The 121,896-nt window shown below is 47.2% G+C and overlaps 3 protein-coding genes and 1 long non-coding RNA gene across 8 annotated transcripts; 1 reads left to right on the top strand and 3 right to left on the bottom strand.

The window, feature by feature from the left end:
* Positions 1-1,114: 1,114 nt before the first annotated feature.
* Positions 1,115-11,353, bottom strand: Panx2 (pannexin 2). 2 transcript variants are annotated; one of them, XM_020180985.2, is made up of 3 exons: positions 11,107-11,353; positions 2,946-4,409; positions 1,115-2,487 (listed from the first exon to the last, which is right to left on the bottom strand). In XM_020180985.2, the coding sequence occupies exons 1-3, from the start codon at positions 11,330-11,332 to the stop codon at positions 2,144-2,146; spliced, it is 2,034 nt and encodes a 677-aa protein (XP_020036574.2). In that variant the 5' UTR covers positions 11,333-11,353; the 3' UTR covers positions 1,115-2,143. The 2 variants fall into 2 exon arrangements, with proteins under 2 accessions (XP_020036574.2, XP_073940848.1); XM_074084747.1 differs by having other exon boundaries at positions 1,115-2,361.
* A 9,549-nt stretch (positions 11,354-20,902) lies between these two features.
* Mov10l1 (Mov10 like RNA helicase 1) lies at positions 20,903-92,947 on the bottom strand. The gene is made up of 26 exons (XM_074081791.1): positions 92,826-92,947; positions 91,167-91,351; positions 86,845-87,007; positions 82,682-82,794; positions 81,953-82,137; positions 78,601-78,741; positions 77,803-78,044; positions 77,330-77,456; positions 75,552-75,746; positions 72,270-72,384; positions 64,475-64,652; positions 64,110-64,180; positions 61,097-61,188; positions 55,839-55,897; positions 55,292-55,389; positions 45,754-45,853; positions 44,947-45,125; positions 44,125-44,271; positions 42,537-42,658; positions 40,062-40,161; positions 38,800-38,964; positions 36,950-37,123; positions 30,267-30,416; positions 22,420-22,527; positions 21,158-21,295; positions 20,903-20,998 (listed from the first exon to the last, which is right to left on the bottom strand). Exons 1-26 carry the CDS (start codon positions 92,920-92,922, stop codon positions 20,903-20,905), a joined length of 3,540 nt encoding a protein of 1,179 aa, XP_073937892.1. The 5' UTR covers positions 92,923-92,947.
* A 3,270-nt stretch (positions 92,948-96,217) lies between these two features.
* Mlc1 (modulator of VRAC current 1) lies at positions 96,218-116,071 on the top strand. 4 transcript variants are annotated; one of them, XM_074084744.1, is made up of 12 exons: positions 96,218-96,632; positions 97,184-97,387; positions 98,654-98,743; positions 99,677-99,730; positions 100,089-100,190; positions 105,490-105,591; positions 106,043-106,114; positions 107,832-107,948; positions 108,869-108,925; positions 109,447-109,569; positions 112,830-112,991; positions 113,982-116,071. In XM_074084744.1, exons 2-12 carry the CDS (start codon positions 97,193-97,195, stop codon positions 114,054-114,056), a joined length of 1,149 nt encoding a protein of 382 aa, XP_073940845.1. In that variant the 5' UTR covers positions 96,218-96,632; positions 97,184-97,192; the 3' UTR covers positions 114,057-116,071. The 4 variants fall into 4 exon arrangements, with proteins under 4 accessions (XP_073940845.1, XP_073940844.1, XP_073940846.1 ...); XM_074084743.1 differs by having other exon boundaries at positions 96,219-96,606; XM_074084745.1 differs by lacking the exon at positions 97,184-97,387 and having other exon boundaries at positions 96,224-96,606.
* Positions 100,585-104,092, bottom strand: LOC141425872 (uncharacterized). The gene is made up of 2 exons (XR_012451062.1): positions 103,933-104,092; positions 100,585-100,884 (listed from the first exon to the last, which is right to left on the bottom strand). It is a non-coding gene; the product is annotated as an uncharacterized lncRNA (long non-coding RNA).
* Positions 116,072-121,896: the final 5,825 nt, after the last annotated feature.

The following is a 121,896-nucleotide window of genomic DNA, read 5'->3' as shown; positions in this document are numbered from 1 at the left end:
ACTTGCCTAGCCATGTGTGAGACCTTGGGTTCCGTCCCCAGCACCACAAAAAAAAAAAAAAAAAAATCAGTGGCCAGTGTCTCCTGATCTGTCCTCAGTATACCCAGCGAGTAATAAAACATTTTCATTGAATATATATTTATATATTTTGGTAGGACTGGGGTTTGAACTCAGGGCTTCCCACTTGTAAAACAGGCACTCTACTGGCCAAGCTAGACCTCCAGTCTATTTTGCTCTGGTATTTGGGAGATGGGGCCTCGTGAACTATTTCCCGGGATGGCTTTGAACCTTGATCCCCCTATTTCAGCCTCCCAAGTAGCTAGGATTACAGGTGTGAGCCATCAGTGGGTGTCCAGGTATCTGCATTCTAAAAGGAATGTGCCTTGCATGCCTGCCAGCTGCAGTGAAGGACAGACCATCTTGACTCCCGGGGACATCAGGAGAGACTAACCCTATCTATCCCAGGACTGTTCCAGGAAGGGGGCTGGTTAGGGAGCTTCAAGGAGGCCCAGGCAAGGCAGAGGGTAGGCTACTCTGATCTCAGCTGAGCCCCACCTCTTTTTTGGCCCACATTCCCCCAGACCCTACAGGTTTCTGGCTATACAGTCACCTGCCTTTGTTTAGACCCATGGGGTCACTTGCACGGCCTGCAGGGCATGTGGCTCCACAGGGCCAGCTTTGTTCCAGAGTCCTGCGCCTGAGGCTGAGGTCTCTGCTCTGGTGAGCGTCCCCAGACCAGTCAGGCCCTCCTCCAGGAAGCCCTACTGACCCTGCCAGCTCTCTGTTCCCCTGGCAATATACCTGACCCCTGAGCCTAGGGTTACTGGAGGAGGGGGGCATGACCACTCCTGCATCAATCTTCTGCCCAGTGCCTGGGTTCATGCCAGTATCTCCTGGAGCACTGACTACACATTCCTGCCTCTCAAAGTCTCAAGCCTCATTTCCCCTCTTCACACTTGAGGGTGGAGGCCTAGGGCCCTTGTACCCTGGGCTGGCAGCCCCAACCCACTGTCCTCCAGTGCCCTCACTGTGATGCCCGTGACCTAACAGGTGTTGGAGACTGGACAGGAGGAGCCCGACGCAGGGAGGCAGGGCCTCGGAGGAGCACAAGCAGTTATCAGAATAGTATTTATTGATACGCTCAGTGCTACCTTGTTAATACTTTGTCACGTGGCGCCGTGGCTGAGGTAATAGGGGTGGGGCCAGCCAGGGCCCAGGCTCCCATGGGAAGCAGGCCTCAAGGGGCAGTTGGGGGCCCAGGAGGGGAATGTGGTTATTGCGTTGGACTCCTTCCTTCACTCGCACGCTGGCGCCCATGCCTGCTGCCACCTGTTTGCGCACACGTACGTGCTGCTCACGCACACTCAGGTTTTCTCCTGCACATTCACTTGCACACGCATCTGTTCATGAGCTCACTTGCACGGACACCTGCCCTCTTGCACACTCGTGCCCACACTCGTGCCCACACTCGTGCCCACACTCGTGCCCACACGGGACCCACACTGACTCACTTACATGCTAATACCCACCTTTGCTCGTGCCCACCCACCCACACCATCCTTTGTTTTAAACTCATTCTAGGTTTCTTGATGACAGATATGCATGTCAGTTACAGTAATAGTAAAATAAAGTGTATGTCAGGCTACAAGGAGAAAGTGCAGTTGATTGTGACCAAGGGCAGCCCTTGGCCCCCCCCCCACCCAAGAGCATCAGGATCCACAGGGGCTGAGTCCCTGTGCGAGTGACCCCTGGGGTGTGACCCTGAGGCTGGTACCTCCTTCCCCAGTGTTGTCCTCACTCACCCTGGGCTGGGTGAAGGTGTGGGAGCTGAGCTGTCCTGCCCTAGCCTCAGCCTACAAAACCCCCTAAAAAAATAAATTTCATCTGAGAGCCCAGCACCCCAGGGGAGTGCCTGATGCTGCAGTGGGAAGGTCCCTCACCTCATGCTCCAGCCCCAGCCTGCACCTCTGGATGCCATGTCAAGCTGGGTACAAGGGGTGCTGGGCCCTGTGGCATGCAGACAGGAGGCTGGGGACGTGGGCAGTGCCGGGCGAGCAAAGGCCCCATCCGCTTGGGGCAGGGCTCCGCTGGGCCACCCCTGGCTCATGCGGAGGGTTTTTGGCGGCCTGAGCGGCCCCGCCCCTCAAAACTCCACAGTACTCACGACTGTTCTTGGCTCCTCGAAGGTGGCAATGAGGATCTGCTGAGGTGGGGGGATGGCCAGGAGGTCACCCATATCTGGGGGTGCACGGGAGCCCCCTTCTTCCTCCTCCCGGGCCTCGTACAGCGTGCTGATGTGGAGCAAGGGGTGCGTGGCGTTGCGGCTCAGGATGGTGAGGGGATCAGGCTTGCCCAGGCCACCTGGTGACAAAGGGGCCACAGCAGGGGCTGCAGGGGGTGAGCAGACGTGAAATGGGCCCCCAGGAGGGAGCCCTGTTCGGGCTGGCTCTGCGGGGTACGGTATTTCCTTCTCTGGGAGTGGGGCATCTGCAGACAGCCAGAAACACAGATGTCTCACAGTCCTGTTCCACCTGACGTGCCCTTCCTTGTGCCACCCACCGCCTAGCTGCGGCTCACTGCTCTTCCCTTCTTTCCTCAGCCTCACCACTCCTGCATACAGCAGCCTGTCTGGATGCATCTCACCCCAGGAACAGGAGCAGTTATTTGCTGAATTTCTTCCCAGGGGCTTCCATCTTCTTGAGGTCTTCACTAACCAGGGGAGCTGTGGTCTACTAGGAAACAGGGCCTTTCCAGTCTGCAGCCCCACCCTCCTCTTTTTCCTCCTCACGACCAGGCTCCTGCCAGCCCTGTGCCTGCTGGCCCTGCTTTGGCCAAGCTGGCTCAATCCTTCACCTCATCCACACTGTCCCCCCGCCTTGTCCCCTGCACAGGCTGGGTCCCTGGGAGTCTGCCCCACTCTGCTGCCCGCCTCCCTGCCTCCCTACCTTTGGTGGGTGCTGCGGCCAGACCGAGCCCGCACTCCTCTGCCTGGGACAGGAAGCCGCCTTCCTGGCTCCGGGAGGCGGGCAGGGTGGCAGGCAGTGCCTCAGGCTTGGCCTTCTTGGAGCCCAGGAGGTAGGGGTGCACGTCCAGGGAGAAGTGACGGGCATGCTTCTTATCGGGGGCGGAGGGCGGGGCAGGAGAGGGGCCTGAGTCGCCCCCACTGGCCTTGTAGTGGTGGGCCGCCCGGGCACCAGCATCCAGAAGCGGGGCGATGAGTGTGTCTGTGGCTGTCTTCCTGCGCACCGGCTTGGGCTTCTCGGCCTTGCTGTTTTCCACACGCATGACGGCCAGCTGTTCTTTGAAGGGCTGCGGTAGCGGGTTGCTGGTGGGGATCCATTTCATCTTCTTGCGAGGCCGCTTGACCACGGGCGGCTCAGAGGAGCCATTGGCTTCAGCGGGGTTGGCACTGGGGTCCACAGTCTGGATGCCAGAGTCGCGCACGGTGGGTGTGGCATCGTGGTTGGACTGGGCCAGGGCAGCCAGTAGCTGCCGCACCACGTTGTCGTACATGAGGTCACTCTCGTTGGTGATGAAGTCCAGTCGGTTGAGCGACTTGATGTGGTCACGGTTCTCGTTGCAGAACATGGCCAGGATGTTGATGTCGCAGAACTGCGAGCGGCGCCACTGCCGGCGGGTCTTGATGCCCACCTTGTGCAGCTTGTCGAAGATGAAGTTGCTCTTGCGGAAGATGAAGAGGTGGATGAGGTTGACAAGGATGATGAGGTTCATGAAGCACAGCAGCACAATGTCCACACCTGCGATGATCCGTTGCAGCTGCACAGACGGCAGCTTGCAGCTGACACGAACCGCCGGCCCCCCGCTGCCCGCCGGCCCATCGGGTGAGGCGCCCAGTGCACAGGTGAACTCGTTCTGCTTCTGGGTGGCATAGTAGGTGCACAGGTAGGAGATGGGCACCACACTGAGCAGCAGGATGAGCACATGCCGTGCCAGGTACAGCTTGGCCAGGAAGTTGCTACGGCCCCGGCGTTCCAGGTACTTCTCAAACAGGTTCTGCTCGGGGCTCTTCTCCTTTTCCGCATTCTCGATGATCTCACGCTTCTCCCGCTCGGTGATGCCAGGACCCTTGGACTGGATCTGCTTCTCGATCTTGGGGGCACGGCCTTCTGCTGCCCGGTGGTAGCAGTTGTCAATCTCCTGCAGCAGGAAGTTGAGCTCGGAGGTGAGACGTGTGGAGGCCAGGAACTCCCAGCCCAGTGCGGGCACATACATGATGGCAGCAAAGGCCAGCAGGGCATAGGGTAGGAACTTGTGCTCAAACAGCGACGGCCACAGGCTGGCATCCACGCCGGGCAGGGCGTCCCGCAGCTCCGTCCAGCAGTAGCCACGGGCGTACAGTGCCTGGTCGCGGGTGAAGTTGTGCGGGGTGTAACAGTAAATGGGTTCCTCTGGGGGCAGAGAGGAGACATGGGCTGGGCAAGAGGTGGGACTGGCCTGGGGGAAACTAGGGCTTGGGGTGAAAGGCATGGGTCAGACCTGGTCACTTCCCTGTTTGGACCCCTCCCTTGTACTGGCTCTGCTGGCTTCTCCTCTGCAGCCCCTCCCATGTAGCTGCCCATCTTGGGCAGGAACTACTGTTCCCCAAATGTATCTCCCACTCCTCCCGGGCCAGCTTCCTCTCCTATGTCCTGACCATGGTGGTGTAGGAGTCTTATCCTGAGTACCCCCACAAGGTGGTCATCGGGAGACTGCTTGTGTCAGCCCCAGGAACTGTCCTGAACTGGGTGTCCTGGTCTCCAAATGCCACTGGGAAAATCAAATTCCAGAGAGGACCAAGACGGGCCACGCTGGCAGCCAGTCCCTCCCCCAGCATCTCAGGTGGACCACAACCCAGGTTCCTGCTACTGGCCTGCATTGCCAGGGGCTTGTCTTCAAGTGGGGCAGATGGCATGGGTCCAGAGGCCCAACTTTCAAGAAAAACCTGCCTGTGATAGGCGAGGGGGATCTCCTATCACCCTCACTGTAGGAAGGGCAAACCTGGGAACCCTAGATGCTGGTGGGCAGAGTCAGGGAAGGCTCACCAGCTGGACATTGGTATCTGCCACCAAGACTGAACAGAGGGGCCTCCAGAGCTGCTGAACAATGGTCGTTTACAGATGTTTGCAATTCCCTGAGGGGCCTGTGGGTGCCTGCCAGTGTGGATGGCACATCCTACAGCAAAGGAAATCACAGATGTTTGCAGCAGGCCACGTTCAGCCCAGTGTTGGGGTTATAGTCTTAACCTTCTTAGGAGATCTTGGAGGCTCAGAGCCAGACAGATCAGTTCAGCACCCCGAGGCACCTGACTGTGGCTACTGCAGCACACACACAAGCCCACCTGCCCTCGGCCTCTCTCTCACCCTCAGGTTGGCCCCAGGAAGTCTGCTCCGAGCCTTCCCTGCTCCAGAATAAGTCCTCCACCCACAGGGTTGAGAGTGAAGAGCAGAAGCGACAAGCCAATAGGTCTGTCTGTCTACATCAAGCCCTATGAGTTACACACAGACAGAGAGAAGACACAGAGACGTGGCCTCATCAGGAAGACCAACATTCACTGTTGATGCTGCACGGGGTCCAGGGGCAGGGAACAGTGGCTGGCTGCACATCTGGGCGTGGAGACTCCTCCAGCCCCGGCCCCTCACTGAACAAGTGCAGGCGGCTAGCCACTATGACCACCACCTGGGATGGGTACATCCACCAGTCTAGACAGTCCCACACAACAAGATCTCAAAGGGACTCAAGTGGACCTCAGTGACTCAGCCAAGAGGACCACCAGAAATGGGCCTATGTGGCCACTGGACTCCTCAGATGGTACTGGGGAGCCAGGGAGGACTCCGGAGATGTGCTTTGCTTAGCTGGGACAGGGGCTGGGGTGTGTTGGGGAGAGCTGGTGCTTATGGCCCAAGGTCTTTGAGGACGGGTATCCTAGTGATGAGCTCGGCTCCAAGAAGAGCAAGCAGGGGAAGGCAAAGGAATCAGCTCTCTTGGTTGAGAAATGGCAATTTATTCACTTATTTTTGTCCTTACAGCCAGTCACAAAAGCCACAGAAGAAGGGTGGATGCTCTTCTCTCTGGAGGTTTGTCTTTCACCCTGAGCTGAGCCCATCCCTGCAGTCAGCCAAGCTTGGGGTGCTGGGCAAGCACGGCAAAGGCTCTGGGAACCCCAGCCCTGGCTTTCCACAGGAAAATGGGAAGACTGGGTCCTTGGCTCTGGGGGTGGCCCTAGGTTGGATGGGAGCAGGGGTCCCCAACACCCCATGTGCCTAGTGCTGTCCACAGGGTGTAGCGTAGAGAGCCTGCCACCATCTCCCTGCCTACCAGGCAGCACCTGGGAGGGGGAGAGGAGTCCCACAGGCCACCCTGACCTTTGGTTTCCTGTGTGCTTAATGGAGATTACTCTGCAGGGCCACTGCAGATGAGAGCTCTGGCCCCAGGGGGTGCCATGGGTACATCCAGCAGGGTGGCCCTCCTTCCTTGATCTGCCTGAGCCTGCAGAACCACACCGTGTTCCTGACAACACAGAAGGTACCAAAGGTCCTGGGGAGGTGCAGGCGGCAGGCAGGTTGGCCACCACAGGTGGGTGCTGCAGCAGATCTGTGATGCTGGGCCCAGCACTGGTTGGGACTGCAGGAACCTTGGCTCGCCCAGACACAGAGGCTTGCACAGGGCCCTCTGGGATTTCCCAGGGGACATGTGGCCCCGCCTGTGCCAGCACAGGGCCTGGTCCATCCCAACACAGAGCCAGCTACTCTGAGGGGCCCTTTATCTGGAGGACAGCATGGTGTGGACCCTGGTGGCTAGAGGACAGTGACTGGACTTCTCAGCCAAGGAATCTGCCTGGCAGCCAAGCACCTGCTCAGCCTGTCCATATGGGGCCTGAGAGGCCTAGGAGCTGTGGACACCCTGTCATAGTGACAGGACAATACAGAGAGCCAGATGCCTGACATATCCTTGGGGAAGAGCAAGTTTGAAAAGTGTCCACATATCAATGGCCATTATTTGGAATGCTGTCCCTGGCCCAGGTTGAAGCCCAGCCCTGGACAGTGTCCCTCCCAGCCCTCCTTGGGATTAGGGTCACACCAGCATTGAGCACATACCCACTCTCACATACCCATTTGGCCTCTATCCTACCCCTGGGGTCCAGCCTGCACATGGCCCCATGGTGGCCTCTGACAGCAAAGCTGGTGCCTCCCAGCCACTCCCGCCCATGCCACTTGAGAAGGGGACACCCTTCCAGGGCTCTCTGGCTCTGCCAAGGCTTCTTCCTCTGACCAGTTTGTGGCCACCACTGTCCTCAGCCCTCTCATCCCAAAGGGAGGCCCAGACTCTCCCCAGGCACCCACGTGAGGTGTGGCACTTGGGTCTTTGGTCTCCAAAGATGTTACTTCCCTAAAACCAGTGACCACATTGCTCACGTGGTAAAAGGGACTCTGCAGCTGGGATGAGATTAAGGATCCTGGATTATCCAAGAGGGACAATGAGATCACAAGGGTTCCCAGTAGGGGGAGACCCCAAGTCAAGGGACACAGCCTCTAGAAGCTGGAAAAGGCAGAACAGACTTGCTCCTGAAGGCTCCCAAAGGACCAGCTCTGTCTGTACCTTGACATCAACCCTGTAAGACTCACTTCAGACTTCTGACCTGCAGAATTGTAGGATAATTTTTGTGGGGGAAGGAAGGTGTCGGTAATCAGACCAAAGGCTTTGAGCATTCTAGGCAAGTGCTTTGTCCCTGAGCACACCCCAGTCACTTGTGCTGTTTTAAGCCACCAAGTTTGTGCTGATTTACTCTAGCAGCGTGGGCAGCTGACAGGTGGTGCTAGCCTCTTGCTGGCTATCTGCCTCCTGAGAGGGGCTGAGCTACCCCACAGCACTTTGCACAGTGGTATGGGTGAAGGCCCTGGGCACTGGGGGCCTGCAGAATGGGATGCCCACCAGAAAGAAAGAGGATCAAGTCTCAGAGGTCTCAAGAGGCTGGGTGAGCTGGTGGGGGGGGTCTCTACTTCTCAACAAACCACCCTGGAGAACTGCCCTCTCAGGATTCTGAGGTCTCCTAGCCAACAGGTACACCCCCAAAGCCCATGGGGCACACCTGCACTCACCGGAGTAACACATGAGTGGTTCTCATTTTTGAGGAAGAGAGAACACTTACCCCTGTGGGATAGGGGTGCACTCAGGAGGCATCCAGAAACTCCCTGAACACGAGGACCTGATTATTTGGCTGTTTTAGGAAAAAGCAGTTGGTGACTTCCCCATCAGGGCCTGAGTAACAGTGAGGAATTGGTGGTGCTTTGGCTTTTCCTGTCTCTGGGCTGTGTGTCTACCTGACTCCTCACCCCCGTGACACCATCCACTGTTGATCTCCAGGTAGGAGGCATGGGAAGCATCTCAAGTCTACCCCCTCCACCTCAAGCTCTGCTGGGTGGGGACCAGCAGGGCCCCAGGGGCAGGCTTGTCTAAGAGGAGCCGCTGCCCAAAGGGCCAGGCTCTGGCACTCAGGTGCTCCCAATGTGGAGGATGCTGACTGTGTGCCAGTGCCACCAGGTCCTCTTTACCACAACTCCAGAAGGTGAGGGCATATGCTCAGTTAGTGCCCTAGGCACCCCGGACCTGCTTGCCGAACAGGCAGTCTGCCTCTGTGAGAAGGGTCCACACCCAGTCTCTGGTAGCTGAAGGAGTCCGGCACGGGGCTGGGTAATCACCCCAGCATCCTTACAGCTGCCTCCTGTGTCAGGCCTGGGAGACAGGTACCAGGAAATGGGCACCCACAGAACCCTGGCACAGGTCTCAGCTGGGCTCCTGGGTGTGTGTGTATACATGTGTGTATATGTATGTGTGTAGCATATGTTTGTGTGTATGTGTGTGACTGTGTGACTGTGTCCTGGGAGACCAGAGCTCCTGGTCATGCTCCTCCTGCACCCCCATGCCACCCCATGGTCCCCCAAGTTGACAGGGTCCCTGGAGGTCCGTCCCATGTCCTGTGTGGCTCCCACCTTCACGACCCCCTTTCTCCACTCTCCACGCTTTGGTTTTCCTTGTGTCTGGGCGACTGCATATACTGCCAGGTTCTGTGAGGCATGAAGAGTTTTAAGAGCTCCAGAAAGCCACTATCCTGAGCCTGATCAAGCTCAGCAGGAGAAGCAGCCAACACTTCCAGAAATGTCACCCGGGGAAGAACAGCCAAGGACACCTCCCAGCCCCAGTGTTTTACAAACGGCCCTGAAGCCCAGAGTCCTGCCTTGCACCTGCTGGTGAGGTACTGGGACCCTCCCCACACCCACAGTGGGCGGAAGGGCCTAGGCATGTGGGTCCCAGGCGGTACACAGTGTCCATGTGCAAATGCAGGGGGCATGGAGGGACAAGCCTATGATGCATAAAGGTGGCCTCAGCAGCTCCAGGTCCAGCTGGACACAGTATTCAAAGGCCTGGCAGGAGACAAGCTGGGCTCAGCAGCATGTCAGAGTGTGGGGGGTCACCAAGGGTGACTGAATCCATGTGTGTACCCATCCCTGAGCCTGCCCTACTGTGCCTGTTTGTTGTAGTGGAGTTTTTCCCCGCAAAAGAGGTGAAATCCTAGCCCTGAACCTGTGAACTGACTACTTAGAAATAGCTGTTGTAGATGAGTTCAGATGAGGTCATGGTGGAGTAGGGTGGGCCTTGACCCATCACGTGTGGCCTGATGACAGGAGGGGAGCGTAGGCCCAGACAGACACAGGGAGGTGCCCACGTGAGCACATACGGAGCTTGGGTGGCACAGCTGTGGACCAAGGAGGAGTGGGAATTGCTGGTGGCCACCAGATGCTAAGAGGCAGGAAGGGTCCTCCCCCAAAGCCTTCACCTTCAAAACCCACACCTGGGTTTTGAACTACTGGCCTGCAGAGGTAAGAGATAAACTTCTGTTGTTACTGTTACCCCAGCGTGACCCGAAGCTCCGCTGTGCACGCGTGCACACTGCCTGGGTCTAGGTCCGAGAGTGCTGGGCCTCCCGTCTAGCCTGTGGGGGTGTCTAATGCTTAGTGTCGGAGGACAGCGACCAGTAGAGCCACCTTAACCCTGAGGTGGCAGGCTGGAGAATGCCCACCCTTGAGTCCGATGTCTCTAGGTCGGTCATGGAATTTCCTGAAAGGTAAGGCATCTGTGGAGGCAAACTCAGTCCTTGTTGCCCAGCAGCTGCAGAGGGCAGAACTGCCTGTGTTCTCTTGAGGGGTGCAAGGAACCTCAATAGCCCCCTTCCTGCTGGCAATTGGCACCTCTGGACCACAAGCATAACCCCTGGATACCTGGCCCCTGGCCTTCCTTGCCTCAACAGTCCCCAAGTGAGGGATGCTATTTCCTGTCTTCAGCTGCCCTCCTCCACCTGTCCCATGCCACACCTGGGAAGGGACGTAGCCCCAGGAGCTTTCATTCCATTCCCGTCACTTCTCCTTAGGAGGCTCCACCACTTGTGTCTCTGCATATCTGAGTATGACCAGAGGCCAGCAGGTGCGCCCACGCTCTTGCACAGAGCCAGCCAGAGTTCTGTTGACCTGGCACCTCGGCCTCTCCTCACGTTCACTCTGCTCCAGTCAGTGCCCTCCTCTACCCTCACGGCCTTCTCCAACAAGGGATTTCTGAGGCCGTCATTGCTTCATGCTTCCTCCAGGGCCAGGCCTGCCTGGTCTCTGGATGCCTCCACCCCTGGGGACCACCAGCCCGCTCCTCAGGGATCCTCTCCGCTGGCCCTGCCCACACCCGGGGCCAGCCCGGTGGATCCCGCCCTGCAGCCTGGAGTCTCCACCATTGCTTGGGAGGGGCTCTCAGCATTGAAACCTGTAACCCCCCCGGACCTTGCAAGGACATCCTACAGCCCAGACCCCACATCCCATTTACACCTGAAACCAGCAGTGTAGGACAGGCCTACTCTCCTCAGGGTTTGAGGCTGAAGCACTGGAAGGCGAAGCAACAATGAGACAGCCCTGGTGACACCTGCCATAGCAGGGTGGGGCGCGGCCACACTGCCGGGCCGGGTGGGCGCGGCCGGCAGGAGCGGGCGGCGGCCACGGAGAGGGAACGCGGGAGCGCCCAGCGCCAGACACCTGCGGCCGCGCCGAACGGCCGCCCGCCCCGCCTCACCTGCGAAGTTCTTGGTGAAGACCAGGGTGACCAGCAGGATGGGCACGAGCACGGTGCCGATGGTGACCACGCGGTCGAACGGCAGTTCCAGCTTGAGCTGCAGCAGCAGCGCGGCCAGCGCGCCCGCCTTGTCGTCCTGCGCGCCGGGCAGGATCAGCTCCCGCAGCTTCTCGCCCGCCAGCAGCGCGGTCGCCATGTCCGCCGACTGCTCCAGGAGGTGGTGCATGGGGGGCGGGGGCGCGGGCGGGGGCCGCGGCGGGCGGGGGTGCGGGGCGCCGGGAGCGGGAGGTCAGCGGGGACGCGGCGCCGCGCGGGGCCGGGGGGCTCGGCCGCCCCGCGGGAGGGGTCGGGCCGCCAGGGCGCAGGGCCGCCGCCGCCGCCGCCGCCGCCGCCGCCCCCTCGCCGCCTGCCGCCGGCCCGCGCCCTGCGTCCCGCGTCCCTCCCGGGGGCGGCGGCGGCTGTGCTCCCGGGGCCGCGCGGCCCGCTCCCGCCGGGGAGGGGGCTGTTTACCTGCGGCAACTCCGCGCCGTGGCTCCGCCCCCCACCCCCGCCACGCAGCTGCGGCGCGGCGATGACTTTGCAAAAAAAAAAAAAAATTTTTTTTTAATTAAATGAAGCGAGTGAACACTGACCGGCTTCTGGGCAGGGGTCCTGGTCCCGCCGCCCGCGCTCCCCAGTTGCCTCCCCGGGGTGGTGCGAGCACGGGCGGCGAGGCCGGACCCTCCCTGCCCAGGCTGGCACCCGCACGCCGACACTGCGGACCGCCCTCCCGCGCGCCCCTCCACTGCAGCCATGGCCCCCGACTCCCGGCTGCCCAGTCCACCGCCGTGGTGCTGAGCAGCGCGACGTCACCCCGCGCGGTCCACTTGCTCCCCAGATCCGCTCTCGTCAAGTTCTCGGGGTTGCACCAGCCCTCGGGTGCTCCCTGCCACCCTCCCTGGCACTCATCTGACCCCCCTGGGTCACCCACACCCGTTGTCCTCTCGGGAGCCGCTGCCCACACACTTCTGGGTCCGGCCTCTGGCGCCAGCGCACTGCCTCTGCCTCCGCTGCCTCGCAGGACCCTCTGGTTCAGCGTCCCCTTTTGTCATTTCAAGACTCTTACTGTGCCTGGAGTTTTGACTTCTGCAGTAATTCATCCGACAGATGCACCCGGGCCCCTGCATTCCTGAGCCGGTAGATGGCCAGCCGGCCAGTCTCTGCCCACATCCCACTCCCCTCAAGGGACCTCGTCTCTGCGGATCCTTTTCCACTCATTCTCGGCTGCCAGTCAGTTTCATCCAGTTCCCACTCCTGGCTCCCTAGGGCAGTCACCTTGAGGCCTTCTGAGGACCCCCTGGGTGGGTTACCGGTGTTCTCCTTGGGCTTCCTGGAAGGCTGTGCCTGTCACCAGCAGTCTCTGCTGTCAGCACTACCCTCTTCTACTGTCCCATTGCGCTTCATTCGCCCTTTTCTGGCTGCTAGGGCTTTGTGTACATCAGCTGCTCAAACTCTGGCCACTTCTCTGTGGGTTTCCATCTCTTGTGGGGACCCGATTATGAGGAGCCTATGGGAACTTGATGTAGGCACAGCTGTGTCATGGGGGGGCGGGGGGAGGCAAAATGCAGCACAGCTTCATTTCCTAAGTTGTTTAGGTTCAGAGAAGAAGGATCGCAGGTTTCTCTTGTTACAGTGTCACACCCCTCCCAAGAACTATCGCTCCACCTCCCTGTTTACCACTGTATGTAAAAGACTGGAAGAGGAGGCGGGGATTGATGGTTTAGACTGGTGGGCTGCTTGTGAGAATGCCGCTGCGGCTGCCGGCTGTTGTGTGTCTGCAAGTCTGAGGACCAAGACTTTAAGAAAGATTAAAAACATGGGACAGTGCAAATCTAAGGAAAGAGACCCTAAAGAATAGAAAAGCAGCAAGGTTTAGTGAAGAAGGAAGGCTTTCAAGAATAGAGAAGAAAAGAAGCAAAGTAAAAGAAGAGGATAATAGAGAAAAGTAGTGAGGCTGTTGTGAGTCTCCATCCCAGCGCCCATCACAGCTGACCCCAACTTTGTGCAGCTTTGTTAGAAGTAACTTTTGTCACACCCAGTTAGGACGGTAGAATAGGAGCTGGTGAGGAAGCTCTCTGGAGGCTCTGTGGTTTGCAGTTCCTCCTCCAGACATTGGTGTGCTAACTTGCTGTGCGTGCTCCTCCCGAGTCCTTGTTTGTTGGTTTTATCTATAGGGTCTAAATGGACATCCTTAATTTTGATGTAAGTCCAAACCCTTTTCTTTTTTAGTTTGTAGTCTTGGGTTTTCTTTATGATGTTGCAGAGGCATTTAGGTGCGACAGAGTACCTTGTCAATTCCTCAGTGGCCTCAGGCCTCAGAAAGTGATTTTCTATTTTGAGGTGAGTTGGTTCAGTTGAAGTAACTTTAATTTGGAGATCTCAGATCGTATCAGATTACAATTCAAACAAATCCCATGGAGTAAGTTGTCCATTTGGCACATAAATTATTTTTTTTGGTGCTACTGGGGTTTGAACTCAGGGCCTCGCACTTGCTAGGCTGGCACCACTCTACCACTTGAGCCACACCCCCCAGCCTTTTTTGCTTTCTAATAGGGTCTTCCCCTTTATGTCCACGCTGGCCTGAACCAGGATCCTCCTCCTTACTCTTCCAGTGTAGCTGGGATGACAGACGCACAACACACCCAGCTTTTATTGGTTGAGATGGGGTGTGTGTGGGGGGGTCTCTTGAACTTTTTTGGCTTGGGCTAGCTTTGAACCACCATTTTCCTAATCTCTGCCTTCCAAGTAGATAGAGCTACAGGTGTGAGCCACTGTGCTCAGTTGGCACATAAATTTGTACCTCAAAGAATGCTTGCAGGTAGCAATGCAGCTTAGTTTTCCTTCATAACATGAGCTGGTTTTCTTAACACCAAGAAAGCAACCTCTCTGGATTCCTTCCTCACATCCTTCCTGGGTTTCTGTGATCTTGGTCCATGTGCCCCTAACAACTTAGCATGTGGCTGGGCAAGTACTCTTCATTGTTCTATTCTAATACTGATGTATTTGTGGCCTTTGTTTTCTCATACATATTTTAGAATGACTCAGTCAAGTTTCTCTTACACTTTTAATAGTCTTTTTCTTATGCGTAATTAGGTGTACTTTCTCATTTTGGGTATATTTGTTGTGCTCTTTTTTTTTTTCTTTTGGCAGTATTGGGGTTTGAAATGGGGACCTCTCACTTGCTAGGCAGGCACTCTTTAATATTTCCCCCAACTTGGTCAGATTTTAAAAAACAATCTAGTTATTATACTTAACGGAGAAAAACTGAAACCATTCCCTCTAAAATCAGGAACCAGACAAGGATGCCCACTATCTCCACTCCTATTCAACATAGTACTGGAATTCCTAGCCAGAGCAATTAGGCAAGAGGAAGGAATAAAAGGAATACAAATAGGTAAAGAAACTGTCAAAATATCCCTATTTGCAGACGACATGATCCTATACCTTAAAGACCCAAAAAACTCTACTCAAAAGCTCCTAGACACCATCAATAGCTGTAGCAAAGTAGCAGGATATAAAATCAACATAGAAAAATCATTAGCATTTCTATACACAAACAATGAGCAAACGGAAAAAGAATATATGAAAACAATTCCATTTACAATAGCCTCAAAAAAATCAAATACCTAGGTGTAAACCTAACAAAAGATGTGAAAGACCTCTACAAGGAAAACTATACACTTCTGAAGAAAGAGATTGAGGAAGACTATAGAAAGTGGAGAGATCTCCCATGCTCATGGATTGGTAGAATCAACATAGTAAAAATGTCGATACTCCCCAAAGTAATCTACATGTTTAATGCAATTCCCATCAAAATTCCAATGACATTCATTAATGAGATTGAAAAATCTACCATTAAATTTATATGGAAACACAAGAGGCCACAAATAGCCTAGGCAATACTCAGTCAAAAGAACAATGCAGGAGGTATCACAATACCTGACTTCAAACTATATTACAAAGCAATAACAATAAAAACAGCATGGTACTGGCACAAAAACAGACATGAAGACCAGTGGAACAGAATAGAGGACCCAGATATGAAGCCACACAACTATAACCAACTTGTCTTTGACAAAGAAGCTAAAAATATACGATGGAGAAATAGCAGCCTCTTCAACAAAAACTGCTGGGAAAACTGGTTAGCAGTCTGCAAAAAACTGAAACTAGATCCATGTATATCACCCTATACCAAGATTAACTCAAAATGGATCAAGGATCTTAATATCAGACCCCAAACTCTAAAGTTGATACAGGAAAGAGTAGGAAATACCTTGGAATGAATAGGTATAGGTAAGAACTTTCTCAACGAAACCCCAGCAGCATAGCAACTAAGAGATAGTATAGATAAATGGGACCTCATAAAACTAAAAAGCTTCTGCTCAACAAAAGAAATGGTCTCTAAACTGAAGAGAACACCCACAGAGTGGGAGAAAATATTTGCCAGCTGCACATCAGACAAAGGACTGATAACCAGAATATACAGGGAACTCAAAAAACTAAATTCTCCCAAAATTAATGAACCAATAAAGAAATGGGCAAGTAAACTAAACAGAACCTTCTCAAAAGAAGAAATTCAAATGGCCAAAAAAACACATGAAAAAATGCTCACCATCTCTAGCAATAAAGGAAATGCAAATTAAAACCACACTAAGATTCCACCTTACCCCTGTTAGAATAGCCATCATTAGCAACACCACCAACAACAGGTGTTGGCGAGGATGCGGGGAAAAAGGAACCTCTTACACTGTTGGTGGGAATGTAGACTAGTACAACCACTCTGGAAAAAAATTTGGAGGCTACTTAAAAAGCTGGACATCGATCTACCATTTGATCCAGCAATACCACTCTTGGGGATATACCCAAGAGACTGTTACTCCAGAGGCACCTGCACACCCATGTTTATTGCGGCACTATTCACAATAGCCAAGTTATGGAAACAGCCAAGATGCCCCACCACTGACTAATGGATCAAGAAAATTGGTATCTATACACAATGGAATTTTATGCAGCCATGAAGAAGAACCAAATGTTATCATTCACTGGTAAATGGATGGAATTGGAGAACATCATTCTGAATGAGGTTAGCCTGGCCCAAAAGACCAAAAATCGTATGTTCTCCCTCATATGTGGACATTAGATCAAGGGCAAACACAAAGGGATTGGACTTTGAGCACATGATAAAAGCGAGAGCACACAAGGGAGGGATGAGGACAGGTAAGACACCTAAAAAACTAGATAGCATTTGTTGCCCTCAATACAGAGAAAATAAAGCAGATACCTTAAAAGTAACTGAGGCCAATAGGAAAAGGGGACCAGGAACTAGAGAAAAGGTTAGATCAAAAATTAACCTAGAAGGTAACACACACGCACAGGAAATTAATGTGAGTCAATGCCCTGTATAGCTATCCTTATCTCAACCAGCAAAAACCCTTCTTCCTTCCTATTATTGCTTATACTCTCTCTTCAACAAAATTAGAGATAAGGGCAAAATAGTTTCTGCCGGGCAGCGAGAGGCAAGGGGGGGGTAAGGGAGGGGGTGGGGGAAGAGGGGAGAAATGACCCAAACATTGTATGCACATATGAATAAAATAAAAATTAAACAAAACAAAAAAACCAATCTAGTTGGAACACTGAGATTGCCTTGAATGTACAGACTTCAGTTTTGAGGAAAACTGAAATCTGCACTGTCATACATGCAGATGAACATGAATGGACAGGTACATGAACATGGTACGTCTCCATTTATTTAGATCTTTGTACTTTTAAAAGCATTAAGATAATCATTCTGTAAAGCTCTTACACTATTTCCTAGATGCAGCATAGTTTCTCTTTGCAAATGGCACCCTCTTTTCTGTTATGCATCTCAAGTGAGCTGTTCTGGCACTGAGGGACCTTACTGGTTTGTACATATGCTGAGTTGGTGTACCATGTTGCAGAGTTGCTGCATTTGTTTTGCATGGTGCCCCCATGCCTAGAGCAACAGCTGGAACACAGCGGGTGCTCAGTAAATGCTGATGAACAAGTAGTTGAGATCCTGCAATTCTGTGAGAGCTGCTGGGCAGTTTTGTCTTGCTATCTTGACAAGGGGCAGCAGGGACTTGAGAGGAGGCTGAGCTGAGACCTGGCCCCAAGTCCACACCTTGGCACCCCACTGCAGAACTACCTCAATACCATTCTCATCCCTGAAGAGGTGTCTGGGGGTGTGTGTGCCGGGGGTGGGGGGGAACTAGAGCAGAGATGAGCAGAGGTCTTCTATGTATTCCTGCACAGGGACTCAAATCCCGCAGAGACCCTGGCAGAATCCTGGCCTCCCAGCTATCCCTGGTTGCTTAGTTTTCACACTGGGAGCCTAGAGGGTGCTCTTCCCACATTCTGCTTTGGGAAGGAACTCCATTTGGGAGCAGCTCTGCCTTCATATGGGGATATGTTAACAAGTGACATTGACCAGAAGGATCCTGATTGGTTGAGAAAGGCTACAGGGAAACTTCTGCCCAGTTTATTAGATGACAGGTCTTCTCAACTCTTATTTCCATGGTGAAAACAGAAAGGCAATGTAACGACAAGCCTGTCTCATCCCAGCCCTAAGCAGTGTCCTTCCATGAAGACATAAGCATTACACAGTGCATTTCCAACTCAATTTCACCTCCACGCTCAGTTATTTATGAACACTGGCAATCTATGGGCGTCTCTTTTTGACTGGATATTTACAGCCGTAACAATGTCAGTCAATACACAGTGCTTGCGGCCATGTTCAGCCTCATAGTTTTATGGGTTAAAACAAATGATGCTCTCAGTGTATGTGAATATTTTGTCTCTGGTCATGGAGGCTGGGCCATGCTGCACAACAGAACAGGGTTAGCCCAGCTTGCTGGTCAGTCTCCAGGTGGCTGGGGGCAGTGTCCCTGTCGCCCTCCCATAGAAGGCCAGGTGCCCAGCAGGATACTGTTTGTGCTTCATTGGCCAGAGGCGGCTTTTCACCCGTCCTTACACTGTGGCCGGGGGCAGTGGGAGCAACCCACTATGTGCCCAAGAGAACGGAATATTTCCTGTGCTTTGCGTTTATGTCAACTTTCCAATGTAACATTTTAAACTAGGGTTCAAGTCCATGGGGAGTGGAGCAGAAATACAAGTTCAAGGAAAAGTAACATTTCTAGCTGCAAAGAACAGGTAGTATTTTTTTAATGGATGATGGTGGCACTGACAGGCTGCTCTCAGTTTTGCAATATTTACAATATGCTGGGAATGACATCATGAATAGCATTAAAAATGAAGAAAAATCTTAGATAACTGAAAAACAAGCAAGGAGACCCAGGGTTTTTAAGTTTCCTTTATGAGCTGTCTGAGCAAAAGTCCATGCCTCCATGTATGCAGGAACTGCTGACCCTTGCTTCCAAGAGGCCCTGCTGGTCTGGGAGCCTTTGCCCCCCATGAGGGCAGGCTCTTTACACTTCTGCACTTCAGTGGCCTCTCCACTGCTGCTCCTAGTTACCCAGGGTTCTTACCTGCTCTGTCCTGCCCTTGGTACACAGGTGTACCAGGTCCTCTACAGTGAACCCATCCGGCCTTGTGCCGCCCTGGGATCCACCTCCTGGCTGCCATATTCTCTGGATGCTGACCCAGCTCAAAGGACTTCATGGCCCTCATCTTGGGTCTCTCTGAGGTGAGCCCCACCTCTGTTTCACCTGTGGCCCATGACAAGATATCCAGGTCACTGAGCTAGGGCAGGTGTGGGTCAGCCCTGGGTTGTGTGTGGACATTTCTGGAGTGGCAAGGTGAGGTGATAATGGTGCCAGGAGGTGTGAAGAGGGTACTAAGCCCACAGGCTCAGGACAGACCTTATCTCAGCACTTGCTGGGTGGACACAGGCAGGTCCTGTCACCAATGAAGACAATGTGATCCAACTTCCCAACCCCATCCACTGGCTCCCACCCCCAGAATTTCCTGGGACCTGGTGGTCACCTTCAGGGGTCAGGCTTGTCCTTCTTGTTCTCACTCACATGCCAGCCATGGTTTAAGGCCTCCCTGGGGAGCTACCCTGCAATTCAATGTTGACACAGGGCAGAGGAGAAGGAGACAGGGCACAACCAAGACCAGACAGCAATGAAACAGAAGGCACGTGTGAAGGGAAGGCAACTCAGGCCGTAGTCAGAGAACAACATGTGCGAAAACCCTGAGATGGGTGTGTTCCTGACTAGGGTCTCAGAGGCCAAGGGCAGATGAGGCCTGTGGCTTCTGGAGGGGAGGGTTGCAGTGAAGACAGTGACTCCTGCAATGAGGACATCAATGGCCGCCAAGTGGACAATGAATGAAGGTGGGCAGAGGCTTGCTGGCCTGAGCTTCTCTCAATTTCTTCTGAACAAAACATACCCCCTCTCCAAAGGTTCTTCATTTTCTACCTGGAAAAGGCACCTTGCCCATTCTGGACCCCAGGGAGGCGGAGGTCCCTGCCATTTCCTCTGTGGGGCTTGTCCCTCTGGCCAGGTTTGCAAGGCAGGGGGGGTCTTCTCATGGTACCATACCAGACCCTGTGGGAACCTCCTCTGTGTACTCAGAACCTGGATATGGGGCTCTGTCAGCCTTGGGGGACCTCCTATCCTGTGGAGGAAGGGGTGGAGCACAGTCAGCAGGGGTGCCATTGACTTCCCACCTGCTCAAAAAGGGCTGCGTCCCCCACTGCTTCTTATTGGGTTCTGAAAAGACCAAAATCCAAGTACTGTAGTTTTAACAGCAATGACCACCAGAGAGGAGGTGACTACAGCACAGCAGGTATGGGGAAAGAGGGGAAAGGGGCCTGGGCTGGCCTCTGTCCTGTTGGCTAGGGCTTGATGACATTTTACTTCTGTACTCATCATCTCTGGGGTACTGGCCAGTAAGTCCAGTGTGGCTCACCAAGAAGCCTACCTCACTTAACCCATGGAGGTGGTCAGAGTTCTATTGTCTACATGATGCAGAATCAGGCTGGCTCTGGACCAGAGGTGCCAGACAGAAGCTCCAACAGGCCCTGGATACTGCATCCAACACTCACCTTGGCCTTCAGGTGGAGCCTCTAGACTCCATGGACTTTGCACAGCCAGCTGGGGCCTGCAGTTCTCAGCCTTGCCTGCTGCCTGGCCCACGTCTGGCTCAGGATGAAGCAAATAATTGTGTGGCCAACTTCAAAGACTGTAGCCAGCAGGGGAAAAGGCCATCTGAATTCCTGATCACTAAAATGGGCACGTTTTGAGATACAGAGGGAGACTGGGGTCACTAGAGTATTTATTTGGGGAATAAGTACTGGTACCTGTAACTGCCTAGTGGCAGGAACAAGCTGCTGTTGAACCAACGTCAGTGGTGGGAGCAGAATCAGACCAGAGTCAGGCCTAGGGGTCCACAGGATGAGGCGCATGGTCTTCCCATCATTGGCCACTGTGCATCAAGTGGGCCCAACTCTTCTGTCCAGTGATTTTGGCACCAAAGTCTATAACCACAGCTCCAGGGGGAGAGGAAAGCATGTGGAGTCTGGCTCCCATAGTGGACTGGGAACCGTGCTTTCCCCATGGGACTTCTACAAGGGGCACTTTACCTCTTTAGGTACACATCAACCCCAATGTCCAGGAGTGACCGCTGTGGCCCAGGGGCCAAGGGCCAAGGAAGCAGTGTGGCTGGGTTCTAAGGCTGCAGTGGATATGGATATGCAGGTCCTGAATGAGGGCCAGCAGAGGGGACGTGGGGGCAGTCCTAAAGCCACCATCTTTTAGGAAGACGACAGGAGTGCTCACTTTTGCAGAGCCTGCAGTTCGGGAGGTAGATCACACCCTGTGTAGACACCATTTGTAACACTATATTCCAGCAAAGCGCCAAAGCAGGGGTCCTGTTGGAAACGGAAGTCAGCATCAAACCAGTGAAGGCCTTGTGTCTCCTGGAGCAGTGTGCATGTCTCTTGGCTCAGTGGTCACTTTCGGGTAACTTGGGCCCTTCCCCGTTCCCCTCTCCCTCAAGGGGATCCCAGCCCAGTATTCCAGAAACTCACTCTGACAAGAACATGAGGGTTTCCAAGCACAATCAATAAAGCTTTGGGTCTTGTGATTGCAACATTAAATCTTTTTGAGTTGGACAAGAAACCCAAAAAATATCGATCATCTTCAAATCTATCTTCATTTGACCGTACCTAAAAAACACAAAAATGGTATTTAAGGATTTTTTTTTGGCAGTACTAAGGTTTGAACTCAGGGCCTTGTACTCACAAGGCAAACAATACCATATAACCCTTTTTTCTTTAGCTACTTTTCGAATAGGGTCTCACATTTACACCCCCACCAGCCTGGACTGTGATCCTCCTATTTATACTTCCCGTGTAGCTGGGATGACAGGTGTGCACCACCACACCCAGCTTTTTATTGGTTGAGATGGGGTCTCAACCAAGTTGGCCTCCAATCATGATCCTCCTGATCTCCACCTCCCAAGTAACTAGGACTACAGCTGTCCCCACAGAATTTTTTTTTTTTTTTGGCATGAAAAGAACGCAATACATGAAAATATTTAGAAAGGTTTAGTAGCAGCATGCCCCTGTTTTTGGTTTAAAAGGCAGGAGAGGGCAGATATCATCATTATCTGTCCACAGACAAGGAAATCCCCAAATGCTAACAGGTTATCTCTGAGTTGTAGGGTTTTAGATGGCTATTTTTATTTCTGCATCTGATTTTTTTCTTTTCTTGTTTTGGTTTGTTTCTTGTTTTTGGTGGTACTGGGGTTTGAACTTAGGGCTTCATGCTTGCTAGGCAGGCACTCTACTGCTTGAGCCACGCTGCAAGCCCTTCTTTTCTTTGGTGCTAGAGATTGAACCCAGGGCCTTGTGCATGCTAGGTAATCACTCCACTGAGCTACATTCTAGCCCACGCATATGAAGTTTTGAACTCATGTGCAACATGTACTGTTCAATAAAGTTAATTTAAAATTAAAAACAGGGTTTTGAGAGTTAAACTCCAGTCTCACTGGGTGGTGGTGTAGAGGCCCACTGTGGTTAGGGGCTCTGACTGCCTACTCTCTGCTCCTCAGCTGCTTATCTCACCCCTCCACACATTTAGCATTCCTTCCTGGGTCCCTTCTCTTCACTTTTGTCTCCTGGTCACTGAGGTTTGTGTTCAGGAACTTCCCAAGGTTCCTGCGTTTGGTGGTCGCTGGGTCTAGGAGGAGGTCCACCCTGCGATATCGTCTGCTGCCTATGGATCAGGCCTGCACTTCCATTTCATGACGGCCAGTACCCATGGTTACCCTGCACAAACAGGTACCTACAGTGGAAATGACGATGACCAAGTATTCTTGCCCTTGAAACTCCTCTACTGATCCAACCTTTATGTCCATCAAATCAACGTTTCGCAGAAGGATTTTTATTTTCTCCACCTTTAGAACAGTTAAAGACAACATTGTACAAATCAGATCAGTTCTTTACCCATTACAGTATAAGCCAAATACTACTCAATGTACAATATTGTTTTTCAATTCTGCATCATCTCTTCAGATCTAAGCCAATTAGAACACAAATCCTGATTTTAATTTTTTTTTTTTTTTGTGGTACTGGGGTTTGAACTCAGGGCCTCACAAATCCTGATTTTAGATAAATTGGAGGAAGGACCCAATACTTACTAGAAGGGCTGAGTTTCATGTGGAAAATCTCCCCTTTCCCCACAAGCACATTTATGGCAAAGGAACACTGTTAACAGCAATGAGATGAGTGCTTGCTGCTTAAAACTGGGCTGTGCGTCTTGATGAGACAACGCCTGAACCCACGGCACTCCGGGACCAGTAAGAGGTTGCTGTGGATAGAGCTGTGGGTCCTAAGGTGCTGTGGCTCTCAGAAGCCTTGGCTGGGCTCAATAGCATCCCAGGACTGAGGGGACAGAGAATAGCCAGCTTACACCCCAAAGGGAACTTACTCTTGAAGGAGTGAACATAGATGGGTTGGCTAAGAAAGGGCTGAAGACCAGATGTGTTTAAATCTGTGTTGACCAAGGGAGTGGGATAGTAAGAACAGGTTATGCTAGTTTTTTAAAAAGGACCACTTTGGAATCTTGGAAAGAAGTAACTCAATGGATGGGAGAGAAGCTGAATTTGCACAACCAGGAGGCCTGGTGAACAGAAAGACCTGAGGGAAATCACTCAGGGATTTGCAGACAGACAGACACTGGAGGGGCCCAGAGGCTGCAGGGTGGGCTGAGAGGCTGGCTGTGTCTTCTAACAGCTACAGAGCAGACAGGAGGGACATGGCAGGGAAGAGCCCCACAAAAGGGGAGACTGAGCACCATATGGATCCAAGGGCCAGCTTGAAAGAGTTCAGCAAGACAAAGAATCATACCTAGACATTTTGGGGTGAAACTATATAACTTCAAGAATAAAAGAAAACAAGTATGAAAACTATGAAAAAGACATTAAACATCAATGAAATTAGTCAAAGTAGAGTTTGTTTTGCAACACTGGGGTTTGAACTCTAGGCTTCACACTTGCTAGGCAAGCATGTTACCACTTGAACCATGCCTCCAGCCCATAAAAAACTGCTCAAACTCAGTTAAGATATATTGACAAATGCTGTTAAAAAGGAAAATATCTACTTTTGAGGAAAAAAGGGTGGAATTTCTAAAAGTCAACTGAGGAGGAGCTCAAAACCAAAAGTTACCCAGACAGGTTTGGAAGTCAACTTGTTACAAAGCCCGAGCAACTAACCCTGTGGGTCCTATTGGAAGGAACCAGAGAGGCCAAATGAACAGAGGGAGAGTCCAGAAGCCCTTTCGGGGCTCAGTGTGTGGCCACAGAGGACAGGATGGGCTGTGCACCAAATGCTGACTGGGCAACTGATTATACACAACTGATTATTATACACAACGGAAGAAATAAAACTGATCCATACCTCATCCCATACTCAAAAATAAATGCCAAGTAGGTTAAAGATCCTAAGTGCAAGCCAGGCATGGTGGCACATGCCTATAGCCCCAGAACTCAGGAGGATCACTTCAGCCCAGGAGTTCAGGGCCAACAGGGGCAGCATAACAAGACCCCATCTCAAGAAAAAAAAAAAGACCTTAAATGTGTCCTCAAAACTACAGGCCCAAATATATATCTAACACTTGTAGAAGGAAAGTTGGAAACGCTTTGTGATCTGAAGTTGGGGAAGTCTTTTAGATAAAACACAGACCACGAGGCAAAGGCCACTGTTTACAGATGTTCTGGCTTCTCAAGGTTCAGCTTCTTGACTTTACCCTGGTGTGAGTGTGACATGGTTCACTGGATTATCTCTCCAACTAATGATGTGTGGTGTGGTGCGATGCTTGTGATAAAAGTGATGGCAGTGAGCCTCAGCTCCCGGTCGGCCTCTACCCGTGGCTCTACATCCATGGTACAACCCAGCATGGAGCAAAGCCTGTTGTGGTTGTGTCTGAGCAGAGTACATATGGACACTTTTTTCTTGTTGTGATTCCCTGAACACTATGTAGTGTTGACATTGTACTGAGTACTGTAAGTAATCTAGAGATGATTTAAAATGTAGGAGAGGACTTGCTTAGACTGTATGCAAAACACCACACTGTTTTATAAGGGACTTGAGCATCTGCAGACTTTGGTATCCATGTGGAATCCTGGAGCCAATCCCCTGTGGATACTGAGGGCCAACTGAACTTGTGTGCCTAGACTATGGTGTTTGACAGATTGAGGGTCCTGAGGGCATGGCTCAAGTAGCACAACAACTGCCTAGCAAGTGCAAGGCTCTGAGTTCAAACCACAGTACCACCAAAGGAATCCCAGCCACTCGGGAAGCAGAGGCAGGAGTACAGCAAGTTTGAGGCCAGCCCAGGGAAAGTTAGCAAGACCCTATCTCAAAAACAAAACATAAACTAAAAAAAGGCTGGGGCCATAGTTCAAGTGGTAGAGCACTTGCCTAGTGCTAGGCCCTGGTTCAACCCCTATAGTACACACACACACGAAAGTACTGAATACATTATCAACTTATCCGTAAGTCAAGCAGTATCCATACACATTTGACTACATGAAAATTACAAACATATTTCTCACAAATGACAAAGACAAGTGTGGTTGAGATGATATCCCAACATACAACCACAAGCCACCAAGATTCAGACTACATGTTCAAAGTGTAACAACTGCTGAGGGAAAAACACACTGAAGAAGAACGTAAGAGGGCACTAGATTTGAGTTAAAGAAAGGCAATTTAACCAGGTGTCTGTGGCTCACACCTCTAATTTTAGCTACTTCAGAGATATGGATCAAGAGGATCACAGTGTGAAGCCAGCCTGGGCTTCAACAGAGCAAAAAGGGCTGGCAAGTGTGAAGCCTGAGTTCAAACCCCAATACTGCCAAAAAAAAAAAAAGGGCAATTCAAAGAAATATGAAGAAATGGCCACAAACATGTGAAAAGACTCTCCCATTCCTGAGATCTCAGGGAAATTCCCCCACACCCTCATGGGACCCTGCAGGGCACAGAGGACAGGGTGTGTAGGGGTGTGGTCTGTGTATGCTCTACATTGTCACCCAGCCATCTTAACTCAAAAGCGTAGCCTCCTGCTTCCTTCCCCTGCATGCCCTCCACTCCATCAGAGGAAGGCATGCAGTGATGAGAAATGCAGGGCAGAGGAGACCAAAACAAGCATGCTGGCGAGCGTGCAGAGCCTGGTGGGAGCCAAGGTTCTTGTGCTTATGCTGCAATGCCATGGCACAGCACCCACTGGTCCCACTGCAGCAGGGAGGAGACCAGAGGAGAAACAGACAGCCTGTGCTCTGATGACGAGGCAGGGGGAGGGATGGCAAAGCAGAGAGAGAAAACTTAAAGAATTGAAACATGAAGGTCACATAGCACTGGGGAAATGAAATAGCCAATAAAGTCACGTGCAGCCATATGTGGGTTGAGCTTTGCTTTCTGCTTCTGTAACCTGCTTGCAAGGGTATGTAAGGTGAGACCTCTTTGTTCTCGGGGCTCAGCCTTTGGACAGGAGTCTGCTGGATCCATGTGGGCACAATGAAATGTTGCTTCCTGCTAATCTGCCTCAGTGTCCCGGTAACTCATTTTGAGATTCCCGCGACACCACGGGGCCTGGGCTGCAAAAAGTCAGTGGTCACAACATGATAGCAGGCAGTGGGGAGAGAGGACCAACAGCACCGCAACCTCTGCATCTGGCCACACTGTCCAGCTCCTTCCTGACCATCACATGCCAGAGAGCTATAGGGTACCTCTGTAACCACTGCACCCCACAGAGGGTGAGGGGCAGGAACAAAGCAGTGGGGACCAGAAGAGGAAGGTGCTGGAGAAGCTGCTCCTGTGGCAGTTCTTAGCAATCCTGGCTGCCTGGCTGCCCACAGATCCAACCATCACTGCTGAGGCTGCTCTGCTGCTCTTGCCAGGTTGAGTGACTCACTCATATAAAGAGATCTGAGGCCAATATGTGCTAGTTTCTGGACTTAATATGGGGGTTAAAAGATAGTACTGTGGGGTCCTGACCAGTCCCAAGGAAAATCAGTTGAGTGGAGAGACCCTGAACTACCCTGTGCAGTGACCAGGCCAGTGCAAAAGCCCTGGGAGGCTCTGCCTAGCTGGGGCCTGAACAAGGGCTGAGTCTTAGGCCACTGATCCATTGCAGCACTTTGTGAGTCTATAAGCATCTGACCAGTCTGACATTCCATAAGCTGGTTTCTCCTGGACATGTGCCATGGTCCTTGAAGGGCTCCGGGTCAAAACAATGTCCAGGCATGACAGTGACAGCTGAGTCAGGGACAGGTAACCACACAGCAACCCCAGAACAACCACATAGCTGGAAAAACTTGACAAAAACCTTTCGGTGCTTGGGCGAATTCAATTATGATATATCTTAAGAACTTTCGTAAGTGTCACAATGTACCCCCACTACAATATTAATATAATAAAGATATTTCAGTGCTTTAGAAATAAAACAAAGACACACATCCTAAGAAGTATTTTGTTTTTGTTTTTTGGCAGTACTAGGGTTTGAACTTAGGGCTTTGGACTTGCTAGGCAGGTACTCTACCACTTGAACCATGCCTCCAGCCTATGTTGACATCTGAAAAGCTGCTCAACTTTGGGTAAGAACAGCCTGTGGTGCTCTGGCCTGGGGCTTCTCCTCCTGGATGGCAGTGAAGCCAGGCTGAGCAGGCCTTCAGTGGAGACAGGCAAGTGTGGAGGCTGAGAGCTCCACGACCTGAGGTGGGGGTGGAGACAAGCACTCCTGGCTGAGGAGACACAAAAAGGGCTGGTGGGAAACAGTAGCACAGGAAGGCACAAAGCAGTCTGAGCTGTGAGCAGATGGAACCCATGGATCATGGCCAGCAGACAGCAACCTTACTAGCTCAAGGTGGTGAGCAAATCACTGTTCACTGCTGGTCAACCATTAAGCTGGACAGACACACCTGCCTCTGAAGACCAAGTTTAAAAATAATAAAAATAAAACTCTACAGGAACATCAGCTGCCATGCAACAGAGACAGATGTCACTAACTGAGCTTAGGCAGCAACAAATCAAACCAAGCAAGCAACAATACACGGTAAACTTCAGGGCATCAGAATCCAAAGCTGCTCTTTTCTGAAGTTCCTAGATTTCAATAAAAATTTATAAGACGTGCAAAGGAACTGAAAGTGTGGCCCACATTCAAGAAGAAAGGAATGAAAGGGCTGGGAGTGTTTCCAAGTGTTGAATTTAGCAAAGACTTCAGGGATGCTATTACTGATATTTCCAAATAACCAGAGGACATGATACAGAAAAGCTTTAAAGCAAGTATCACAACAGTGATTGCAGTAAGCACAGAAATGATAATGGACCTGATGAAAAATAACCTGGGAAAAAATCTGAGCTAACAGTGTTGGAAGGGGTCACAGCAGATGCAGATGGAGAAGAAAAAGAGTGAATTTTAAACAGACTAACAGAAATGTCTAAGCTAAAGAACAGAAAGAATGAAAGACTGGAAAAAAGTGAACAGAGCCACAGAGACCTGTGGACATCAAACAAAACAATGTGGAAGGAAGGGAATCTCAGAGGAGAGCAGAGAGGGACAGAGAAGAATTCCTCAATTAAGAAAAACCAGGAACCCCATTTACCTACAGATTTAAGAGGCTCTACAAACCCAAGAGAACCACAGCCACAGCCAGACTCATCACAGAAAAGAGGTGGAATCCAAAGACAAATGCTGAAAGCAGCAGAGAGGAAGGACACATCTGGATGGAGGACAGTAACCCAGTCAGCAGTTTTCACCTTGGCACAGAACAGGGGCCAATGGAGAGTCTTGCCATCAGCAGAGCCACTCTTCAGAAATGGAAGATGGAAGGCAGACACTCCAAGCCAACCTGGAAGAAATGGTGGCTGGTAGACGTGCCTCACAAGAACACTGAAGGAAGTCCTTTGGTCTAAAAGGACACATAGGCCAAGGAGTAACTGCCTCCTCATTTCCAACTGATAGGATTTCTTATAATATTTACCACCTCAAAAAAAGAAAGTGCCAGGCATGGTGATGCATGCCTGTAATCCCAGTACTTGGGAGGCTGAGACAAGAGGATTGCGAGTTTGAGGACAGCCTGGGCTACATAGCACGACTGTTTCAAAACAAAACAGGGTGGGGGGTGCGGCTCAAGCGGCAGAGTGCTTGCCTACCAAGTGTGGGCCCTGAGTTCAACCCCTAGTGCTGCCAAAAACCGAAACAAAACCAAAGCAACCAAAGAGAAAAAAAAGAAAAGAAGAGAGAGAGAGAGAGAATATATCAAGTGAGGAAGACAGGTTGGTTACTTAACTGGAAAGTAAGATATGAAAACTTAATTTAAGTAGTAATCAGAAGCATAAAATTGTTTGATCTCTGAGGCAGTGTAGCCAGACACATGGGAATCCTGCGTTGGCAGCTCTCAGAGAATGCTGGAGGTGCACTGTGTTCTGTCCACAAGGCAGTGTGGCTAATGGCCCCAAACCTAGCACCAGAAGAGAGAACTCAAACACCAACTAATTGTAGACTCTTTGGAAGGTTATTACTGTCTTTGAGCCCTTGTAATCTCTTTGCCAGTAAAATGGTATTCACCTTCACCTCAGGGGCCAGCTTCAGGAAAAAGACCTAGTACCTTTGAAGGGTTCTGTGCAGCATGGCAGTGCCCTCAGCAAAGTCATCTGTTCTCGCCATCACCTATGCCAGCATCCGTGTCCTGCTGTTCTGGGCTCCTTCCCTGTGTGCTGGTGGTCTGTACACCACAGTGATGAGTGCTGGGAAACTTACGTAACTGAAGCTTGCTTGGCATGAGCCTCTACCCCCAGCACAGCTCCAGGAAAGGTGAACATGTGTGGGCTGTTTCTCATTGTCACAGTCTTGTAGAGAGACTTTTACAAGGCCAAAAATGCTACCCTCCTATGACGATATAGAAAGGACTTGAGTGTGTTCCCTGCAAGATCACAACAAAGTCCCTTTGAGGGTTTTTGTGGAGGCACTGGGGTTTGAACTCAGGTCCTCATGGATGCTGGGCAGGCACTCTAACCATTTGAGCCACTCCACCAGCCTTTTTTTTTTTTTAAATAAAGAAATAAATAGTATTTTTTTCTGTGTGTGTGGTGAGACTAAGGTTTGAACTCAGGGCTTTGCTCTTGCAAAGCAGGTGCTCTACCACTTGAGCCCACCTCCAGTCCATACCAGGCCCCTCTGAGAAATACTGGTTGCGAGCTGGGTTGGCAAACATTTTCCTTTTCTTCTTCTTCTTTTTTTTTTTTTTTTTGTGGTACTGTGGTTTGAACTCAGAACTTCATGCTTGCTAGGCAGGCCCTCTACTGCTCGAGCCACATACCTCCAGCCCCTCAAGCTTTTTCTTAAAGGGCCAAAAATGAACCATTCCCACAGGTCCTCATGTGAACATGTGCAATGTAGCCATGGAGAAATGTAACAGCCATTCTGGCTGTACAACAGCAGCTGACTGGCTGGAACTGGCCATGGGTTCCAGTTTGCCCACCTCTTGCCTAGAGCATCACTTAAGCAGGGTCCTGCTTCTTTGGAAACATGATGCTCTTCAAAATGAGCTGTTCCTGTTTCACAGAACTCCATACAACCAAGAAATCAGGACCACAATGACAGTGTAGAGAGAAGTGGGAGTCCTAGTGGGCACACCTGCTTCCGGTAGGGTGTGATGACACCGATGTCCCTGGCAGACACCTGGCTGGAGACGCTTCGGACCAGGAGGCAGCAGTAGCGCATGACCTGGACAGCCTCGGCTGGGCTGAACCATGATGGGCTTCTCCCTTCCCGTGCCTCGTTGCCCTGAATTAACAAGAAGAGAAAATTTAATTTGCCCAACTAAAAAAATCTAGTGGTACAGTTATTAAATAATCAGGAAATGAGAACCGTATTAAATACTAGAAAGGCGAAGGGCTGGTCTGACAAATCGATCATTTGGGCATTGACAGCAAAGGTAGAAAGTCAGGAATCACCTGGGAAAGAGCAGCCTGTGCTGAAGGGGCTTGCAGGGTCCTGACAAGGGCTGGCTCACAGCTCTCCAGACAAAGAGAAAGGCCAATGTGGCCAAAGACCAAGGAGGTACATGAGCACAGATGGCATGGCCTGGTGAGGAGCTGACTATCTGTGATCAGCAGCCAGAGGCCTGGCCACAAGCAGTAGTCCCACCACTAGCTCAAGTGTTTACACCTCCGCACTCTAGTAGCATGGCTCTCTCTACCAACCCCTGTCTTAGTCTGAAGCAGATTTCTCTCTCCTAGACTGGTTCTTATTAGAGAGCAGATATTTTCATCTTCCTTAATGCATGATGAAATATATTGACATAACGACAGACATACAGACCAATGGAACAGACCAGAAAGCTCAGAAGTATGCACATACATAGTAAAATTATTTTTGACTAGGGTACCAAAGTCATCTAATGGGGAAAGGGTGGTCTTTTCAACAAGTGACTCAGAACTGGACCTTTGCCTAAACATGTACAAAATTTAACTAAAAATGGATCAAAGGTCTGATCCTCAGACCTCGATCTCTAAAACACAAGAGACCTTAACAGAAAAGCTCCACAGCACTGGATCTGGTAATGATTTCTTGAAATGACACCAAAAGAATGAGAAACAACAAAAAAACAGATAAACTAAAGCTTCTTACGCATCAAAGAACACAATCGACAGTGAAAAGATAACCTGTGAAGCAGAGAAAACACTTGCAAGTCACATATAGAGCTAATACTCAAGATGTACATGAAACTGTGCAACTCAATGGCAAAATGCAAACCAACTAAACATGGACCATGGCCTGAACAGAATTTCTGCAAAGAAGATGTACAATGGCCAGCATGTATGAAGAGCTGCTCAACACACCCCATGCCCACTGGAACTGCTGCCATCAAAAACATGGTGAGCATGTGGAAAAATGGGAAACTGCGTATTATTGGAAACTGCAAAATGATGCAGCTGCTATGGAAAAAACAGAATGGCATTTCCTCAAACAACTAAACACAGAGTTAGCATAGGGATCAGAAATTCCACTTTTAGGTATATACCCCCATATTGAAAACAAGAGACTCTCAAGAGATATTTGTATACCTATCTTATTCATAATGACCAGATGTTCTCAGCTCAAGTGTCTACTGACAGACAAACAAGACATGCACATCCACACAATGGAATATTATTCAGCCTTTAAAAGGAAGGAGCCAGGTGCCTATGGCTCATACCTGTAATCTTAGCAATCTGGGAGATAAGGAGGATCATGGTTTGAAGTCAGCCCAGGAAAATAGTTTTGTTGAGACCATATCTTGAAAATACTCAATGCAAAAAAGAGCTGAAAGAGTGGCTCAAGTGGCAACGCTTGCCAAGCAAGTGTGAGGGCCTGAGTTTAAACCCCAGTACTGAAAAAAAAGGGGGGGGGTAGGAAATTCTGACATGCTACAATGTGAATGGACTTTGAGACCATTAGGCTGAGTGAAGTAGCCAGTCACAGAACACCACACACTGCATGATTCCACTCATTATCGGGTCCCTAAAATGGTCAAACTCAAAGACGGAAAGGAGAATGATGCTATCACAGGCTGGCGCTGGGGGTGGCAGAAGTTACTGTTTTATGGGGACAGAATTTCGGTTCTGCAAGATGGAAAGGTTCTAGAGAGTGACTAGACAAACATGGAGATACTCAACATACTGAACCTTGTATTTAAAAGTGATTAACATGGTACATTTATGTATATTCTACCCCAACTTGAAGAAATCTTAAAAAGTGAACTGAGCTGGGAGTGGTGGTGCACAACTGCAATCCCAGTACTTGAGAGGTTGAGGTGGGATCATTATATGAGGACAGTCAGGGCTACATGGTGAGACCCTGTCTCAAAAACCAAACCAAAACAAACAAAGAGTGAACACCAGATAAAGCAATAATAACTTGAGATTTTTTTGTTATGCCTATGTAATTTATCCCTTTAAATTTACAATAAATGATTGAAGTAACTTATAAAACAGATGAATGGAATGGATACTTACAGCAGAACTTCTAAACTGATGAGAAAAAATCAGGTCCAGAAATAAGAAAAAGGTTGAAACAACATCTTTATAAAGATAAAGATGAAGGAAAGTTAAATAACCATACTGTAATTCATCTGATTAAAAGCAGAGACTCGCAGAGCGCCAGTAGCTCGCAGCCCAAGCAAGAAGATTTGCAAGACCCCATCTCGATGGAAAAAAAACCTGGGCATGGTAACTCATACCTGTCATCCCAGTTACAGTGGGAAGCATACAACAGAAGGATGGTGGGAAAAAGTGGGACCCTATCTCCAAAAGAATCAGAGGAAAAAAGGACTGGAGGTATGGCTAAAGAAGTAGAGTGCCTGCCTAGGGAATGCAAGGCCCTGAGTTCAAACCCCAATACTACCAAAAGAAGCAAAGACTGAACTGGATTAAATATGACAATATGACACCTAACTGCTGCTAAAAAACATACCTAAGAAAATATAAAGAATGAAAACAGAGGGTAAAGAAATATCAGGTGAAAATTAAAAAAGAAGTGTCAAATTAATATCTTGAGGAGAATTTAAGGCTAAAATGTGAACTGGCATGGAAGGACATTACAAATAAAGATAAAACAATGATAAACTTGTGTGTATGGAGCACAGCAAATAAATGTGTAAGGCAAGAACTAGAAATTCAAAGAGAACAACTTTAACAAAAGACTTCACTACTTTCTTCTACCTAGCTGTCACAATGCAGGATACAGCAGAGCTAAGAGACCCACATCCTCACACAAAGAATGTCAACCTTTGCTATGTTCTTGGGACACTTACCAAAACTGACACTTAACTGGCCACATTTTAAACACAACATTTATAGGCCAAAGTCCCTGATCAGAACCTAATAAAATTAGAAATAAAAGAAAGAGGTTCCAGGCTTGGTGTGGTACCAGCTACAGGGGAGGCAAAGGGAGGAGGATAGGGGTCAAGGCCAGCCTGAGCAAAAATGCAAAACCCTATCTGAAAAACATTAAAATCAAAAGGGCTGAGTGTGGCTCAAGTGTGAGGTCCTTAGGTCGCTCATCAGCAATGACAAAAAGAAAAAAAGTGGTACCAAAACATTCTTAGCTACTAAGAAAAGAGCTTTTCACCAGGTATGGTGGTACATATCTTTAATCCTAGCTGTAATCTTAGCATGTGAGAGGCTAAGGTAAGGTCAGCCTGGGCTACATAGTGAAATCCTGTCTCAAACACACACAAAAGAGAAGAGGGGACGGGAAGGGCGGGGAGGAGAAAAGAAAAGAAAAAAGAAAACTTCTCTTTCACCCTTCAATGGAGAAAGGAAATCCCAAGAGAGTCTCACCATCTGGAAGCCTTACCATTAGCAGGTGGGTCTCATGAGACCCCAGGGGGAGGCAGAGCTGTGCCTAGACATGACAGCCATACCTGCTTCCTCACTACAACAGAAGGGAGCAGGGACTTAAAAACCAGTAAGATTAAGTATACACAGTAAGGGAAGGTAGTAAGAGGGAAGAATTAAAGATGAAAGCCAAAAATAATGACGCAGAAAAGAGGTGAACTTTGTATCAGTCCATTCCGGTTTTTCAGTAACATCAGAAGATGACCCAACAGTGCTGTAACCAGGTGGTGAACGCTGAAGGCTCCGACAGGACCCTTTAGTCCCTTTCAACTATGCTGTTAAAGCGAAAAGCAGCACATACCCAGTGGTCTGTGTGCTTGGTGGCGTCCCCATGCAGTTTCTTCAGGAAGCAAGATGACAGCTGCCTTGGGCCCATCCTGTGGTGTCCAGGACACTCAGCCTTGCCTATGGTATTTATTCTGACACACCTTCTACTGAGTATAAGCCTGAGATACCCAGGGCATGGGCGGGCTCCACAGAGTGGACAGCTACTCCCAGATGACTGATGGCCAGTGAGACTGGGAACAGTCTTGACATTTTGTCTCACTGGAGGGAAGCCAAGCATGCAGGGGAGCAAGAGCCAGGCCTGCCAGCAACCTTTCAATCAGTTCACATAGGGATTCAGCTCTTTCTGTTCAAACAGTAGGAGTGGATCACACTCTCTGCTGGACAGATGGCCTTGTCCTCCATTTCATCCTTAAGGCAAAGAACAGAGCCTAGCAGATAATAACTAAGTTTTAGAAAACACTTAACAAATCAATTAGTTACAGTGAATTCTTATGACTCTGCATTGCCTCAGTGTCCACTTAAATACAAGGTGGACCTTCTCACACCAGAAGCAGGGCTCACTCCCCCAGACAGTTTCTAGGTCTGTCTCCCCCCAGTTTCCTGTGTGGTCCATCCAGATCTTTGCTTTATTCAGTTGGTCTCTTGTGACCACCTCCTTGTTGGACAGCTAAATGTGGCCTGCTTGGCTGCCTGGCTGCCCCTCAGTCCTACGTGGACTACACAGGCAGGCTGCAGTGACCAGCACTTATCACGGGGTGACCTCCTGGAACTCTGCCTGACTGATCCAGACCCACTGTTCTACTGCCTATGGGCAACCTGTTTGGATACATCCTGGACTCAATGGAGGCGCTGGCCATGGTTTCCCCTCCCCAGTTCCTTGGCCTCCAGGTGTGTCAGTCTGTGAGTGACAAAATCTTTATTAACATCTTGTGTTTCCTAACCACTGAAAGGTGCTCTCAATCTTAAAGTCCTACATTAAAACATCAATGTTTCTGGGGGTGGTGGTGCATGCCAGTAATCCCAGCTGCTCAGTAGGTAAAAGTATGAAACCCTACCTGAAAAAGATAGCGTGCTAGGCTCTTGAGTTCAATCCCCAGTACTCTCCACCTTCACCCCACCAAATGTAATGCTTGGGGCTGTGTTCCTACATATATATATATGTATATATATTTTTTATAACTCTGGACTTTTACTATAACATTGTATATGTTCTGTAATGTACTAAGTAATTCGCTTTTTTCTTTTTTTTTTTGGTGGCACTGGAGTTTGAACTCAGGGCCTATGCTTGCTAGGCAGGCGCTCCACCACTTGAGCCATGCCTCCGGCCCTCACCTTTCTTTTATAAAACACTTAAATCTTCTCTCTATAATCAGTTTCTCATGAAAAAGCCTGTGGCGATTTTTATTTAGACTACATTAAATACAGGGTTGATTTGGGGATAAATGACTCTAAGATCCTGAGCTCTCATCAGGAACACGCCTGTCCTATTCCATGAGCTCAGGTAGAGCCTCATGTCTTTTGTCCACAGTAACCCTGCTTATGCCTCAGGAGGCTCACTTCCCTCCACTACCATTTCTGATACACAGGAGGCTCCTGAGGAGGGCAAAGCTATCCAGACAGTGGGAGGCACTCCTGTGGAAGGACAAGCAAACCAGGGCTGGGTGAGTACAGACCACCAGTGAGGGACCCAGAATGTTCATCCAGAGGGTGGGCACTCCATAGCCACTGGCACACACAATTCCACTCCACTCACTTCCCACAGATTCCAAACACCATTTCTCTTCAAGGGATTTAGAGAAACTTGGGCAGAGACCATGCTGAGTGGCGTCATCACTGAGACTTGTGCACCCGGCAAGGCATGAGAAGTGGGCTTGTTGACACCAGCTTTCCCTGTTTAGGCAAGCTGTAATTCTGGGTAATTTGAACCCCATTCTTTTGGGGAGTGAATGCAAAACTTGATTTTTGGTTCTGACAACCAAATTCCTAATTCGAACTATTTGATTTTAGTGAATGCTTGCATTTTTTTTTTTTAAAGATCCCAAGTATCTAATCCCCTCCTTCTGTGAGGCCTGGAAGCTGTCACTGTCATCCCCCTGCCTCTGGAGCTGGGCTCAGGTGCATGGCTGATCGATTCCTACAGGCATGTTCTCCTGTGACTCTGGTCCTGCAGAATGGAGCAGGCACTGCTGGGGCAGTTAGCTCCCTGATGTCCAGCTTTCCTTGGCCTGCCTGCTTTACCTCCCAGTCTTCTAATTCATGCTCTGAATTCGTCAATGACCAACGAACTCAGCCAGCCTGTGTCTCTTCTTGGAACTCAGCACTCGCCTGATGCAAGCATCAAAGGATGCTGCACTGCAGTGTCCCTCCTGAGCCTTTTCTGTGTGGAGCTCATCTGATGGGAGAGGTCAGCAGCAGCCCCTCCTTGCTGCCTTTCATGCTTGGAGACCAGCATCTGCCTGCCCCTGCAGGTTCACGACAAATGCCTGGTTACTGACGTAGGTAAGCAGCACATACAGGGAACGCAGAGCAACACAGGAATCACACAGCATGGTCATTCTGGGATCAAAATCAGTCAGCTGGAATGGCACTACTTCCTCCCTGTCCTCACCTGATGCAGCAGGCATCTAGCAGCTCAAGGCGTAGACTTACCCTCACCCCGTGGAAGATGAGAGGAAAGCCTTTCTTGGGCAGCTTCTCCCAGCCCAGCAGTGAGGTCACTACTTTGGGGTCTGCACAGACTTCAAGCTCCTTGTGATAGAACAGGCGGGAGGGCAATGCCAGCAGGGCTGAGTGGGATCTGTAGTTCTTCACCAGCTTTGTAACCTGAAGAGACAGGACAGGCACACATCACAGAGTCAGCATCACACAGTTCACGTCAAGGGGAAGGAAGTTCTGTGTGGCACACCTGAGGCCACCTGAAGATCCACCTCACAGGAGTTGTCAGACCAAGCCCCTCAGAGGACTATGGACCCAAGGGTTCATTTTAATAGAAAAGGTGAACAATGGGAGGGGCCTCCTTTTGCTCCTGAGTCCTGACCAGCTGAAGAGTCTCTTGGTGCAGGCACCTCTGGATGGCCCCTTGTGTGTTACAAGCTTTGCGCTGGATCCACTGTCTTTAAGCAAAGCCCTGTGAAGATACTCAGCCGGGCAGCAGGAATTGTTGCTATGGCCTCCCTGGCAGAGCTGTGACCATGGGGACTACAGCAGTGTGAGGAACACTTCAGTTTCTGCCTCCAACTGGTCTGGGAAGTTTGGGCAGTTCAGGCATCTGCCCTTGTTCCTGACAGAATGTCACTGCCCCCAAGGACCATAAACTCCAATCCAGGGAATGGAATGTGTTCCACCTCCAAGATGCCAATCAAAACTCCTGACCTAGTCTAGCGTCAATCACAATACCAGCCTACAGCAGTGAAGGAAAATGGGTAAAGGAAGAAGAGGCACATGGCTGCCCTGGCTCCCGGCCTCAGCTACTCTGGGAAAAACGGCTGAAGCTTCAAGACAAAACCTTATGTTCTGTAAGTCAGTCTGAGGGTCCCCTGTGCTGTGTGACACGGGCAGCATAGCTCTCAAGTGCTTTCTCTAGGCTCAGAAGACATCACGTCTCATCCCAGGGACAGCTGCATGGGCTCCTCTGACAGTGGGACAGCCGTGCCTGTCTGGCCTCCCAGAGGTCCTCCTCAGCCTAAAGACCCTTCCCCCCCAAAAAATACCCTCCACAGTCTGTCTGCTCTTTCACCCCCTTGTTTTTGCAGTGGGGAAAATGTCATTTCTCTATAATCCTCTTTGGTCATTGCACCTTAGGAACACAAGTTCAGTGGAAATCTTGTTTTTTTGTAATATGGAAGTTTAAAAAAACCCATAGTTTAGAGAGTAATAGCTTTTGTATTTAGTGATTTGTCATTGTTCAGTGACGGGACATTGACCCCAGGTTCTTCAGCTCAGTGTGTAGGGGCTCTCACTCTGACAATGTGACTAAGGCGGGTGAGCACGGAAGCTGCACATGGGTGGACATCGGGGGATCCCATGGGAGACATTCCCTTCAGCCTCTTGGTGTCAAGCCTTCTCTTTTTCAGCCAGTTACAAAAACCACTTTCTGTTTCTTCTACATTGATGGAGGAATGCAGATTTAACTTATTTTAGCCTCGGATGTCACAGACTCTGTATCATCAGCTCTGCACTTTGAATCCCCTGACCCAGGTGGGGGCCCTCAGGAGACAGAGCAAAGGTGGAAAGTGCTTTAAATCCAATCTGGAAGGTAGGGCAGGTAAGTGGAGCTGCTCAACCCCTACCCAGGAGTCTGGGGCTGGCTCTCTGCTGAGCAGACTTCTCAGGGTCCAGCACCCTCACAGTGGGGTGTGTGTGAGGGGTGGAAGATGTTTCTGTGGAGGTGGAAATGGCTCCCGTCCTCCTGGCTCCTCCTGCAGGCACTGCCTGCTCCAGGGGAGCTCTGCTCCCACTTGGTTTGAATGACTTAATAAAGCAGAAAGCAAGGGACTCACCAAAAGGGGGTTGTATGCGCCACAAGCACCAAAGGCATTCTCATCTCTCAGGTATGCTGGTCGGGACATCAGCCTCTCCAACATGGACACGTTCAGCCCATAGGCCATAGCCAGCCTGGACTTGATGACTGGACCAAGCTGCATGGGGTCGCCGGCAAGCACTATCTGTGACACACAAGACTCAACTGGTAGGGACTTGACAGACACATGGTCCAACAGTAGAGGACCCCAAGGGACTATAAGAGGAGGGTCTCCAATGAGTTAGGGTTGGGGCCACGTAGGCAGGGGCCCCTTGTTCAGTCTGGCTACAGGGGATGAGGGAAGAGGCTGAGGGCCAGGGAGTATGCAGCTGGAACTGACAAAAGCTTGGACGAGGCAGTGAAAGCAGAACACTAAATGGGCCTGAGTGTTGAGCTCCTTCACAGGGTAGTCACTACGTGCTTCCCTTTGCCCCAATTCCAGCAGTTGGGCTTGCTCTTCTATTAACGTCTCACAGTGTAAGAGCCCAGAGGATGCAATCTGTGTCCTGGAAGTTTCTGCTGTGCCTGGCCCTGGGAGACCACCCCTGGCCCTTCTTTCTGATCCCCTCTCCTAATGTAGGTCCTACATAGCCACATCATACTCATGATTCTTCATCTCTCACCCAAGGCCACATGTTCTCACTAGACTAGTCCTGGTTCCCTCCCTGGTCCCTGCTTGTGTTTGCCTCGTAGAGACTGGTAACCTGATAGGAGGTGGTGGGGCTGTGTCTTCAGGAAAGCCTGTGTATTCACATGGCAGATGACAGATGATCTCCCAACTGAGGGTGAGGGGAGAAGCAAATATAGAGTTTAAGATGACACCCACGTCACTGTCAGAGGTCAGAGGCCCCAGAAGAAAGATCATGTGGGAAGGTCTTCCAGGGGCACACGGAGATGAGGGGCTGGGAGTATGAGTAGGAGTGGACAGGGTAGATCCTGGCAGGGTACAAGGCTCGGTCCTCTCTACTTGATCATGTGGGGCTCATTCAGAGCAGGGACTACAGCTTCTGACTTTGCCAGTACTTAGAATGGTTCTTAGCTTCTGTCTGCAAGTGAATAAATCACAACAAAGCAGGCCTTTTCCTCCCAGCCCCAAAGGATTGAAGTTGTGATGAGCAGTACTGCTACAGCCTACCAGCTCCTAGGGGCTCTGGTACTTTCACCTGGCCCCTGTAAGATCCTATCTGCAGGAAAACAGTAAAAAAGAAGCAGCACATACAGTACACAGTGCACAGGCCTTACCTGGCCATTGATGTCTGAAACCAGTCCCAGAGGAATAAGGCATTCCGGCTCACTCGCCTGCCCGGCCTCATCCACAAATACATGTGTGAAATGTCCAACTCTAGAGCCAAAGATGTTTGAATAGTAATTTCTGTCAGCCTGTTTAGCAACCAATGCCTGACACATGCTGGCAAAGCCTTGCTCTGAGCCAAGGGGTCACAGTGGACTGCACAGGGAGGGCAAGAGTGTGAGGCTGGGTGTCACCTAGAAGATGTTCATGAATTCCTATTAGCACTTGGTGCTCTGTAAGCAGCATGTGTGTTTGTCTGGAAGGATGTGGATGGGACAGGGTGATTCACTTCTCCGTGCCTGTTTCCTATGTATCAGAGGGACCTGACTGATGTGAGTGGTGAGGGCTATCAAGGAGGAGCAGTGGGAACTAGCTAACTGAGCAGCAACTCCATCTGTGCACTTCCTCCTTGACTCACCATAGCCAGTGCTCTCAGGCCAGGTGTGGCCTGACCCACCACACCAACAGGCTGAGGCTGTTGGGAGCCCAGGAACAGTACCAGGCCAGTACTCTCACCAGACCTACACCATAATGGCCTTGAGGCAGCTAAACCACAGTGAGAAAACAGGGTGGGTGCCAAAGGAATATGGGAGCCATGGCAACAACAGAAGCAGGTCAAACCTTGGGCCTGACCTCAGAGGCTAGTCTCCTGCCTTCCTGACCCAAGGCAAATTCTGTCACCTCTGAGCCTCAGTGACCTGCTATAAAACAAGGCCTAGGTTAGACAAGGCCAGGGAAACTCTCTACTTGAGGTGGTGTTAGTTTACATCTTTGACCTCAGGCCTCCATTGTGAGCCTCAAGCCACTGACCTCACAGATGACACCCTCCCTGAGAGAGGAGGAATCAAGCATGCTTCCACTGCCTATCTCATGCCTCAACTTCCACTGACAATTCATAATACGTACCCTCCAGAATTAGTTTCAATTCTGTACTCACTGCAGTCACTTAACACGACTTCTCCCAGACGATCGTGCTGTGTAGCCCTTCTGAGCCTCCACAGCTCCAAGTCCCCTGCAGGCTCTCTCCCCCTGGGATGCTACCTCCTAGGAAAGCTTCTTTCTCAGTGGCCTGCCCTGGTCAGCTACCTCCTCCCTCCACCTGGACATCGCTTGTCCATGCATGAAAATGCCAGCTCTGTCCTTCCCTGTGTGGGGCGGTCTGCACCCCAAGACTCAACCTGGTCTTGCAGCAAGGTCCTCTACTGTGCACCCTTGTTTAGACCTGTGCTGTCCCCTAGCCACACCTGACTCTTGAGCACCTCATGGTGGCTAGTCTGACATACAAGTCTAAATGTAAAATACACAGAGGATTTTTTTTTTTTTTGTGGGACTGGGGTTTGAAACTCAGGGTTTTACACTTGTAGAGCAGGCGCTCTACTGTTTGAACCACACCTCCAGTCCTACACAGAAGATTTTGAAGGCTTGAATAAAAGAAATATAGACTTTATCAACAATCATTTTATACTGGTTATGTAGTGAAATAGCATTATGCAAATATGACAGGAACTAAAATAGATTCACAAAATAATTTGTAAGTAGTGAGATGACAGTATGGCTGGCCGCACACTGCTACATGGCGCTCACAGAGGCTTTGTGGGCCCAGGTGGTTACCCTCAGGACACTGCCCTAGGGTGGTCCTGCCAGAAACTGCAAGGTGTCCATCACTAGGCTGTTAGGGAGGCTGTTCCCTCAGGAACTTTGTTGCTTCTTCTCTCTGTGGCCTGTCCCACAATGGCCAACTCTCCTCACCCAGGTTTGCTTGCTGCCTCCCTGTATCACCTCCAGCACACTGACACGAGGGCACCTTGCTTATCTTCCCTTTCTCCCAGCTTTGAGGTCATGTCCTCAGAAAGCTGCCTCCAGTGCACAAGTCCCTTCTCCCCCAAGCTCTGTCTTCCCTGCAGAGTTCCCACACCAGTGACACACAAGGCCCCACAGGAGCTGACCTCACAGAACTCGCTGTTTCCTAAGCAGTCTACCTTTCATTGCTCCTCTAAGATACTCCCTTGCTTGGAAGCCTTTCAAAGACTTTCCACCCAACTAGAGGTCACGTCCAAATGCCTCTCCTGGGCCCTCAAGTCTTGGTGGCCAGGTTTCTTCTTCCAGCTCCCCACTCCATCATTCTTGCTCACTAGGCTCCAGCTCTGAGGTCTCCTTTGGGTAAATATGCTAAGGGTTATAATATATCAATGAAGCCATTTGTAGCCCACCTGCCTGACTGTCCCACTGTTACACTCTTTGATTCTGGCAACTGAGCACTAATACTGCTTTCTCAGAAAAGCCTTTAGCCCACTGTTCTCACTCTACACTGCTGCTTCCCTCCACCACTAAGTCTCTGTGTGGTCAGCCTCCCCTAAGATGCAAGTGTGAGGAGAACACAGATTCTGTCTGGGGAACCTGTACCCCATACAATACCTGATGCCTACCTCACTCCTATCTGGTAGAAAAGCCCTGCACTGCTGCACGTGGTGATTATTATCCTGAAGCGTGAGGCTCTCCAGATATCTTCCCCATCTTGACAATATGGTTTGATGGCATCAATGATGGTCTGGGGCAAGGAGGGTGGAGTCAGTCTGGTTTTCAAATTATTAAGCATTTTTTTGTTGTTGTTGTTGTTTTGGTAGGACAGGGGTTTGAACTGAGGACTTCAGGCTTGCAAAGTAGGCCCTGTACTGCTTGAGCCATGCCTCTAGTCCATTTTGCTCTGGTTATTTTGGAGATGAGGGTCTCATGAACTATTTACCCAGGCTGGCTTGAACCTCGATCCTCCTGATCTCAGCCTCCCAAATAGCTAGGATTATAGGTGTGAGCCACTTGCACCTGGCTATTAAGCATTTCTTTAAGCTGGACAGAATGACAAAGTTGAAAGTAATTCAGCTTTGCCCCATTACTACTTCTTGCCCAATTACCACTTCTTAGTGCTAACTAAGTAATGATTTAGAGGTTTTAAATAAAAATGTCTTGTATTTTCACATCAACTAAGTCCATGTTTTATGGACTCTGCATCTGTGATTATAACATAATCATGCGACCTTTGGACATTTTCTAGTCTCAATTTCTCTTTTTTTTTCTTTCTTCTCTCCCTCCCCTCCCCTCCTCTCTCTCTCTCTCTCTCTCTCTGCAGTAGTGGGGTTTGAACACAGATTCTTGCACTTGCTAGGCAAGCACCACTTGAGCCATGCCCCCAGCCCCTTTTCTTGCTTTAGTTAGTTTTCAGATAGGGTGTCAGTCTTTTTGCCTGGGCTAGCCTTAGACCTATGCCTCCTACATAGCTGGGATTATGGGCATGAAACACCATGCCTGGCTTGTTTGTTAAGATCTTGCTGACTTTTTTGTCCAGTTTGGCCTAGAATTGCAATCCTATCTCCTGCTTCCAAGGAGCTTGGGTTATAGGTATAAGCCACTTCACCAGGCCCTCAATTTCTTTTTTTTCTTTCTTTTTTTTGTAGTACTGGGGCTTGAACTCAGGGCCTTCACTTTGAGCCACTCCACCAGCCCTATTTTTATGAAGGGTTTTTCAAGATAGGGTCTCTCAGACTATTTGCCCAGGCTGGCTTCACACTGTGACCCTCCTAATCCCTGCCTCCTGAGTAGCTAGGATTATAGGGGTGAGCCACCGGTGCCCAGCTCAATTTCTTTTTTAAAGCAATACTTCATTCATAAGCAAACCAGGAACCTGCAATTTCCCTGAAGAAATACTCACAACCAATCCAGTAAAACAGAACTGAAAAGAAATAAAAATGAATTTGGGAATGAGATAAAAGAGGAATGTAAGAATTTAGCAAAGCTAAGATTGCCCATGATAGGACTGATAATTCAGAGGGTGTGGGAACACAATGAAACATGAAGGAATATACCCCACCATGCACCTGAGCTATGGCACAGGGCAGAGTAATTTCTCCATCACAACTGTCTGTGATGGTAGTGTCTTACCTTCTGCCCACACCTGCTCCCTAGGCATTTCCTATACTCCAAGGGGGTAGCCAAGGTATCCACCCCATGCCTGGGGCTCACCTCCTCAAACCTGCAGGTGGCATTCACCCGGACCATGGCAGCTGGCTTCAGCACCTTGCTCTCATGCAGCCGCAAACACACGAGGTCAGCAGCACTGTTGGAGGGGGCACAGACCAAAATCCGACTGTCTGGCAAAGCATAATGTACCTTCATCCAAGACAAGAGAGACCAAGAATCAACTGTAAAGCAGAAACCCTGAGTCTGACGTCCAACACACACAGGTTCACTTATAGGAACAAGAATGCAGCTTGGATACTCATCCCTGGACACCTCTGAGACACGCCCACAACATCAAACTGACTGTTCTGCCTCATCGGCTGCCACTGAGACATGTGGTTAGGTGGTAAGATTCCTGCTCTGTCCACAATCCTAAATCACCTTCCAAGGCAGAGTAGTCGTGTTAATTCTCATGCACCCAACTTGCAGTACAGTACTAGGGCAGGCAAACAAGCTGTTTGCTAATCAAAATTCTAAATGACAGTAATACAACACAGTATTTTCATATATTCAAGCTGAAATATGAAAGGAGATACCAGAACTTCTGCAGAGTGGTGGCTTTAGCCACTGTCATAGCAACTTCTTCAGTAAAACTCTGTGATGGGATCAAATGGTTTACTGTTATAAAAAGGAAGAGTTTCCTTCTGTACCTATGAAATACATTTAAGACCCCGATACTCACACAGACAAACTTAATGTTAGGAGACAATGGAATTTCTCAAGATCTTTATGATATCTAACTCTAAAGTTTAAACTGATGGCCTCTGCAGACACACCCACATGAACACAGTGCACAGTATTAGGAACCAGCACCACTGTCCTCACCTGCAAAACAGCCTCGATTATTGTCACAGTCTTTCCAGTTCCAGGAGGTCCAAAAAGAATATATGGGAGTGGGCGACAGTCGCCACTCAAAATCCTTCTGACTGCTAGTTTCTGATTTTCATTTAGCACTGGATTGAAGAACTCCTCGTCCCTTGCTTTAGGGATCTGAATTCCATCTACTGCATTAAGGGAGAGACAGTTTAGAGGCCAGATGACTTTGTACAACTGCAGTATGCATCGCTGGTCAGCTGTCAGAGCACAGATGCCCTAAAGGCAGACAGATGATGGCTAGTCAGTGTGACCACTAAGCAGACCTTTGCACAGCACAATCCTGTGACCATCTGGCTTGTGCTTTATGAGGCAGTTGGGAAAACTAACATAGTTTTCTAAGAGAGAGAAAGGGCCATTTATAGATGTAGTATCACCTAAAGTATTAGAGACAGGATCTAAAAACGTCTGTAAGCTGTGTGTGGTGCCATGCATCTGTAGTCCCAGCCACTTGAGGCTGAGGTGGGAGGAATGCTTGAGCCCACAAGTTTGAGATCAGCCTGGGCAACATAGTGAGGCTCTGTCTGAAACAAACAAACAAACACAAGCTTAAAAGCTCACATGACAAAAAGAACTCACCTAACCTAAAGCATCAAGATTTCCCTTGGGTCCAGGCAGGATGAGGCCATAGCCTATTTGGATAACGCATGTGTCAGAGACTATATCCCCAACCAGAGTGTGCTTGTCAAGGCCCTTATTTTCAAACATGAATTTTCTTCGTTACTCTTCTTTGAACCTCTTTTCACATACCCAACTTACTTGTCTCTGCAGTGTACGCCACCATTCCCAGCAGGTCCGTGCCACCCATATGCCTTTCCTTTGCTGCGTTTTTTGTTTGGTCCTTCGTGGTTTTTCTGTTCTAGAAATGATCATGCAGAAAGTGGCTGAGAGCCCCAGCTTTGTGTACACTGGCTATTTTGAAAAGCAAAAGTGAAAATCTACCAACAACATTCTGCTGTTACATTTAACAGCTCTCTGGATGGTCACAGGTCCTATCCTTTCAAATATAATGAAAATACAGAACATTTAATAAAAAGCCACTGGCATCAAAAGTCTGGTGCCGGTGTCTCACACCTATAATTCTAGCTACTTGGGAGGCTGAGATTGGGAGATCTCAAGATTTGAAGCCAGCCTGGACAAATAGTTCCAAAGTAAGCAGAGAAGAATGGCACAAGGTGTGGCTCCAGTGGTTGAGCACCTGCTTTGCAAGTCCAAAATTCTGAGTCAAACTCCAATCCCACAAAAAAAAAAAAAAAAAAAAAAAAAGTTTATGCTGCTTTTTTTGAACTCTCCAAAATAAATATAAATTAAATTTTGTGATGAAACCAAAATAAATGATTAAATTTTATTTGACTAACATACATCCTTCCTCATCCAAGGCTTGCCTACATAGGGAAAGCTGACAGCTGCTGGATGGCCCAGGGCAGACCTCTCTTGAGAACTCCACTGTGCAGCATCTTGGTGCCTTTCCGAGGTTACAATGAACCAGCACTGCCTCTCAACTGTGTTCAAGACTTAACAGGAACTGGTCTTGTAGATGTGCTTAAACAAAGATTTAATTTGCCCAACTGGACCAATGGAACTGCTTTTTCAACTTTTCAAAGAACAGAATTCTGTAATTCACACATGTATCTTTGTGCAATCAATTAATGTCACAGGATAAATCTTGAAAAATTGCTACATCAAAAGTTTCTCCATGAAAAATGTTGCATATATTGCCAAATTTTATTCCAGAAGGCATCCAAGACAACCTCCCACCTCGTCAAATGGGTGTTTCAGTAAGGCACAAGTATGTAAAGTGTAAAATTTGACAAGTTTGAACATGTGAAACCATCAGCAAACATAAGGTGCCAAGCAGATCCACCCGTCCCCATGCTCCCTCAGGCAGCTCCCTCCTGCTGTCCTGTACCTGGTTTATTGTCCTAGCACTTCATACAAATGTGGCCATGAGGTATGCACTCTTTTTTGGACTGACTTCTTCTATAAAGTTTGTTTTGAGATCCATTTACTGTCACTGTATTATTCTTTTCTATGGTGAGTATTATGCCTTGGTTAAAGCACACCACATTTCTTCATCCATTCGCCTGTTGATGGACATTGAGTTGTTCCTAGTTTGGGACGGTTATCGTCGAAAACTCCTGGAAAGTTCATGGATGCTTTGAACAAGCACAGGTTTTCATTTCTCCAGGGCACCCACCTGGCAGACAAAGGGCTGGACCATATGGTCAGAGCAGGTTCAGTTTAAGAATCTGTTTTTCACAGTGGTTGTTCATTTGCTGTTCCCACCTCAGAGAGCGAGGTCAAGTTCCTCTACATGCTCACTTAACCTGGCATGGGCAGTGATAGTGGTAGCTCACCATAGCTTTAATCATCTCCCAAAGATGGTAACAGTGTTGAACATCTTCCCACAGTTTACACCACCTGTATCTACTCAGTGAAGTGTTCACATCCTTTGTGCGTTTCTTAAATGGAGTTGTCTTCTTACTGAGCTTGCAGAATTCTTTAATGAATACTCTGGACACATGTCCTTTATCAGACAGGTTATTCCCAAGTATTTGGACTGAACCCAGGGCCTTGCCTTGCTGGGCAAGCCCTCTACCACTTGAGCTGTGCATCTAGTCCTTCTGTTCTTGTTTTGTTTTTTGAGATAGGGTCTCAATAACTTTGCCCAGGCTGGCCTCAAACTCACAATCCACCTTTGCCTCCTTTGTCACTGGGATTATGGGCATACACCATCATGTCCAGCTCCACAGTACCTTTTGAACAGCAAAATACTTAATTTCACTGAAGTCCAATTTACATTTTTTGTGTCACTTTTAAAATGATCTGCCCAACCACAGGACGCACAAATATTCTCCTATGCTGTTTCAACAAGTTTTCTAACTTTAGGCTTTACATTTAGGGCTGGGGACTTTTTTGAATTAGTGTTTATACATGCTGTCAGGTATGGATCCAGGTTCATACTTCTGTACATGCTCTGAATTTGTAGGCTGAAAACACTGAGACTGCCCAGTGACACAGTCTCTCTCGACTTACATCAGTCTTCTGGCACTCTGTCTTATCAGGGCTTCTTAGTTGCCAGTGGAGTCTTACATCTCTTGTCAGATTTATCCCTACTTTTTAAAACACTGAAATGCTATTTAAATGGCATTTTAAAATTTCAATTTAACAACAGTATACAAAATGTACTTTTGTATGTTGATGTTTTTGTTTTCTTGTTAAATCATTTCCTTTCACAAGCTTCACTGTAGATTCCAGATTTCCTACATGAGTTGGAAAACAGGGTCTTACTCTATTGCCTTGGCTGGTCTTGACTCAGGCTGGTTTTAATTTCCTAGACTTTGGTGATTTTCCTGCCTCAGTCTTCCAAGTTATCTGGGACTATGGATGTGAATCACCACACCCAGCTTAACTCTTTTTCTAGTTAAGAAAAAGTTCTGATCAGGAATGGATGTTGGATTTTGTTAGGTTCCTTTCTGTGTCTACTGAGATGACTTGTATGACTTTTCCTTTTTGGTGTGTCAGTGTGGTGAATTACACTGATTTTATTTTGGGGATGTTAAATCAGCTTCTCATGCCTACGATGAACTCTTTGTCTCATATACTGTCTGTTGAGATTTAGTTTCATGATTTATGCATCGACATTCACGAGTGACGTTGGAATGTAGTTTTCTTATTCTACTTTTGTGGTTTTTGCTTTGGTATCAGTGTAAGGCTGGCTTTATAAAATGAGTTTGGAATTAAACTTCTTCAAGTAGAAGAGTCTGTGTAGAATTGGTGTTATTTCTTCTTGAAATGTTTGACAGAATTGACCAGCAAAGCTACCCAGGCACAGAGCTCCTATGGGGGAAGGTGGAGAATATTTCCAAGTTCAATTTCTTAAACAGATCTAGAACTATTCAGTCATGAGTATCTTGCTGAGTGGGTTTTAGCAATATGTCTTTCAACGAATGTGTTTTATGTAAGTTTTTGAGTTTATCAGGACAAAGTTGTTTATTACCATATTAGTTAGCACTCTCCAGGAAACAGAACCAATAGTGTGTGTCTAGAAAGAACGAGAGAGGGAGCGATAACTATCCCTGAAACTGTGGGTAGTACCGAACCCTGGTATGTGCTGTGCTTTTTCTCCTGAACACACATACACAAACGTAATGCCTTTTTCCATTTTAAGCACCTATCACACACTATGGTTATAACTTCTGCAGTGTGAGGTGTGATGGAAAAACCAGCAATTTTTTTCTATTTTGAGAACTGTGGTTTTTCACTTAATGACTTCTCGCTGGCACACCCCAATAGCCAACACCATTACTCTTGTGCTTTGGGGTAACTGTTAAGTAAAATATGGGTTACTTGAACACAAGCACTGTGCTACTATGATGGTAGATCTGATAAGATCTGAGATGGCTACAAAGTGATTAATGAGCAGTAACAGGCGGGAGGTGTAGACAGCAAGAGTATGCTGGACAAAGGAATGAGTCATGTCCTGGGAGGGACGAAGAGGGCCTGTGTCAGATTTCATTACACTATTCAGAATAGCACACAACTTAAAACTTGTATGTTCTTTATTTTTGGCATTTTTCATTTAGTATTTTTGGACCATGGATGACTGCAAGTAACTGAAGATGTGGAAAGCGAAAAAATGGACAAGGGGGGACCACTATATAAGGAACTGTTTCATGCAATTACAAAGGCTGAGAAATCCGAAGATTGCAGTCAACAAGCTGGAGACCAGTCTGAGGCTGAAGATGAGGACCAGATGCATCGCCAAAGGTGTGAGTGAGTTCCCACCTGGAGAACCCAGATGAGCCATGTTCCAGTTCAAGTCCAAAGGCAGGTAAACACTGGCATCCCAGCTGAAGACAGTCAGCAGGAGGAGTCCTCTCTACTGTAGGCATAGTCAGTCCATTTCTCCTATGCAGGCCTCACCTGACTGGACGCCCTACCACATTAGGGAGGCAATCTGCTTTTAACAGACTACCACTTCAAATGTAATCCCATCCAAAGAGCAGTCACAGATACAACCAGAATAAAGCTCAAACAAGTATCTGAGCACCCAGTCAAGGTGACACATAAAGTCAATCATCACAACAAAGTACCTGTGGACTCCAGTGATGTCACATTTCTCATTCTTGGTATTAGCAATTTGTATCTTTACTCTTCTCCCCCTCATCAGTCTGGCTTGAGGTTCAGCAATTTGATACACCTTCTCAAAAGACTAGCTTTTTAAAAGAAAATTTTTTGAGCTAGGTCTTGTTATGTAGCCAAGGAAGTTGGCCTTGGCTTTAGCCACTACACCTGGCTAAGTCCAGCTTTTAGACTCACTGATTTCTTTTTTTGTTTCCATCTCAGTTACTTCAAGCCTGATATATTTCTTCATCTGTGTTTTGTGTGTTCTTATCTTTCTATAGCCCTCTAGTTTCTTTTTGAAGGAGGAAACAGAAGTCACTCATTGAAGTCTTTGTATTTTTTAAATTTGGACAGTGAGTGCTATACATTTCCATAAAGAGAGCTTTGACATTGTCTCAGTGTCTCCTGCTACACTGCATTTCAACTCTGGTCACAATACTTTCTAATCATGCTTTTGATATATCTTCTTTGATGCAGTGTTTACTTATCAGTGTGCTTTTGGTTTCCAGGTATCTGGGGATTTGGCAGGTCTCTATGCTGCTCACTGCTGAAGGTCACACTGTCCTGTTGTTCGTTCATATCTTCCACCTCTGTGATGGTTCTGCTTCCTTTCCCCAGCACTGCTGAGAGGCGGACACTGGTGGCTTTGTAATCATGGGTTTGTCTATTCAGTTTTGTAGTTACACAAGTTTTATATTTTGGAGCTATTCTCTGGTACCCAAGCACTTAGCATTGTTATGTATTCTTGATGAATTATCTTCTCTATTATGACATCATCATCTTTATCCTGATAATCTTCACTCTAAAATCTTCTTTCTGTGGCATGAATAGAGTCACTCCATCATTCTTTTAATTATCACATCTTTTTTTAAAATAACTTTTCTCATCACTTTACTTTTAGCTTGTGTCTTTTTACTTAAAATGTGTTTTTGGTACAGTGTATATAGTCAGATCTCTGTGTCCATAGGTTTCATAGCTACAAATTCAAGCAACTTTAGATCAACGACAGTTGAAAAATCTTTGTCTGTACTTAACATATACAAGCTTTTTGAGTCATCATTTCCTGGATACAGTGTGACAACTATTTACATTGTATTACATATTATAGGCTATCTAGGAATGATTTAAAGTATAGAGGAGGAAGCAGGGCATGGTGGCTCATGCCTGTAATCCCAGCTACACAGGAGGCCTAAGTAGGAAGGCTGTAGTCCAGACCTGCTGGGGGAAAAAGGTAAAACCCTATCTGAAAAATAATAAAAGCAAGAAGAGCTGAAGGCGCAACTTAAGTGTAGAGTGTCTGCCCTGAGTACCCTGGTACCACAAAAAGAAAAAAAAAGGAGGCTGTGTGTATGCTAGAGGCAAATACTATGCTATTTTATATATGGGTTAGAGAATTTGCATTCTGGTACCCTGGATAGGGGTAGGGCCCTGGAACTAATCCCCTGTGGACACCAAGGGATGACTGTAATTAGGTTTTTCTTTTTAGTCCAATCTGGCAATCTCTACCTTTTACTTCAATGTTTAGAACATTTACATTTAATGTGATCAATAAGGTTAGATTTAAATCTATCTTCTCATTTGTTTCTGAGTTTCATCCGTCCTAGGTACAAGACTATAACCACTATTTCAATTCCCCTCTCTCTATAAGCGAGTGCAGAGGTGGACAGCACATCAGCAAGATTACAGGCATGTGAATACGTGTCCCTACTTATCAATTATTTTTATGATTCCTTCTTAATTCTTCTATTGATCTGTTGGCTATAGTTCTTTGCACTGTTACTTTAGTAGTGGCACTCAGCTGTACAGTATACATATGTAGTACAGTGTGTGTGTATATATACATATGTATACATGCACATATATACGCACATGCACTTCATATATATGATGCATGTATGTACATATATAGTATAGTATTCATCTTTAACTGACTAAAGAGTATGTCAAGTCATATTATAACCACTTCTCAATCCTCTAAGAACCTTGTGATATTATTCTTTTCTCCTATCCTTTGTGCCAGTGATTTACAATGATTTACAAATGTCACAAACTCCACAATACATTACTATTATTTCAGCTTCAAAAAGTCAATCATCTTTTAAAAAGAATTTTTAGAAATAAGAAAAACTGCTGAGTGTGGTGGTTCATACCTGTAATCTGTTCTTAAGTGGCTAAATAGGAGGATATTAAGTTGGAGGCTGGCCTGGGCTACACAGTGAGACTGTATTAAAAAAAAGAGCTGAAAATAACAAAAAAGAAGAAGAAAAGTTCTTCTGTTTACATTATGCATGAACATATCTTCCTGGCCTTTGCACAGATCCTCATTTTCATGTAGTACCATTTCCTTACACCTGACAGGCTTCATTATTTCAAGCAGTGCAGATGTGCTGGTCACTAATTCTTTTGTATGTCCAAAGAAGTTTTTATTTCACCTTTATTTCTGACTGTATTTACTAGGCACAGAATTCTGGGTTGGCATTTTCCTTTTTTCTTTCAGCACTCTAGAGGCAGCATTTAATGTCTTCTGGTTTACAATGTTTGACAAGAAGCCTGCTGTTCTTTTTCAGTGGTACTCGAGTCTGAACTCAGGGCTTCAAACTTGTGAGGCAGGCACTTTTCCACCCTAGTCTTCAGCATTGTTCCTCAGATTGATGGTCATCTGCCTTGGCATAACTGTCTTCCTGCTTCCTGTTCTTGGGGTTTGTTGGACTTCTTAGTATACACTTCAGATTTGAAGCCTTCCAGCTTTCTTCCCTCCCCTTCTTTGTAGTGGGGAGTGAACCCAAGGTCTAGTACATGCTAGGCAAGTGCTCTACCATTGAGCTACTTACCGAGCCCTTGGTTTTTTGAGACAGGGTCTCACTTTCTAGTACATACTGGCCTTAAGCTCCTGATCCTGCTGCCTCAGCCTCTCGAGTGTTGTCATGTAACACCACGTCTGGCCCAGTCACTGTTTTTTCAAATGTTCCTCCTGCTCTCCCTTTTCTGGGACTCTAATAACATGTATGTCAGGCCACCTGAAGTAGTACCACAACATACTGATGCTCGTCATCTAAGAATTTATGTTTTAGAGCAATTTTTTCTTGTTTTTTATTCATCTTTTCTCTGTTTAGTTTTCAATAGTTTTTTTTTTTTAATTGATAAAGCTTCAAGTTCACTAGCCTTTTCTTCTGGATTGCCTAGTCTCTGTTCCTTCTGCCCAATATATTGTTCATTTAGGCAATGAATGTTTCATCTATAGGTGGTAAATGTGTATCTTTTATTTTTCTTTCATGGCTCATTGAAGTTATAATTGTTTCAATGTTCTTGTCTGCTAACTCTATCATGTAACTGGGGGGGTACTGGTTATAGCTGATTACATTTTCTCCTTATGGTCTCTATTTATTTACTTATTACTTATTTACTTACTTTATTTATTTATTTGTACATGCTGGGGATGGAACCAGGGCCTTGCACATGCTAGGCAAGTGCTGAGCTATATCCTCAGCCCAGTTTCTTTTTTTTAATCAGATATCGATCACTGTGAATTTTATGCCTTCTTGAGTGCTGGATCACGTTTGCATTCTAATAAATATTCTTGAACTCTGCTCTCAGATGCAGATCAACAGCAGCCTTGAGTCTAGGGATGGACTTTCCCTACTTGAGACAATACTCCAAGAACTCCCCAAGGACTGACAAGTTATGAATCATGAGGCTCTCCTTCTCTGACTATAGCACTGTGTCAACTTTTAGAAGTGTCATCTCCCAGCCTGGGTTTTTTTTTCTTCCAAACTGACACTGATGGATATGGTAAAAACTCAAGGGAACATTTGTAGATCCCCAAACTACTCCCTTTGTCCTGCCCCTTCCTAGGCACTATCAACTTTATCCACCTGCACTCCTGAGACCTCCATTTTGTCTCCTCAGCTCAGACAGACTCTGGGTTCCCTCTTTCTGCACTTTGGCCTGGACATCTTCTGAAGTCTGTGGGGGTGGACACAAGGCTTACCTTACTTGTTTCCTTCCTCTTTCTCAGGAAATCACTCACTGTCCTGAGACAGCTTATGGCTAATGTCTCAAACTGTTGTTCATACATCTTGCCTGGTTTTAATTATTTCCATATAATTCTTTCTTGGTTGATGTATGGAATGCCCTTGAGTTTATCTGCAACCTAGCTGATCTATAGGAAGACAATATTCTACATTTATGAATATTTAAGATCCAGCCAGTCAGGAGTGTATCTGCCTGAACAGCAACAGTTCCTCCACCTCGCCCCACCACCCACACCACAGACTCTCCCTGAGAATCAGGCCACAGAATGAACCACGAATGAGTCCAGGAAGGACAGAAAAGAGCTTTGCAGATGGCACTGCATCTGTGCCCAGTAAAGACCTCTTTCTATTTTCAGAACAAAAGAGAGGTCAAATATAAAACATGTAGATAGATTTTAAATAGATAACTTTTTTTGTTTCATTTATAGTATTTTCTATGATTATGTAGGCATTCGAACACTATCGGTTTTGAATTTTTAGACAGGGACTATGAACTGGTAAAAGGGTTTCTAGATCTTAGATATAATTTAAACATTTATATTATTATAAATTTAAGCTATACCCGTGAGACCATGTTCCAACAACACAGAATTATAGGTCATTAACTCTATCATGACATGGGTTGTTTTTCTCATTACTAGAAATACAAGAATAAATAAAACTTCTATTTTATTCCCAAAAATATACTGAGAGCCTAGCATACTACCTGGCACATTATAGACTCTATATTACCACTGAGAGGCAACTGGATTGTACCAGTAAAAATGGTCTCTGCAGCAGAAACCAAGGTTGCAAACAGGGACACAAGTTTGCTGGGCATGTGTCTTTCCAGACATGCTGTGTACGTATGCAATCACATAAATGTATCAGAGTATATATATGAAAAGCATACAATTTAAAAATAAAACAGTAAGATTACACAAACACCTGCATCTCACTTCCCCCCATTAAATACACTGTAGCATCTTTGATTTACATTTAATTGCACACAAATCTGTAAGTCTACTTCATAAATATTTTAGTTTTAACTATGACTGGGGTTATTTGTGAACTGCACTCCTCTAATACTCCAATCAAGTAAGAGCTAGCTTATTTGAAAGTGAATTCATATTATCTACTTAAATACATCAAAGCACTACCTTGGTGGTGGACTGTCCATCATTTTTGGTGTCTTGTGCATGGCTCCAATTTCCTGTCACTTGGGGAGACTGTAAAATGATTTCTTCTGGAAACAACACTTTAAAACAAGAAGTGGTAAGAGGATACATGTTACTGAAAAGCTTAAAAATACGAATGGAGGCAACCTAAATGCTTATGGCTGATCCTAAAGTAGTTCATATTCTACTCTTCTCCCTTTGGACCCCTTTTTTCCCTAAAGTTAGCATTTATCAGTACTGCATATTGTTTGCAATGAGTCATTTTCTTGTCTGTGTCAGTGCAAACAATGAATTACACTACAAAGTGCAAAGCAGAGCACAGTGAATTTATTTTTAAATATTTAAGCATGTTCTTTTTATGTAGTTAAAATAGTAAAAAGCATAAACTTTCCAAGAGAAAAATAAAAACGTGGCTATCACATATTTTTACTTTTGACATATGATTGAAAAGACTGTTTTACACAAAATTTTCTAGGAAACCTGTAACTATTCTGGGAAGATATAACACTACCACTCTATGAAATAATACCTTTTACACCTAAGTGGATGACTTGTTCAAGTGCAAAATGACACCGTCTGCTTGTGGTCCTGCCAGAAAGAAAAACATAAGTAACTACTAAGGCAAGCGAGGGTCACAGAATTTGTTTACATAATTGTTAGGGTGTGTCTCCTTTTTTTGTAGTGCTGGTGACTGAACCTAGGACATGCTGAAATTAAATTGCACTGTGGTAGTTTTGGGAAGAGCCTTTAAGAGGTGAGGAGGTCAAGAGGACAATACTCTCATTGTAAGAGTGGCTTTGTTATAAAAGTGACTTTGAGTTTAGCTTTCTGAGCTTTAACATGATTAATGCAAAAACATCAAGATACTAAATGATAAAATATTAGAGGTATTTCTCTTAAAATATGAAACAAGACATTAACACAAGAGATAGAAAACTATGATTAAAAAAAAAACAAACTAAAACATACAGGGTATGGATACCTAACAGGACAATAAACAAGAAATCCAAAGGAAAACAAGGAAGATCACAAATGAGAACTGTGCTAGGTACAAACTATTGTTCAAGAGGAAGATGCACTATCACAAAAATACCAATTATCCCTATATTTTAACATCTTTGTAAAAAGATAAAACAATCTTTATTGCTTCACTGTTTGTAACAGCAAAATACTGGAAGCCTGAATACCCAGCAACAGGAGACAAGTAAAGTAACTTTAGGCTACTTTCATCAGCAGGGTAACACTCATGCAATGCCAAACACCTGAATAAAGGACTCAAAATCATGGCCTCAACTACCACCCTAAGAAACTACAGAAAGAAAAGAAGGAACCCAAAGTCAGCAGGAGAAAGGAACTGATAAAGGTAAGAGCAAAAATCAGTGAAATAAATAACAGAAAATTAGCTAGTCCACTTGTAGCCAGTGAACTCTTTATAAGGTTGTTAAAATGGCAGGCTTCTTTCTACACAGACGCATGAGAGAAAAAAAGAAAATACAAACCACCGACATGAAAAAGTAGAAAGGTAAAATCACCACAGATCACACAGATATTAAAAGGACAGTAAGGAAGTACTATGAATAACTTCATGCAAATAAATCAGACAATATGGATGAAATATACAAACTCCTTAAAAGACACATACTAGGCTGGCAGAGTGGCTCAAGCCACTAAGAGTGTCTGCCTAGCAAGTGTTGAGGCCCTGAGTTCAAACCCCAGTGCTGTCAAAAAAAAAAAAAAAAAAAAAAAGACACATATTACTGAAGTTCACTCAACCAGATTGATAACTCAAATAGTAGTTAATCAATTTTTGTAGTACTGGGGTTTAAACTCGGGGTCTCATGCTAGCACGTTAGGAAGGCACTCTAACACTTGAGCCACTCCACCAGCCCTTTTTGGTGTTGGGTATTTTCAAGATAGTCTTGCAAACTATTTGCCCAGGCTGGCTTCAAACCATGATCCTCCTGATCACTGCCTGCCTACAGGTGTGAGCCACAAGAACCCGGCTTTCTTTTTATCTATTAAAGTAATGGATACATAGTTTAAAAGTTTCCCACAAAGGAAACTCCAGACTCCAGGCCTTGGGGTGAATTCTATGAAATGTCTAAGGAGGAAGCAGTACTCACACTACACAAATTCTTCCAGAATATGTAGGAGAAAGGGATGCCATAAACCCATATATACCATGAACACAGATGCAAAAATGAGTAAAATTTTAGTGAGTCAGATCTAGCAATGCAGGAAGAACTGCATCATGTCCAAGAGCAGTTCACCCAGGAATGTGAAGTTCACTCTACATTAGAAAGCCCAATTAATGTAACTGGCTATCTCAGAAGGCTAAAAAAGAAAAACCACAGATGTGGAGAAAGCATTTGACAAAAGCCATATCCATTCTTGATTAAAAATCTGGAATCTATCTAGATAATTAGTACCCTGTCTCCTCACCCTGCAATACTGACTGAGGCTGGGAGCAAGGGAAGCACGTCCCTTCTCACCACTTCACACTGTTCCCAAGGTTCTTGCCCATGCAGGAAGGCAAGGAGAAACGCACAAGATGCACCCCAATATGAAAAGCAGAAGAAAAACTGCCTTTATTTAATATGTGATTATACTGTATAAAGTACTACCGATTACTTTTATAAATACTGAAAAACAATTGGAAATTTAAGTTGAAATTAAATGTTTACAATAGTATTAAAATTTTTTTAATGGATAAATCTGACAAAAGATATGCAAACCTATACACTGGAAAGTACAAAACATTGCTGAAAGAAATGGGAAGAAGATAAATGAATAGGTACACAATTTTAAGGACTAGAAGACTCAGTATTGTTATGTTATCCATTCTCTCTCAAGCTCACCTACAGACTCAATGTAATTCCCATCAAAATGCCAAAGGGTTTTTGTAGAAATTGACAGTATGTGCTAAAATCCACATGGAAATACCGAAGAAGACAGCGCCAAAAAAGGGCAAAGGTGGAGCTTTACATGACCTGATTTTAAGACTTACCATAGAGGTACACACTACAGTCTCAATGCTTGTGTCCCCCAACATGATGGTAGTGGAAGGTAGGGACTCTGTCAGGCATAAGGCTATGAGGGCTCAGCATGAATGAACAGGACCAATGTCTTTATAAAGGGACCCCAGGACTCCCTCATCTCTTCTGCCACCTGAGGACAGAGCATGAAGGCACCATCTATGAGCCAGGAAACAAGATCTCACTAGACACCAAATCTCCTGGCATCTTCATCTCAGACTTCCAACCCCCAGAACTGTGAGAAATATATTCTGCTTTTTATAAGCCGCCCAGGCTATGGTGCTCTGTCATAGAAATAGTAGTCTGAATGGACTACCATAATATAGCAAGAAAGGCCACGTGGCACTGGTGCCAAGACAGACAATGTATCAATGAAACAGAACAGACCGCTTAGGGAAGATTTACAGATATATGGTTAATTGGTTTTCTACAAAGGTACAAAGGACATTCATTGGTGAAAGGGCAGTTTTTCCACAAATGGTGCTTGGACAAAGCGGACATACATACTAAAGCTCCCTAATTTCTACTCATACCCCACGTTTGCAAAAATTAACTTGAGCTAGAGCATAACCTTAAACATAAAACCTAAAGCTGAAACATTTCTAGAAGGAAACACAGGAGAAAATCTTTTTGATCTTAAGTTAGGCAAAGATTTCTTAGATGTATCACCAAAAACATGATCCATAAATGAAAAAAATGGTAAAACTGAACTCACTCAAAATAAGTAATTTTTGTTTTCCAAAGGGCACTATAAAAATAATGAAAAGGCTGATGGAGTGGTTCAAGTGGTAGAGAACCTGCCTAGCAACCGTGAGGCTGAGTTCAAACCCCACTGCTACACACACACACACACAGAGTAATAACAGTGAAAAATGCATGTCACAATTAGAAAACATTTACAAAACATATTTCGGGTAAGAGTATATATATAAACATCTCTGACAGCTCAATCGTAAGAAGAAAATTTTTTAAAAAGGGCAATATCTGGAGAAGACATTCAACAAAGAAAGATGATATGTAAGTGGCAAATGAGCACATGAAACACCATTAGTCAATGGAGAAACAAACTAAATTTACAACGAGCCTTCATAAGCCACCTATACAATGGCTTCATGTTCCAGAGCAAAAACAAGTCAATAAAAATTTAGGTTTACAAATCAGCTGCAAATCTTTTATCCCACCATCTCAATGGAGGATGTGCACCCTTCAAGGAAGATCACTGCTCTGACCTGTGGTCTGGAACTCATTTCCTCACACATCCCCTCAGCCTAGCATCCCTGCTTCTCCCCATTCACCAAACACCTCAGTGCTCTCATGTCCCTCATCTGAAACAATAAACAAAAAATGTCCTCTCTCTGGGACTCATGTATCACTCTCTCTCTCTGCCCTTCCTGCCTTAAAGAACCAACTCCATTCTCTGTTTCATCAGTCCACTTCCCTCAATACATTCCAACATAAGTACAATACAAACACTGAACAACTTCTCAAACAAGACACAAGAAGCACTTCTATAACAACAACAACAAAAAAGATGGACAAATTTGATAAAGTTAGCACCTTCTGTTAACAAAAAGTATTTAAAGGAAAGCTAAAAGACAAGTAACACTGGGCTAGTGATGTGGATTCAGTGATAGCATGCTTGCCTAATATGTGTGAAGCCCTGGATTTCATTCTCAGCACTGAAAAACAAAAAAAGGAAGTAGAGAAGAGGGGAGAGGAGGGATGGAGGAAGAGAAGACAAGTAACAAACTTGGAGAAGATATTACAAAAAATAAGAAAAAACTTCTACAAATAAGAATCAGATAAATCATTCAATTAAAAAAAGATACAAGCAAGCATCTCATAGATGAAAATTTTATAGCTAAAAAACATGGGGATTCTCTTTTTTTTTTTTCTGGCAGTACTGAGATTTGAACTTTTGAACTCAGGGGCTCAGGCTTGCTAGGTAGGTGCCAGGGTGGCACAACTTAAGAAGTCTAATGAAATTAAGTTTCAGGGAGGATATGGATCAATAGGTTACTATACACATTGGCACAGAAGTCAATGCCACACCCAGATGTAGTGTGGAAAACATGATCAAATCCCAAAGCCTACAATTCACTCCTAAGTGCACTGTGTCTCCTTCATTACAGCCACAACAATCACAATAGTGAGAATGTCATCAACAGAGCTGGCAGAGTAACTCTTCTGTCATCAACAGAAGAGCAGATCCAGGGTAGATTGTCACACACATAAAGCAGTAGTTGCAGTTTCTCCTTTTATAAACTGCAAAAGATTTTTGCATATACAAACAAACGATTTCTTTAGAAAATAAGGAGTACTCCCGTAACCCCAGCTACTTCGGAGGCTGAGGCAGGAGAACTGAGTTGAAGGCCACTGTGGGCTACATAGTGCAACCCCCGATCTGAAAAAAAAGTTAGAAAAGGATAAACAGAACTCTAGTTAATGGTTGGGGGATTCAATGGAGAAAGGGACAAGTGGGTGACAGCTTATACAGCACGTGTATGATAAATAAATGATGGTAAGAGTGGGCATGGGCCAAGGATTTGTCATATAAAATCCAAAAAAGAATGTATACACAAATGCGCGAATATCTTTATTTGTTAATAAAGCTGTACTTGTACTTGCACACGTGGTGCCTGCACCACCCACAAAGCACAGGTATGGCCAACATGATACCCCTGCATCACCATGGATACTTCAACAGGCTCACACAAGAGCAGACCATCCAACAAACTCACTAAAGCCTTACCTATTGTATGTAAACTCCACATCCATAGGTTCAAAGTTGTATGTTTGTTCAAATTTTGGATTAAGTTTAAGAGTTACATCTTCTTCATGAATCTGAAAAACAAACAAGTAATTCAAATTCCATACATTGAGACTTGACTTCTTGGACCAGTCTCATTTATATCTTAATAACATATCATGAAAAATTCATTTTATAGATCTGAACTAAAATGGTATCTTAAATTCCTGCAAAACTAATTAAAAGGATTAAATCATTATGTCATTAAGTTATACAAACAGGAGGCACTGGCAGTCACTGCGCTCAAGCCAACATTATTTAGTGAACTTCTCCCTGAGCCAAAGGCTCTGAGAACACAGGGTATAAGATGGGCTGCTGACTCAAAGGAGACCAACCACTTTAATTCAGCAGTTCCTGCTGAATTAAAGCCTCCACAGAAAGGTCATTACAAAATTTCCCTGCCTCCTACTATGGGGAACTAGATAAAGGTAGATCCTGCATAAAACAATTCCTCATAGTTTCTCCCGGACAAACAGGAAACAAAGAGAACTCCTCAGGAAATATGGGATAACTGCTCATTCTAGATGTGACTTCTCCACCAGCCACACCATCTGGGGCCTCATGAGAGCCTTCTGTACCAGTGTCACACACCATACTCTGTTCAAAAATATATGTAAAGCCATGCTGAAAAGACACAAGCCAAGAGCTGACTTTATGGAACACCAGGCATCCTACAGAATGACCATGGTGTCTCAGCACCATGGCAGGCCAGCTGCTTGTCACATCAGCTCTTAATGAGTTCCTGGGTAGTGCCACTGCTCCATGCACTGTGGCTCAGGAACCAAGGTGGGGAGGTACTGGCAGTTCTTCTTGCTGAGATTTCTGGTCCTGCTTCTTTGGAGGCAGTGGTATCCAGGTTTCTCTCTTGACACAGTAATAAGTCTGTCTGGAAACTAAGATTATCACCTGGCTGTCCTCATGCTACTTGGTCACCAGCCAACGTGGGCTATGGAGTTGGTAAGGTGAACAGACCCTCTGATTCCGGCCAAATAGGCACAGCTCTGCAATGGGGAAGAGCACCCCATCTACCTTGGTGTCACTCACTGATGAGAGCTCATGGGGATTGCTAGCATGGGCACACAGGGGTTGGTCCCCTAGGAGTGTGGGCAGCTCCTTCCCCAACTAACGGAAGATCCTGCCCAGGCAGAAGGGGAGGGGAGCTGTAAATTCTAGCACTGGTCTCATTATCAACTGGATCAACAAGGTGGTAATCTTTGTCCTTTTCTTTCCTACTTATGTTTGTACATACTGTTCCTTTCCCTCCTGTTCTCAATGTTGTGTTTGCTCGCAGTAGTCAACTTTTATTTAGCCTGACCACAGGCAATCAACAGAGCCATGTGGAAAGCCTGGGAAGAGATGTCCCCAAGATGCAGGATGTGCAAGCAGATAGAGATGGGACTTTGGATATAACTTGAGGGTGGGATGAGGACAATGTTTTAACCAGGAACAAGTTTACAAGTTTTTAAGTGTAAAAAGACAGATGTATACTGATGCTCTCATACAAGGATGACTTTTCTGGCTCCCAGAGTCCAAACCCTCTTTTAAGTGGGGACATAAGCCATGACAGGAAAGGTGATCTCTTGCTCAGCAGAGTGGAAGCCTCTCCAAGAGAAATATACTTGAGAGTGGACAGCTCCTCAGCTGCCCCTTGTCACTCAAGCTCCTGATCAAGTTTCAGGTGAAATTCTAACTTAAAGGAGACATGTTGTGACTGAAGCATGGCTAATTAAAGGGGTGCAGGAGTGTCCAATGTCCCTTGTTCAGGGGCCATAGTAGTCAGGCATTGCAGAATGTTGGAATCCATTTGCCCTGGGCACACAGGTGGAGGATCCTGAGGGCGGTCACGGCATCAGCATCTAATACCAAGGCCCTGACAAGGTTGGTTGTGCTGCCTTTGCCCTCACAAGACCAGGCCTAACAAGACTTTTGTTAATGACCACATTCTCCATGCCTGGCTTGCCCACCTTGGTGACAGTTTTGGGAGCCACTCACAGTCTCAAAATAATGCCCTTTGCCTCTATCAGTTGGTTCAAGCTTCTGACAGCTACAGGCAGCACCTGGCCTAGATGAGGAAGTCTGGACTCATGAACTGGAAGGCACCAGCTGTGTCCTACTTGAATCCTTCATGCCTTCTGAAGTGATGCTCCATGCCCTTTCAGGACACCAAAAATTCTTTTTGTCTTTTAAGGCTATGTCAGTGGCCCCTCCTCTCCCCAAGCAGACTGACAAATCTCTCCTGCAATCTGTACTTGTAGCAGTCTTCTCACCTCAGTGGAATCGATCCACCCTGTCTAGCACTACCCTATGTGTCCCCACTGAGCTGGAAGGACTGAAGATGAGGCACAGCATGCAGCTCAGTCCACACATGCTGTACCAAGTCACCATGAGAGCCCTGGAGCCCTGTGAAGTTTGGTCTTCTGGAAAAATATTGCACTCTGGGAAAGGAATCAGTGTGAATCCTGATTTAGAGTGGAGAATGGAGTAAATGTGGTGCCAAATGTGTCTGAATCGTGATCAGACTCTTCAAGTCCTGCAATCCTTGCTTCCTTTGAGAGTGACAATTCTGGCATTTTTCCTTTTGATTTTCTGTTAGGCATTGTGTATGCTCTATCTTCTCTGACGCACAGACTAAGCATCTCCTGATCCTGCGGGCATGGCAATCTGAAGAGTTAAGTCCACAAGACCTTCTCTGTCCCCAGCCTGGGAGCCACACACTCTTAGGCATGCCCTTTCTTCTGAGGCTCCCACCCTGGGAGTTCTTCCAGAATGCACCCAGAACACCCAAGGCTGACTAAATACAAATACCAAGACTTACCACGTAACTGACATTTTGCATGACTGAAAATTACAGAATTTCTTTAGATGTAAGTTCTCTTTATGTACCACACACTATCCAAAGAGCTCCCCATTGGGACTAGGTCAGCCCACCCTTGGTCTGCAGAGGGCGTCCTCTCACCTCAATGACGTAGCCGATGTACTCAATGACATGTCCACTGTACTCTTGAGATTTCAGAATCAGTTTGTCACCTGGTTAAGAAATATGTTACCACGTGTCAAATGAACCCCAAATCATCTGCTACTACAATAGAAACTCAAGCTCTGATGAAGTGGAGTAAAACAGAACATTACTGGGATCAGCTGCTTAAAGAGTATGACAAAGGAACATGCTTAATATACACAAATCTCTGATACAGTTTCAATTTAAGCAAAATGCTACCCAAAAGGACATAAATGAAACAATGCCAGTGTGTGGGCAGTTCAAAGTGTCCTTTCCCTGTGTGTTCTCTGCTGGGCCCGGGGAAGCTGACAGCACACTCATACCTGCATAAAGGGAAGGCCTGCTCTCAGTCAGCCCTGGGACCTCCAGCACCAGCAGACCCCCGTTCCTCTTCAGGACAACCCCGCTCATGCTGTACTCCTTCAGCTCTATCTCTGCATGTATTTCCTCTAGCCACAACAGAGTGGAGAACTTCTCCTTGTAGTTTGACATGTTCAAAAGCTGAAAAGAATTAGTAAGTCACTGAAAGCAGAACAGTGTGTCCTGTGTAGGGAACAAGCAGCCCTGCAGTCAGCAAGTTCAAACTGCTTACCTCAAATACAGCTACCCCAGGTGAGGCAACTCACAGTCAGAGGGTCTGAACCTAGTGGGCACACCTCCTACACTGGGAGGTGTGATTCAAGTGGTGGAGCACCTGCTCTGCAAGCACAAAGCCCTGAGTTCAAACCCCAGCCCCATCCTCTCCCCAAAAGTCCAAAACTAACATCATACTCAGTGGTGAAAGATCTTAAAGCTTTTCCTCTAAATCAGAAGCAAGCCAGGATGCCCACTCTCACCACTTCTAATCAATATATTTCTAGAATTCTAGCTGGAGCAATTAGGTAGAAAAAATTTTAAAAAGCATCCAAATTGGAAAGGAAGAGGTAAAGTCATCTGTCTGCAGAAGGCCTGATTTTACATGTAAAAAGTCCTAAAGATTCCAAAATAGGACTGGGTGTAGGTGCCTCATTCCTAAAATCCAAGCTACTTGGAAGGAAGAGATCAAGAGGGATATGGTTTGAAGAAACCATGATCAAAACAAAAAAAGTTAGTGAGACCCCCATCTCAACAAAAAAAGCAGGCATGGTGGTATGTGCTTATAATCCCAGCTACACAGGAGACATAGATAGTAAGATCAGGTCTGAGGTCAGCCTGGAGCAAAAAGCACAAGAAAAATAACTAAAGCAAAGGAGGAGTGGGGGTGTGACACAATAGCAGAGCACCTGCCTAGTAAGTATGAGGCTATGAGTTTAAACTCCAGTACCACCGAAAGCTAAACAAAAAAGGATTCCAGAACAAACTGTTAGAATAAGGAGAATATGAAATAAAGACACAAAATAAGCATTAAAACTACCACAATGATGCTATTTATAACAGCTTCAGAAAGACAGGAATTTAACCAAAAAGTGAAAGAGTTGTATGATAAAATTCACAAAACACTGCTGAAAGAAATTAAAGAAACAAATGGCAACACACCCCATACTCATGGATTAGAAGACTCAATACTATTAAACCATCACCTGACAAAACTGACCTGCAGATCCAAAGCAATTTGCTAAAATTCCAACGACATTTTTTGCAGAAATAGAAAAATCCATCCTAAAATGCTGCACAGCCAAAAAATATTTAAAAAAAAGCAAAGTTGGAAGATTCGTACTTCATAACTTCAAAACTTACTAGAAAGCTACAGTTAAAAAGACTGCGTGTAGTGACTCATGCCTGTAATTCCAGCACTCAGGAAGGGTGAGGCAGGAGGACTAAGAGGTTGAGGCCGCCTCAGCTGTGTAATGAGACACTGCCTCAAAGGGGGGAATGAATTTGTTAGAAAAGACAAATAAATCTCTAATTAAATTATTTCATCTTCCTCCTTAAAAAAACTAGAAAAAAAATCAGGTGTGGTGGCTCACACTTGAAATCCTAGCTACTCAGGAGGTGGAGATCAGGAGAATCACAGTTGGAGGCCAGTCTAGTCCAAAGTCGGTAGACCCCGTCTCAACCAATAAAAGCTGTGTTTGGTGGCATGGCCGTTAGCCCAGCTACAGAGTAAGTGTAATTGAAGGGTCATGATCCAGGCCCACCTGGGCATGAATCTCCAAAATAACCAAAGCAAAAGGGCTGGGGACATGGCTCAAGTGGCAGAGTACCTACCTAGTAAACACAAAGCCCTGAATGCAAATCCCAGTACCACCAAAAGATGAATCTAAGCACCAGAGTGGGTACCAATGAAATGGAAAACAAGAGAGACCAAAGTCAAAAGCTAATTCTCTCAGAACACTGATAAAGATTTACAGTCCTCTACTAGCCAGTTCATGAGGAAAAAACAAAGACACAGTTACCAATATTGTGAACAAGTGTATGCACATAAACTAGCTAAGATAAAATAGACTAATTCTTTTCCTCTTTTTTTATTTGGAATTGTAATTGGATTATTTGTTTTCTTTTCTTTATTCACTTACTCGTATGTGCATACATTGTTTGGGCCATTTCTGCAGTCTGCCCCCTGCTCCCTTCCTCTCCCCCCATCCCCCTCGCTTCCAGGAAGAACCTGTTCTGCCCTTTCCTCCAATTTTGTTGAAGAGAAAACATAAGCAATAGTAAGAAAGACATAGTGTTTTTGCTAGTTGAGATAAGGATAGCTATACAGAGAGATTCCTAGCATTGCTTCCACGCACAAGTGTATTACAACCTGAACTGATTCATCTCTACCTGACCTCTTCACTACTTCCCAGTCACCTTCCCATATTGACCTCTGCCATTTTAATGTTACTGTATTAGCTCCTCTGCAGTGGGGACATCAAACACTTTCAAGTTTTGGGTTTCCTACCTATTCCCATTCCTCCCATATGTGCTTAACGTGTAACCCAAGTCCAACAACATTACTGCATTCGCCCTAGATCTGAGACAAATTCTTTTCAAGTGAAAACTTCCATAGCTTACTGAAGAACGGATGACTGAACTGCTATGTAGCTATAATAAAACTGATTTCCTCATTTATAATCTTCCCTCTGGGTGCAGCAGCTCACACACATAATCCTGGATAGTTGGGAGGCAGAGATGGGGAGGATCACAGTTCAAGGCCAGCCTGGGCAAAAGACCATAACACCCTCATATCAACAAATAAAAAACTGGGCACCCACCCTCGCTACTTAGGAAGCATAAATAGGAGGACTATGGTCCAGGCCCACCAAGGCATAAAAGTGAGACCCTATTTGAAAAATTACAAAAGCAAAAGGGTCTGGTGGCATGGCTCAAGTGGTAGAGCCCCTACCTGGCAAACACAAGGCCCTGAGTTCAAACCCCAGTACTGCACAAAATAACATCACATCACAACATAACAACACAAAACCAAATAACATAAAGTAAAATAAAATAAAATCTTCCCACAGAGAAAACTCTACACTCAGAGACTAGCCGATAGATTCCATCACAAACTTAGGAAGAAATGACAGCAGAAATTCTACACTCTCTCAGGAAATGAGTGGTTCCGTGAAGTCAGATCATGCTAGCACCAACACCAGACAAAGACACCACCAGGAAAGACGACTGCAGACTGGCACCCTCACCAAAACCCCAAGCAAAATCCTAGGAAATCAATTTTACACCCACACAGTTATGTGCATGTACATAAAGTGTGTGTAACAAGAGCAACATGGCAAAATGCTGCCTGCATGCCAGAAGTGATCACCACACCCACATGGTTTGGCAGGGTGGAGCCCCTTCCTGAGATGAAGGACTTAAGACTTCCCTTCCCTACCACACTGGGCCCTCATTTCTCTGCCCCTTCCCTTTAGGGGACTGTCAGGAATTTATTACCTAATCTACATACCTACTTGCCTCCCTCTGGCTCTACCTCTTTGTCTCTCTCTGCATGACTCTTCATCCCTGCCTGGTAAGAAGGCAGCATCTGTCCAGCATCTGTAAGTAAGAATCTTTGAACTTATTTCCTTTAGTGGTGGTTGCTAAATTTGGACTTTCCATTTGAAGAACCAGGGGCTGCTGCAGGCCATGTTTTTCTTAGGACACTGCAGAGGAAAGAATGGGTTGCCATGCTAGAACAACGGTCAGGCAGCATAAACTGGACACAGTTCACAAAAGAGCCACAGGGCACCTGCAAGTATTATAAACAAGTTTCTCATGTGAGGGACCCCTGGTCACAGCTAAGACAACTAGACACAAGGTTGTCCATGAAGTAAAAGAAATATCCCTGCCAGGCACCAGTGGCTCACACCTATAATCCCAGCTACTTGGGAGGCTAAGATCAGAAGGATCAGTGTTCAAGACCAGCTCAGGAAAATAATGCATGAAATCCCATCTCTAAAATAACCAGAGCAAAATGGACTGGAGGTATGGCTCAAGCAGTAGAGCACCTGCTTTGCAAGCATGAAGCCTTAAATTCAAACGCTAGTCCCACAGAAGGAACAAAAAAAAAAAGTATCCCATGAAAGACACTCTGTGAATGCACACATCCAGTGCCCCTTTATTTCCCACCCTAGCACTGGAACCCCAGTACATCCGGGAGCTTTCAAAGTAAAATGCACACACACACATGAATGGTAGTCCCATGACTTCTTCCTAGGGCAGAAGTGGGATCTGCTCTAGGAATTCAAGGTTAGCTAAACATTTGAAAATCAATGCAATTTACCACATTAGTGGATTAAAAAAGAAAATCACATGATCTTTTTAATAAAGGCAGAAAAAATTTCAAATTCACATAAAATTAACCACTTTCCAAAACATTCCTATCTCTCCAAGGTAAGCCTCCCTTTCATCAAGTATTTTTCTTCTATTCCCTCCTTCCCCCAGTCCTTGGCAACCACCAGTATGCCTTCTCTCTGTGGACATTTCATAGAAATGAAATCAAACAGCTCTGGATTCTTTCACTTATTACCAAGTGAGATGAAAATAAACTGGATACATCCACAGGTCCCAATACTCCAGAGCAAGGACAGCACTGGGAACAATGGACTGCTGGTATCCCACTCACACAGTAGGCAAAACAGCGCCTACTAAAGGTCAGAAGTCTCTCTGGCTTGTCAGGTGAAGCAGGACTTGTTCCCCATGGTTCCAGGGAGCATCTCACCTGCCTGTGTGGCTTCTGAAGGTGCTGTACTCCTCAGCCAGCAACTGACACCTCCTCTTCCTCGGACCCTCCTGAACCCCCTTACAAGGACCTTGTGAGGATATGGGCCCACCCAGACAACTGAGGATCATCCTTATGTCAAGGTCCTCAACCTCATCCTACTGCAAAAGTCCCTTAGCCAAGTGAGATAACATCAACAGCTTGAGGCAGTACTCAAGCTGGGCAGGACTTCTTTGGGGACTGCTATTCTGTCCCCAACACAGACAAATCTCAAACTAAAGTAACTATACTGAGTGAAATAAGTTAGACTAAAAAAGAGAGTCCATACTACTTACACAAAGCTCCAGGAAGGGAGACTAAGCTGGACAGAAAGCAAGCAGACCAGTGTCTATCTAGAACAGGGTAGGGAACAGTTTTGTTAACCACCATGAGGATGCATGCGTCTACCAAACCCAAAAGTATTGACCTTAGGCTTATGCACTATGTGAGCTTCTTCCCATCACTATGACAAATCACCTGAGAAAGACAACTTGGACAATTTATTCTGGCTTATGGTTTCCGAGGTCTCTGTCCATGGTCAGCTGGCTCCATTGCTGTGGGCCAAAGGTGAGGTAGCACATTATGGTGGAAGTGCATGATGGAGCACAGTTGCCTCCTTCAGGGTGCCCAGGAAGCAGAGAAAGAAAGGAAGGGACCCAGTCATAGCATGCCCCCGGTGACCTGTTTCTTCCAACAAGATCTCACTTTTTTTTTTTGGTAGCAGTGACCGTTGAACTCAGGACCTTGCACTTGCTAGGTGGGTACCCTATCACTTGAGTCACTCCACCAGCCCTAGACCCACTTCTTAAAGTTTCTACACCTCCCAAAATAGTGCCATCAGCTGGGGACCAAGCCTTCAACACATGAACCTGTGGGGACACTATATTCAAAGCATAACATTTTGCCCTGGCATCCAAAGGCTCATGGCCATCACATAATACGAAGCACATTTAGTCCATCTCCAAGAGTCCCCAAACTCATCCAAAAGAGGAATGAGGGTACAGGGAGGGATAAGGTCAAACATTAAATCAGGCTTCCATGGCCCCTTTCCTGGGTTGACTCTGCAGATGGTCCATGCTCCTGACATCGCCAACAACCTGGGGTCTCCACTGTATCTTCTGCTTCACTCACTGCCCACCCAGAAGCTCCCCAGAGGGAACATGGTTATGCTACACACTGTCTGGCCTCCCTGGCTTTTCTGAGCAATCCAGCAGAAGCCCCAAAACTCTTGTGTTCTGTATGCCTGCAAAATGAGCACCATGTGGATGACACCAAGGTCTGACACTGCCAGCAGGAGCAGGAGGCCTCACTTCCATCAGAAACCTCGGGAGCCAATTCTTTACTGTCTGCACTCCTATCAGCATCTGGTCTTCTGAGCCACGACCAGAATTGCCCCATTTTCAGGCTTTCTCTAGCCTGCTTCTCCAAACTCGTCCAAGTTCCTCCCACAAATCAGTTTCACAGGCTTCTGAACCACACTGTCAAGTAGTCACAGCAATGACCCCCATTTTCTGGTACCAATTATCTTGTATTAGTTAGCTTTTTCATCACTGTGACAAAATACCCAAGAAAACAACTTAAAGAAGGAAAGCTTTATTTTAGCACATGGTTTCTGTCCATGGTGTGCTTGCTCTATCGCTGTGGGCCTATAGTGTAGCAGAACATCATGGTGAAGCAAAGTTGTTGCCTAAGAAGGAGAGAGAAGGGAGGGGAAGGAAGGGAGGCAGGAACTAGGCATAGCAACATCCAGTGACCTGCTTCCTGCAACTAGGCCCCAAATCTTAAGTCTCCATCACCTCCTGAAATAGCGCCACTAACTGGGCCCCAACCCTTCAATACGTGAGCCTGTGGGGACATTTTATATTTAAACTGCAACATACACTTTAGTGTATGTTGGTCAGGGCTCCACACAGCTAACCATAGGTCAGCACCATGCATATGTCTAGCCTACCTCATCTCATAGGTGGCATGAACAAAAAAAGTCTGGAACACTAAGAGACCAGAACCTGGCCAGCAGCAATGTCCACTCCACCCCACACTGTCCATGGCATTGTGCCTCTCCTGTGCCCCTGGTTCACTCCCCTAAATGCTCTCTCTTTAATGGCCTCCATCTCTCCCTCAACTGGATCCCACTCTCAATCTGTAACAGCTCAAGGTCTGTCATGTAGAACAAATGCTTAGTGATCCCAGCCGGTCCAGACTCTATCTTTGAGCCATACAACTTACCTCACAGTCACTCATCTCCTCAGACCACAAAACCCTACAGCAAGTACCTCCTGTGACAGGGCAACATTACCAATCCAATGCCATACCAGATACCTTTGTCCTTTCTAGACTTCTCTGCAGCATCTCGACTCAGGAGGAGCTCCTTTGCCTTCCCTGCAGGTGGTGCCCAGGCCTCACCTACCTACTCCCCTTGCACCCTTTGTGAGAACGTTCCAGCAAAGGTTACCACCTGCTCAACACTACGGGACAGGGTGGGACAGGAGGGAATGGTCTAGGGTTCACTGCAGCACTTCCATCCAGAGCTCTGCTTGCTGAGCACAAAGCTAAAGGATCCTGCTTCATAGTCACCTCACAGCTTCACCATTGACTTAGGAGGGCTTCCGGTACTTTCCACTAGTTGGTATTATGCTGTCTCTTCCTGATTTTCTCAGCTCCTCTTCTCAGAGCAAGTCCTGTCTACCCTGATGTGCTAGGGTTGTCACGCCTGGAAAGCCTTCTGCTCCTCACAATGCCACCTGGCCTAGGAGGGAGGCTGGGCTGCAGCAAAGCCCTCTCCCTGAGCAGCATGACCACCACAGAATAAGTCAAGGTGCCTCTCTTTTATCCTCAAATTCCCAGCTACCTGTGGTGAAAGGGGCCAACAGGAATCATAGAAAGGTTTATCTGGTTTTTCAGAAAACGGCCCCAGTGATGAGTGGGTGAATGTTCCACAGGTCTTCAGATACTTTTCCTACCTCTGCAAGTAGCGGCTGAAAAGTCAGAATGTCAATTTTCTGTTCCACACATTTTTTCAGTCTATCTGGTATCGGATACTGTGGAAGAAAACTTGGAAGTTGTCGTCTTGAGTTCCTTAAAAGAAACAAATTCACTAGTTAAAAGTGATTCTTAATCATCCAGGCATTTTATACGTATGTTTGAGTATCCCTTATCTAAAATGTTTGGGCCCAGGGGTGTTTCAGATTTTGTAGTTTTTGACTTTAGAGTATTTTACAGACTTTAGGAGTTGCATATCCCCAATGCTCCACATTGTCAGGCTTTTGGCATGTGGATTTTGGACTAGGGATGCTTAACCTGTACTAGACTTTCCTACTCAGACAGCCTGTCCTTATTTCAGAAAGACCAGTATTGGGGACCAGGCATGAACCCTGGGCTGGGATATAATAGAGTTTGCATGGCCTCTCCATGTAGGAGTTTGCACAGCCTCTTCCACCATATTTTTCCCAGTACCTGGAGTCTTGACCTTTCTTCTCACATCTCCTTGAAGAATACAACTTGCTGTGTCCACATACCAGCCCCCTGATGCAAGACTAGATAAAGTATCAGAACTGTTAGGAGACTCCCTGATGCCAGATTCATCAATACCTTAGATAAGGTGTCCTGCGTACCTTGATAATTCCAAACTGATGTGTCGTAATTAAGCTTCATCAGCCTTAGGACAATTAGCCCACCAAGCCTCTTTCCTTTCACCTTGCATCAAGAATTGTTAAAGCTTGATTTCTACCTGAGTCTTTTCCTCGTACTGACCTAATAAAATAAACACTCTGGCTCAGATAGGTGCTCACGTTTCCCATCAGGAATGTGCAGCCCTCCCGTCCCCAGATTTTATGTTTTATGTTGTATGTCTGTATGTTTGTGCGTGTTTTATCTCATTCCCCGTCACTCTTAGTCAGGCTCACGCAGCATACCCATGCAGGCTGGGACACACCAGACCTCATTTGCTGGATGAATGATGTGACACAGGAACTTGTGTCAAGGCTGCAGTGTGCAGGCTTCTGTTCCAGGTTAGAGACTGTTCCTTTAAACAGGCTCTAGCTTGGTGCTCTCACCTCTATGTCAAAAGTGCGCAGAGTTATCCAGCAGCAAGAGAACTGGGTTGGAAGTCCCAAGAGCCTGCTGGAACCAGAGAGTTTGAAGAGAGCAGTTTTTAACCTTCCAAAAGCTAAACTCTCCCTAATGTACTTTTCGTGAAGACGAGTACTAGGAACTACACCCATACATTACTAAAAAGAACACAGCAGAATGCTGCCCTATCTGGATCCTGCCTTTCACTGTGTTTTTATCAACTGTGACTTCTCTGGGGAAATCTGGGTTCACCCTCAACCTTCTGCCTTCCCCAGAATGGACTGAAATCAGAGTCACGGAAACTGCTTCTAGCAGGACAAAGAACCTCACCACCGCTATCAAGTCTGACAGAGCTACAGAAATGATGGAAAACATGAGGGAAGAAAGAAGCAAGAGACAGGTCTGCCCACACCAATCAAGTGAGGAAAGGCCAGGCGCTTCTGCCCCCATTCCTGTCCAACCTCGCTTTCAGTTTGTGCTGAGTGGAGGGAAAGGAGAGGTGTGCTCCCACCTTCTACTCCAGTCACCTCCTGCATGGGTTCCATCAGCTCAGCAGCAAACTCTGAATGGAAATATTGTAGTCAACCCGGAGTTGCCTGCAGCACCAAGGCTGCTGCCTCTCATTGTAGGCACAGGGTTATCTTCTGTGGCTGTGCAGGGGGTCACGCTAGGACACACATGCAAAGCATATCTGGAAAGCAGGTGCTAGTACAACACTGAGTCTTAACACAAACAAGAAAAAAGGAGAAGAGACAACCACATCACACCTAAGTCACCTCTCTGACTACATGGCCTGAAAAAGCATATGAGACTCACAAAACATAGTCATTTTTAGTGCAGGATGGTGGGAACTCAGCAGAGAAGGTACTGGTAAAGAAGTCTGGCGCTTGAACTCATGCTTCAGAGAAGAGAACAAGACTGACAACCAATGTCCTTGCTCTAGAGGCACTCATGCATTTCCAGGGACAACTGAGAGGGTTTACAATACTGTGGGTGATCTGAGTATTTCACTCTTCTTCTCCTGAGTCAGCAATAACTGGACAGTGCCCAGTGTACCAAAGGACTAGGGGTTCTCAGATGCTCCTATAATTAATATCCAGTAATAAAGGACTATCCCTTTCTGGGTTCCATCCTACAGCATGCCCCTGGAGGTGAGTAGGGACAAGTAATATTCACTGACAGCATTTACATGACCTACCTTTTTTACACTACCTACCAGCCTACCAGGAGTTAGGAACTATCATTTGCAAATAAGATCAAGGCACAGAGAGGTTCAGAAACTTGCCTCAGGACACAACTTTTGGTGGCAGTGCTGTGATTCAAACAATGGTCTAATGAAACATCGGTGGAAGTAAGCACAGCTACCTTCCAAACAATGGTCTTTGCCAAAGCTAAATACTTGCCTACACATTTTCCCTTTGGTCTACAAGTTCATCATCCCTTATGTTGTACAGTTACCGGGATAATATGATCTGAAATCCAGAATTTTCCAGTATCAGAGAAGTGGTATCTCTCAACTTCACAGGTTCTCAGCAACACCTGATCTTCAACCTCAGTAGTGGCAATGATGGATGAATGTCCTTGTTATGCTGGAGAACATCATTAAATACCTCCTACATCTATAAGTCAGTTTTTGATACCAAATTTACAAGGAAATCTGCTTTTCAGAGCTTTTTGCTTGTAACTGCAGAAGAGAACACATGGCCCAAGACCATATCCCACTTAAAATATAGGAGTCCCCAAGTTCCCAAGCCACCAATCACTAACAGGTCACTCATTCTTTTTAAATGGCACCACACCTTCAAACAGGCTTCCAAAAACCAAGCAATCTTGCTGACAAATACAGCGAGACAGGGATGCTGGGAACTGCCACCAGGGCAGCATGGTACTGATCCGATGCTGACAGCACCTCTGGGTTTGTAGGGACACAGTACGCCTGAGATAGCCTGCTTAGGAGACAGGAGAGCAGGGAAGGATCTGTTTGAGTGTGCCCCTGAGACCTGCAAGGTGGAGTGGGACTGGGGCACACAGGTACTTGTGCCGTGTGACACTGGTGGCAGTGGCACATATGGAATCTGACTTAAGATGCCAGCCTCAACCCGTACCACCTCCCCAGCCTGGGTGCTGCCAAACAAGTCTGGTGCACCAAAACCCACACACTCATCTCATGGTACCTCTTCTGTGTGGTCACCACAACTGTAGTTTTTGTGGACACTAATGCTTGGGAACTTTTAGGCTTTTTCCACGAAAATGGTTCACGGACAGCTATCAGTGCCTCCTCGCTACTAATGACGTTCACTTCAAGGTAGCGGCCGATGAGAAAGTTGGAAAAGCAAAGCAGGAGCAACTCCTTGCAGCGGCCAGGATTTCTTGAAAAACAAAATTTAGTCTTGGTCACAAACAAGACGGTCACTCAATGTAATTCACACGTATCGGGAAAGTTACAGAGGCATCTAATAATAGGTATGCATAGTTTTTTGGTTTGGGCAGTACTAGAATTTGAACTCAGGGCCTTGTACTGACTAGGCAGGCATTTTACCACTTGAGCCACAATCCCAGCCCTTTTTTGCTTTTAGTTACTTTTCAGGTAAGGTCTCCTATTTATGCCCTGGCCAGCCTGGACTGTGATCCTCCTACTTACACCTCCACGTAGCGAGGATGAGAGGTGTATACTACCCCACTCAGATTTTTTGCTGATGTGTAGTCTTGCTAATTTTTGCCAGGGCTGGCCTTAAACTGCGATCCTCTCAAGTAGCTTGGATTACAGACATGAGCCAGGTTTTAGTAATTTTTTTACAAGGAAAAAATTTACTTTCTAAAACAAGCAATGTAATATTTTCTCAAGACAAATCAAGCACTTAATATAATCCTTTCTGTAATTCTCAGTTAATAAGAAAAATATTTTCAGTATTCTCAAGTTTAAACCAAAATTACATTACATGACCAAAAATGGCATTACCTCTTACTTGCTTTCTGCCCATTTCTGGCTGTGGCTCTAACCCGGGTTATACTGTGCATTCTACCTTTTGCTCATGCCTAAGCTTTATCACCTAGTCCCATTATCAAAACATTAAAAAACCCACTTAAACAGGATGCACATCACATGGATAACTGAAAGGTTTGCCTAACGGTCACCCAAAAATTGATCTTAATATGCTTGAAGCAAGGCCGTTATGTAACCAGACTTACATTTTCCAAAGGACCTGGAATTAGCAAGTTTGGGTGAATGATGAGAGTTAAAGAGGCTGGGGGCAAAAATGTCCAGCTGGGAGGTGACCATGTGCTTTTGAGCAGATAGCTCAAAGATAGGAGCAAGAGGAAGAACAGGAAAAGGGGGGACTGGTGATAGGCTTGGGGGGCCAGCTGATCAAACCAACCAGGAAAAGAAGGGGAGAGGGAAGCTCAAGTTTGGCGTTTTGGCATTTCAGTTGGGAAGGCAGCTCTGTCCCTCTCCTTCCCTCCTCTAGCTCTCAGCTCACCAAACTGTGCCCTGGCCAGATGCCTGGGGAAAATTCAGTGGTAGATCACTTGCCTAGCATGTGGAAGGCCCTGGGTTTAATCCCGAATACTATCCCCCTCTCTTTCCCCGTTCCCCCCTTCCCCCTCCCCCCTGCAAAAAAAAAAAGGACATAGCTCCAATGCCTGGGGAGGGGAGGAGAGGGTGGGGTGTGGATAGACAGAAGCCTTGGGGGCACTAAGACACAGTACAGAAGGAGACTGAGAAGCTGCTATAAGAAGGGCTCAGAAGCAATGGAGGGAGCTCATGGGGTATGACTACTCTATTTTCTTTGCAAAGACAGGGTAGGGTCATCTGCTGAGGACAAGGATGGATGTCAAGGCCCAGCATCCCACGCCTCAGGTGCTTTCCCTTGGATCTGGTCACATGACAAATATCCAAACCCAGACAGGTCAAAGATGAGTCACATGAAGTCTCCTCAGCCCTAGCCCATACTTGGCATCACACGTGACCACAATGGAGGCTTTCCCCCCAGGAGGGATGAGCACCCTGGAGTCCGGCTTCTGCTTCTCTGTCAGAGTGCTTCCTTTTCCTCCACTTTCGCCTTCACAGGCACAGTTATCTGGGAAATGAAATTTCAATCCAAAATTAGAACAAAAGGTAGAACATTCCTAATAATGCTGGAAATGAACGCTCGCAGACACACTACCACTCAGAAAGATGTGTTGGGAGTGACTGGCCGAATAGGGAAAGTAATCAGAGGGGACTCTCGCCACAGCAATCTCCTTGAAGCATGAGCTGGTATGTGTCAACCCATTTTTGTCCTTCTCCCCACACCACAGGAGCAGAAGGATCCAAACCCGAAGACCTTAGGCATGAAGCACTGCCAGGGTGTGAAACAGAGACCAGTGCTCGGGCTGCAAGATGGCTTCAGTCCAGCCTGGTGCGCTGGTGGCTGAACTGCCTACCTGGGGAGACTTCCACGTTGCTCACCCAGCTGCTCTCCAGTGGCTCCTTGAGCTTGTTTTTTCTGTAGCTATCTAAGGAGTGAACATTTTCATCTGAACAATGCTTCTTCTCAGGATCAGAAACAGAGGATGCCTCTGGGCAGGTTTGGCTTTTGTCTGGTGCCTGAAACCTGAACTGCTGAGTTCTATCCCAGCCAGCCAGTTTGCAACTGACCAGGTCTTGGGAAACATCTCCTTTATTCCTGGAAAAAGGAAGGGTACCATGAACACAGGACTTCTAGAGCTGAGACATGTCGTCACTATAAAACACAGAATTTAATCTTGTGAATGGAGACTAAAAATACCTCTGTAAATTTCAGTTAAAAGGATATTTTGGGGCCAAGCACAGTGGCTGCTCACGTCTGTAATTCCAGCTACTCAGGAGGTAGAGACTGGGAGGATTTCAGTATGAGGCCAGCCCAGGCAAAAAGTTTGAAAGATCCCATCTCAATCAATAAAGCTAGGCATGGTGGGGTAATCCCAGCCACACAGGAGGTATAAATATGAGGATTGTGGTCTAGGCTGTCCCTGCAAAAACTCAAGGCCCTTTCTGGAAAATAACTAAAGCAAAAAGGGCTGGGGGCATGGCTTGAGTGGTAGAATGCCTGCCTGGCAAGTGCAAGGCCCTAAATTAAAATCCCAGTACCACACACACAAAAATAATACACACATACATATTTGGGGGATGAAGTTTTTTTGAAAGATTTTCAGAGAGAAAATCTATAAGAAGTTCCTAAACCACATTTCACAGGCACTTACTCTATCCAGATCACCACAGTTTTGCTTCTTCCTTCCTTCAATGTTCCGAAATTCGTCATCCTTGTAACCTCAATATCACCTTTGTTTTTCAGTAAGAGGGTTCCGTAAGACTCCTCAGGGGCCTCGCTAACAGTGCAGTCTCTGAGGAAAGCACCAAAGAAAAGATTTAGGTTCTCAAGAGGCCTTCGTGCAGTGCTGCTGCCCCTTACCTGTCTTCTGCCTTACTCCTAGACAGACTGCTGGATGACTCCACAGAGACACCCACCTAACTACAGGCAGGGATTCCATAAGACCAGACTTTCTGAGGATGAGAATGTTACAGACTCCCCAGGAAAAGGGCAGTACAGGTGACATCTGAGCTACTCCCCGCCGAGGTCTCACCTCTCTTCTCTGTACCACCTCCCAGGAATGGGAGGCAGGGATGTGCTGGGTCCTGCATATCAGGGATCCACTACACTTGAATTTGGAAAGTTGTTTTGTTTTGAACTACAGTCAGAGGCTGCAAAACAACACTTCTTTCACAATGGGCTACATACACAAGTGATCCTCTGAGATTAAAATGGAGCTGAAAAACTACTGCCTAGCATTTCATCATACTTTCTCTATGTTTATATTTTAGGTACACAAATACTTAGCCCTGTGTTACAACTGCCCACAGTGTTCAGCCAGTTCATGTCCTGCAGGCTTATGGCAGGAGCAGGAAGATGGACCATTTGGCTATGTAAGTGTGCTCAATGTTGTCCACACAGTGATGGAACTGCCTGACTGACAGTTCTCACCCCATATACCCATCATTGAGCAACACCTGATCATATGTGAAGTAAGTAAACACTAAGTTTTGCCTTTAGAAAATGAGGTTTCTAAAGGCAAAATGGAGTCATCTACTTCCCTTTGCACACACTCTTCCCACATCACTGGCCTTGTACACTTCTCTGACCTACAGTTTCATTAAGAAAATAGGGCCTTCACCAGCCTACGCTATGTAGTGAGTTCCAGACCAGCCTGGGTTACATAGTGAGATCCTGTCTCAAAAGGAAAGTCTTGAGAACAAACCTCTATGGTTTTGGCCCTGCCTACAAACCCAGTGAACAGCCTGCCCCTTCCTTTCTCCTCTTTCCCCTCTGTATAGACTGTCCACATTTGTCAGTGGATGACACCAGAGTATGAGGAAAGAAGGGAGTTAAGAATGTCCCCGGGTTACTCATCAATCCATCCATAGGACTGGCTCTCTATAAGAGGTGCTGGAGGCAGGCACGGTGGCTCACACTTGTAATCATAGCTACCTGGGAGATAGAAATATGGAGACTAACTGTTTGAGGTCACCCCAGGCAATAAAGAACTGGGTATGGTAGTGTGTGACTGTGATCCTAGCTACACAAGAAGCACAAACAGGAGAACTGTGGTCCAGGCTGGCCCAGGCATAAAAGTGAGACCCTACCTGAACAATAATCAAAGCAAAAAGGGCTGGAGGGGCATGGCTCAAACGGCAGAGTGTTTGCCTAATAAGTGCCAAGGCCCTGAGTTCAAACTCCAGTATGCCATCCCCGCCCCCCCCCCAAAAAAAAAAAATAGGTGCTAGAGCTTGGAATTGGCTTTGAGCTGTTGATCAGACACAGAGAGCCATCAGGAGTCTCAGTACAAGGGAGCAGCCCAGGATACAAGTGAAGTCCAGCATCTGCACACAGGAGCTGTGAGCCAAGCATAGCAGTGTGCCCTGGCTCCCCAGCCCCAGTAACTTCCACTGATGGTCAGGAAGTCAGATCAGAACAGACATGCTGAGACACAGGGAGAGGTCTTCCAGAATGGCCTGAACAGAAGTCAGGGCAGCATTTGCGGAGTGATGAGGGTGTGCTCTTCAAGTGACTAACATTCATGGGACTCAAAGTCAGACCCAAAGGCCACAGGACCATGAAGAGGGGTGCCACAGAACCTGCAGGGGCCGTGTCACAGATGCACAGGAAGCCTGGGGACCACTGAGGCAAGGGGTAGGAGTTCCCGTCAGTGAGCCAACCTAACTTATTTTCTCACACCCTATGACTCAGCAGATGGGGCTGAATATGCTGAGCGCAAGTGAGGACCATGAGGGCTACATGTCTCACTCCCCTGCTTCAGAAGGAAAAGTGTCCTATGGGGAAGGGAACCACGGTCCGAATGTCTCCAAGCAGAATGAGGGTGCAGCACTACGTCTAGTCCAGCAGCACCAGTCAGCCTTCTTGCAGCTCCTTTATATATCTATTGCCCTGAGCAGCAGCACAGGGATGACCTGCACTCCAGACACCAAGCCATGTGCCAAGTGTGGGGCAGGAGAGAAGATGAAATGCATTTCTACAAATTTACATTCTATCAAGAAGACTGGACAGTGAGTAGAATAATGTATGAGGAATGTGCTGAAGGTAAGCACGAGGGCAAAAGCAATGGCAAATGCACAAGCACAAAAAGAATACAGACTCAGCACATCCAATCACTATAAGAACCTACTATATCCGATGTATTCTCAAAACTGCCAAAATATGAAAGAACAGAGATATAAAAATCCACCCCCAAATGGCAATCACTGCTATGGTTTGAATGTGGTTTGTTCCCTCAAAAACTCATGCTGAAATTTAATTTCCATCACAGATATTAAGAGGTAGGACCAAGAGGCATCTTTGAGGGGTGATCAGGGCTCTGCCCTCATAAATGGGTTAATCCACTCATTCAATTAAAAGCCAGTTTGGCTAGGGCTCACCATGTGATATCTGCTAGCAAAAAGGTCATCACTGAGGCTGGTGATACAGCTCAGTGGTAGAGAACGTGTCTAGAGTACACAACAATAAATAAATAAGAATAGGAAGGAAAGGTAGGCAGGCCATCACCAGGTGCAGCCTCTGACCTTGGACCCTAATCACCAATCAAAATAAATCTTTCTTTTGTATCTTGCCCAGACTATGTTACATCAGCAACAGAAAAGGGACTAAGGCAGTCACCACTGTAGCAGTAAGGATTAGAGGGACCTTTGAATTCTGCCTTTATCCTCCAGAAGACATGTTCTTCTTAATTAGCCAATGCAGGACTTGGAATATCTACTAATCTGACCATTTAAAGTGCAATTATATATACTAATGACAGGGATATGTTCTGAGAAATGTGGCCTTAGGCTATTTCAGGTGATTTCATCCTTGTGGGAATACGATTGTGTTACTTACACTGACTGAGGAGGCTATATTACCAGGTCATACCATCTTATGGGACCAGCATTGTACTTGAAGCCTATGAATGACTGAAACATTGTACAGTGCTTGACTGTGACTCTTCAAAATACACTTAAATCAGGCTTTCACCTCCCAAAGAAGAAACGCTTTCTGATTACCACCTTCTCACAGGGGTCATGCAAAGTGCTCTCCAGATGTAACATGACTGGCTGCTCTCCACCACCACGGCGTTGACAGTGTCGTGTCTCCGTGGTGTGTACCCCTCAGGCAGCTTCAAGGAGTCCAGGCTGAAGAAGATGCTGTCGTCTATCACCCCGTTCCTCCCACACAGACTAGAGATGCAGACCTGCAAGTGCAGTGCTGGACGTTGTTGAAAGCATGCAGTCAAGAGGTACAGTTCTCAATGCCTGCCCCTATGAATTTGCCCAGCCCACAATGGCCCAGCAGAGCCCACAAGTTCCAGTACAGCTTGGGATCTCAGGCTGAGTGAAAGGGCAGTGGTGGCGTCCCACATCCTCCCCCAATTCTGTCATGCCCATCTCTCACCTTGCCCTGGTGCAAATTCAATGCCTCCCCATTCCCAACTCACTCCCTAAACCATACCAGACTGCGAGGAAGTCCAAGTTCCACATCCCGTTGCCTTACTCCCACAAATCCCTACTCATGTATGCACTTTGTCCTTAGAACACTTTAACACTTCCACATATATGCTGGAATTGAGACCTTAGTCCAATAACTAAGGTCCCTTCTACTGCCTTAAAAACATAGGCCAAGACTGAGCTTTATCTTTGTAGGCTTCCCAGCACATCAGGAGGATTCTGGGCAGTGAAGGCAACCCCTTGCAGCAAGTGTGGCAGAAATACACAAGGATCCATTCATCAGCAGGTTACCTTGTCCACACGCTTATATCTCAGTGGCTTCACTGAGACAGCCTCGCTGCTCCATGTCCCTGGCCGGATCCAGTACTCAGCCTCCACCCAGTCTCCCTTGCACGGCTGGAAACCTGAAATGGCCAGGGAGAAAGCTTCAGGAACACTTAAGTTGAAATGGCCAGGGAGAAAGCTTCAGGAACACTTAAGTGCACAGAACACTCTGAGGTTGTGATTAACTGAAATCATTTCTATTACACTGGAGATACACTGGAACATTTTAAAAACACGCTCCACTCCTCTCAGAAACACACTCATCAACCTTGATTCTCTTCTAGATGGACCTCAGTTAAATGAATTAGAGAGTGTTAAAGACCAACCCTATGCAGTCTACGAGGAGAGGGAAAGGAAAGGGGACCCAGCATGGTCAGCCCAGATCAGTCCTGTCATTTCAGGTTCAGCATAGTCTCATATTTGCCATTAACACCCTCCAGAAAAAAAACTGAGCTGAAGTGGAGCCCCCTAGTGGACACTCCCAGGTTCTAGCAGGTGCAGGCACTCCAGAGAGGATGAGGAATAGTGATGTCTGTCCCCTACTCCTGACTCCACCACAAACAAAACTCCCCTGACACAGTGAATAGCAACAGGACAACACATACTGCTGGCTCTCTTTGGTGCCCTCACCATCTGGGCTTTCCAAATTCTTGGACTTCTGAGGAACCATCTGTAAATAAACCCCAGGGTCCTGCAATAGTGTGCTCTCCATTATTTTAAAAAAGTGAGACCTTTAAATTTTGATTACACTTTGCACAGAAATCTTTAATCAAACTATATTTAATAAATGTGGAGCCAAAAATCTTAAGCTTTGATACATTTTCAAAGTGTAGTAACTGAGAATAAAGTTGGTAAATGGGAAAAACAAAGGGGGAAATGAACAAACTGGACCCTGGGAGCTCGTATGGTGCACAAAATCAATGTCAAGTTCTGTGACCAGACTTAAGACTATCCCAACTTCTGTGAAGACTCTTTCAATGATGCCATTACTTTTAATTGGGGAAGGTGATTACTTTGTCATGGCATCAGGCCTGTATGTTCAAAAGAATTACAGAGACAGCTTATTTGCCAAGTTTTGGTTTATAAAAACACTTAAATTATAAAAGGCACCTTTGAGAAAGATTCCAGCAATGTTAAAAATTATGATGATACTGAAAATTCATTTTTCAGAAAAATACCAGTGATGTGGGATTAGAGACACTAAGAAATTAAAGTATGTTACTAGGTACCAAGAGTTATATGCTAAATGATCAATATTAAAACTGCTTTAATACATTCAGATGTTATTCTTCTTTTTTAGGAAGATTTTTGGAATTCTTTCTGAATGATACTTTAAAGGTCCACTATTAACTGATACACAAGTATTCCAAAGGTTGTTTAACTTAAATTAACTTGAACACCCTTTCACTTCTCAGGTGTATGCCCACATAAACAAAGTCATCTGGTCACCCTTGGTTTCAGTTGCAGCTAAGGGGCTGACAAAAGCCATGGCTACACTGGAGCACCAGCAGGAACTGCCGGTCCCAGCCTGGCTCCCTGTCATCCGCCAACCTCTGATGGTGCTTTCTCTAGCACCAACGGCATGGCTGAGCAGTCCACACTGGGCAGGCTGGGAAGGTAAAGAGCAAGCAGACAAGGTTTCGGAGACTATCCAGTTCAGCAGGATAAATGACTCCAAGTCTTGAGGGTGGGAGTTGGAGGAAAGAAGTTGGGTACAGGTTTTAAAGCAACAACCTAAGGACCTAGGGAATGTCATGGATAAAAACAGGTCCCTTGAATGACTGCACTGGTCTGCAAAGAGGCATCTGAGACATGGCCAACCCTGCTGGACTAGGTCTGGCACTACACTCCTAGGCCTTGGGAAGGCCCCTTAGCCCACCACCCTTTGGGCCAGGGGAACTTACCCAGGGGTCATTTTGCTCCTAGGGGGCCATATAGCAGTGTCCACAGATATTCTGGGTTGCCACAATGTTGCGGGGGGGCAAGATGTTGCTAAGCACCCTGTAGTGTCCCTATAGGACAGCCCCTGCCACCAAGAACAATTCAGCTCAACTGTTAGAATGCTGAGGGTGAGAAGCCCTACTTCAGTCCAGTTCCATTCTACTACCTCTGCTCAAATGGCTAAGGGTTTATCAAACATTCAATATAAAACAACATAAGACCCAGGACTGATGTTAACAATTCCCATCTTAGGTCTGAGGATAAAGCTCAGTGGAGTGTGTGCCTAGCATGCACAAGGCCCTGGGTTCCATTCTAAGCACCAAACAATCAAAAAAAAAAAATCCCATCTCACACATGCTGTCACAATCCTCAGTTCTGGCTGGGAGGGAGTGTCCTCTGTTCCTGCACTAGTGACTCTCCCTCCCAAGTCACACCATCCATCCATTCACCTCCCAGGCTACAGCTACACTATCACTTCAGCTCTGAGTTAAGACATCCTCAGAGAAGACTCAGGGGGTTGGTTTAGGGCAGAGCCTGACCCTAGCCAGCTTCCCTCTGTGCCCTCCTCCAGCCTTAGTCTGTACTTAGGGAGGAGCCCCAGCCCTTCCACACCACTATTAGGTCCTGCAGAGCAGAAAACACTGTGTTTTATATGTGCTTATCATCTGCTCTCTCCCCATCTGGATGTAAATCCTACGAAGCAGTGCCTGACAAGGAAAGGCACTGATGTTTGCTGAGTTAATGTTGGGAAGGACTCTCCAGGAAGGAAATGAAAAACTTAACACAACTCTTCATTTTCTCACCTTCAGGTCAAGCTTATAAAAAAAGTTTTACAGGGACACAGTCATGCCTTCTCACTCAGGGATGTCTGCGGCCGCTTTCAGTCATGCAGTGCCACCATCCCAGAGGGGAGGAGCTTTCGAAGAGGCTTTCCATGCCCCAAAACTGTATTACCCAGCCCTCTGCTGGGAGTCTCTGACCTCCATTTTAGATTCCTGTTGTCATCTGTTTTATGAATGTTCATATGCTGTGGCCATTAGGCTTTGTGATCATGTTAAACAATGATTTTCCACATCTCTGACCATAACTCTCAGCCTCCAGAGGAATCTACTTTGCCTCACTTGAATTTTTCAGTTCTAGGAAACTCCTCACCCTAAACCTGTCTTTACTCCTCAGAGTAAACCTTTTCTGTAACTTCTATCAATAGCTGCAGGGTGAAACATTCCCTATCTTCTCCATCTGGAGACATCTCCCATCAAGGCTGCCCTGGAGTGGCTTTGTGTTGATGTAGCTGACCTAGATAATCATAGACAATATTCCCCAGAACTGAGAGTTTCTCTGACAGAATAGAGATTTCAAAATCCCAGATAGCTGCATGTCAATTTCATTTTGAGGAGCCAGGGTTAGCAATCAAAGTTAAGAATAAAACAAGCTTCCTGCAGGGCCAAGCCAACAGCTCCTGGGACCCAGACTACATGGCAGCTGACTGTTCTTTAGGTTGCAGAAAACCCCACTCCCATTCATCTTTGAACATGCAGCCCTGTGCTGTTCAGCTCAGAAAGCACCTCTGGTGGCAGTGCTTCCAGTTCCCTCCCTGTCTGCAGGGTGTACAGATTTTTCCCTAGAGGAAGAGCGCATTCTCTCGGATATTGGTCTCGTTGTTTAGTTCCGAATTCACCACTACAGACAGCAGGTGCATAGCAAACAGTTGTTAGATTAAAATCAGTGAATGACATCAACAAATTATTTCTTTAGGCATAAAAATAAAACCTTACATCTGCTAAAAAAAATGTGATTACAAATGGTATACACTGGGGAAAGTAGGCAGTGATCCCAAGGCCTAGTATAAACATGTGAAGTACCTTAGAAAGAAAAGTTCTTAAGCTACTGCTCTTAGATTACATTAGCAATTCAGTAATCATATGGAAGAGACAACTACTCAGATACGTGACTACGTTCAACAAATGCACATGAAACAATTGAGAGCATGGGTTTAAACAGTGACCTCCCCACCCTACCCAAGTCTACCCAATACTGAAGAGCTCCTCCATGAAGCCAGCACCAGCAAAGTCATGCCTAAACCTGACTCTTTCAACCACATGTGTAACTATCTAAAACCTAATCCATAAAAATTCTTTGCAAGACATAAAACTTAGATATAAAGGTAAAACAGAAACCCATCTGGCTACCTTCACACACACTCTCCAGAGAAAAGTATGTAGTCTGACTGATGTAGCCAGCACCTTCCATCAGGGAAGTCACACAGCCAATGAGCACTCGGGGGCTGGAGTTGGCCAACCCTTGGCTGTAGTTTTTGTTGTCATCTTCCCATTTATCAGAGACAGCTTCCACCTGCAAGACAAGAAATCACTCTTTAAACCATTATAAAAGGAGAAAAGAAAAGCAAACTACATCCCTCTCTGTCCATTTGGGCGGGAAGCCCAAGATCAAGGCATGGCAGACTTGGTGTCTGGTAAGAATCTATCCCCTGATCCACAGAAGATGCCTTCTAAAGGGATGAGGGGCCTCTCTGGGTCTCTTCTATAAGGGTATGAATCCCACTGGGCAGAGCCCTCATGACCCAATTTCCCTCAAAGACCTCACCTTGGGAGATGGGTTTTAACATACACATTTTGGGGGACAACCCTATAGCAATCCCTTAAGAATACAGATGCAAAAACCTTCACAAACTATTACCAAACGGAATGCAGCAGCATATCAAAAGGATTAAACACCATAACCAAGTGGGGTTTATCCCAGAATGCCAAAGTGGTTCAACATCTGAAACAATCAATATGTCACAATGATAATAAGAAAAAATCCTATGACCATGTCAGTAGTTGCAGAAAAGTATTTGACAAAATTCAATATCCTCTCACAATACAAATACACCATAAATAAGAAATGAAGGGAAACTTTCTCAACATGTCAAAGACCACAAATAAAGAGCACACAGTTAACATCAACGCAGTGCTGAAAGACAGAAAGTTTTTCCCTAAGCTCAAGGACAAGGCAAGGATGCCCACTCTCACTATCCTACTCCACACTGTACTGGAAGTCCTCACCAAAACAACTAGACAAGAAGAAGAAATAAATGGCATCCAAAATTAGAAAAGAAGTAAAATTATCTGTTCATAGATGGCTTGGTCTTGCATGTAGAAAATGCTAAAGATCTCACATAGTAAAAACTTCAAAATGGTTAGCGCTGGACTGGAGTTATGGTTCAAGTGATAGAGCATCTGCTTTGTGAGCACGAAGCCCTGAGGTCAAACCCCAGTGCCATCCAAAAAAAAAATTAGTGCTAATAAATAAATTTGGCTAAGTAGCAGGATACAAAGTCAACACACAAGAATTAGTTTTATTTATGAGTGGCCAATGAAAAATCTGAAAAGGAAATTAAGCATCAAAAGAATACTTAGGGTGGGTATGGTAGAACAAGTCTCTAATCCCAGCACTTGGGAGGCAAAATAAGGAGGATCATAAATTCAAAGCCAGCTACATACCAAGACCCTGTCTTGAAAAGTCAAAAAGAATAGAACACTTAGGAATGGATTTAACCAAGTAAACAGGAGACTGTACACTGAAAACTACAAACCACTGATGTTTAGGAAAGACCTAAACAAATGGAAAGACATCTGTGTCTTGGGCTGAGGAGTAAGGTGCAGGTGGGTAGCAAGAAATGTTTTGCTTTTCACCTCACAGCACCTGGGCCAGGGCTGCCTAAAGAACCTCCTGTGACAACAGGAACATGCACTATTTGTACTGTTCAGATCAGCAGTATTAGCTACATTCAGCACATGAAATAGGGCTAACAAAACTGAGAAACTAATTTTAAACTTATTTCAGTTTTAATAAAATTAAATAGCCACACACAGCTGGAGGCTACCACACTGAACGATGCAATTCTAGACTTTATTTTATTTTTACATATGTATGTATTTTTACACATATATATGCATGTACTTTTAAATATATATATATATATACTACTGGAGTTTGAACTCAGGGCCTAATTCTTGCTAGGTAGGTGCTCTACCACTTGAGTCACACCCTTAGCCTTCAATTTTGTTTTGAGGTAAGTCTCACTATGTAGTCCAGGTTGGCCTCAAACTCATGATCCTTCTGCCTCAGCCTCCTAAGTGCTGGGATTACAGATGTGAGCCACCATGTCTGGCTGTACATATTATTTTTAAAACCTAGAAACAGTTTTAGAAGATGGGCATGTTGATGCCTACTGGTAATCACAGCACACAGGAAGCTGAGGCAGGAGGATCTCCTGTTGGAGACCAACCTGGTTACATAGCAAGATCCTGTATCAAAAAAACAAAAACCAACCAAACAAAAAAAAACCAGACAAGGGCTGGCGGAATGGCTGAAGTAACAGAGCACCTGCCTAGCAAGTGTGAAGCCCTGAGTTCAAACCTCGGTATCATCAAAAAAAAAAAAAAAAAAAAAAAGACCAAAACAAAAAACCCAGACAAAATGAAGCATTTAGATAGCACTTACTATAATAATAATAAATTATTTTTAAAAAGTAGTAAGTGTACAATAAATTCACTAGTTTCCAAATTACATTTAAAAATCAATAGCTTTCCTGTATAGCTATCCTTATCTCAACCAGCAAAAACCCTTGTTCCTTCCTATTATTGCTTATACTCTCTCTACAACAAAATTAGAGATAAGGGCAAAATAATTTCTGCCGGGTATCGAGGGGGTGGGGAGGAGAGGGAAGGGACAGAGTGGGTGGTAAGGGAGGGGGTGGGGGCAGGGGGGAGAAATGACCCAAGCCTTGTATGCACATATGAATAAAAAAAAAATCAATAGCTTTCCACCTGGTGCTGGTGGCACACACCTGTAATCATAGCTATTTGGTAGGCTGAGATCAGGAGCATCATGGCTTGAGGCCAGCCTGGGCAAATAGTGCATGAGACCTCATCTCTAAAACAACCAGAGAAAAATGGACTGGAAGTGTGGCTCAAGTGGTAGAGTACCTGCTTTGCAAGCATGAAGCCCTGAGTTCAACTCAGATGGGACCACAGTCCCACCCCACTCTCAAAAATCAATAGCTTTCCTATTTAGAAAAAAATATACTATGTAGAATTCTATTAATAATGGAACAAACCCCCAAATGCTTGGAAATAAACTTGACAAGAAATGTATAGAACCTAAATGAGGAATACTACTATTCCTGCAAAAACATGAACACAAAGGAAAGTTCGAATAAATGGACAAATATAATTTATAGTCGAAAAACCCTATAATGACCAAATGTCAATAATCCTACATGGTACCCATAAATGCAGTACCATCCAAAGCAAGTCTAAGCAGAGAATTAACAATAAACTTATCCAGAACATGTGAAGAGACAGGAAAACTCCATCTATAAAAAAAGGAAAGGAAAGCTTTCTATCACCCATAACAGTGGCCACCCCACCAGGCCCCACAGAATAAACATCAGGACCCAGAGTCTCATGCATGTGGAATTCTGATACATGGAAAGGAACCTTCCATATCAGTAGGGGAAAAGTGGATAACTAATCGTTAGGAAAGGAACATCTGATTCTTTCTCTTGGTGTGTGTACTACAATAAATGCCAATCAGATTAAATATTTACCTGTCAATAAATGAATAATTTTCATAGGATAATATGAGTGAATGTTTGTAATAAGAAGTGGAACAAGCCTAAGGGTTTGAAATCCACATGGAAAAAATGAGACACATGTAACTACATAAAATGAAACTATAAAACAAAGTCAAAGCTGATCTGGGGAAGTATTTGTAACACCTTCATACAATAACTTTTCCTAAAAAGATCTAATGTCCCTAACACATAAGATTAAATAAAAGAAGTTGAACAGAACAAAAAATGATCAAAGGATGATAATTCATAGAAAAATTAATGTACTTTAAGGCTTACATGCAAATTAAAATCATGAGGTCATTTTTTACTTGTTAGGTGGGCAAGGACCTCCAAGCTCAATGATATCTATGTCCTTGTCAACACCATCGCAGGTACTCTCTCACTCTGCTCCTGAGAGTATAATGAATATGTTATTGGATGCTGATTTGATGAAGACCATTAAACTGCTAAATCTGCATACCCTTTGATATAAGAATTCTACTTCCCAGAATTTATACTACAAAAACCTACTTTTACATGAAAAAGGCAGTTGCTGAATAATAGTTCACTAATTATCTTTGCTAATCAAATAATAAAGGGTCCAACCATTATCATTTTAACAATATTTTTTAAAACAGTAGAATAATAAAGAAAAGTTAAAGAGCATTTTCCATGGCATAAATTTAGAGGCAAACTTTACTTTCTGAATTATAAATTTCTATGATATTTGAATGGTTTAAATCACTTTTTAAAACGAAATCATTACAAAGAACAAAAGCTCCCCTTCACAGGTAGCCTCTTTTTTCTTCCCCTGGCCAGGGAATATCTGAGAGGTTACAAATGTAGAGAAGCATGGTGAGGAAAGCCTGTTCCTGAATTACTAAGACTTACCCTGATTGCTTTCAGTCCATTTGACACTTTATTTTCTTCCACAACTGCAATAACTTCCTGTCCGACATTCAGAAGCACTTTACTAGTCACAACCTCATTGGAGAAGTAGATCAAATCATCAATCATGCCATAATCGCTGCAGTACCTTGTCACCACACCCTGCACAGTTTTCAACCTGGTTTCACCTGAGACAGGTAAGGGAAGAGATTATATTGGCCACAAAAGCAAGCCCCACTACAATTACGCCCTACCAGAGAAAGGCAATGCATGTGTATCCATTGAGGACAAGAACCTAATGGGCTGGATTTGTCACAAAGAACCTGCCACTGAATGGAATGTTTGGGATGAAGAGTTTTTGAGGCAGACGTCCAAGTTCTGAAGGGCATAAGTGCTGGATGTGGTGGGAAGAGCCTGAACTCCAGACTCCAGACTGCCTGGGTTTGACTCTGAGCTCTTCTGCCATATGTAACCCTGGGCTTGGTCCTTAACCACTGTATGCCAGCTCTCTCTGTAACATGGAGAAAGTAATTGTCACTGCATGAGAGCTGATGAAGAGTCAAGAAGCAGAAAACACATGCAAAGTTCAGACCTCCAAGTGGCTGACACCGGGCAGGGTGCCCTGTTAATTGTTAAGACTTACATGAGCATCCAGGGAGACCACTGTTGTTTCTGTCATCTTCTCTCATCACCAAAAACAGCATCAGCACCAGACTCAGAAGATGGGGCAAGGTTTCAACAAGCATGGCAGAGGGCCTGGCAAAGTACGCCAGGTCCATGAGCAGTACAGGCCCTCAGCTATTCAAGAACTGCTGCTGCAGCCACCGCCCTTGGGTCCTCACTGCACCTGCCTGTGACTTCTCACAGGAAAAACCTTGGGAGACTTAGTGGTGCAGGAAGTCGGGGCTCATGCTATCCCTGAAAGCCAGTATTCCACAGATGCCACAGGGGGCATGAAGCCATCGCTCCAAGTTACAGCCAGCGGTGCGCATTAGCACATCTGCACAGAGGTGGCCTTTAGCACGCTGTAACCTGATGTCGTTTGGAGAATAAACTCCTTTCTGAGCTGATTTGGAAACTTGCATCTTTTTAGAGGTTAGTTAGCAAAAGCAACAGGGAACCAGCAGCCTGAATACGGCCCCTACGCAGGGGGAGGAATCGGGAGAAAACAGCGGTAATTTCTGTGTACCGTTGAGAGCAGCGGGAAGGTGCGACCTGCCACCATCCTAAGATGGCGAGGAAGAACCCGAGAGGGGAGGAGGAGGAGCGTGATCTCATCGCCTTCTCAAAGGACAATTTAAGGTCAGGCTGTGGCTTTCGGAGCTCTGAAAGCTCACAGCTCAAGGGATGCTGGGGACAGAAGCAAGGCAGAGATGTGCAGAGACGTCCCGCCAGCTGCCTTGCACATGCACACCCACAGCGGGGCGGGGGAGAAAGAAAGACGGTAACCAAGGAAAAGGTCCTCTGAATTTGCCTGGGGTGGAATGGCTGGCAAGGGCAGTGCCCAGGCCTCTCAAGCCGCATCCTGGCGCGGGGAGCCCGGGGCCTCCAACACGCTTGGGTGGCCCTGGGTGTTCACAGGCCACTGCCCCCAGCCCCCCCACCCCGCCCACCCTACCCAAAGGGCTCTGTGCAGGGCGCCCACTCTCGCCCCACGCGCACCTTCCACGAGCTCCGGTCCTGGCCGCCCGGCCTCCTCCTCCAGACCATCCTCCCTCCTCCAGAAGAAGGCCACCAGCTTGGCCGCGAGGCGCAGCATGGCACCCACCCTGCCTGCCCGCTCGGCCTCGCCGTCTGCCCGAAGGCCAGCACGCGGAGGCCGCCTCAGCCAATGAGGGCGCCGCGCCTGCGCCTGCGCCTTCTACCTGTAGAATTCGGCCAATGGGGATCGCCATGCTTTGGCCTGAGCCTGCCTCCCATGAAAATCAGCCAATGGGGTCCTTGAGCGGGTTCGCCCGTTAGCTGTGAGAGGTTAGCGGTTGGCGTCCGTTAGCACGTAAGGGAAACCGAAGTGCCTTGTGGGAGTGACATCATGCTTGTTGGGCACAGCGTCCTGCCAGAAGGCCAGGGGCTTCGAGCAAGAGTCCGCGAGGCGCAGGCCTTGTGGGCGGGGCCTCGCGTGGGCGGGGCCTCGCGTGGTCGGGGCCTCGCGTGGGCGGGTGGAGCCTCACGTGGGTGGGTGGGTGTGGCCTTGAGGCTGGGCAGTCTTGCTGGGTCCCTGTTGGATGGAAGGACTCTGTGCGGTCTGTCGTTAGGAGTGGTTTTTGTAGACCTTCTTTATCAAGTTCAGGACATCCCTACTCTTCCTCTTTTTCCAAGAGTTTCCATCCTGCATGGGTGTGACATTTTCTCAAATGCTAAATGGAAGTGGTGATCACGTGCTTTTGTTAATAGGGTGGACTACACTGGTTGGTCTGCTCTCCTGGGAAAACTTTGGTCTTGGTCATGGTTCATTATCAAGGGTTTGGGACCTATGCTGATGAGGGTTACTAGCCTGTAGTTTTCTGTCTTTTGCGACACATCTGTCCGGTTTTGGTGTCACCCAAAGCTGGCTGGGATGGATTGGGAGTAGGTTTTTCCCTCCTCTGTGAAAGGGCTGAGTAGAACTGATATCATTTATTCTTCCTGTGTTTGGCAGAAATCCCCAGTGAGCTCATTTGGGCCTGGAGGTCTTTGTGGGGAGGTTTTAAATTGCAAAATTTGACTCCTGCCTTAGCTATTGGGATGTCCAGGTTGTTAATGTAACATTGAGTAAACTTTGGTGATTTTTGTCTTTTTAGGAATTTGTCCATTTCACCCAACATGGCAAGTTATTGCAACAAAGTTTTCATATTTCCTTGTCTTTTTTTTTTTTGGTGGGGGGTTGCTGGGGAAGATTTAACCCAGGGCCTTGCATATATTAGACAAGCACTCTACTCCAGCTCCCTTGTTGTCCCTTTAATGTCTGAATGACCCTGGCGCTGGTGGCTCACGTTTGTAATCCTAGCTACTTGGGAGGCTAAAATGAGGAGGATCAGGGTTCGAGGCCAGCCCAGGCAAATAGTTGTGAGACTCCAATCTCCAATAATAACCAGAGAAAAGTGGACTGGAGGTGTGGCTCAAGAGTGCTTGCTTTGCAAGTGTGAAGCCCTGAGTTCAAAACCTAAGCCCACAAAAAAAAAAAAAAAAAAAAAAAAACACCTTTCACTCCTGAGGTTGGTAATTTAAGTCATCTCTTTTGTTTTACTTGAACTGCCTAACCGGTATTTATCAATTTCATTATCAGTCCCAAAAGAAACTTTTGGTTTCATTGATCTTTACTGTTTATTTACTATTTCAGTGATTTCTGTTTTGATTATTTCTCATTTTCTACTTCTTTTTGTGCTTTTTCTAGCATCTCAGTGGAAATTTAGATAATCTTGAAATTTTTTCGTTTTCAAAATGCAAACACTTGAAACTAAAAATTTCTCTTTAAGTGTCAATTTAATTGCATACAGCATTTAACTTGCACTTTCACATTCTTCTTGTGATTTCTTTGCCCCGTGAGTTTTGTTGTTGTTGTTTGTTTTTGAGGTATATTGTTTAATATCCCTACCCGCCTTACTGGGGTTTGAACTCAGGGCTTTATACCCTAAGACAGGCTCTCTACTGCACGAGCCACACCTCCAGCTCTGTTTTCTAAAAATTTAGGGATTTTCCTGATGATGTTCTATTACTGATTTCAGAATAAAATCTGAATGACTTCACATGTTGAAACAATGTGTATTCCTGCTGTGTTAGTTAGGTCTAATTTAGCTCCAGATCAGGCACTTGATTTAGTAGATCAAATCTGTCAGTTTAATTGCCAGCCTTCTTCCTGTGAGATGGGGGTGATAAGTCAAGCCTTAAACATTTATGGAGCACCATTAAGACTTCATCTGGGGTGTATTGCTGAGAATATACCCGGCAATGACAATGGTCCCAAGGATTTGTTGGATTGGGGAAAAGAGGCATCCTCAGAGAAGAGAACCTGCAACATGGGGGCTGAGCATCCCGTTCCAGCTCCTGCCCACCAACTGCAGTGTGTGGTGGGAGTTACTGCCTGGTGGAACTCCTTTAGCTCTAGCCTGAGTCACTTCCATGGGTCAGACTCTTCTGCATTTCCACCAGGATGCCTCACAGCCACTGCAGCCTCATCAAGTCCAAATCAGAATGTTTGATCCTCTCTCCAAGACTTTCCTATAGTCAGTGACTGAGTTCAGCCAATGCCTTGGCTCCGATGCTGAAGGCTGTGTAAATGTTGGAGCATGAATAGGACTCAGCCAGCAGAGGGAGGGAATGCATTTAGGAACAATAGAGTGTTTGAAGATCATATGGAAGAACAGGGCTTGCTCTAGCAGCCAATCCTGTAGGCAGCAAGGAGGACACCAGCAACTAAGTGACTCTGAATCTGGGGCCTTGAGGAATTTATGTTGCACTCTGAGTCCAGGCAACTCACTTGCATTTCTTTGTAGAGAACAACTTGTGAAAGGCACAGAATGGTGAAATCCGCTCAACATTTTCCTCAAACAAAAAGAAACACAGACAGGTTCAATCCAGCTGGACCAATTCCCACTAATTCCTTTGATTGCTTTGAAACTCAGTGAAAAACTCTGGGAGGTTTTTCAGCCCGTTCAAAATAAGTTCTTGATTTCCCAGGTAATAGTTGGAAGATTAGAACTTCTAATCTTCCTGCCTGGTTGAAAAGCTAAGACAGCTGAACCTCTCCAAACAGAAACCCAATGACTGTGCTCAGGCTGGGCCTGTGGCTCAAGGAGCCAGCTTTTCAAAATATTTTGGACTGAGCCTTTTTGCAGTGCGCACAAAGAAACTGTCGCTGTAACTGCCAGGGCGCCAGTGTCTCTGGACGAATGGAATACATTCATGTCCCTCTTTTCTGCCTAGTGAGCAGAAATAAAGGGGCATCAGGATCCTGCCTGCCCTTGGGGCTGCCAGGGGAACCAATGGTGAATTCCCAGCAGCTAAGGGGATGGTCAGGCCAAGTGGAGAACATAAAAGTTTATGTGACCTTGTGAAGATTTCCATCGTGTGATAATGGGGGACAGAGAGACTGCTGGAAAAGATGTGAAATATGGCCTTCAAATAAAAGTTATCTGCTCTGGGCACAGGGCTGGCTAGGATCCCATGCGTGCTGGACTCTCTTCTTAGCATACTGACTCTGTCCAGGCAAGTCTGCTGCAAGTGGTACCTGGGCGGCCCCTTCCTTCCCGCATTGGGTTAGGACAGCTCCCAGCCAGCAGTTACACAACCAACTCGAACGTTTCTAGGATCCACTGCTTCATCTCCTCATTGAGATTCAGGAAGCCGTGTGCCTTCCCCTGGCCCAAGTGCAGTTCTGCTGAGCTTTTGTTTCATTTGGGAATAGTTCTTGCTGGAAGCCGCTCACCCAGAGACCAGTGCTCCCCGACAGCAGACAGCAGTGGAGGTAAGCACCCGGGCCTTAGACCTCAGGTAGGTGTGTCTTTTGTAATTTTATGTTTAACTACCACCCCAGCTTAAGACACATGGGGTCCCCAGTACAGCATGGATTCACAAAGCTGCTAATGAAAAGTAAAACATGTTGTACCTGAGGCCGTAGATCAGTGATGCAAGTGAAGCCTGAAGTCTGACCCTGAACCTAGACCATGGCAGGTTTGTCTTACAGAAAAGGGATTTTACTGGTTTTTAGGATTAAGTGCTTATTTTCTTCTTCAAACTCACAGCAATGTAGTGTGAACAATATATTTTTGTTAAAAATAAATATGTTCATAAACTGGGCAATGTACCTGGAGTCCCAGCTACTCAGGAGGCTGAGGCAGGAAGGAGATTGCTGAAGACCAGGAGTTTGAGGACAGCACAGCCTGGGCAATGTAGTGAAACTTTGTCTCAAAAAAAAGAAACAAGTATTCCTTGAAAACAACTTATTACAATTTAACTGTCAAAGTTGATAATTTCCTCACAGAGGAGTGAATGGTGGCCTGTGTCCGTGAGTCTCAGCATGGCTGTGGTGTCACCCCTTTTAGTGTGCAAGCATGACACGGGAGGGGCAGTTGAGGGAGGAGCTGGGCTACGACCGCATGCCCACGCTTGAGCGGGGACGTCCAGACCCTGGGCGGCAGGAGGCTGGCGGCTATGCCCCGGACGGGAAGCCCAAGAACCTTCAGCTGTCAAGGGGGCTGCCCCCGTGCTTCAGCTATAAGACCTGGGTCTTCTCTGTGTTGATGGGGGTGAGTAGCTCAACACCACCTCAGAGGTCTGCTCACACCTGCCCTTCCTGCAAAACCTGAACCAGATCAGGGCCCCCTGCCCTGAGAGTCACTTCCTCCCAGTTGGTCTGGACAGGAAGAGCTCCATACCAGTCCTGCTGTGGAGAGCCTCTGCTGTTGATGCATTGATTTTGCTTCTGTCCTCTGAATTATTTTTCTCAAATTATCTGTGACAAGGGCCTGTGCTCCCCTCACTGTGGTCTCCCACCGGTGGAGGACAGTCTAGCACGGCGCTGAGTCCAGCGTCCATCCACAGCATTTGCCATAACCCTGGACTCCTGTGGGGCTAGGGCTGTCCCGAGGTGTGGCTTGCGAGGCGGAAGGGCATCTCAGGCTCTGTGTCATCTCTGTGGAATGAACCCAGTGTTGTGGCCAAGGGGACAGTCAGGGCCACGGAGCAGGAGGGGCCGCAGGGGCATGGGGGGTGGGGCGGGGGGCACTGGAGGGCAAGTCTGAGCTAGCCTGGAGCAGGGCTGTGCCAAATACATGATGGGCTTTCCTGGGGCCGAGGACATCCCCATGTGGACATGTAGACTGCCAGGGAAGTACCCTGAGGGTGCACAGTAGCCGAGGGCCAGACCACTGGATGCACTTCCTTTCAACTAGAACCTGAGTTCCATGTGGTCCTGGGCTGAGAATCCCTCCCTTCCTGTGTCCTGGGCTTTACTGGCCAGCCCCGAAGCACCCCCACAGTCCAGTCCTCTGCAGCAATTTTACATCTCAGATTGGAGTCCACTCCAGCTTCCTCCAGGACCCTCACAGCTTGAGAGTCCTAGGCCTGCAGACCCTGGCTTCAGGTGCCTTTTCCAGGTACCAGTTTGGATTAGCTTCGGCAGAGGCAGAGGGACAGGTGTTGTTTTCCAGGCTCTGGGCCTGGGTGGGATCCTGAAGCCCCTGAAATCTCATGGGTTGGGGTGAAGGTGTTCTCTGGGGAAAGGTACCATTTCTTGCTTTCAATTTGGAAACAGAGTCCCCTCCCTCTCTTCCCCAAATAACAGTGTGGAGGTTCCTGCTTGGCATGATGGAAGAAGATCCATTTTCTGGGCTGTGGCAGGGAGTAGTTCAGGTCAGGCAGGACCCAGGCACAGGCATGGCCGATGTTGGGGCAGGGTGTTGGTTAATGTGGGAAACAGTTAAACTTCAGTAAAGGGTTGGTTGCTCACTCCTTGAGTGTGTAATCCTCAGACAGAGCCACATTTAACCTGAACCTGTGTCTCTCTTTTGCAGAGCTGCCTGCTTGTGACCTCTGGGTTTTCGCTCTACCTGGGGAATGTATTCCCCTCCGAGATGGACTATTTGCGGTGTGCTGCAGGCTCTGTAAGCACCACTGCTCAGCCACACTTACCAGCACCCAAGTTCCCTGTCCTGTGTTCCAGTTTCTGTGCTCTGGGGTTTATAGTCTTCTGTTTCTCGTTTGGAAATCTCTCATGTGACTCATTACTTTTGAAAATGATCAGTAAAGACTGCCTGAATCTTATTCCGCAGACCCCTGCGTGAGAACTGGCCCTTTGGATTCTGACATGCCTTTGAATCTGCCCTTGCGTTGTCGGGAACTGCCCCCACCCCCAAAGCTTGGTCCCAAGCTGCTATCCCCAGCGCAGGCCCCATGTGAGCTTCTCCTGCCTCCTCACATCTAACACTGTTATGCCTCTGCCATTCTGCAGCCCTGTCTCCTGCTCCCTTAGGGTCTGGGGCCCGCTTCCCACAGAAACAAGCTGCCTCACCTCCCCCACCTCCTGATCCCTTGACACCCTTCACCACCTCCTCCACTGGGCCTTGACCTAGCTTTGGGGTCACAGTGAGGTTAGAGTACATGCCTGCACTGGAGCCCCTAAGCAGTGGGGCCCCTGAGCACAGGAGACACCTCCATCTTCTTCAGGCAAGTTCTTCTTCCTTCTGGGTCATTCTTCAGCAGAGACCAAGTTACCCTCTGACTGCCAAGTGCATCCAGCTAGAATACTTTTTTCAGAATAAGTTATTCTAAAGTGTCCTTCAGTGTGGAGGAAACCCCTTACAATGCTTGTTTGCCAGTATGCCTTGGCTTATTCTGGAGACCTAAACATTATAATGCATTATTATGATTGTTATTTTAAATTTTGCAGAGCTAGAGTTCAAACTCAGGGCCTTGCAGTAAGAGCTCTATCCCTGAACTCTACCCCGTCTTGCAGTGCATTGTTTTCAGGTTGCCACCAGGACCAGCATGGTGCTCAGGTAAGTCCTTTGCTTACCCAGGCTCTGGTTTCTTTTCAGTGCATCCCTTCAGCAATTGTGGGCTTTGCTGTTGCCAGGAGGAACATCAATGCGGTGAGTTCAGCCCTCCGGCAGCCTCTGCAGACTCAGCAGCCCCATGGTAACTGGCTGTAGAGCTGTCAGGCAGGGAGGTGGGTAGTCCTCCTTAGGGCTGACAGGCCGTGTGTCTATGTGTCTCCATGGGCGTGCACACCCATGGATGAATGGTCCCAGAGAAGGTCCTGGTGGTCACCCCAGATGAGCGGGTTCCTGCCTTGTCCTCCCTCTTCCCTCTGCTGGCACTCAAGCCCCAATTCTTACAGGTACAATCTTTAGGATTTTTAGTTAATGACCTGGAATTTGGTTGATGTTGCCTTTTTTTTTTTTTTTTTAGTTATTCAAAAAAGGAAACCTCTCCTGCCCTGTTTTTCAGATTCCCAACTTTCAGATATTGTTCGTTTCCACATTTGCTGTCACTACTACATGCTTAATCTGGTTTGGATGCAAACTGGTCCTGAATCCATCAGCAATAAATGTGAGTCTCTGGAAGGGCGCTTGGGTCACAACTGAGCCCACATCTGGCTCAGGCTGAACCAGTGTCAGCCATGTTGGTTGAATTGGAAACCCTTGGTAAATGTTTGTTGTAGGTCTTGAGTTGACAAGCATTGAGAATTTTGCCTACGTGCTGAAGGAAAGAACTGTCTCTCCTGAACTCTTTGAATTGATTCCATTGGATGGGTCTGTTGATAAATAATATTTCAATGACTCTTTCTCAGTAGGTCTTAAAAATTAAGTGATAGACTGGGGGTGTAGCTCAGGGGCAGAGCACTTGCCTAGTACAAGCAAGACCCTGAGTTCCGTCGCCAGCAACACACACACAAATTGATGGTAACATATTCCATATTGTGTCCAATCCATGATGCTGTTGATTGTTGGACACTGTGATTTTATGTGCTACTGAAAAAGTGAGAAAATACCACATAAGTTTTGATGCCCAAGATGAAATATCTCGGTGGAGATGAGGACATTTTAGCCAGTCTTATAAGGATGCATGATGATCCAAGGAACACTCAATCCGCGTGTGCAGAAGAGGTGGTTCCTGCTTACTCGACATTGGGATAATTAAGAGCATGTAGCAAGCTGGGTGTAGTGGTTCTCATACCCATAATCCCAGCTACTCAGGAGGCAGAGATGGGAAGGATCAGGGAGGATTGATGTTTGAGGCTCACCTGGGCAAAAAAAAAAAAAAAATGTTATTGAGATCCCCCCCATCTGAACAGATAAGCCAGGCATGGTGGCACACACCTGTGATTCTAGCTACATGGGAAGCCATAGGACAGAAAATCACCAACTGAGGCCCAACCCAGGCAAAAACATGAACCCTACCTGAAAAATAACTTAAAAACCATCAACCAAAAAAAGGCCGGAGGTATGGTTCAACTGGTAAAGTACCTGCTTAGCAAACTTGAGGCCCTAAGTTCAAACCCCAGTACCTCCAACAAACAAACACAAAGCATGTAGCAAGTTGCTGAGTGTGAAAATCAAAGTAAAACTGTAATTGTGCCAACAAAAACTTGAAAGAATAATCTAAGTGCAGAAAGCATTTTATAGAAATCAACATAAAAGGTTTCTGGGAATACACCTGTGAGAGATCTGTGAGGCTGTTTGGTAGAAATTATGATACTTCTTCCTTAAACACACCCGGAACAAACAGAAGGTGAGGCTGTCCGGGAGACCCATGTCATAGGGAGGCTCCTCTGCATCCAGAACCTACAGGTCTGCACAGGGCCCCAAGAAGGACCCCCTTGAACAACAGGTTGGGATGTATCTTCACACAACCAGGATTATTAGAAAGCCGTGCTAGTGAGCAAGGGTGGTCTCGGCAGAGAAGCCATCACTGGACCCCAGTCATCCTGAAGCCACCACATGAGTGTGGACAGCAGGCTGAACCTGGGGCAGTTCTGGAAGGAGCATGTGGGCTGCAGGGAACCATCCTCCCCAACACACGCACACACACAACCTGCACAGCTCAGCACATATTTAGGCAACTCACGCTCTTCAGAGAGGATGCAGGCCATTTGGAGAGCAATTTGGGATTTACAGGCACACTCTGAAGATGTGTGGGCACGGTACCACCCACAGGTGCAAACTCTAGAGAAATGCTCACACACCTGTGACCAGGTCATGGAGGTCAGAGCAGTAACACTTGTCAACAACAACACCAAACCTAAACAGGTGATCCTCTCCCAGGATGGTGACAGAACAGGCGACTAAACTGTGGAAGATGCATAAAGCCACACCTGCTGGCTTCTGCTAGGTGTGGCCTCTTTCTCACCTGGAGCTTGTACCTGCAGAACCTCAGCCCTACCTAAGGCAGGTGTTAGAATCCACAGATAACCAGGGTCTCCATGGCCCAGGCAGAGGAACCTCAGGAATATAGCATTTGAACCATTTATGCTCAGAAGCAATGTCTTGTTGAAGGATATGTAAAAAGTAGTGTGATAGAGAGCCACAAAGTGAAAGGACATTCAGGGACATGGCTCCATCTGTGCAGGGCAATCTGCTCTAGGTGCCACACTGCTGTCCTCTTAGCCTACCACAAGTCCTCTAGTCTCTGCCAAGTTTTGGGAGTCCTCTTGGGTACATGCACTGCTGGCACCTGTCTGTAGGGCTCTCCTGTTCTGCCCTCTTCCACCTGCCCCCTCCCCGAGGCTCTCAACCACAGTGGGTACCCAAGTCTCACTGGTGGGAGGATGCACAGATCCACTGCCCCCGAGGCCCCACTCCCAGTGCCAGCCCCCTGGGGATGTTGTCAAAAGCAGGAAAGTGACATCATATACCGTGTGAACTCAGGTGTGGACCTTGTCTGAATTTTTCTCATCTTTCTTTTAGAATGGATTTTTGTAAATTGGAGTAGTGTCTGGAAACCTTGTTAAATCTTTAGTTATTTATTATGGTACTGGTGATCAAATCCAGGGACTAGTACATGCCTGGCAAGCACTCTACCTAGAGTTACCCCCGCCCTTTTCCTTTTCATTCTAAAATTTGATTTGTATCTTTATGGCAACTATGTTACTAGTCTTTCAAAGACCCAGCTTCTGTATGAGTTGAAGTCGGTTTTCTGTTATTTCCTCACTTCTGTCCCTGGCTTACCTTTTGCTCCTCTTACCCCTTGATGTCTTGGTTTCCATCAGCCTGATAATGCACATGGCTGCATGTTACCCTTCTGGCTGGTGTAGTCTGTCCCAGACCATGACATATGGTGTCTTCATCTTGGTTTGTTTTTTTTTTTTTTTTTTTTTTTGCAGTACTGGGATTTGAACTCAGGGTCTTCTGCTTGCTAGGCAGGTACTCGACCACTTGAGCCACATTCCCAGCCCCTCATTGTCGTTTAGTTCTATGTGTTTGGAAGTTTTGCTCCCCACCCTCTGCTGTCCTGTCTGTACTCTGGGCAGCCATTGCTCTCTGGCCTGGGTGCCTCTGTGGCCAGGGATTACAGATGGCTATTAGAGAGAGGCTGGGGATTTTGTTCCCTGACTCTGCTTACTTTGGGATGGGTTAGTCTGGGCATGGTTCTCTGCCAAAGCAGGCGGCCCTCTGAATGGCTGCTCTGTTGGGAGCTCGCAGACCCCGTGGGAGCTGTGTTCTTTTCTTCCAACCTTGGTGGAGCCTCTTCATCCTGTGGATTTTCTCTCCCTAAATCCTACACTCTCTCCTTCTGAGTGTCCCATGTGCTTTTTGCCAGGACCTCAATGAAGCAGGCACTTGAGATTGTTTTTAAGGATCATAACTTACTGATTTCTAATATTACTAAATTATGATCAGACTACATAACCTAGAGTGTATTGATTCTTTGAAATTTACAAGGCTTGTTTTGCAGCCTAACAGATGATAGTGTTCTACAACTGCTATAAAAGAATGAGCAATCTTTGTTTTATTTTGCATGGAGAGTTCTGTAGATGCCTTATTAGCTGCATTTGTTTTAAAATGCAGTCTTGATTATCCTGCAGGCATGGTGAGGACAGCAGATCAGGAGGCCCCTTCCATTGAAAAGGGAGATTATTGCTCATAGATCCTAGAGGAGGGGGCACCCCACACCATGCTGGCCCCACAGTGCAGCACCAGGGAGGGGCACAGGCAGAAAGAATGAGGGGTGACATGGGCCAGAGCCTCCACTGAGGCTGCCATGAGAGGCAACAGGTGGGGCAGGTGAGAGATGTAGGACTGGCCAGTGAATGACTTCAGTGGGTGCTGGGCACAGGGCTGTCCCTGGTTACCTGGGGTGATGGCAGGTGGATAGTGGCATGGTGTGTTGGGGGGATGATGGAGAGGGAGCTGTGGTCAGGTGGTTTACATGCAGTATCATTTGTTGACTCCAGGAATTGACCATCCTAGGAGGGGCAGACTGTGCAGGTTAACCTGGCCCCAGGTGTCAAAGCCTCTGAAAAAAATACAGAAAAAGACATTGTTAATATAGCACTTTTCTGGTTTTAAGAGTTCTTATATTTTTACCTTTTTGATTTATCAGCTTCTGAGGAAAGTTTGTTGAATGCTTCACCCATGATTGTTGGTTTATCTATTTCTTTCTGCAGTTCTGTTGGTTATTGCTTTATGTATTTTGAGGCTCTGTTGTTAGTTTCATAAAATGCTTTCATAAGATTATTTTTTAAATATCAGTTACATTGATTTATTTCTTTATATTTAGTTAGTGATGGTTTTGGAGATTGAACCCCAGGCTTTGCATATGCCAGGATGTGCCCTACCACTGCGCTACACTCCCAGCCCAACTTCCTTCTTAAGCATATGAATATTGAACAAATAGATTTGTGTAGCCACCAGCAGGGTCAGAACCCACAAAGTTCAGCTGCCCTCCAAGCCTGGGGTTTGCAGTTTCTGGCAACTGCTGTAAATACTTGTGTCTAGGTCTTTGTGTAAACAAGGCTTAGATCAGGCATGGCAGATGAAGCCCTTGGGCCTGTGAACAATGATTCAGGATATTCTGAATGACATGTTCCACTGTGGAAGAGGCTACGTGAACTTTTACAGCCACAGACAAAAGAAAGTCATAAATGAATGCATTTACCAAACACATTGGTAGGGACAACAGGTAGGCGGTTACAACAGAGCAGGGAAATGTCTCATGGGTTTCCGATGTTACCACATTCTTCCCTTTAGGGTTGGTGGAAGCTGGAGGTCTGTTGTGTTTAACAACACATTCCAAATGTTTCATCCAATAGTCCCAAGGAAGTCAGGTCAGATAGAGGGAGAGGACTAAAGCCAGCCAAAGGTTATTTGGGATCTGCAACATCCCATCGCTCCACAATCATAACAACATTCTGTTCAGTCAATCAGTCTGCAGGACTTCAGAGAATTTGGGGTCCCAGGCTCAATTGTCCAGAGTATAACCTTGCTCAGCCTTTGAGTAAAAGTGGTTTTAAAAAAGCAAAATCCCAGCCAGGTGCTGGTGGTTCATGCCTGTAATCCTAGCTACTTGGGAGGCTGAGATCTGGAAGATCGAGGTTTGAGGCCAGCCTGGGCAGATAGTTCTCAAGATCTCCAAAATAGCCATGGAAAAGCATATTGGAAATGTGGCTCAAGCAATAGAGTGCCTGCTTTGCAAATATGAAGCCCTGAGTTCAAACCCCAGTCCCACCAAAAAAAAAAAAAAAAAAAAAGCACCATGTGACCCGTGGCCTAATGGGGCCTATGATAGGCAAGCAGCACTGGTCTGGAGCCTGGAACAGCCTGCCCAGCGACTGTGCTGTGGGAGCCAGAGGGCAGTGGATTCCTGGGGAAGTGATACAGTGTCCCTGAAGTACATGATTCTTGTGCAGATTAACTTCAACCTCATTCTGCTCCTCTTGCTGGAGCTTCTCATGGCAGCCACAGTGATCATCTCTGCAAGGTCCAGCGAGGATCCGTGCAGGAGGAAGAAGGTGGGTCACCCAGAACAACCTCATCGTGCCCCCAGGGTGGGCCTCTCTGTGTCACCCAGAACAACCCCATCGAGCCCCCAGCGTGGGCCTCACTGTGTGAGGAGTCCCCAAGTGCAATGGGGCCATCAGAGGGACAGGCATGGGCAGGGGCTGGAGGCTGTCACCTGGGGAAATGACAAGGCAGCATCACTACCTCCCCAGTGGCCTCCTCTCACATGCTGTCCCCCCTGGTATCACAGGGGGACCAAATCTGCTAAAAATGTTGATCTGTGATCAAGGTGATTCAGCACATGACCACGTGCAAGGGACACCTGCTCCTGAAGCCTGCGGGCTGTGACCTAGAGATGGTCACATTTCAGAATGTCTCCCCACTCATACCCCAGGCAGCCAACCCTCTCCAAGCACCTGTGCCTTGCACACTATGGCTACATGAAGTCTTGCTTCTTCCTAGGGATCCATCTCTGAAGGCACCAACATTCTGGAAGAAGTGATGTTTCCCGCTCGGGTCCTCAAGTCCTACTCTGTAAGAAAAACCTCCCCCTTATTTTATCATATTGGGAGGGTGTGCATGAGGCTGGACCAGCCATCATATTTAGTTTTCCAGATGACTAAGTCGTGTTGAAGACCGGGCATGTCAGGCCCTGTGCCCAGTCTGGGAAAGACTCTCCAGCCCTTTTACAGTATTGCTGGCAACAAAGTACCTTGTCTTAAATGGATCTTAAAGGATCCTTAGTTTTAATGGGGCAGGCATGTTCTGGCTGGAACTCCAAGCCCTGTGAGTCCCTTTTCACCCTCAGTGCCCTGACCTGGGGACAGGCCACATGGCTGCTCTCTTCTGTTGATCGTGTTTAAGTCTTAGATGTCCTATTTGTTTTTTGGTTTTATTCTATTTGTTCTATTAGTGAAAGGTCAACTAAAAACCTCTCAATTCCAGACCTGAGCATGGTGTTACTAATTTCTCTTTGTGACTCTGTCTCCGTCTAGTGTGAGTTTGGGAGCCTACATTCTTAATGAGAAACAAGCTTGGAATTGCTGCCTGGCGAGTTTCCTGTTCTCATCATGAGGTGGTAACCCTCAGTGCCTTTAATAACACTCTGCCATAAGCCCATATCAACTATGGTTTAAGCACATCAGTTGTCATCAATCTGTGACCATTTATCTTTCTCTTTTTGAACTTTCTTGTCCTGATATTTTGGTATGTTTCTTATACACAGTGCTCAGGTGTATTTTAATTTTTTTCTACCTAACCTGTCATTCTCTTTTTTTAGCCTTTTGAATTTACCCCATTTCCTTTAAGAGTGGTTATTGTCATATTTATCGATCTCACTTTTTTGTTTTCTCTTTTCCCCATCCCCTTTTCTCCTTCCTTATCTTCTTTTGAATCAGTTAAAGCTTCTACCTTCTTTTCCCTCTAATTTAGAAGCAGAAGTTACACATCATTTTAGAGGTTTTCCTCCATGCTTTAAGAGGCCTCTTTGACAGATGCGGTGTCTGTGTCCACAGTTTGGGCCCTGCACCTGTTATCCAGTCGTAATGGCTGCTAACACTGCTTTTTCTCTCCTTTGTGCTGGCTCATCCAGCCAAGCTCATCTGTACCGTGATTTCCACTTCTTCTGCATTTCCACCCTCCTCTTTGGCCCAATTTATCTTCTACCTAGTGCATTTTCTTTAGACATTTTGTGAGAGGGTATCTGCTTTGGGTAGGCTTTCCAGTTTTTGCTGGTTCTTCTCATTCTTGAGACAAAGTTTTGCCCAGTAGAGAATTCCAGGCTGACAGTTTTCCCTGAACATCTGCTGATTCTGCCATTGCCTTCCTGTTTCTGGAGTTTTCCATTCTGTGTCATGTTCACTCTCAGGAATTCTGTTTTCTTTGTCCATCTTGGATCTTGTGCCTTCTGAAGGTGCAGAGGCCTGGCTGCATGGTTTTGTCCCCACCATGAGTCCCTGCAGCACAGCTCCTACTGGCTGGGCCAATTCCACGTCCATCTCTGGCAGCTGGCTTTGTGTGAGCCTCACTGCAGGTGAGATGGAGGACTCCCACCTCTATCTTCCCTCCTCAGGTTTGTCTACTGACTTCTCCACACTCATCCTGGCTGCTGGACCCAAGAAGGGCAGTCCAGCGAGCCCACTGCCTACCCCTGGGATGTCTACTCTGCACACTGCAGAATGAGGTGTCTCTCTCTCTCTCACAATGGTGTGAGGACCCAGCAAGGTGACCCTGTCCTGTTGTTCCCCTCTAGGTGGTAGAGGTGATTGCTGGCGTCTCTGCTGTCCTTGGTGGTATCATCGCTCTGAATGTGGAGGAGGCTGTCTCAGGCCCACACCTCTCAGTGACATTCTTTTGGATTTTAGTGGCCGTGAGTACTTCCTGGCTGGTCACCTTGTCCATTATCACTCACTGTCTCACCAGAACCCTGATAAGTGCAGACCATTCCTCTGTGTCCCCAGACATCAAGGGCCACTGCGGCCCTGGGACACAGGCATTTCCTTTCCCTTGCGGGTGTGGACAGGAGCTTTAGATCTGGAAGATGTGCCAGGTCAGGAGCTCAGCAGGCTGTGCTAAGCCCTCAGAGTCCCTGGAGGGCCCAGGAGGTCAGCCAGGGGTGCACCCAGCCCTCAGCCATTCTGTACTGCCTTCCTTCTTCCTGCTCCCATAGAGCTGAATCAAGCTCCTCAAAGTAAGTGGGAAAGTTGCTTCCTGTTTACAAAGAGGAGAGGTGTCTATCTAAGGGAGGAGCCCACTCACGTGGTCAATGCTGATGGGCAGCTCCTCCCTGTCCAATCCTGAAGAAGCACCTGCCTGTCCCAGTGGAGGCCCCATTGCAGCCCAGGGATGCATCTCAGAAACGTCTAGGTCACAAGGGTGCCAGAGGCCAAAGGATATCCTATGACCTAAGGCCAACCATGATGCATAAATACTGACCCCAGACTAGGACAGACAAAAGACTCTGAAAACAGCACTGTTGAGACAACTGGACAATGCTGCTGAACCCACATCCATCAGAAGTGGCACTGCATTAATGTGAGGACTGGGCCTGAACACAGCATGCAGAATTGACAATGTTGGGGAGGTGACTCCAGGGGACTCAATGTCACTGCACCCTTGTTGCAGCTTTTCTACAGACTTACAGCTTGTAAGCAAATGTTCAAAAACAAAGAGCCACCATGCTTTCCCAGCCCATGGGAAAGATGAATTGCGTCAAAGCAGGAGAGCCCAAGCTTGGAATTGGCTTTTTGGATAGTCACCTCTAAAGTCCTTCTCTTTCTTTCCTCTCAGTGTTTCCCAAGTGCCATCGCCAGTCACGTGACAGCAGAATGCCCCAGCAAGTGTCTGGTAGGTAAGGCCTGCAGACCAGGCTCTGACCCACATCGGCAGCTGCAGGGGCTGCCCGGCTGGGCAGGGGCCTTAGAGGCAAGGCCACCTGGGCCAGTGGGAAGGCCAAGGCGGCACTGCCGCCCAGCAGACAACCCATGAGTATACCAAGGGCGCACTGGCCCCTGCCACCATGTCTGTGAAAACAAGAAGTGAGCACTTTGGCGGAAAGTCAGAAAGCCCTGTGGCTGTGCCTTCTGGGGGGTCAGCCAGCTTTTTGCTAGCATCTGTTGCTACCTTTGGGGCTGGAATGCCCTGTCAGATGAGTATCCATATGATTGGAGATTTGGGGGAGGTTAAAAGGATAGGTTTTGGAGGTGTGGGAGAGGTGAGGGATCCATAAGAGCTGTTCTGTCAGCAGACGGCAGAACTGTGTGTGTGACACGCAGCGGGCTTTGAATTAATGGGTAGTGAGCTTAGTGGAGCCACACGCTGACCCAGAACCTTGAGTTCTTCTGTCACTCGGTCTGCTTCTCACCCAGGTGGAGGTGCTGATTGCCATCAGCAGCCTCACGTCCCCGCTGCTGTTCACAGCCTCAGGATACTTGTCCTTCAGCGTGATGAGAGTCGTGGAGATTTTTAAAGATTACCCACCAGCCATCAAGGTTTGTATCCATTCATTTTATTTCAAAACTGCATTTTGTGTGAGTCTGAGACCTTGGGTATGGGGCAGATGGGCACCTGCCTGGACAGAGTGGCTTTGCCCTCTGCCTTGGGTGGAGCAGGTTTACATGCTATGTGAGATGATGGAGGTGATGAAGAACACCCATCTCTGACTGGTCAGTTCTGTCTTGCTGGCTAGCAGGCAGCTCTGCCTTGGTTTCTACCCAACCTGATTCTGCCCATCTTAGCACGGCCCTGAAAAAGGCCCACCTCCTTCACAGTGGCCCCAGGTTTTCTCTGAGCACCCACACATTTCAGGACCAGTTGGCATTTTATGAGACACCCTGTTGGGGCCTTGGTTAGAATGTTGTGAGTTTGTAGACAGATTTGAGAAGAATGGTAAGTGTCCTCACTTTGCCTTTGCCATGTAGAAATATCACCAAATGGGACTTCTCCTCGCTTCTCAATGACACTGCAGGGTTTCCTCTCCATGGTCAGGCACAGTGGGCCGCCATAGGGGAAAAACCTCTATGCTCAGGACGCATAGAATTCAATACTCTAAAATTACTCAAACTTACCTGGACCAAGTTGGGTGCCAGTGGCTCATATCTGTAATCTAGCTATTTGGAAGGCTGAGATGGGGAGGTTCATGGCTGGAGGCCAGTCCAGGCAAATAGTTTTCAAGACCCCATCTCCAAAATAATCAGAGCAAAATGGACTGGAGATGTGGCTCAAGTGGTTGAGTGTCTGCTTTGCAAACAGGAAGCCCTGAGTTCAAACCCCCGTGCTACTCCAGATCACAAGTTTATATTGGCATTTGCAATTCAAATTTAACACTCTAGGTTTTTCCTGACTTATTTTATATTTGCACCTCTTTGCTCTTACTCCAAATGTGTTACCTCCTGTTACTGATTTGTCTTAAAACACATATGAAATTGTGTATCACAAGAGACCAACATCACAGCCACCCACTGACCTAGGTGAAGTCTTCCTTTTTCCTTTATCATTCATCCCACTAAGGAGGGCGGTGACATGCTGTGTGAAATAATCCCCTTTTGTGGAAGTTATGCTATTGATTTGACACACAGTTAAGTTGAATAGTTTCTGGTTATATTCAATATTAGGCCTTGGTTCATTTTACCCTTCTTTTTTAAATATATAAAATATTTGTGTGACTCAAAAGACAAAGCTGTAAGGGAGGCTAGGGTGCCAGCCTTGTTTACCTGCTCTTCTTGTAAACATCCATATTATTACAAAACAGGTTGCACACTTAATCACTGTTCTGCGCTGGGGATCTTTCTGAACTTAATAACTTACCCTGGTGTTTTCTGAGTCCCCCAGGACCAGAGCTCTTCCATATTCTCTCATCCTATACAAATGTAACCCAGCCACCCTGATAGTCCCTAATGGTGGAAACTGGGTTATTTCCAGCAGTCTGCTGCTATGAGTAACTCCTGACAATCACCCTTTATGCATACTCCATTTTGAATCTGAGCAGCTATTGTGGGATCATCTGCTGGGTGAGGGACCACGGGTCACAGTGTAGATGCATCTACTGCAGGTCACAGCTCCGCCTGTCTGTGAAGCTGGGCAGCAGAGCCCTATTTCTTCACAGCCCTCTGCAGGGTGTATTGTGCTGTTTTATTTTATTTATTTATTTATTTATTTTTTTGGTGGCACTGGGGGTTGAACTCAAGGCCTCACACTTGCTAGGCAGGTGCTTTTACCAGCTGAGCCATTCCACCAGCCCTTATTGTGCTGTTTTATAACCCTGTGAGAGGCAAGAGGGTATGGCTGTCAGCAGAGGACCAGGGAGGACCTTTGACATTTCTTGCCCAGCAGTCACCTTTTCTAGCAGGGTCTGGAGAATTCTGATGATGTCGGGGACCACATGTGAAGGAGACACACAGTGGCCTCAGCCTGGCAGCTGCTCTCCCTACTGCCCTTATCACTCCTTCCCTGAATTGTGGCTGGACTCTAAGTCACCATCAAAAAAGCTTGTGCTTGGGTTTCCAGCTGGGTTTGTCAGGAGCACAGCAAAGCCATGGACCCAACTTGATTGTCTTTAACTCTTTCATTGGCAAGGCTCTCAGTACCACCAAAAAAACAACCATCTTCCCTCAGTCCCTTAATGCTGCCTTTGTTACATGCTGCTATCCCATCCTCTGTCACCGTCCACCTGTCCCTAAGGCAAAGACTACACACCTGCCTCCTTCCACTAGACAGGACTGGGCACCTACGTGCTGTCTGCTCCTCTCTTCAGGCTCCCCTAGCTCTTGTGGCCTGTTTGCTCTTCTACATGAATTCTAGACCCATGTGCCTGGCTTGCAAGGGCACCCTTGCGCTTTTTATGGGAACTGTGCCAACTTAATGCATTACCTTGAGAAGAGTTGCTCGTTAATCTTCCTTTTCTCCTTCTTCCACTGTGGCATTGGCCCTCTATTGTCTCCTCCCCCTCCCCTCCTCCTCCTCCTCTCTTTGAACTCACAATCCTCCTGCCTCAGCATCCTAAATGCTGGGGTTACAGGCATGCACTTGCCTTGACACTGTGTTTTTTAGTGTTAACACTTAGTTGCTTTGTGTTTCCTCTGCCAGTTCTGGAAGGACATCCCTGTGGGGAACGGAGGGTTCAGGGAGCTGTGCAGATGTTTCTGTGATCCCTGTGACTGCTCCCCTGAAGTGCAGTTCCATTTCTTCTGGCCCCTAGAACTCTCTTCCCCATCCTCCTCCTGCCCTCCCCCATTGTCCCTCTGGTCTGAGCACCTCCAGCCTTTTCCTCTCCAGCAGCCGATACTGCAGTTACTGTGCTGGTGGATCTGGCCCCACTGTCCGAGACCCCTGCCCTTGCAGTGCTTCAGCCCACGGCCCTCCAGAGCTGTGTGAACCTCAGGAACACTTTTGCTGCAGAAATGCTGTTGGAAGGTTGTAGTCATTTCTGCCACATGGTCTTGATGGCTCCTTATCATGGTTTTGGGGATGGGGGACTATGGCGAGGACACCAACAGCTGGCCTGTCCACAGAGTGTGGCAGCGGCCTGCTGGGTCCTTTTTTGTGCCTACCTGTGAAATGCAAACCAACAGGACTTGTTCCAGAATTGAGCTAGAATGGTTATTATTCAGATTACTGAAAGAACAGCACACGTTTGGACTGCCAGGGCTCAGAAGCTAGTGGGCACTGTGCTCAATGGGAAGACAAAGGTGTGGGGAGCATCTGCAGGGCCTGCCCGGCTAGTAGGCCTGCTCACATCTCCTCTGCCCTCCAGTCCTACGACCTGCTCCTGCTGCTGCTGCTGTTGGTGCTTCTGCTTCAGGGGGGCCTCAACACAGGTACGGCCATCCAGTGTGTGAGTTTCAAGGTCAGTGCAAGGATGCAGAGTGCGTCCTGGGACGCCCATACAGTCCCTCAGGAGCGGCCAGCAGGGGAGGTGAGTGGCATGTTCTTCCAGGGTGCCCCATTCTACGGGCCTCTGATGGCTCCTACAAGATGACTGATGCCTGTATTCCATCATGCTACTTTGCATTTTAAAAACACCCCAGAAAAATCTTGGAGAAGTTAAAATATGGAATCCATTATTTTTTAAATGTCTAGTCAAATACAAATCCATTCATGAAAAATATTATGGATCTGGGGTTTTGGTTCTGTTTTTATAGATACAACCTAGGCCTTTCAGGGTTCCCAAGGTCACAGGGTTTCCTTGCCTGGCCCTAGGAGGTTGCTCTGTAGTTCAAAGAGTGCCCCCTCCTGCACATAGGGCTCCCCACAGCTGGGCATTAATGCTGTCTGGCTTGGGGACTGGGGGTGTCACACCAGGCAATGGCTACCAGACCATAATCTCCCCTGACCCCTACCCTGAATCCTGATGTCCCACATTTGAGACCTCCCATGAGTTACCTATCCTGATGGCTTCTTCCCTGAGCAAACCTGCACACTGCCCTTAAGACACAGTGACCACAAGACCTCCAGTACCTGGCTGCTGTGAACCCCGGGAGGTGTCCTGTTAGGCCCTGGCTGTCAGGCCTCTTGTTTCATCCCACCTGGTTTTGTGTCATGACCAGGAAGCAGGAGAGCCAGATGACTATGTTGGTCTGGCCAGATTCCAGAACTGTCTGTCTTAGGGGCTCAGGGTGGGCAGCCAAGGGCAGCAACTGTCCTTCTCCCTATCTGGAGGTGTGTGTTACCTCTGCCTCAGGTGTCCTCATCCTGCTGCCAGGTGCATGCCTACCTTGAAGCCCTCCCTACTCCATACCTGGAAGGAGGGGGAGGGAGCATTGCTAAGAGCAAATAGAGGCCTTTATCCTTTTTCTGGAGGCCCAGAGGCTTCCTTCCTCCCTTCTTTCATATGCAGAGAAACCTCCAAACAAGAGCAAGTTTGATGCAAAGGTCTGGCAGGTAATGCTGTCTCTCTCTGTCACAGGTGGCTAGAAGCCCCCTAAAGGAGTTTGACAAGGAGAAAGCCTGGAGAGCCGTTGTGGTGCAAATGGCCCAGTGACCTTAGGAAGAGGACAGAGTTGCAAAGCCCACCTGACTCCCAGCACATTCAACTGCACAGACTAACGTTGGACAGCTACTACTTCCTAACATGTCCTTTGCCCTTCGGTGAGGGCAACCCAGGCTGCGGGGTGGTTTTTGTTTCTTATCATAGTTTAACTTTGACACAGGTAAATGTTGACTCTTTTGTGCCTTGTTGGATGGGTTAGTTGTGCTTCTCAGGTAGCCCAGCTGCACCAGACTCCCTAGACTGAGAAGAGGTACTGGTGCTGCCAACCTAGAGCCCACAGATAGAAGTGTTTCAGTACCCTCTGGCCAGGCTTCCTTGGTCTGCCTTCTCGTCTGTCCCGTGTGTGTGTGTGTGTGTGTGTGTGTGTGTGTGTGTGTGTGTGTACAAGCTCTTCTCTGTCTGGTTTCATGTTGGGCTTTTCCCTTCTGAGATATGCTCTCACCAGACCCAGACTGTCAAACACCATTTCCTAACAACAGCGGAAGACTGGATGTGCCCTCCCCATGGGGCTGCCATCATTTTCCCATGCGAAAGCCACACCCAAACCTCTGCCCTCTCTTCCTACTTGCCCCAGACAGTCCAGAAAGACCTGCCTCCTCACTGACCCTGGCTCATGTTCCTTGGTGCAGTGTGAACCCTGCATGGCCACTGGAGCAGTTCAGTATTCTCTGGGGGTAGGGCCAAGTCCAGGGCTTTGGAACTAGACTTGACCACATTGCCATGTCTGAACACCCAGTGATGGTGACAGGAGAGGCCGAGCTTGGTTCCTAGAAGATGGACCCCTGGAGAACTGATTCTCACTCACCCAAGGTTTAGCCCAGGGTCAAGGTCTCCTCTCCTCTGCTGTTTTGGTGTCTCTGGACACTAACATGCCCCCTGCATGGCCTGGTCTGCCACTGCCCATCTGCTAGGCTGCAGGGACAGTGTAAGTATGAGAATAACAGTAACTTTGACAAAGTAGCCTAGAGTTCCCATGCTCCAGGAGTATGGGATGACAAGGGCACCAATAAAGCTACAGTAAGTAGGTCACCTTGTAAAAGTGGGAATGTAGTTTTAGGCAGCTAGTGCTTTCACTCATGAGTGCCATATGAGGAGATGAACATACGGCAAGGGACAGAAGGAAGACACTGTTTGTTCTTTACTGAGCTGGGATACTAACTGGTTCCCCATGGATTGGTAGAAAGGCCTTGAGATGCATTCAAGACAGAGCCGGACGGCCTGACCAGAGGGATGTGAGGATCCTTCCAGGCTTCTCACCTTCAACCTCAGTGACCTGAATTTTTAAATTTATTTTCAGTCAAACAAGAGGAATGCAGGTAAGACACCTGAAAGGTAGAAAGTGCCAAGCAAGGAAGCTCTGTCTCCAGCCCTGGGCAGCCTCTCTGCCATTCTCATCCTTAGCAGCTCCAGATATCAAGGACAAAGCCAGAGGCCAGCTAGGCCCAATCAGGCAGGCCATGAGCGGTCACTCTGGCCTGCCCACGTGCAAAACCCACGTGCAAAACCCACCTCTCCACAGGCTGGCTGTGGCCTTCCTGCAGCTCTGGCTAAGGCCAGGTGGGGTCTGCCCCTTGCACCTGGGGGTGGGAAGGGAGCCAACACCTGGGGCCAGAGACTTCAACTTTCAGAACCAGAATGAGGAAGCTGTAGGGCCAGTGCCGGCTTACATGTTATTTCAGAGGGCTTAAAAAAAAAAAAGCAAAACTCAGACAAATGGGTTTTTAAAAAATTGTCTCTTTTGCCTGGCGCTGGTGGCTCATGCCTGTAATCCTAGCTACTCAGGAGGCAGAGGTCAGGAGGATTTCAGTTCAAAGCCAACCTGGGCAAATAGTTTGGGAGACCCTACCTTGAAAATACCCAACATAAAAAAGGGCTAGTGGAGTGGCTGAAAGTGTAGACCCTGAGTTCAAGCTTCAGTACCACACACAAAAAAAAGTCTCTTTTGTACACTTTCGTTTGATATAGTTTAATGTGCTTGAACAATAAAATGCTAACATGCAAATGAGGCTGGTAGCTTGTTTAACGTGGGTGTCTGCATCCCAGGTTCTGGAAAGGTGGAGATGTACAACAGGAGGATGGATGGAGGTGAGGGTCATCTTTTTATTTATTCCTTGATTTATGTACCTGCGGAGGCAGGGCTTAAGACCAGCCTAGAGGCCGTGGTGAGTCAAGACAGAATCACCAGAAGCCATCCTCAGCCACTTGAAGGGAACAAAGCCTCAGAAATAAAGATACTTTTGAACCATATGAAGATGACCTTTAGGTTTTGGAAGTAACCAGCAGTGAAGACACTAACGGGGAGGGTGGGTCTTCCTCATCATACCACAAGATGCCAGCCTTGGAGGAGAGACAGAGAAAGGAACTGACCTGTTGAGGCTGGGTGCAAATCACTGGCTTCGAGGAAGGAACAGCCTTGGAACACCGGGGCAAGCCGCGCGGGTCGCCCATAAGTGGCCCTGGGGGAGCCAAGCCTGCTCTAGGTTCTTCTGCAGGATGGAGGACCTGCTCTCCCCACCGGATCGCCCCAGCTGGGGAGGAGACAACCCGTGCACAGACCATCTGGGAGGACCCTGGGCCAACCCCCACCTCCAGCCCAGAGTGGGCATCTGGTGGACAGCCAGGGAGCCGGCAGACGAAGCCAGGGTGGGGCTGGGTGTGACCCGCGGTCTTTGTGACTCGGCGGGGGCTGACTGCCAGGGCGGGTCTGCGTGACCCTGACGGCGGCGCAGGGCTGGAGCGCGTGACCGGGGCGGGGGTCGAGGTCACTCGCGGGCTCTCTGCAGACGCATGGCCCGCGCCGTCCCGGTCTCCGGCCCCTGCCCCCGCCCCTGCACGGGCTGCGCCTCGAACCGCAACCCAGGACCCGAACCCGAGCCTAGGCCCAGTCCAAGCGCCGGCGACTGCATCCCGCTGGGGCCCGTGCCCCGGGCGCCGCGTGCGCGACGCCCCCGCCGCAGCCCCCGCCGCCCCGCGCGCCCCCCGCCGCCCCCGCCGCCCGCGCGCCCGCGCAGCCCTACGCCCCGGGCCGGCCGCCGCACCGCGCGCCCCGGGACCTGCCGCCCGCGCCGGGGGGCTGCACAATGCGCCGCGCAGCCCGGGCCGGTTGCCCGGGGCGACCGCAAGACGCCCGGCCGCGCGGCGGGGGGCAAAGGCGCGGCGCGCGCCTCGGGGCGGGTCCCGGGTGAGCACCGCCCCCTGGACTGGGCCCGACCCTCCTCCCAACCCAGACGGGATCGCCGTCCCGCCCGCGCTCGGAACCTCCAACCCTCCCTTTGGAACTGCAGACCTCTCTCAGAGCCCCAGAACTTCCCACCTTAGCCCGACACCGGCCCACTTCCACCCACCCCGCCCGAAGACTTGCTCTCCCTACTCCCCTCTTCTTGGAACCCCTTGACTGCCTCCCCTACCCTACCGCAGACCTGTCCCCCCGCCGTGCCCGTGACCTGTGTCCCTCCTCCAGGCCTGTCACCCCACCGTGCCCTTGACCCCGTCCTCCATCCCTGACCTGTCCCCCATCAACCCAGGCCTCCCCTCCACCCACCTCCAGACCTGTCCCCGCACCGTGCTAGTGACCGTCCCCCACCCCGACCTGGCCCCAGCCTTCCCAGCCTTGCTGCTGACCTCTGCTCCCGCAGGAGCCCGGAGCCGTAAGGACAAGCGGCAGGCTGGCATGGAGTCTGGTGAAAGGAAGAAGCTGTCATCCGCCTCGTCGGATGGAGATCACAGAGAAGAAAATAGTCTGTACCCCGCGTCCCGCGTCCCCTTCCTAGGGCTCACAGGGCTGTCCCCGCTTAATGAAAGGAGCAGGCGGGTGGCCGGGGTCACCGGGTGCGCAGGACGCAGGCGCCTCCCCAGGGCGCTCGGGGAAGCCTGGCGGGGTGCACGGGGACACGCGCAGGTGCTGCCGCCCCTGCCCCGGGTCCCCATCCGCGGACTTCTCAGACTTCTCCCGGGCAGTGGGAATTGGATGTGCGGGTGCTGTGCGTGTCCTGGTGGCACAGGGCGAGCCCGACGCTTCCTTTATTAGAGTAAGTCCCTGAGCCTGCCCTTCAGACGTGGTCCATGTTCACTGGCGAACACCTGGAAGTAAAATTGTGTTCCAGGCTGGGAATCTTAGCTCTAGAGGATGCTCGGCTTGCTGGCCAGGTGTTGCCCACCCGCCCGCCGCTGGAATTGGCCTTTCCATTTCCAGCTTTGTGGTGGGTGCTTCTCTCTGTGGTTTTGATTTGCATTTCTGATGTTGGAGTGCTTGTTCCAGGTCTTGGCTATTACTAAGGTGGACCTTACTGACTTGTAGGGATTCTTTGTATGGTCTGCCTACAAGTTTTTTGTCAGATCAATGTATTTACAAATATGTGAGGGCTTTTGTGTCTGGCCACTTCAGTCTCTTAATGATTCCTTCCATAATCAGAACGTGTAATTTTAATGAAGTCTTATTCTCAATCTTTTCTATTAGGCAGTGCTTTTGTGTCTCTTATGCCTCCTTCAGTTGTCCAGAAAGTAGTGTCCCATGATTCTTTTACAAGTTTTTTATTTTATTTTGGTGGTCTGGATTTGAACTCAGAACCTCACACTTGCTAGGCAGGTACTCTACCACTTAAGCCACTCCACCAGCCCTTTTCTAGAAGTTTTATCATTCCACTTTTCACATTTAGGTCTACAGCCCACAGAGATTGAAGGTCATGTATGGAGTGAGGTCGAGCTTGGTAGATCAGTGCCCCTTGCCTGGCACTGTCCCTTTGGGGTCAACCAGATGTAGGTCGTTTGGGGTTCTCTGTTCTACAGTCCTTCTGCCTGTGTTCAATACCAGCATTTTCGTTCCTAAGCTCTTTAATGTCTTACTATGTGCAGGTAGGTACGTTCTCTGGGACTTTTGCACTGCTGTGTAAGTTGTAGAATCAAATTAACTTACCCAAGTACAAATCCTGCTGTGTGGTTGTGGTCACAGTGAATCTGTGCATCAATTGACATCTTAGCAATATTAAACGTTCTAACTCACGAGCATGGAGTTCTTCAGTCCTCAGCAGTGTTCTGTAGCTTTCACTGTGCAGACATGCAAGACTTTTGTTAGATTGACTGTTTTTAAACCTGATTTTCTGTTTTTCAATGCGGCTAGAGATGGCATTTTTTTAGTTTATTTCATACTTTTCTTTGGTATGTGAAAATACAGTTGATGTTAGCATACTGCCTTGTGTTGGGTGTCTCACTAAATACACTTACTACTTCTAATAGATCTGTGTTTTCCACTTACACAATCGTCATCCACAAATCTTTTCAGTCCTTATGTCTGTTGCTTCCCTTTCTTGCCTTATTGCATTGGCTAGTGCTTTCAGTAACTGAGTAGAAATATGAATTGACATGTTCATTTTGTTCCCGAACTCATGGAAATCTATAATGTTCTGAGTTTTGTGGGAAGTTCCTTTTCATTGCTGGCTTAGTGACAGCAATGTCCTCTGTCCTCTGCATCTGTGATAATGTGTTGTCCCCCTCTGTTAACGTGGTGGACTATGTTGGCCAGCTTTTCAAATACTAACCCAAGTTTGCATTTCTGGGTTGAACTCCAGGTGGTCATGTTGGGTGTTCTTCTGTGTCACTGGATTTGATTGACAAATGCACTGTGTAGGTTTTCTGTGTCTGTCACGGTGTGGGGAGCAATCTGGCTGCACTATTCCTTCTTGTTCTGCCCTTGCAGTCATGTGTTGGTGTTAAATTAAATAGAATTGGGGATGTTTCCCATTTACCGGAGTGGTTTAAAGTTGGTTTTCCTTAAATACTTGGAAACATCAGCTTGTGATGTCCTGTAGACCTGGAGTTTTCATTCTGGGTGACGTTTGAATTACAGCATTAATTTCTTTAACAGAAATGGGCCTATCCAGGTCTTTATTTCTTTTGTTGTCTTTTATGTGTTTTTCAAGGAAAATGTGCGTTTCCTATGGGCTGTCAAAGTATGTTCTTGAAATCTTATCACCTTAATATCTGTAGTGACATGTCCTTTCCGTACTTGACGGTAATTCACGTTTTCTGTCTTTTCTTGGTCAGTCTAGTAACCAGTTAAAAAATAGTTTCAGAGATCCAACTTTTGGTTGTGTTAATTTTCTCTGTGGTGCATTATTTTTAATTTAGTTGAATTCTTTTCTTATCTTTATTATTTCTCAAGTAAATCTCTGATTTATTTGAGCAGAGTTTTCTTCCTAGCCTCTTGGGCTGCTATTTAGATAATTTTCAGTTTGTTTTCTTTTCTGAAGCATAAATCTCTCTCTTTTCACTACTTTAGCTGCCTCGTATGTTTTGATATGTCATATTTTCATTGTCATTAATTCAAATCATGTCTAATTTTCTGTTTGATTTCTCCTTTGACTGTTTTGTTTTAAAAGTGTGCTGCTTAATTTTTGAACATTTCAATTTTTCCCATGTGCCCTTGTATGTTACTTCTGGGTTTGACGGTTGTCAAAGAATTTAGTCTGTGTTTTAGTCAGTTTTATCATCAAAGTGAGTGACCAAATACCTGACAGAAACAAAAGGGAGGAAAGATTTATTTGGCTCATGCTTTCAGAGGTTTCAGTCCAGCGTGGCCGGGAGGGTGTGGGGGAGCAGGTCACATCACGGCCCCCAGGGACCTGCTTCCTCAACCAGGCGCACCATCCACAGGTCCACCACCTCCCGAGGGTCCTTTCAAATTTGAATCCATCAGTGATGAAACCCTTGCTTAGGTCAGAACTGCCAGGACCTAGTCCTCTCAGGTCACGCCCTCACAGACGCACCCAGAGGGGTGTTTGCTGATCTCCTAGGCGTCTCTCAACCCAACCAAGTTGACAGACTAACCACCTCATATCAGTTTTTTGAAATGTGTTGGGTTTGATGATTGACCCTGTGACCAGCACTGGAAACCATTCCCTGTGCACAAGGAAATTACCTGCAGTTGGAAGTGGTATCTGTGTGTGTTGTGCAGGCCCCCGTTGGTGAATCCTCACGTCCAGATTTACTGTGCTCCACTGAGTCTTTACTCTTTCCCTCACTCAAAGAAGCGGTTAGAATCCCCCAGTATGACTGTGGGTTTTCTATGCCAGTGCTTCTGTCAACTTGTGTATTTGTATATTTTAAAGCTGTGTTATTAGGTCTATACACATGTGGACTTTTTAAATCTTCCTGACATATTGGTCTTTTTATGTTATGGACTCTGTCTCTCTTCTGTCTTTAATAATGGTTTATTTAATTTTACTGTTTTCTAAATAGTCATTTGTATCTAGATGGTTAGTAGATATTTACTGTTTCTCTAAAAATGATGCCTTCTTACCTGACCACATTCTTTTCCACATTCAATAAAATTAGCAATAATTTCTTAGTAAATCCAACACCCAGAATACACTCCTATCTCCTCAGTTTCCCTCAGAGAACTTTCCAGTTGACTTATTCTCATCACACCACACGCTGCATAGCTCGTTCTGCCTCTGGATGTCTTTTTTTTGATTTAGAAGAGCAAGTCCTCCTGCCTTGTGTTTTCAAGACCTCAGCTTCACTGCTCAGGATGGCCTCTGTTCTGTGGGACCCCCACTTTGAGCACTGTCCAGTGCTGCCTCCTGGTGGTTTTGCATCTGTCCCTCTATCCACTGTACATGCCCTGGACCTGGAGGGGGCACCTGTTGCTTCGACTGGATTTGGCAGGTCATCTCAGGTGTGCTGGGTGCTCTGTTTTGCTCATTATCCAGCTGTCTCACTGTCATCGTTGCTGCTGGTGATGCTTGATCATCACTGGCCATTGCTGTGCTCAGCCCTGGTCAGGTGAGCAGGTGGGTGGCCAGGGTCACTGAGCACATAGAATGCCATGTTCCAG

Source organism: Castor canadensis, chromosome 8, assembly GCF_047511655.1.
Source record: "Castor canadensis chromosome 8, mCasCan1.hap1v2, whole genome shotgun sequence".
NCBI classification, from domain to species: domain Eukaryota; kingdom Metazoa; phylum Chordata; class Mammalia; order Rodentia; family Castoridae; genus Castor; species Castor canadensis.
This window is presented reverse-complemented; position numbering and strand designations above follow the sequence as displayed.

Bases quoted from the DNA above. Each gene is read 5' to 3' on its own strand.
- Panx2 (XM_020180985.2), bottom strand. From the start codon at position 11,332: ATGCACCACCTCCTGGAGCAGTCGGCGGACATGGCGACCGCGCTGCTG. The intron at 4,410-11,106 runs GTGAGGCGGGGC...CTCTGCCCCCAG, and splicing joins CTTCACCAAGAACTTCGCAG to AGGAACCCATTTACTGTTAC. The intron at 2,488-2,945 runs GTAGGGAGGCAG...GGCTGTCTGCAG, and splicing joins GGCCGCAGCACCCACCAAAG to ATGCCCCACTCCCAGAGAAG.
- Mov10l1 (XM_074081791.1), bottom strand. From the start codon at position 92,922: ATGCTGCGCCTCGCGGCCAAGCTGGTGGCCTTCTTCTGGAGGAGGGAG. The intron at 82,138-82,681 runs GTAACCTGCTGA...CTGCACTTGCAG, and splicing joins GATATAAGCGTGTGGACAAG to GTCTGCATCTCTAGTCTGTG. The intron at 55,898-61,096 runs GTAAGGCTTTAG...TCTTTCTGGCAG, and splicing joins GTGGAGTTTACATACAATAG to GACCACAAGCAGACGGTGTC.
- Mlc1 (XM_074084744.1), top strand. From the start codon at position 97,193: ATGACACGGGAGGGGCAGTTGAGGGAGGAGCTGGGCTACGACCGCATG. The intron at 97,388-98,653 runs GTGAGTAGCTCA...TCTCTTTTGCAG, and splicing joins TCTTCTCTGTGTTGATGGGG to AGCTGCCTGCTTGTGACCTC. The intron at 100,191-105,489 runs GTGAGTCTCTGG...ATTCTTGTGCAG, and splicing joins TGAATCCATCAGCAATAAAT to ATTAACTTCAACCTCATTCT.